The following is a 121,355-nucleotide window of genomic DNA, read 5'->3' as shown; positions in this document are numbered from 1 at the left end:
CTAAAAAAAAAAAAAAATCCTAATTTTCAAATTCAACTTGGTGATTCTCTCTGAGAATGCTTTTATTTACATGATTTTTTGATTTCTAGGATTCAGAGTTGCTTAGCTGGTCAATGGGTGCCCGAACGAGCAACCGTAAGCGCGATGACAAGTGCATGAGCTTTAATCACACCGATGAATCTCATAATTCCTTAGATTTTCACATTTCAAAGAGGCCGAGATTCTCATCCCATTTTCATTTAATTTCATGAAATTCCCCCCCTCCCCCATTTTCGTCTCTTGCTCGTCCACCAACCCTCATTTTACAAGACCAAAATGCAACGTTTCTTTTTATAGAAATACTCTAACTACAAAATGATTATATAAAAGTAATCCTATAAACTGATGTGACTTGATATGGTTTGTTAGATTGTAAAGCTACTTTTATTGTAAAGCAGATCTGACTGATCACATGAAACCACTTCAATTTGTGAATTCACTTTTGTGTAATCCTTTTGTAGCTATAGCACTCATCTTCCCTTTATGGGTGGCATGCCAGGTAGAAGGAGTGCGCGAACTCGCTTGCGTTCAGAATTTTCCATAAGAAGAATACCTAGACAAATACGTACTTTCGCTCTCTCTAGATCTTCTAAAGCCAACGCTCTTGAGTTCTGATTTCTCTCACAATCAATGCATCTAAACCTTTCCAGACATACAATAATTAGCAATTAGACTCCAATTCAACATCAGCAAAATCAAATCTGCAACATAGGTTCAGGCTTCAGCCCTCCAATATAGCACACTAAAATTTATATCTTTCATGCCTCACAGTATGTTTTTTATTTCATGTAATTTAAAAAAAAAAAGACAAAAACGGTACCCCAAGTTTATTGATTGCTCTCATTTGTGGTGGAAGAAAATCGTGGTTATAGCCAACACCTGGTGGTTACATAAAGTACAAAACCCAGGTGTCAAAATCCAGCCTGAAGGACAACAATAATTAAAATAACAACACTGCTTTCAACAAAACACGCCAAGTACATGGTAACCTGCAACGGAGAAACAAAACCAAAATAGAGAAACAAGAACATAACCAAGCCAAAAAAGACTTACCTGGTACAAACCTTACTGGACCCACAGATGTGGTAAACTCAATTTGTCCATGCGAAGAAGACCTCTTAACCAACTAGGCCAGGTATGATTGTCAGACCATTCAGAGTTCAAACCCTCGGCCCCACACTTTGCTAGGAAGTCAGCCACAATATTTCCTTCATAAAAGATATGATTCATAGTATAATCCAATCTATTCAGGTAATCTTGAAGATCATCACAGTAGTCTTCTAAGTACCAAGTATGACAGTCATCCTTGGTGATCCAATTTACCAGCAATTGGGAATCTGTCTCAATTTCAATACGGTGAAACCCAAGGGTATAACATCTACGAATTCCTTCCAAAAGGCTACTGAGTTCGGCAAAATTATTAGTACATTGACCCAAAGAGATAGAATAAGCCAAAAGGAGACTGCCATTAGCATCCCGAATAACATCTCCGGTGCCAAAAGGGCCTGGGTTCCCAAGACTACTACCGTCAGTGTTGAGCTTAACCCAACCCTATTGGGGCCGAGTCTATCTTACCACCCTAACCCTCTACGGCTTGGGAGACAAAACCGGGATCTCCAGTCTATTCAAAATATCAATGTCCTTGTTGGATACTGAGAAAATTGTCATAATCTAGTCCATGATACATAGGAGCCATAATTTAGAAGCGTGCCAAACTGATTGAGCCGTATGGCCTTTGTCCTCATACCCGGGCTTTACAACGTCTCTCCCAAAGTTTCCAAGAGATAATAGAGGGAATAAGACCAAGAATAATACGTATCTGATAGGAGCTACTTGCGTGGCGAAACTAGAAATTTGTCTGTTCCTTCCAAGTGAGGAACAAAGGCATATGGACCCAACTTGAGTAGTTGCTAGCCGCCAAACATGTCTGGGAAGGTCCTCCGTGCAGAGAACATGATTCAAATCCTCAGTATGGCCCTCTTGGAAGTAGTTGCTTTTGGAAGCCATCGAAATGCCCACCATCTTAATCTTTTCTTCAAAACTCAGACAGTTATTAGTGGTCTTCCACATCATGATGGAAATTTTCTTAGGAAGATTGGCATGTCAAATCCACTGGGCCCAAGGTATAGGAGGCCCCCGGATTCTATTGCAATCCTAGGCACTCTTGGTAGCAAATTTGCCCTCCGTATCTCTCAACCAAACTAGCACATCATTGCCCTCCTTCCGTCTAGCCAAGTACTCGTACAACTTGCTTGCCTTTTGATGACCCACTGAGCTATTCAAAAGAGACGTATCCCATCCATTTTCAATACGACAGTCCTTAATCTTAAGCAAAGGATGAACAGTCACAGGGAAGTGACTATTGAGGGGACCTCCTGTATCCCAATTGTCATACCAAAAGGAGATGTTTCCCTCTCTCACAACCCATTTGGAGCTATTAAAGACCTCCGGGATATTGCGGACAATTGATTTCCAAAAACGGGTCCCTTTAAAGGACTCCAGCAATGATAAGTGAGCACCTTTTACATATTTGCCTCTGAAAAATTCTGCCCAAAGCGACTAACCCTTGATAAGATTCCAAGCAAGTTTCATGTGTAAAGCTCTCTGAACATCCCAAAGTCCCTAATCCCCAGCCCACCCTCATCAGTAAGGGTGCTAATATTCTTCCATGAAATCAATTTACTACGACCTTTGCCTTCATACTCACCCCAAAAAAAGGAGCTCAGGAGCTTGTTTAGGCTAGTAAACACCACTTTGGGAACCTCTAACACAGCTAGGAGATAGGTGGCCATACTAGCTAAAACATGGCGCAAGAGAATAATTCTACCACAAGCAGAGAGCAATTTCATCTTCCAACCCGCAATCTTATTTTTTACTTTACCCAACAAGTCTCCAAAATCACAAACCTTCAACCTACCATCCACTATAGGCACCCCCAAGTACTGAAAAGGAAAATGACCCTCAGTGAAGCTAATGAGTCTAAGGAGGGAATGTTTCCTAGAAACCGGAATTCTCTTTGAGAAAAAGGTGGCACTTTTCTCTTTGTTGAGGACCTGACCTGTCCTAGGCCTCATACTTGTTCAAGACCTCCATAAGCCCTCGGATAGATTTCTTACCACCATTTGCAAATATAACGATATCATCGGCATACATAAGATGAGAAATAAGGGGGGGTCCCTCTGGCTTGAGTAAAACGACCAATTTTTCCTGTCTCAAAATATTTCTTAATGAGACGGGAGAGAACTTCTTACATAATGACGAATAGGTAAGGTGATAGATGATCCCCTAGTCTAAGACCCCTCTCTCCTTTAAAGAAACCCATGGTGGTACCATTCATCATGACCAAGTACCACGAGGATGAAATACAGGCATTGATCAAATCACAAACATGAGGAGAGAAACCAAACTTGTTCAGAACATGTAATAAAAACTTCCAATCCACTCAATCATAAACCTTAGACATATCAAGTTTCATCAAAACATTTCCCTTGTCGTTTCATCAAAACATTTCCCTTGTCGATTTCCTATGAATGGAGTGGGTCATTTCCTGAGTTAAACTGATGTTTTCAAAAATACTGCGACCTGGGATAAAAGTCCCTTGTTCCTGCGAGATCATTTTAGGGAGCGAAATAGTTAGACGAACCACGATAATTTTAGAACAAATCCTATAAACCACAAAGTAGAGGCTAATATACCGAAATTTGTCGAAGCTAGTAGGCTTGTCCATCTTGGGAATTAACTCAATAGCAGAAGCAATATAACACCTAGGGAGTAAGTGGTTTTGAAATAAATCCTGAGTGGCAGCAAGAAGATCATCTTTAACCAGCCCCAACAAACTCTGAAAAACTGGAGCTGAAGCCATCAGGCCCGGGCTACTTTCAATGGGAATGGTAAATAGGGCATCCTTAACATCCTCTATGGTAGGGGCTCTGCCAATGGCCAGGTTCCCCTCATTAGTAATAATAAGGGAGACTAGGTCATTCAAGTCCGATAGGACACAGGTGCCAGACCGACCCAGAAAATTTTGAAAATAGTCAACCGTAGATTTATGAATATCAAAAAGGGTAGTTAAAACAGTCTCATCTGACAAGCACATATTTTGCACTCTTCTATGGTTTTTGGCATTCAAGAATGCATGAAAAAATTCAGAATTCTAGTCCCCATCTTTAAGCCAACTCTTCTTGGTTAGATGAGCAAGCATAGTATTCTCTATATCCCTCTGAGTTAAATGATCCAACTTGGATTTTAATAGCTCCTTATCATCCTCATCATTAAAGGAGACTTGAAGACGGTAATCTAAGGTTTCAATATGGTCCTCTAAGTCTTTTATAATAGTGTTAGTCTTACCAAAGACCCCCCTCTACAAAACTATAGAAATCAGAGTGGTCAGTCCACATATACTGAAAACGAAAAGGGCTAGGGTCATACTTGAAGAGGTCCACTCCCATCTTAATAATCAGAAGAGAGTGGTTCGAAGTAGTGCGCACCAGTACCTGGTAAAAAACATTAGGGAAAGAGTTAAGAAAATTAGTATCAATAAAGCATCTATCTAACATGGCCTAGCTGCGACCTAATCCACCTTGACCATTGCACCAAGTCATTTTTGTGCTTTTGGATCGCATACCTATCAGACCACTGGATTGGACACACTGATTGAATTCTTCCATGGCTGAGAAAGGCCTTGGGTGGTCGCCTCTTCTTTCTGAGTCGTCTTTGTTAATATTGAAATCACCACAGAGAAGCCACGAGAGAGCGATATTCCCCGTAGTCTCCAAGTCCGCCCAAAATGCTATTCTTTTCGTTTAACTACACTTCGTATATATGATGGAGAGAAGAAAAATCTGGCCATTATCCTCTACCTTCACAGTGATGTACTGATTTGAGCCTGCCACCCATTGTATCGAGACTTCTGAATTTCACAGTAGCCAGATTTTGCTGCCATGAACCTCATTCGTAACAAAGGAGTTGCATTTGAATTTACCCAAAAGAGACGAGATTCTATCCTCTAACAAGAAAGGTTCAACCAAAGCTAATATACTAGGAGTAAAATTGTTGATAATTTTCCTCAACCTTATACTAGACGTGCCAACTCCTCTAATATTCCAAAAAATAATAGGTTTGATTATAAATTAAATTTGGAAGGGTGAGTTACCACCCTAATAGAGCTCATTTTCTGAAGTTTTCTGGGTTCCTTAGCCTCTATAAGGTAGTCCTTACGCATATCATCATTTAACTTATCTCTTTCACTTTCTTAATCTGATAGTGAGCCACGTGTACCATCCATTCTAATGCAGGAGACCCCATCATGATGCCTTTCTTTTTTCTTGCTGACACTAACCCACCCATCTTCTCCACTCTCTTTTCCTTTTTGCAGGTCGTGGGCAATGTGTAGGGGAAACACCAACTCTCCTCTTCGCATCTTCTTCGATATTTCTAAGTCTGAAACTCCTTCGGCATCATTTTGAATCTCAGAGTTCTCAGGGTTGTGCTTCTCCACTCACTTTACGAATTCGAGATTCCCCGAGCTCCTTCATGATTTATGCTTCTTCGATTTCTTCCTCAAAGTTCTCAGGGGATTTTCCCAATCTTCACTTGATTCTTCCTCTACAACCAAGTTTATTAATTCGGTATTATCTTCATGCTAAATCAGCACAGAGTATGTCGATTTAACGATTTGCTGGCTCTCCTCGTCTTGCTCTTGTAGAAGATCCCCTATATCTTCGACGAAGGATGCTTCAGGCTCCGCCATCGAAGAAGAATGAAGCTTCTTTGGTAGTTCATGGCCTTGTTCTAGATCTTCAGCAGTCCTCTCAATTTCTTAGGTCTCAATCAGGTCAATTTCCCCTCATCGTTGACTTGGGTCGTCATTGCCAAATCCTGTACCTCATCCAAAAACTTCACCAGTGCCCCTTCATTTTTCGTAGGTTGTTCTTTCAGGTGGATCTCTCATTCCTGAGCTCCTCCACTGGCGAGATGATAGGTTGTTTGACACAGTACTCCTACAGGGTGCGTTTTCGTGATTCCCCATCCTCTATTGCGATCTGTTTTTTTCTCGTTTTGCCTACAAGTGTTGTGGTTGTGGCCCTGTTGGTTACATGTTGCGCAATAAGCGGGCAAGGTCTCATAAACCACTTCTTGTAATCGGCTCGAATGTCTTCCTGGATGACCAATCCAAAAGGATTTGAGCGGTGGTTTGGAGGCATCCATTCCACACAGATTCTAGCTCCGTCAGTGCGTGTGACGCATTTAGTAGAGTTATCGCGTCTAATAAATTTACCGATCCCTACCGTGAGGATTTTGAGCATCGATTTGTGGTAGAAGTGCGGCGGTAATCCTGGTAAAAATACCCAAACAGGGACCCAGGGAGGTTCAGACTCCTCATTGAAGTCAGGGGTCCATTGAACAGCACAGTAGGGAACCCCTTCCATCTCATAAGATTCTCTCGAAAATGTCTTGTTAAAATATTTTTCGTTTGTCATTCTCACAAAAATATTTCAAAATCTCTTCATCGAGGAGACCAGACATGTACCAGAGAGGCCCCATCTTACTCTAGTGAAAGCTCTTATCTTGTCTAAAGAAGGCCTCTTGCGCAGGAACTTGATGACCATGAAAAACCTAAATGATGAAGCAACATTTTCGATTTCTTCCCGGGAGAAGAGGAAACAAAACTCTCCATCAATGATTTTTGGGGGTCTCATTGCCATCTCCACTTCTGAGAGGGGCTAAGGAGCTTGAAGTAGATCTGCAAAAGAACGGGAACCAGCAGGAGAGACCCCCTCTACAAGGGGGCCCTCAGCAGCCATTGCGAATTTTGTTCAAAACCCTAATTAACATAGCAGAAAAGTTATTTTGCCACGTCACTTTATCTTCAATCTTCATCATATTATTTTATTTGATTCAACATTATAGAGCATAGATTGTCGACTATTATTTTTGAAATTAAAGTTTCATGTTAAAATATTTAACAATTATTCTTACACATGAAGCAAACTGCTAGGAATGATAAGAAAAATAAATAATAAATAATAAAAAAAATCAATCACACCCAACACAATATATCAGCTCAAGCTAGAGCTCCATAGCCACAAATAAATAACAAAAATCATAACAAATATTTGTCACATCGCACCGCCATAATATAACCAGTTTCGACACATAGAAGCCCAACACAAACAAGTGCAAAGCGAGTATGTGGTCAGTTTCTAGCTGGCATGCATATATGTTCAATTCATACTATGTATGTATGCATGTATTACATACAATCATACCAGTCCAAAGAATTGGTACAAATTAACCCATCTCTGATTGCATGCATAAGAAAATTGCTACTCATCAACCCACACACCATACTTATTTTTATTTTTTATTTTATTTTATTCTTACTAAACTAATTGAGTTCTTCTACTTATCATCCCAACACCACATATTTAGAAAAAAAAATAAAAAGATAAAAAAATCATGTGTGGTATGCAGTGTAGGCAAGATGATGAGTAGAATTTTTCGATTATACAATGGTATATAAAAAAGAAAAATTCTACTTATCATCCTTACACCATACATCATACCTGATTTTTTTAATTTTTAATTTTTTTTTTCATTTACCAAATGTATGGTGTATGGATATGATGAGTAGAAGAATTTCTTTAGTTTAACAAGAATAAATAAAAATAAATAAATAAAAAATAAGTGTGATGTGTACCATTATGAGTAGAAGAGCTCTAAATAAAATAGAATTTCCATATGCGAGTTATTTGGTGAGGAACCTGCATTATTCATCATTCTCATCATTCTGATCTTTCTTCTTTTGATTTTTCATCCAAATAATATTTTCTCTTATATTCAACAAATTTTTTTTTCCTACAATCTTGCATGTAGGTAGTAGAGAAAAATGGAACACTTTCATAACGTATATGCGATTAGAGAATTTGAGCTGGAAGGACCAGCTCCGCCGGAGGGGTGATTGCTGGAGCTTTCTATTTTCTCCCAAAATTGTCGTGAGACTTATTATCACTTTATTTATATTTTTAGCCGAATGACTGTATAACCGGATTATTACTTTTTGGGTTATACTGTCTAAAATTTTTTGGTACTTAGCTTTGACCATCCTTTTATTTTTCCCTGCGTTATTTATGTTTCACACATATTGGATGTTTGCACACACTAGCACTTGGCAATGGTGTGTGTGATCCGTATAGTCATCATCCCGGTGTCACGACTTCTACCAAATCACAAATGGGAGTCGAGGGCGCCACATTTTTTCTTTTTTCTAAGTGTTACTTACGTGAATTAGGTCATGGAGGAAAGGAAAGCAGAATTTAATACTGAAAATACAATTGAAATATAAATATTGTAAATTATATGAATTTTATTATCAAAATATAAACATCACTCGAAAAAATTAACCACCTTAATCCCAATTCATCAAGCGGGACCTCCAAAGTATTGTAATCTGTTTTTTTTTTTTTTTTTTGAATAAAAGTATTGTAATCTGTTAAGAATCGAGGTTAAGCCCATCTGAGGTCATTAGCTCCTACACATGAAGCGAACTGTTAGTAACGATTAAAAAAAACAAAAAAACAAAAAACAAAAAAACAAAAACAAAAAAACAAAACAAAAAAGCAAAACAAAAAACAAAAACAAAAACAAATTGAAATTAATCACACACGGCACAAGACACGGGCAAATCGGAGCTTCATGGCTCAAGCGACAGGCGTCACTAAAAATCAACCAAAAAACTACAACGGGTATTTTTCGGATCATGTTATCAAATTGGATCGTCACAACTATAACCAAGCTACACAAAGAGACCCAACACAAACGAGTGCAAAGAAAGTATGTGATGATCACTTTCTGGCTGCATATATGTTTAGTTCGTGGAAAATGCTGTATGACTCCCAAATTAATGTTCTCATCAAATATATTCACTCGTATATTTTAGTTTTTATTTTTATTTTTTGTTAGTAGTTAAGAAAATGATTACTAGTAAATTTATTTTTTTCCTTACTGATTAAAGATGCTTAAAAAATATTTTAAAAAGAGGGAAAAAAATCTATTTACCCTAATTATATGCATATTTGGAGTGATGTGCACCCTAGCTTTGTCCTTAGTTTGTACAGTGTATGTGTAAATGTATTACGGACAAAGATACTGGTGCAAAGCATTGGTACAAATTAGGCCTCTCTCATTTGGTATAAATAAATAAAAATGGGACTTCCATATGTGAATTATGTGCTCAGAAACCATGCATTATTCATTACCATTTTCTTCATTCTAATATTTCTTTTTTTTTTTCCTTTTCTTTTCTTTCTTTTTTTTTTAAGGGAAAATTGTCATCATTGATTTATCAGAAAAACTTATATCCATGATTGGATACATTCTGGAATGTCTCTATATCAAACATGACATTATAAATCAAAATAATGCATTCGAAACTCCCCCAGTACATTTTTTTTCTTTTGTGACTAGTCCAATCTTCACTATCACTGATATTCTCTATAGACAAATGTCAAAAAGACAACACTCTATGCCTAATCAGAGATTTAACATCACCTTTTATAGAAATAGAGGACTCAACCTTTATAGATAAACGTCCAAGAGATAAATTTTTTTTTTTAATTAACAATAAGAAAACCAAAAAGGAAAGCAATAACATAGATGCAAAAAAGGACAGATCACAGTTTGGACCAACTCTGGTAGAGTTTGAAATTTGTGACGAGTTGTGAAGGCAACACGCTTATCTATTTTCAGCCACAAAGGTCAAATCTAAAAAATTTGGTTGTAGCGAGTCCGATAATTTGTTAGGTGTGTCGATAAGAGCTGCCGGAAGGTGTGGCGCGTGAGGACCACACGTAGATGTGGGCGGTTCGTGAAAATCACGCACGATGATTTTCACAAAATTGCCACTTTCTAGGAGTGTAAATCGGTTCAATCCGGTCCGAGGGGCGATGAATCGAAATTTTCGGTCCATCATTTTCTCCGGACAGGACCAAACATCCCTAGGGACCAACCCTATTATTTTTTTAAAATAAATTAATAAAAAAAATTATTTAAAATACTAAATTAAAATTTAGTAAATTATTAATGTGGATTGTGTAACTAACTCAATAAAACTATTTTTATATAGTTAATGATAATAAATTAAATGAAAATCATATTCTTAGCTTATATAATTAGTTAATTGATATTATACATTAGTTAACTGATAGAATATTAATTTGTTAATAATATATTTAAAATTTATAATGGTGATAGGTTAGATGAAAATTACAAAATTAATTATACAATTGCTATATAAATAATATTTTTTTTAATTCAGCCGGTCAGGTCTGGGGTGGGAAACCCCTAGACTGGAACCGGACCGAAAATTCTCGGTCCTCTATTTTAGGGACTGAGACCGACCGGTCTTGTTTTAGAGTCGATCCCATCCGGTCAGTTTCTCCAGTCCAAACCGACCAACTTTCACTCCTACCACTTTCCTACAAACGATTTTCAACATGTGAATTTACTTATGCTACGCGTGTCTCTCGAGAGTTATCGAAAAGCTGTACATCTATTTTTTTTATTTTGAAGAAAACAAAATAAGACTAAGTAAAAAAAAATATGATAGGCAATGTAGATAAATTGAGGAAAGAGGAATGGAGAGGAAGGAGGAATAGAAAGTGGAAGCCTGCTCTCCCTGTGGGGAAAATCAAATATGGAGTCATTAATTTTTTACGGGAGAGAGGGAGAATATTATTCCTTCTTTTGATTTTTCTTTCATATAATATTTTCTCTTATATTCTGTTGATGTATATTAAAATACTATCTGATCTTATATTTATTTATTTTTTTATTTCCCTTTTCTCTTTTCCTATACATAAGTAATCTTAATGCACATAATATTAATTTTAGAAATTATAAAACTCTTTCAAATTCTATTTTTACTTATTTTCTTCAAGGCATCAAAGCTAATCTTGACTCTATATTCTATCTAATTTATTTAAATATTTTACGTATTGAGTCTACTTATTAAATAAGAGTCTGATCCACACGTAAAAAAATTGTTAATAATATAATATAAATAAATAAATATATCTCTTTTTTATTAATTTAAAATTTTAAGACAAATGATGATTTTATATTATACGATTTTCAGCATTTTTTTTTTTTTTTTGCCAAGATTGTTTCGGTGCTTTCCTACCTTCATCGCTGCTCATTTTTTGGCAAGATTGTCGTCACGCAGAACGGTACCATTCTGAACTTAAAATATTCAAAAGAAAGAGAATTCAAACGCCCAACTTATAGACGTAATAAATTACAGATAACAGAAATGCCTCACATACAATTTATTAACAGAACCCAGATTAAGCAAAGAAAAGAAGAGGAACTTGCGAAATGGACCAAGTAGTAGGAATTCGAAAGAGAACAATATTTTGAAATAAGAAAAATAATATAACTTGAGATTGTGATGTGCGTTGTGGAGAGTTTCGGAGTTCAGGGTATTTACAGGGATAACATGACCTTTAACTTGACGGAGAAAAACCAATGGCCGGAATTTATTAGATCAGAGATCCATGACAGCAACGTACGTAACCGGAAAGGATGGCAGCACTCCAATATTCTAGAGCTATTCGGCATCTTGGGTCATTTTAACAAGAATTTGTGTGTGTGTGTGTGTGAGAGAGAGAGAGAGAGAGAGAGAGAGAGATGGCATGGGCGGTGTCCGTGAAGGACTTACAAAAGAGGAACTGCAAGGGAAGAAGATGATAGCAGATGGTAGGACTAGTTTTCGTTTGTTTGCGTTCAAAGGGATAAACCTACAGGAAACTCACCATTTCACCTCGATTTTGTGATCAGGGATAAACCTACAGGAAACTCACCATTTCACCTCGATTTTGTGATCTTGTTTCCAAACTCAAATTAATTTCACCATCTAGAATTGGAGGGAAAGTTGATAAATACTACTTTAATTAGAATACAACCTTGATTAAGAAATTTTATATTTATTTACTTCCTTATTTTACTTGACCTCTTTCCCCACACACACACGCACGCACTTATTTTCTTCCTATTCAACCAAATGTAACTCTATGCGAAGAAGCTAAAATTCAACTATAGAAGAAGTCATTGAGAAATAATCAAAAGTTTGAAACAAGTATACAGACGTAAACTTGCATGATCAACTTTTCCACACCATCAATCTATCATATAAAGCACCAAATACTTCACACTCGAAGCATAGGCAAAAAAAAAAAACAAAAACACAAAACTGCAAACCAACAGAACAAGCAAAAAGACTCCATTCCCATCGAAGATGCAAAGGAATGTAATTAACCAGAAATCTCAACAGTCCTGACATCAGGCTGCTTGACTTCTTCTTTAGGAATCGTTACGGTGAGAACTTCATTCTCCAATATTGTAACTTTAATCTCCTTCATCTTTACATTCTCCGGCAGCCCAAGACTTCTTAAGAACTTGCCACTGCTGCGTTCCAGCCTATGCCATGTGTCATTCTTGTCTTCATTATCCGAATTCCTCTTTCCGCTTATCTGAAGCACTCTTCCATCTTTAACTTCAATCTTTACTTCCTCTTTCTTCAGTCTTGGGAGATCCGTCTTAAGTAAGTGGGCTTTTGGTGTCTCCTTCCAATCGATTTGGATGTTGGCAAAAGCTGAGGTTTCTCGACAACATGGGAGGAAACGGGCAGAAGTTAGTAAAGAACGGAAAGCAAAATCTCTTATAGGGTCTCGGAGTTGGAGGGTAAAAAGATCAAAGATGTTGCTTTGTCGACCTCCAAAAAGACTCGAATCACATATTTGTGATATTACTTTTTTCTTTATGGATTTGGTGTAGGTTTCAATTAGAGCAGAACAGCTTTAGGATTCCCACAACTACAAACACTTTCCAAATTCTTCAATGATACGAAGGCTTACAAGTTGGGTATTTATAAATAGAGCAGCAATACATTTATCGAAAATGTCACTCGAAAAGTATATTTTATATTTTTATTTTTTTATCTATTTTTTAATCATCATAAATATTTTTAAAAAATAAAAAAATTCACAATATCATTAAAAATAATTTCTTAATTACTAAATAAATAAATAAATAAATTATTGGAACTTTTTGAATCTCTAATTCGGGATCAAAATATTTCTCTTAAAACAAAATTACTTTACCTCTTCAATTTGATCATTCTATTTGATCGTTGCTCAATTTTTTTTATTTTAATTAATAATTAAAAAAGTAATTTTAAGTATACTTATATATATATATATATATATTTTTTTTTTTTTAAAATATTTAAATATATTAAAAATAAAAAAATCGCTGAGCGTACTACTATGCCGCCCACTCTCCTCTTATAGATACTCGGTGGGCCCTTTCGGGAACATTATTGGTGGCTTCCGCCGTTTGACCAACGTACTTTTTCTTGGCATTCGTGGGAACATCATCTGCTGACCCTATAGGCTCATAAACTAAAGTTTGTGGACCCCACAAATGTAATGAGTTGCAAACATTCATTTAATAAAACATTAGATTTTGCTGATGTGTTTTTTTCCTCTTTGGAAGGTCCGCGAAGATGCTGGAAAGTCTTGCGACCAAATACTGGACCACGGCCAGAGCAGATAGAAGGCGTTAATAGAAAACGAGAACACTCGGAAAAGTACTCGAAGAATCCTTCGGTTCTCGAGAAATCACTCGAAGAATCCTCAACAAATCTATAAGTCCGAGAGCCCATTTTCGTGCTTTTAAAACTTGTAAGAATTCCTGAGTGATTTTTGTAATCTTTCTCAACTCAATTTTAGTCGATTGCTCTGCTTCCGTACGTAAGTGTCAAAGAAAACAAGTGAAGATGTCGTTGGTTCCAAGTTCATTTTGTGGCAGACGAAGCAATGTCTTCGATCCATTCTCGCTCGAAATATGGGATCCCTTTAAGAATTTTCCACTCGCTTCTTCTTCTCTATCAGGATCTCAGTTTGCGAGGGAGAATTCTGCTTTCGTCAATTCTCGCGTGGATTGGAAGGAGACACCAGAAGCCCATGTGTTCAAGGCGGATCTCCCTGGGCTCAAGAAGGAGGAAGTGAATGTTGAAGTTGAAGACGACAGAGTGCTTCAGATAAGCGGTGAGAGGAATGTGGAGAAGGAAGACAAGACCGACACCTGGCACAGGGTGGAGCGCAGCAGTGGCAAGTTCTTGAGGAGATTCAGGCTGCCTGAGAACGCAAAGATGGATGAGATTAAGGCTGCCATGGAAAATGGGGTTCTCACTGTTACCGTTCCCAAAGTGGAAGTGAAGAAACCAGTTGTCAAGGCAATTGAAATTTCCGGTTGAATGTTTAAACTAAGCTTTTTTCGTTGTTTTTTTCTATTAATTAAACCTTGTAAAATAAAATATAGAAGTGGGAACTGGGAAGTGAATGAACGTGTGTCGTTGTGTTTTGGAAACCATGTATTTGTGTATGAAGCGTTCAAGAAAATGTTGCTCTAAATAATTTTTAAACGATTAAATAGCTTTGTTTTGTTTTTATTTTTTCATTTGAAGTTTTGAAAAAATCAAATGCATCAGAAGCACCAATTAAAACAGGTATATTTAACGCGTAAACGGAATGGTAAAGAACAGCGAACAAGTTATCAAAATTACAAGTCAAAGCATTTTGGCCTTGAAATTTAGATTGTTGGGTTCTTATTTCCTGAAAATCAGCTCCATTGTTTGCTCCAAATACATTGAAATAATATGGAAAGAATAAGCGAAAAACAGAGAATAAAAGATATAGATTTCAGAGCAATTCAGAGAAAGAAATGAAATATTGAACAACCAAATAAAACGATATAGATTTCCAGAGTGGAAAGATGTTCACTAAAGCCAAGTTTTTCCGAGAGAACTCCGGCAAATAGTCTTCACGGTATCATTGATTTATTTCATCAAATCATATAATAAATCCCATATGTTGAAAGATTAATATTGCATTTAAGTCATATATCAAGCAATAACCTTCTTCACTTTTATTTAAGAATTAATTTTCATCCTTTTCGCTGCAATTCAAAACTTTGAGTTAACAGCCCAACAAAATGATTGACCTACCAATACACACCTTTTTTGGGGATTAAGAGCATTCTCTGGCTTGGACGGAGATGAGAGAGAGACCGACTGACGGAAAGGGAGAGGAGGGGAGAGAAGAGAAAGAGAGAGGAAGATGAGACGGTAGCCCAGGGCATTGACATTTGTTTATGCAAATACAAATATATATTTACATAATTAGATCATTAAATTGACTTATATTGAATTATAAATATGTAAATATTTTCATATTTATAAACAGTGCCAATTCATCTTTATAGATGCACTGTTCACTCTCTAATATATATTTTATTAGTTTTTTTCTCTCTCCTCTCATTGTACATTTTTGCCGTGAGTGCTAATTGTAAGGTATAACAAAAAGTTAATTAATTTTAGGAAAAAAATTAATAATAATAATAAAATATTATTTTATTATTGTTATGGCTTAAAAAATACATAATTTAATGTGAGAATTTTTTTTGAACGGCAAAGACTGTCTCTAATGTGATTTTACATTTATATATAAATAATAAACCACGGTCAATGCTCTTATATAATTGGTTTTAATTGTAAAATATATAAAAAATAATAATAATAATAATAATAAATATTTTATTCTTATTTTGACTCAAAAACGTATAATAAAATGTGGGAGTTTTGTTTCAAAGGACAAGGGAATCTCCAAAATTTTAACTTCTTAAACAAAAATAAAGTTTGCACTAAACTAATAGCAGAGTTAACTTATTTTTGACATTTTAAATATATCAATGTATAAATAATTGAATTTTTCTCCTCTCTTTTTTCTCTCTAGCTCGCGAGGGAGAAAATAGAGGTGGTGTTTAGAGTTCGAAACAGCCTACTGGTTTCGAGTAATTTGAAGGAAGTTGAGTGTTCTAAAAGATAATTTAGCGAAGCTAAGTGGGATGGAAAGAGTGATATGGAAGAGTTAAGAGGAATTATGGGAACAAATGAAGTTGACAGAAGAGGAGATGGAGATGATAGAACTGAATGAGGAGGAAGCGGAAGCGGAAGCGGTGATTAAAAAAGGAGAATTGTGTCTGGTGGGGAAAGTTTGTGTTGATAGAGTGATTAGCAAGAGTGTAATCATGTCAATTATGTCAAAGATTTGGCGCTTAAGTAAACCAGCAGTGTTCCAGGAGGTGGGGAAGAATTGTTTTGTAGTTGTTTTCAATAATCATGCTGATAAGCTAAAGGTAGAAGGGGAAAGGCCTTGGTTATTTGATAATAATCTGTTTATTTTGAAGGCGTTTGAGGGTGATCTGCAGCCTGGAAAAATCATGTTTGATTGTGAGTCAATGTGGGTGAAACTTTATTGTTTATTCCGAACAGTTCAAGATCTTGTCAAGATGATAAGAATAAAGAAGCCCAATTTAGTTTTCCTTATGGAAACTAAACTTAAAGAAGGAAGATCTGAAGTTCTGCGGAAAAAGTTAGGATATGAAGGCTACTTTAATGTTAATGCAAGAGAGAGGAATGGAGGTTTGTTGATGCTATGGAAAGAAGATACCAAATTTGAGCTTATTAATTATTCAAGTCATCATATAAGTGGTTGGGTGACTGATGTGGAATATAACATAAAATGGGTAGTGACAGGGTTCTATGGTCATCCAGACGCTAGCAAAAGAACAGAAAGTTGGAATTTATTGGAACTTCTAAAACCTATCAATGAGATGTGGTGTGTTTTAGGAGATTTTAATGAAATTCTAAAACAAAATGAGAAGATGGGAGGGAGACCAAGAAGTGAAAGCCAAATGGTTAATTTTCGAGAGGCTCTTGATAAATGTAACCTATTTGACTTAGGTTGGACATGCAGTTGTTTCACTTGGTGCAATAACCATTGTGATGAAACTTTTATGAAGGAAAGAATTGATAGAGTACAGCAAATGCAAGGTGGTATGGTTTCTTTGATAAGGCGAAAGTGGAGGTTATGGCTACATGCAATTCTAATCATAGTGCTATTATCCTTCACTCTTTTAAGGGGGAAGAGAGGAGTATGTAAGAAGAAGGAATTTCAAGTATGAGGTTGGATGGTCTCTTGAAGAAAGTTGTGGACCTGTAGTTAAAGCTAAGCAGGGACCTGACTCTATTGCAATTTTACAAGCAAAATTGAAGAGATGCAATAAGGCTTTGAGCCAATGGAGCAGGTATACATTCAGAGAGAGGGATCATTTTATAAGAGTGAAAACTAAAAGGTTGAGAGAGATGCAGGCAGTTGAAAAGTGGGGAAATATTGAAGAGATAAAGGGTTGAGAGAAGAGGTGGGAATTATGTTAGAGCAGGAAGATCTCAAGTGGAGGCAGAGATCAAATGGGAGATAGAAACACTAAATATTTCCACTCATGTGCAACTGAAAGAAGGATAAAGAGTAAGATCACTCAAATAAGGGACATGAAGAACAGGTTACAAACAAGCAGGGAAGGTGTTCAAAAGGCTTTCGAAGAGAATTTTGAAAACATCTACTCGACTACAACACCATCTATTGAAGATATTGATGTTGTTCTGAAGAATGTGGAAGGTAGAGTTACATATCAAATGAATGCAGACCTGACTCAACTGTTCTCAGCAGATGAAGTTGAGCAAGCTTTGATGCAAATGTCACCATTAAAGTCACCAGGAGCTGATTGCTTTGGAGCTAGCTTTTATCAAAAGCACTAGAGCACTGTTAAGGAAGAGGTATGCAAGGCAGCTTTGGATTTTTTTAAATGATGGTATTGATCCTAAGTCTATTAATTTTACTTATATAGCATTAATTCTTAAGGTCAAAAATCCTGAATCTGTACAGAGTTTTAGGCCTATTAGTTTATGTAATGTCTTTTATAAGTTATTATAAAAAACTGTAGCCAATAGACTTAAGAAAGTGTTACCAGAAATTGTAGCACATTCTCAAAGTGCATTCATACCTGGGAGAGCAATTACAGATAATGTTATGATTGCTTATGAAGTGCTACATTCAATGAAGACAAAACAAAAAGGAAAGCAAGGTACAATGGCTTTGAAGCTTGACATGTCAAAGGCCTATGATCGTGTAGAGTAGTTATATTTGGAAGCTTTGTTGAGAAAGATGGGCTTTAATCAAAACTGGATACATCTTGTTATGAGATGTGTCAAATCAGTGACCTATTTAGTCTTGGTTAATGGAGTGGAAGGTGAGAAGATTGTGCCAACTCGAGGGTTGAGATAAGGTGATCCTCTATCCCCTTATCTCTTTATTCTTTGTGCAGAGGGCCTAAGCTGTTTGATTAATAAAGCTGAACAGGATAATCTATTAAGGGAGTGAAAGTAGCAAGGAGGGGACCAAGAATCAATCATCTGCTCTTTGCAGATGACTGTGTAATATTTTACAGAGCCTCAAAGTCAGATTGGGACAACCTTCAAGCAGTGTTATACAAGTATGAAATGGCATCGGGGCAAAAGCTTAATAAAGATAAAAATTCTCTATTCTTTAGTTCCAACACAGATCAAGAAAACAGAAATAATATTAGAAGGGAAGCAGGGGCATGGTGTGTGGGTGTTATGAAAAATATATTGGTTTGCCTTCATTAGTAGGTAGATCAAGGTATAATGCATTCAGAAGTATTAAAGAAAGAATATGGAAGAAAATTAATAACTGGAAAAACTGCTATCTATCTAAGGCTGGTAAGGAGATTTTAATAAAAGCAGTATTACAAGCTATTCCAATATACACTATAAATGTTTTTCAGGTACCTAAAAGATTATGTAATGAAATATCTTCTATGATGGCTAAGTTTTGGTGGGGGAAGGGGGGAGAGACAAAAGGGATTCATTGGAAGAGCTAGCTTTCAATTGGGAAGTCAAAAGGTGAGGGAGGGTTGGGGTTTAAGAACATAGAAGATTTTAACATGGCTTTGTTAGCAAAGCATAGTTGGAAGTTTTTAAACAAGCCAAACTCACTGGTTTCTAGAGTCTACAGCAGTAAATATTTTAAAGGTGGCAGTATATTGGATGCAAAAATAGGATGTTCTCCCTCATTGATATGGAGGAGTGTGTGGTCTGCAAAATAGCTCATCAAGGAGGGGTTAGTACGGCGTGTGAGCAATGGGAGACAAATAAAAGTTTAGGAGAAATGGCTACCATTACCTTCTTCTTACTGTGTGCAATCAGCAGTTTCAAAATTGGGATATGAGGCAAGAGTTTGTGACCTTATTCTACCTGGGTTGCAACTATGGAATGAGACCCTAATAAAGCATCATTTTAGACGAGGAAGCTGAGATCATTTGTAGGATTCCAATTAGTAAGAGAAATTGTAAAGACAGATTAATATGGAATTATAGCAAAGATGGAAAGTATAATGTTAGAAGTAGTTATTATGTAGCAAAGCAACTACGCTTGAAGAGGGATGGGGAATCATCAAATGGGAGACAGGTGGAGTGGTTGTAGAAAACAATGTAGAAATTACAGGTACCTACTGCAACAAAACATTTTCTTTGGAGGGCTGATTCGAATGCTCTTCCTACTAAGGCGGCATTGAAGCAGAGAAAGGTGGTTGAAGATGAAGTTTGTCCACTATGCAAACAGGATAGGGAGACTGTCCTACATGCTTTATGGCAATGTTCTGCTGCGAGTGATGTTTGGGCAGAAAAGGAAAATGCGCTTTACAGAAGTGGACTGTTATGGCTGGAGATTTTATGAAATTATGGGATACAATGCTCTCAAGGCTGACTTAAGAGAAGTTAGAAGAAGTAGCAGTTTTGTTAAGAGTGATATGGCACAAGAGAAATAGATTTGTTTTTTATGATCATTTTAATGGCCTAAAATAAATTGTTCAATCTGCTCTATTATCCTTAAAAGAGTTTAAAGATGCACAACAGAAGAAGGAAATGGGAAATACAACAGGTAATCCAATGCCAGAGATGATTTTATGGAGAAAACTTGAGGAAGGGTGGCTTAAGGTCAACTTTGATGCTGCTACAGATTCAAAAAATCAGAAAGTAAGAGTTGGGGTTATAATTAGAGATCATAATGGAGAGCAGATGGTAACCTACAGTGAACCAAACTTCTTGTTGTCTCAACCTTTAATAGCAGAAGCAGCTGCTATGAGAAAAGTAATTAAGTTGTGTTCAAAGTTGGAATTTAATAGGGTGATCATAGAAGGAGATGCAAAAGTAATCTTAAAAGCTGTGGTGAATCCAGAAACATGTTGGACAACATATGGACATATTATTCAAGATGTCAAAAAGAATTTGAAAGAGTTAAATGATCGAAAGATTAGTTTTGTAAGAAAAAAAATGTAATAAAGTAGCTCATATCTTAGTAAAAATAGCTTTGTCTTTAGAAGAAATGCAATGTTGGGTCGAGGAAGGGCCTCTTATTATCTCTAGTAAGCTAGAGTTTGACAGACATTGTATTGAAGAATTATTATGAATGAAAGTTGCTCTGTTTTCAAAAAAAAAAAAAAATAGCAGACTTTCCCACATTGTCTCGCCAACAAAATGCCTGAAGTTATTAAAAATAAATTACTACATAAAATGAATACAAATGCATGCATTTCGAATTCGGAATCCTCCTTTCAAAACAAAGTCAAGACTTTTCCCATTTTCTCGCCAACCAAATGCCCGAAATCTTGAAACCCATAAAAAGTGCCGCGCTCAATGCAAGATCTATGCCACTTTGGTGCTCAAACTCAAAGACCACGATAGTGATTCCTTCTTAAAAACGGATGTGCAGGGAGATTGACACAAAAAGGATTTTTATGATAAAGAGAGGGAGAGAGAAAAGAGGCAGAAGCCGGGAGGGGTGAGAGAGACAGAGGAAGACCGAGCGAGTATTCTTTCTTCTTTCTTTCTTAAATTTTTTTTTTTTTTTTTTCTACGCATTACGACTGCAATAGTCAACTATCGATTGTACCTAGCAAAATTGTTCCGGAATAAGAACTCAACACGCCAAATGTCAAGACCAAAATGCTGTTAGCTATTCTGCTTACATCTTAAATGTAACTTTTTCAATTGCAGCTTCTGATGCATTTGATTTTTTAAAAACTTTAAAAAATGAAAAAAAAAACAGCGATTTCTTAAAAAAAAAAAACAAAAACATAGCGATTTAAATTTTAAAATACTTACTTAAAATTTATTTAGAGCAACATTTATACGGACATTTTCTCCGATGCTTCGTACACAAAATATTGGCAGCTTAAATTGATTACACATGGTTTTCAAAACACAAAGACACACGTATAGTCACTTCCCACGTCTATATTTTATTTTACAAACAATAATTATTAGAAAAAAAAAATAGAAACGAAAAAAGGTCAGTGACAATACGGGAGACGACTCCTACAAACTTCAACCAGAAATTTCAATGGCCTTGACGTCTGGTTTCTTCACCTCTGCTTTGGGAACAGTAACAGTGAGAACCCCATTTTCCATGGCAGCCTTAACCTGATCCATCTTTGCGTTTTCTGGCAGCCTGAACCTCCTCAAGAATTTGCCACTGCTGCGCTCCACCCTATGCCAGGTGTTGGTCTTGTCTTCCTTCTCCACATTCCTCTCCCCGCTTATCTGAAGCACTCTGTCGTCTTCAACCTCAACCTTCACTTCCTCCTTCTTGAGCCCCGGGAGATCCGCCTTGAACACATGGGCTTCTGGGGTCTCCTTCCAATCCACGCGAGAATTGACGAAAGCAGAATTCTCCCTCGCAATCTGAGATCCTGATAGAGAAGAAGAAGAGAGTGGAAAATTCTTAAAGGGATCCCATATTTCGAGCGAGAATGGATCGAAGACGTTGCTTCGTCTGCCACAAAATGAACTCGGAATCAACGACATCTTCGCTTGTTTTCTTTGACAATTTCGTACGGAAGCAGTGCAATCGACTAAGATTGAGTCGAGAAATATTACAAAAACACCTCAGGAATTCTTACAAGTTTGAGAAGCACGATAATGGGCTCTCCAATTTATAGATTTAAGTAGGATCCTTCGAGCGATTTCACGAGAACTAAAGGAATTCTTCGAGTACTTTCCCGAGTGTTCTCGTTCTCTATTAACGACTGCTTCGTGAACCTTCCCAAGAGGAAACATCAGCAAAATCTACGTGTGGGGCTCACAAACTTTAGGTTATAAGCAAATTTTGGGTCAGCCAATGATGTTCCCGATAATGCCCAAAAATGTTCGTCGGTCAAACCTCGAAAGCCTCCAAATTCCAATATTGTTCTGGAAAGGACTAGAAAGCCCACCGAGTATTTCTAAATACCCTACCTGTCGTTGAAGCCTTCTAATTGTCGAAGAACTTGGAAAGCGCTCGAAGATGTGGTAATCCTAAAACTGTTCTGCAATGTTATATATAACCGTGAAATATATAATTATTATATAATTATTTTTTAAAAAAAAAAGAGATTTATTATTAAAAAATTAAATTTTTTTTTTATATAAGTTTAACATTTATTTATTTTTAAAAATAATTAAGTGCATTACGGCAGGCAATTCGTGAAATATACACTAAATCTATAGAGAAGAAACTCTAATAACAGAAATATGTGGCAATTCCGTTTTGGGGGTCCACGTATTCTCTCACCTTCCAACTCTGGGATCCTGTGGGTGACTTTGCTCTTTGTTCTTCACTTATTTCTGCCCTTTTTTCCGCGTGTTGTCGGGAAAGTTCGACATTAACCAACATTCGAATCGACTGGAAGGACGCACCAGAAGTCCACTTACTCAAGGCGAATCTTCCGGAGCTAAAGAAAAAAGAAGTGAAGGTTGAAATTGAAGATGGAAGAGTGCCTCAGATAAGTGGGGAGAGAAATGTGGAGAACTAAGGAAGATAAGAACGACACACGTCCTACGCTGGAGCGCAGCAGTGGCAAGTTTTTGAGGAGTTTTAGCTACCGAAGAATGCAAAAATGAATTAGATTAAAACTACAATGAAGAATGGAGTTCTCACCATAATGATTTTTAAAGAAGAAGTGAAGAAACCTGAAGTCAGGACTGTTAAGATATTTGGCTAATGACATTGTTCTGCATCTTTGATGGATGCTGAAAAGTGGGAGTCTTTTTGCTTGTTCTGTTGGCCAGTTCGAAGTTCCGCATCTTTGTTTTGTTTTTTTTTTTTTTTTTTTCTTATGCTTCAAATGTGGAAGTATTCGTGTGGAAAAGTTAATCGCGCTAGTTGAATGATTTCTTCACTCTTATCTTATATTATGTGGATAAAAAATAAAAAAATGGAAGATAGAATGAAGAGAATGTTGATGAATAATGCACGGTCTGACCACATATCTAACGCCCCAATTTCTTTCTGATCATTGTGGTGAATAGTAGTGAGATGAATTAAAATGAGTTAAGATTCTTAGTTTCCTGTACCAAAATTTCTGCGTCATTGATTTTAATCAAATTAAACTGGTTTTCAAATGTAAACTCAGTGATGAATAAACTGTGGCTAACCGAAAAAACTATATATGCAAAGAAACATACCAAAAAAAAATAGTAAAAACAGAAAACGTGGGCTGCGTTGCTGGGATGAAGGAGCGTGGCCAGAACGTGAAATGAAGAAACAGAGGAGGAAGAAGAAGGGGCGTAGCTTAATTTTGACATTCAGAATTTGGAAGGAAAACCTTAGAGAAACGGTGCGTACAAGTCACTAGCTCTCTCTGTTTTTTATGTTAATCCTAAAAGAAATAGGCTGGGCTGCACAAAACGCTGGGTATTATAACATGATTCGCAGATCGAAGTCTGATTTTATTTATACCTTTATGCAATTAGAGATGACTTAATTTGTACCAAGTTTTACCAGTATCATTGTACGTAATACATGTATACATACACCGTATGAACTACACAAATATGCTGCCAGAAAATGGCCACATACTCGCTTTGCACTTGTTTGTGTTGGACCTCTATCAGGCGAGCTTGGTTGTATTTTTGGTAGTACGATTTGATAATTCAACCCGACAAACATTCGATGTGATTTTTTGGTTGTAGATATTCGTTGTGTGATTAATTTCATTTTTCATTTTACTTTTTTTTTTTTCTTATCACTCAACACAGTTAGCATCATGTGTAAGAGCTAATTGTTAAATATTTTAACATGAAACTTTAATTTCTAAAAGAATATTTGACAATTTTGTTGGGTTTGTGGATCTAGGTTCATGACTTAAGTAGAGACAAACTAAGAGTTCACTCAACTTTCACTTGAAATAGCGCTAGAGAGAACTCATACAAATAGTTGGTTCGACACTCGCTCAACAATTGGTTCGAGCAAAGATCAAATAGAGAGTTCGCTCGTCATTTCGCTTGAGCGAGATTTAGGCATATAGTTTACTCGAGGCTCGCTCAACACACACTCGAGTGCATAACATCGATAACTGCTTTGATTAGGATTTCTGCATCACAACCATATATATATATATATTATGCGAAGTATGTCTATATGAAAAATCATAATTCACCCCAAAGAGTATTTTGACATTCCTCAAGAGAATAGAATCCTATGCAGCTCTCTGGACGAATGCACATTGCCGAACCATATGAATTTTGTGTCGTATTTGATTGATTCTTGTTTTACTTTGCTCTTTTGTTATCATTTTTTATATCAAGAGCCTGGTTCAAGTATGAGGGAGAAAGGATGATAGGAGAAGAAGTGAAGGTATCTAGACTTTAGAAGTTTGATGGCACAAACTTCAAGTATTGGAGAAAGCAGATCGAGATTAATCTCTATGGGAAGAGACTCTATCTTCCTTTACTGGGGAAGAAGCTGGACAACATAAAAGATGCTGATTGGAACTTATTAGACCAACATATCTTGGGGGTTATTCAGCTGACCTTATCAAGATCAGTTGCACACAACATTATCAAGGAAAATACCATAGCGAATCTTATGGCAACTTTGTCTAGCATTGATGAAAAGTTGTCAACAAATAACAAGGTGCATCTGATGAAGAAAATGTTAAACCTGAAGATGGCAGAAGGTACGTTGATCGCACAACATCTGAATGGATTTAATACATCACAAATCAATTGTCGAAAGTTGAAATTGAATTCGATGATGACATTTGGGTTTTGATCTTGTTGGCGTCATTGTTGAATAGTTGGGAGGCCATGAGAATGGTTGTAAGTAATTATGCTGGTAAGATGAAATTAAAGTATGATGATATACGAGATTTGATTCTTGCTAATGTGGTGCGCAAGAGAGATTCTGGTGAGATCTCAAATTTGAGTTCCGTACTAAATATTGATACTCGGGGCAGATGACATGATAGGAACTCAAAGAGGGGCAAATGAAAATCTAGGCACAGAGGCAAAAGCAAGTCAAGGTTTAAGCAGTAGAGAAATTGCTATAATTGTGGTAGGACTAGCCACCTTTAAAGGAATTACAAAAATCTAAAGAAGACTAAGAATGATGTTGCAAACATCGTAACTGAAGAAGTGTAGGATGCTCTATTTCTTACAGTTCAAAGTCCAGTTGATGATTGGTTTTTGTATTTAGGAGCTTCTTTTCACACCACTTCACACCAATATTGTACAAATACTCTACGTTACCAGTGATTCGGTAGGTGTACCTAGCTGACAGAGAAGTGTTGGATGTAGTGGGAGTGGGAGACGTGGATATTGTACTCCCAAATAGAAATGTGTGGATTTTGCATAAACTCAAACATATTCTCGAGCTGAAGAAAAAACTGATCTCTATGGGATAGCTTGATGATGGCAGTCATTCGATAGCTTTCTCGCTTGGCATATGGAAGGTCACAAAATGAGCGATGGTGTTGGGACGTGGTCAGAAGACTATAACTCTATAAATGACATCAGGATCGAGCGACATATTGCTACTACTGAAACTAAGAGTACTACAGAATTTTTGCACAGCAGGCTTGGCCACATGAGTGAGAGAGGCATGAAGGAACTACTATAGAAAGAAAACTTACCAAAGCTAAACCAGTTGATCTGGACATGTGTGAGAGCTGCATTCTAGGAAAGCAAAAAAGGGCCAGTTTCTTTAGGGGGAATAGAGCACTGAGGTCAAGAAAGTTGGAACTTGAACACACAAATTTGTGGGGGCCTTCCCAGTCTCATCTCTTGGAGGTTCTCCGAACTACCTCACTCATCGATAACTATAGTAGAAAATTACGAGTCTATTTCTAGGACTGTTCATCCGAGTTTTGGCCTGAGAATCTAGGTATACCCGAATCCGAACCCGGGTTTCAAACTCGAGCCGAAATCCAGACCAGGTTAGCTTGGGTCAGACCCGAGCCAGAACCCAGATGAATCGGGGTTTAACCCCTTTTTTTTTCTTTTTTCGTTACAATCATAATATTGTGACATATGGCCAAAAACTTCTGAAACTATTAGATTTTTAATGTATTTTTCAGTACCAGCTTTGCCATTTTAGTAAAGGCACTTTACTACGTAAGGATCCTATTCTTTGGATTGGACAAGTCTAAACTAAATGGTCACGTGTTAGCCTTTTGTTTGAATCGGATCCTTAGATGTAAAAGCATGCAATGATTGTAGTAAACTGGATGCATTTCAGTATGAATGAAATACCCTTGGAAAAATACTCGGAAAACTTCAGGGCATATGGATTATGATCCATGGATCTAACGTCGAAAATGGGAGGACCTATGGAATTAAAAAGTAAACAAAAAATTCATATTATGATTGTAACGAGGAAAAAAAAAAGGTACCAATTGCAGGTTTAAAACTTGATACCCGAACCAAGTGTACCGTTTTGCAACCTGGGTTTCGGTTTGGATTTGTTCCAAGCCAGAACCCTTAACCGAAATTCGATTTTCTAGATTTCGGACCGGGCTGTAATTTTTCTTGGCCCGGATGAACGGTCCAATCTATTTCTTAAAATTGAAATCTAATGTGTTTGAAATATTCAAGAAATGGAAAGCCTTGGTTAAGACAGAAACGGACCTGAAGCTAAAATGCTTGAGGTTTAACAATAGTGAAGAGTACATTGATGGAGGATTCAAAGAGTACTACATAGCTCATGGTATCAAAATGGAGAAGATCATTCCCAGGACCCAATAACAAAACAGTGTCGCTAAGCGCAAAAATAGAACCATCAATGAACATGCTAGGAGCATGAGGTTGCACACTGGATTACCACCGACATTCTAGGCAGCTGTAGTTAGCACTGCAGCTTATCTGATCAATCAAGGCCCATCAGTTTCGTTGGAGTGCAGATTACTTGATGAGGTTTGGATCATAAAATAGGTGAAACTTTCTCATCTAAGAATTTTTTGTTGTGTTTCCTATATCACATTCACTTTGATGCTTGTAGTAAACTTGATGCCAAATTTAGAAAGTTTTACTTTATTGGCTATAAGGAAGAGTTATTTGGCTATCGCTTCTAGGATAATTAGAGTCGAAGGATTATCAAGAGTAGGAATGTGATTTTCAATTAGAAAGTCATAAACAAGGATAAGTCTAATACTACAGCAGATACAGCTCTTGAAATCATAGTGTAGAGCAGGGATGTGAGTGACGAGTAGAGTGGGTCTATTGCACCCATTCCTATTCGCAGGTCTTCCAGGACTACTAGATCACTGCAACGGTTCTCACACATCTTGAATTACAATATTGCAAATGATTTTACTGATATTTTCAATAATACTTGATTTTAGTCTTAAAACGGATAAACTAGTGTATGTAACGTACTCTTAGGATAAATCTAACATTCTTATCTTGCTCTAAAATCTGAATGTAATAAATCAAAATTTAATATTTAAGTGATGCGGAAGGTATGCTTAGCACACCGAATTAGAGAATAGAATAAATCGTTCCCGTAAACAGGACCCAGAAAAAGAAATAAAAATGAAGAAAGAAGCCACAATGAGGAGGAATATTTTATGAATTTGACCAGATATTTATTGCAATTTAAGACCGTTATCCTTGAGTTTCAGTACAGGTTTACGAAATTGAAAAATGCTATTTTGACACTTAAATTTGAAATCTCATTTTGACACATATTTTAATTTATTTTAATTTAATTTTTTTACTTAATGGTTAAGTAAATAATTATTAGTGTTTTGATAATTTTTTTATATTTTTTTAAATGTTTTAAAATGATAAAAAAAAATATAAAAATAAAATAAAAATATTAATTTGACCTAGTAGTCAATTAGAGCGGTGCTACTTAGGCGAGAGAGTAGCACCACTCTTATGAAATTACGATCATTTAACTTTGGCTTCGTTATGGCGGACCTATGAGTCACATGGGTCTTCAAAAGGTTCCCAAAGATGCTGGAACGCTCGATAACTATAACACAATAGACGTACACCAGAAATCCCATAAAATGAGAATGTTTAGAAATAATTTTTATCTCATCTCATTTTATTATCCTTTTAAATATCATTTGAATACGAATCCTTTCAAATTAATTATTACTATTTTTTCAAACTAATCACTTATACAACTTTTTCAAAAATTGAAACAAAAAATAAAAATAATTATGTAAAGGATGTGTCCCACCACCGGCTGTAACCGTTCACTTGCAAATCAATAAGTTGGTAGCACGATGTGTCTGAGACACCTCTAATACCTAAGCCAATAATAAATGAAGAGTAATAGTTTAAGAATACTCAATAATCTAACTAGAAAGTTATTTGTTATTTCTATATATAATCGTGGAGAATATTAATCCAGTATTATTAATTGATCAAGTTCATCTGAGTCCAATGAACTGGGCAGCTAGACTCTAGGTATGGTCCATAACTCTTTACAAAAAATGGGCCTTGAATCCCTAGTACTTGAACCCGACTACATCAATATTATTTCATATTTAAAATTTCTAAATGAAAATTATATTATAATAATATTTAATTTTATAATAATTTTTTATTAATCCTTTTTTTTTTCTCGTTTTTCAAAACCAAATCTCAAACTATCAAAACACTATTCCCAAGAAACCTTATTAATATTCACAAAATTTTGACATTCCAATTTCTTGACAAATTTACGTACATGTTCGGTCGTCTTCCAAATCACCCAGAATTCGCGAGCAGTACTGCTGCTGTAAACCAGTGATCCTAGCTTTCTTCTAGAAAATCTGCTTTCGTCCAGTACTAACAGCAAAAGAATAAAGCAAATGGATGAGTGTCGTTGATTCAAGATTCGTTAGGGAGCGACGAAGTGACATGACTTCCCTTACGGCTCTTCACTGGCTATCTATTTGCCTGAGTTTTCTCGGAAAAACTTGGCTTTAGTGAACATCTTTCCTGTCTGGAAATCTATATCTTTTTGTCTGGTTGTTTAATATTTCATTTGTTGCTCTGATTTGCGATTTTTATCGATGTGAAAATATCTTTCTCTGCTTTTCGCTTATTCTTTCCATATTATTTCAATGTATTCGGAGCAAAACAATGGAGCTGATTTTCAGGAAATAAGAACTCAACAAGCTAAATTTCAATGCCAAAATGCTTTGACTTGTAATTTTGAGAACTTGTTCTCTGTTCTTTACCATTCCGTTTACGTGTTAAATATACCAGTACTAGTTGGTGCTTCTGATGCATTTGATTTTTTCAAAACTTCAAATGAAAAAATAAAAACAAAACAAAGCTATTAAAACACTTAAATCGTTTAAAAATTATTTTGAGCAACATTTTCAACATTTTCTAGAACGCTTCACAAACAAATACATGCTTTCCAAAACACAACGACACTCGTTCAATCACTTCCCACTTCTATATTTTATTTTACAAGCTTTAATTAATAGGGGAAAAAAACGAAAAAAAGCTCAGTTTAAACATTCAACCGGAAATTTCAATTGCCTTGACGACTGGTTTCTTCACCTCCGCTTTGGGAACGGTAACAGTGAGAACCCCATTTTCCATCGCAGCCTTAATGTCATCCATCTTTGCATTCTCTGGCAGCCTGAACCTCCTCAAGAACTTGCCACTGCTGCGCTCCACCCTATGCCAGGTGTCGTTCTTGTCTTCCTTCTCCACATTCCTCTCCCCGCTTATCTGAAGCACTCTATCGTCTTCAACTTCAACCTTCACTTCCTCCTTCTTGAGCCCCGGGAGATCCGCCTTGATCACGTGGGCTTCTGGGCTCTCCTTCCAATCCACGCGAGAATTGACGAAAGCAGAATTCTCCCTTGCAAACTGAGATCCTGATAGAGAAGAAGAAGCGAGTGGAAAACTCTTAAAGGGATCCCATATTTCGAGCGAGAATGGATTGAAGACATTGCTTCGTCTGCCACAAAATGAACTTGGAACCAACGACATCTTCACTTGCTTTCTTTGACACTTACGTATGGAAGCAGAGCAATCGACTGGGATTGAATTGAGAAAGATTACAAAAATATTCAGGAATTCTTACAAGTTTGAAAAGCACGAAAACGGGCTCTCAGACTTATAGATTTGAGGAGGAATCTTCGAGTGATTTCCCGAGAACTGAAGGATTCTTCGAGTACTTTCCCGAGTGTTCTCGTTCTCTATTAACGACTTCTATGTTCTCGGGCCCTGGTCTAGTATTTTGTCGCAATACTTTCCAGCATCTTCGCGGACCTTCCAAAGAGGGAGAAAGCACATCAGCAAGATCTATAATGTTTTATTAAAAGAGTGTTTGCAACTCATTACATTTGTGGGGTCCACAAACTTCAATTTATGAGCCTATAAGGTCAGCCGATGATGTTCCCACGAATGCCCAGAAAATAATGTACGCTTGTCAAACTTCGGAAGCCACCAATAATGTGCTCGAAAGGACTAGAACGCCCACCGAGTATTTATAAATATCCAACCTGTCGTTGAAGCCTTCGTATCATTAAAGAACTTGGAAAGCGTTTGAAGTTGTGGGAATCCTAAAATTGTTCTGCTCTAATAGAAACCTACACCAAATCCATAAAGAAAAGAGTAATAGCACAAATATGTCGTCGATTCGAGTCTTTTTTGGAGACCGACGAAGCAATATCCTCGATCCTTTTACCCTCAAACTCTGGGTTGACCCTTTTGAAGACTTTGCCCTGCGTTCTTCACTAACTTCTGCCCGTTTTTCCCAGTGTTGTAGGGAAACCTCGACTTTTGCCAACGTTCGAATCGACTGGAAGGAGACACCAGAAGCCCACTTACTCAAGGTCAATCTTCCTGGGTTAAAGAAAGAGGAAGTGAAGGTTGAAGTTGAAGACGGAAGAGTGCTTCAAATAAGCAGAGAGAGGAATTCAGATAATGAAGACAAGAACGACACATGGCATAGGCTGGAGCGCAATAGTGGCAAGTTTTTGAGGAGTCTCAGGCTGCCGGAGAATGCAAAGATGAACGAGATTAAAGCTACAATGGAGAATGGAGTTCTCACCGTAACAATCCCTAAAGAAGAAGTGAAGAAGCCTGATGTCAGGGTCGTTGAGATATCTGGCTAATTATCATCCTCTGCATCTTCAATGGAGAATGGAGTCTTTTTGCTTGTTCTGTTGGTTTGCACTTTCATGTTTTCGTCTTTTTTTTTTTTTTCTTTACCTATTCTTCGAGCGTGAGAGTATTTGGTGCCTTATTTGATAGGTGTGGAAAAGTCGATCATGCAAGTTTACGTTTGTATACTCGTTTCAATTTTTCGATTATTTGTCATTAATTATTTCTTCTATAGCTGAATTTTAGCATCTTCAATCGCATATACGTTATGAAAGTGTTCCATTTTTATCTACTACCTCCATGCAAGATTGTAAAAAAACATTTTGTTGAATATAAGAAAAAATATTATATGGATGAAAAATCAAAAGAAGAAAGATTAGAATGATGAGAATGCTGATAAATAATGCTGATGAGAAAAAATATTATATGGATGAAAAAATATTTTGTTCCTAACCACATAACTCGCAGATGGAAGTTCTATTTTATTTAGAACTATTATACTCATCATCCTAGTACATATCACATTTGATTTTTTTTTTTTTTTGATTTTTTTTTTTTTTTGTTTATTATTGTTAAACTAAAGGAATTTTTTTATTCATTATATCTATACACTACATATTTAGTAAAGAAAAAAAATTAAAAATTAAAAGAAAAATCGTGTATGGCGTATGTTGGGATAAGTAGAATTTTTTATTTATTTATACCATTATACAATCGAAAGATTCTATTCATTATTTTTATATTGTATATCACATATAATTTTTTTTTTTTTAGTAAATATGTGGTATATGAATGATAAATAAAAAAATTTAAATTTAAAAGAAATAAAAATAAATATAATGTGTGAACTGATGAGTAGTAAAGTTCTTATATGCAGTCAGAGATGACTTAATTTGTACCAATGCTTTGGACTAGTATCATTGCACGTAATACATGTATACATATACGGTATGAAGTGAACATATATGTTAGCTAAAAACTGACCACATACTAGCTTTGCACTTGTTTGTGTTGGGATTCGTGTTGAAACTGGTTGTATTTGTGGCGGGGCTATTTGATAATCCGATATAAATATTTATTTTGATTTTTTTAATTTATTTTTAACGAGGCTTGGGCAATGGAACTCCAGAGAAGGATCCTAGCCTCCTTCTACCTTCTTTTTTTTTCTACCTTGTCGTCGCTACCCCGCTATTGGGTTTCAGCCCCTTGCTCTGGCTGCATCTATGTGGTCATTCGACTCATCCTGGCAAGGAGGCTCCAATAATATGGTTTTGGGCATTCTCCAGGCCCCGTCAACTCCTTTAAAAATTGTCTTTTAGTCACATATGAACAAAGACAAGCAACAAATTAAATGGAAAACAAAATTCTCGTGGACAAACACATTCCAGAAATTATCGGTGATATAAGTTCACTCTCCAAAACATGTATGCAAAATTATTATTTTTTCACGTATCCTCTTATGTTATGCTCTGACTACCTATCACTTCTACTAATTTCATTTCTAAGCTTTTATTCTCATTTTGAGTTTGTTTTTGAAATGAATAAAATATCCTAGACTCAGCCCACCAAAAAGCCGTCATCAGGAAGCCAAAAGGAGATAAATTAAGAGGTGACAAAGAAAAGCAAGTGCAACAAGAACGAGGGAGGTGATGGAAAAGAGAGAAAAGAGTCAGATGCTCAGTAAAGCCAGGCAGAAAGAAATGGATAAAGCGACATAAAGCTAACTTTCTCACCAACTATTGATAGAGGCTAATAAAAGGGATCATTTCAGTTGAGAGAGGAGACTACTTCTAGGCAAAAGTTCAAATTACTACACCAACACAGCAATATCCCCGATGTCGATCAAAACTTACAGCTAATCCGATTCCCACTAAATCAATTCATATTCAATGCTTCAATCAACATTACAAATAAACAGTTTGGATTCTAGAACCAACATTTTATAAGAAAGAATCACTCCATTGTTCCTCGAGCCTTTTTTATTATTTTTTTTTTCATTTAAATCGCGTTAACAGGGCTCGTTTGGATACTTATAATACTTAAGAATATCTATGAATAATAATGAAATGGTTTAAGAATAGTATTAAAATAGTTTGAGTTAAGATGCACACTTATTAGATTTTGGAAATGTAGAGAGAAAATATTGAATAAAAATATTGTAAAATTAAAATATTGTTTGAATATAATTTTTTAATATTATTTTTATTTGAAAATTTGAAAAACCTGTATTACTATTTGTGTTTTGTTTTAAATTTGAAAAAGTTGTAATGATTAGGTAATGAATAGATGAAAAGGTTAAAAATTTAAAATTGAAAATTGAAAATTATTTTATGTTTAAGTGATGTTTGAGAAGTAAATATTTGAGAATACCTCAATCAGTCAGTATTAAAAGAGATACTCAATATGATCAGTCCAAAAATCATAGTTTTAATCAAGATTCAACATCGAGAGCATAGATCATCTGTAAACATAGGCTTTGATACTAGATTTTAAATGTTTTAACATGAGACTTGAATTTCTAAAAGGGTATTTCGACAATCTATATTTCACAATATTGAATCTAATAAAATAATACGAAATAAAAAGCATACCTCTCTTTGAATAATTTGATGAAGAGCTAATCGGATCATAAAAGGAGGATGAGCCAAACAACATTACCTTTAAGCATCTCTCGATGGTTAGAGGTACAATTATATTATAGGTGATAACTTTTGACCACAGTATTGGACCCATGATGTCCTTGGGGGAGGGTGGGGGAGGGTGGGGGGGAATTCAAAAACACCCCTTAGATTTTATTCATAATTCTGTAAAAATAAAAAATGCCCCCCTCCCAAAAAAAAAAAAAAAAAACTATAATCTTTGTATGCTCTCTAAAAGTTTTAAAATTTCAATATATCTAGAAATATCTCTCCAAAGTGTAATTGTTTTCTCTTCTTCAAAGGGAGCATAATTTTTTAATCAACTTTTATAAAATCAGGCATGTCTATTGGCACCAGAATTTGTCAGCCACCCTTCAACAAATCAAACCATATTAATGTCTGTAATCAATGCTATAAATAGTTCCTCACTTACATTAACTTGAGAATTATTTTCTCACATCCAAAACATGCAAATTCGAGCAAAATACTCACTTTTACCGCATACAAAACAAGCTTCATTTTGTGAATGGGTCCTTGGAGTTTAATCTTTTGGCTTGGAAAGCCCCTTTTTGTGAGATCTACTAAATGTTTTTAAAAAATTTCTTTACAGCTTCCAATGACTATTCCTTGAGCTCCGACCTTTGTGCAAGACAATATTTTCATAAATTAAATTTACATTTGCCGTGAAAATGCCTGAGACGTTGAGAAGGCTTAGATGGAAGAGCACCTTGCATTTCCATCTATTGAAATAGGCTCCCTTAAAATGGAAGGACTTATTGAGATCTCCAACGCTTTCCATGTATTTTTTAATAAAATACACAATAATATAATAAAGATTAGAATGAAATTAACATTCAAACGAAACCAGTTTGGATTGACCTGAGGCACATAAATCGCGTTCTCTTGAAGGAGATACAAGCTCTCTGCAGCATACAAAGTTTCAAATGAACCGATGCAATAGACATCCTCTTGACTTGTCTTCTTCTAGATACAATAGTCTAACTGATTGCCATATAGCTTGAACAAACTCTATACAAGTAGTTGAGCCCCTATCTCCACTAAAAGAACACATCCCTTTCTTCTAGAAAAACTCTCAAAACGTACACCCTTTTTTTTATTAAGTCTACAGTGAAGTCGTAAGGCTCTTCACACCGCACACTTATTGCCACCGTGGAATCATTTTTTTTTCCTAAACTAAAACACACATTTTTCTTCTTTACCCAATTTACTTTGAATACGCACTTTTTCTTCTTCATTTCGAATATGCATGTTTTTCTTCATTTTGAATACCCAATTTAGTTGCAAACAGCCAATATCTCTACCTTGTGATAAAAAAAAAAAATGCACTTGAGTTCTGATTTCTAAACTACTACTACATCTTCAGTTAAAATATTTTAGTTGCAAATAGACAATATCTTGGCCTTGTGATAAAACAAATTGCACATGGTTGCTAATTTCTAAACTACTATTGCATTTTCAGTTGAATAGTGCGATTAATAAAGAGGAAGATAGAATGCCACCTAGGCTTTCTACATTGGTGTCATCAACTCAAGTATGATACACATCAATAATTTGGATACATCTTTGTGTCGGATATTTCCATGTGGTTAATGTAGCGTTTATTTGTGTATTATAGGGATATTCGACCATCAATCCATACTATCCGTCATTTATGATTCCTCCAAATACATATCCAAATTCATATCCAACGCCATATCCATACCCATTGGATAGCCAAGTAGATGAATTTGTTAAAAAATTTGTGCCTATGTTAAATTGGGAAAATATTTTCACGATGTGTGATAATTCAGCATTCGTCAATGCCACCTCTTGGACCAACTGTACCCTACCCTTCATTCAACAATTCGGAGGAGTTAAAAAGATTTGTAGAGACTAGCAACGTAGATTTATTTAGTTTTCAACTTTTGATCCATGTGCATTAGAAATGAACTAACAGAGCTACATACTCCAAGTTAAAAAGATTTGTAGAGACTAGCAACGTAGATTTATTTAGTTTTCAACTTTTGTTCTATGTGCATTAGAAATGAACTAACAGAGCTACATAATCACAGCATCCATCAGTGACACCTCTTAGACCAACTATACCCAACCCTTTGTCAAGTAATCCGAAAACGTTTAGAAGATATTAAGAGACCCCCCCAACACCTAAGTGAGTCATCAGCCATACATAATAGTACTGAAAGTGAGAAGAATATTGGAGGTACATCACACACAACTGATTAAAGCCCTTATATTATTAACGGTTACACTTTTAACCAAATGATTTCACAACCAGTGTATTTAATATAAATTCTAATCCCAACCATTTTCTTACATTTTCATAAACGACATCTGACATAAATAAAAATGCGGAGAGGACTAATGAAGTATTGGGTGATGATGAACGGGTCGATGAACCAAAATCTGATATGGAGTTTGCCACTGAGAAAGAGCTTCTAGCTTATTACAAACGATATGCCAAGCAAGTGGGTTTTGGTGTAAAGACACAAATGATAAAGTGAGAGGCAGATGAGAATGTGAAATATGTAACAATTGGGTGTGTGCGTGGTGGCAAGTACCATCCTAGCAGCAATAATGTTACGAGGCCATGACCAACAGTTAAAATAAACTGTAAGGCAAAGATAAATGCTCACTTGGTTAGTGGAGTGTGGGTTTTGACCATTGTTGAGATTGCTCACAATCATATTGTAAGCCCACAGAAGTATAGATTTTAAGATCGTATAGATTTTAAGATCTCATAAGTGTTTTGATGACTACAATCAAATGATGTTTGATTTGAATGACAGAGCAGATATTCAAATGAACAAGAATTTCAATTCACTTGTTGTTGAAGCAGTGGGGAGGGGGTTTTTGACAATCTTGAGTTTGCAGAGAAATATTGTCAGAATCTTATTGACAAAGCCAAATACTTAAGGCTGGGTAAAGGAGGTGGCGAAGCAATTAGTGACTACCTTGAGAGAATGAGGGAAATGAATGATGGCTTTATTTCTGTCATGGATGTGGATGACGAGTTCAGAGTAAGAAATGTGTTGTGGGCTGACATAGGAAGTCGGGCAGCATATGAATATTTCAGAAATGTTATCACATTCGATACGACATATCTAACAAATAAGTATGGTATGCCTTTTTCTCACTTTGTTGGTGTCAGCCATCATGGACAATCCATACTGTTAGGGGTTGGCTTGATTTCAAGTGAGGACACAAGTACTTTTATGTTGTTGTTTCGAGCATGGTTGAAGTGCACGAATGGTCGAGCTCTCAAAATCATCATAACAGACCAAGACTAGGCAATGAAGAGTGCTATTGTCATTGTATTTCCAAACAGTCACCATAGATATTGTCTGTGGCATATCATGCAGAAACTATCAGAAAAATTAGGGTCCCACTCCCAATTCAATGCAGAGCTGAAGACTTCCATTCAGAGTGCTCTATATGATTCACATACTCCTACAGAATTTGCAAACAAGTGGGGGCGCAACTACTTCAAAAGTACGAACTTTGTTCTAATGCATGGCTGCATGAGTTGTATAATGAGAGGTCTTTTTGGGTACCGATTTACTTGAAGAGTGTATTTTGGGCTAGTATGTGCACTACACAGCAATCTAAAAGCATGAGTGTCTTTCTCAACGGGTTTGTACATTCTGGTACGACTTTGAAAGAATTTATCGATCAAGTTGACAATGATCTGAGGAAAAAGGTGGAGGTTGAGGCGATAGCTGATTTCAACTCCTTCAACCAAACAATCTCAAGCATATCCTCATTCGCCATTGAGAAGCAGTTTCAATCAGTGTATACAAATGCAAGTTTAAAGAGGTTCAAAGAGAGGTATTGTGGATGATTTTATGTAATTGCACACTTGTTAGCACGCAGGGTTGCATATCCACATTCGATGTTTTGGATGAAATTTTCATTGATGACCATGTAAAAATGATTCATTACTCAGTTTACTACAACGAATAGGAATGTGAAGTTAAATGCACGTATGCATTATTTGAGATGAGGGACATTATCTATAGGCATGTTTTTAGAGTATGTCATATGAAAAAACTTAAAGTGCTACCTAAAAAATATGTATTGGATCGATGGAGAAATGACTTAAAGAGAAAATACACACTAGTGAAAAGTAGCTATGATGACTCACAGGACAATGCAAATGCATGGATATATGAGGTTGTGGTTAAACGATGTTTGAAATTATCTATGCATGTTTCCTCAAGTTATGACCATGTCAATACATTCCTACGCCATTTAGATGACTTTAAGTATAAATCTAAAGGCTTAACACTTGAGTCAAAGTCCGATTCAACCAAGGAGAAAGAAAACGTTTGCAAGGACAAGAGTAAGAAAATATTAAGCCCCCACATTGTCAGGGGGAAAGAGAGACCTCCAACGAAGCGAAAGGTTCTGCCTGTAGAGAAGGTCGCAACTAAGAGAAAGAATAAACATGTATTAATTTGTTTGTATTAATTGTATATAATAAATAGGTATGCATATTCCTTTCTAAAAGATATGTGTATTTTTGTACTGGAATTTAGACTTGCAGAAAAATCTTTAATGACGAATCACAATTGGGTGAGCTCTCAGAATCTGAACTTGGTGCTGTTGTTGATGGTTTCTGTGTTGGAACCCAAAATAGTATTGTCACACAATCGACGCCATCATGCAATGAGAAGGTATAAGGCTTTGCTTCTTTGTGTAATTGTTTTGAAGTATTAATATGTTATTTTACTTTTATTTGTGTTGTTTTAGAGACGTGACCATATTGATGCTGTGTAATTCCATGGAGATCATTTGGACTGGCTCAAACAATGTATTGTGGAGTAGTTTGTAGAAACTGGAATCATAAATCTGTAGCTTGAAGATGTAGTTTGTATCTTATTGTGATAGGTATTTTGGGCTGGAAGCCTGGATCACATATATTGTGACTTTCGTAAGTGACATTTGAAGGAATATGCATGTATTTCGTATCTTCTTGTGGTTTGTATTTTGGGGCTGGAACACATGCAGCAATTTTTGGAAGTGACTTGGACTCTCTTTCTGTCGCTTTTTTCTTGTAAAGTGGATATAATAAATTGAGTTTTTGATTCTGGGTTTATTTCATTTATCTTTTCGGAAGATGTTAGTGCATGCTATACATTTTAGAAGTTAGAAAGAAATAGCTAAATAAATTTCTGTGTCAACATGCTTAGTGCACTGTTCCGATAATGTTTGCTGCAAGTTTCTTCGTGACAAAATTAGAATACGCTACACACAAACAACTGAAACCATTTTTGCTAAACAAACTCACTTTTTTCAGATTCTCTTATATTCATCATATAAGCTACAAATTTCCATTGGACAGTGACGTTATTTCTCATTGTTTGGGAGTAATGAGAAATTTTTAAAACAGAGAAAGTGTAGGACATTGCATATGATCCATACAAAAATCATAGAAAAAATATCTAATTATTTTCACAACTCTTCTCAACTTATTTCATATAATCATTATAACTTTTTCAAATTTTTACATAAAATAAAATAAAATAAAAAATTTAATTTTTTTAAATCTCAAAACAAAAATCATATTAAAAAATATATTTTAACAATATTTTATTCAACTTTTAATTTTAATTTCAACTCTTCCAATCACACCTCATATGCATAGACGAACGAGTCAGGCTTGTGAGCTTTCTTCCCGAATCACCCAGAATTCACGAGTACGGCTGCTGTAAGCTAGTGAACCTACAATAACAAGTTTCATCTACTAATTTCGCCCTGTACTAACAGCGAAAGAACAAAGCAAATCATGAGTGTCGTTGATTCCAAGTTCCATCTTCCAGTCTTGTCTTTCTATAAATGAACATTACAATGGGTCTGGAAATCTATTTCCTTTATTGCAATTTTGATCGGTGTGGAGGTGTTTCTTTTTTCTCTGTTTTCGATTATTTTTTCCATATTATTTCAATGTATTATTTGGAGGAAACAATGGAGCTGATTGTAATTTTAATTTTGATTACTTGTTCGCTGCTCTTTGCCGTTCTATTTACGTTTTAAATATTCCTGTTTCAGTCGGTTCTTCTGATGCGCTTGATTTTTTCATTCAGATGAATAAAAAACTTGAACATTAAAAATTATTAAGAGCAACATTTACACAGACATTTGCACGAACGCTTCGTACACAAAATATTAGCAGCTTAGAATGATTAAACAGGGTTACCAACGCTTCGTACAATCACTTCCCACCTCTATATTTTATTTTACAAGCCATAATTATTAGGGAAAAAAAAAACTAAAAAACGCTCAGTAACACATGGATACGGGTGATGACCCTTAAAAACTTCAACCGGAAATTTCAATCGCCTTAACGTCAGGTTTCTTCATCTCTGCTTTGGGAACATTAACAGTGAGAACTCCATTTTCCATCGCAGCCTTAATCTCATCCATCTTTGCGTTCTCTGGCAGCCTGAACCTCCTCAAGAATTTGCCACTGCTGCGCTCCAGCCTATGCCATGTATCGTTCTTGTCTTCCTTCTCCACATTCCTCTCCCCGCTTATCTGAAGTACTCTATCGTCTTCAACTTCAACCTTCACTTCCTCCTTCTTGAGCCCCGGGAGATCCGCCTTGATCACGTGGGCTTCTGGTGTCTCCTTCCAATCCACGCGAGAATTGACGAAAGCAGAATTCTCCCTCGCAAATTGAAATCCTGATAGAGAAGAAGAAGCGAGTGGAAAATTCTTGAAGGGATCCCATATTTCGAGCGAGAATGGATTGAAGACATTGCTTCGTCTGCCACAAAATGAACTTGGAATCAACGACATCTTCATTTGTTTTATTTAACACTTAACAAAAAACACTCAGGAATCCTGACAAATTTGAAAAGCACGAAAATGGGCTCTCGGTTTTATAGATTTGAGGAGGATTCTTCGAGTGATTTCTCGAGAACTGAAGGATTCTTCGAGTACTTTCCCGAGTGCTCTCGTTCTCTATTAACGACTTCCATGTGCTCTGCTCTTGTCGTGGTCTAGAATTTTGTCGACAGACATTCCAGCATCTTCGTAGACCTTCCAAATAGGAAACACATCCGCAAGATCTACATTTCTTTTAAAAGAATGTTTTACGTTTATGAGGCCGACAAACTTCAGGTTATGACCTATGGGGTCAGCCGATGATGTTCCCACGAATGCCCAGAAAAAGCTCATTGGTCAAACCGCGAAAGCCACCAATAATGTTCTCGAAAGGACTAGAACGCCTACCAACTATTTATAAATACCCAACCTGTCGTTGAAACCTTTGTATCATTGAAGAACTTGGAAAGCGTTTGAAGTTGTGGGAATCCTAAAGCTATTGTGCTCTAATTGAATCCTACACCAAATCCATAAAGAAAAGAGTAATAGCACAAATATGTTGTCGATTCGAGTTTTTTTTTTTAGCCGACGAAGCAACATCTTCGATACTTTTACCCTCACACTCTGGGACCCTTTCGGAGACTTTGCTCTTCGTTCTTCACTAACTTCTGTCCGTTCGCCCCAATATTGTCGGGAAACCTCGGCTTTTGCCAACGTCTGAATCGACTGGATGGAGACACCAAAAGCCCACTTACTCAAGGCCGATCTTCCAGGGTTGGAGAAAGAGGAAGTGAAGGTTGAAGTTGAAGATGGAAGAATGGTTCATATAAGCGGAGAGAGGAATTTGGAGAATGAAGACAAGAACGACACATGGCATAGGCTGGAGCGCAGCAATGGCAAGTTTTTGAGGAGTCTCAGGCTGCCAGAGAATGCAAAGATGAATGAGATCAAAGCTGTAATGGAGAATGGAGTTCTCACCGTAACTATCCCTAAAGAAGAAGTGAAGAAGCCTGATGTCAGGACTGTTGAGATTTCTAGCTAATTACCATCCTCTGCATCTTCGATGGAGAGTGGAGTAGTCTTTTTGCTTGTTCTGTTGGTTTGCAGTTTGGTGTTTTTATTTTTGTTTTTTTTCTTATGCTTCGAGTGTGAAAGTATTTGGTGCCTTATTTGATAGGTGTGGAAAAGATGATCATGCAAGTTTACGTTTGAATGCTTGTTTCAATCTTTCATTATTTTTCAATGATTTCTTCTATAGCTGAATTTTAGCCTCTTCAGTCGCATGTATGTTTTGAAAGTGTTCCATTTTTCTCTACCACCTACATGCAAGATTGTAGAAAAACATTTTTGTTGAATATAAGAAAAATATTACATGGATGAAAAATCAAAAGAAGGAAGATCAGAATGATGAATAATGCATGGTTCCTCACCACATAACTCGCTGATGGAAGTTCTATTTTATTTAGAGCTCTTCTTCTATTCATCATCTCTACATTATACATCACATTTAATTTTTTTTTTTTTTCCTCTTAGCAAATATATGGTATAGGGATGATAAGTTAAAGAACTCAATTAGTTTAGCATGAATAAAACAAAACAAAACAAGTGTAATGTATGAGTTAATGAGTAGCAAAGCTCTTGTATAATCAGATATGACTTAATTTGTACCAATGCTTTGGACCAGTATCATTATACGTAATAAATGTATACATACACCATATGAATTGAGCATATATGCCAGCTAGAAACTAGCCACATACTCGCTTTGCACTTGTTTGTGTTGGGCCTCTTATGTGTCGAAACTGGTTGTATTTGTGGCGGTGTGTTTGATAATTCGATGCGATAAATATTCGTTGTGGTTTTTTTTTTTTTTTTTTAATGAGGCTTAAGCCATGCAGCTCCAGCTTGGGCTAATACATTGTATTGTGTGAGATTGATTTTATTTTTTGTTTTTATTTTCTTTTCTAATTGTTAAATATTTGAACATGAAACTTTAATTTCGAAAAGAGTATTCAACGATCTATGATCTATAATAGTGAATCAAATATAATAACATGAAATAAAAAACATATCTCTTTTGGTAATTTGACAAAGGGATGATTTAATTACGAGAGAAGGATTTTCCTAATAATTTTATCCCGAGTGTCTCTCGATAACTAGAAATATAATTATTTTGTAAATGAGAACCCCTGAGCCTCTCAATACTTTAAATAGATTTCTTGATCATCATAAAAATCATAGAAGTATTTGGGTCCCAATATAACTGTTAACACTGAAGAAATCACACAACAGGCCGGAGGGAGAGAAGAGTCATTCCTAGCCCACGGAGTCGATTGGGCCTTGATCGGTATTGTTTGAAGCTTCCGACAGTATTCTAGTGTGGTTATACGGTGTTCATACATACGTCCATGACAGATAAGTGCAGAGAAAATAAAAATAGAAGAACACACAGATTTACGTGGTTCGGTGAGTTGCCTACATCCACAGGCGTTTGAGAAGGGGAATGCACTATAATATATATATTTACAATCTCTCATAGTCTCTCATATCTCATTGTACAAAAATTACTAGTGGTCTGCTAGCTGAATAAGCTCTCCTTAGAGCTCACTCATGGTTGAATAAGAAGTTGAGACCCTCCTTTTGTCATATGGTTAAAGGCTTTTTATATATATCTCTTTATTGCGTGTGCCAGTCTGCAATACTGGGACCTGACCCCTTTACGTGTGTCAACTTCCATTCTCTTTCTACTTTCCCTCCAATCTCTCTGACACTTGCATGCTTTCATGTCTCTCCTTGTCTCTTTCTTGTTTCCCTCTTGTCCCTAATGGTGGCCTAGTAGGCTGGACCTAACTATGGACTATAGTATTTTATCCCTCCAAATTAACTTGTTAAATAATTGATTTAATTTGTGCTAATATAAACCCATAAGAAGCATGGATTGCGTGGTACACCTTATAAAATTAAAATCCTTGCATTCTTCCATTAGGCCATGCACTCATGAAACAAAACAAAACAAAACATTTAATTATAACTTCAAAATTCTTTTCAAAACACTTTTTTTTTTTTTTATGGGCTTTTGACATGAAAATTATGCACGGGACGACGTGAAAACTATGCACGTGCACGTCTAATTTCGGAAAACCATCCTAGCCCAAAATATATTACATGAGTTTAATAATATAAATGTTAAATTAGCTATCAAAGTAAGTCATGGTAGTCCTCTATTATGTAAATAACAAAATTCATTTCATTTACTACAACACTTAGTAACTTAATTTTACATGATCTTCAACATAAATAATTAAGATTAATTTTACATGAGGGGCCAACGAGAAGGATCCTAGCCTCCTTCCCCCCCCCCCCCCCCCCCCCCCCCCCCCCCCCCCCCCCCCCCCCCCCCCCCCCCCCCCCCCCCAAAAACCTTTTTTTCTTCCTTGTCGTCGCTAGCACACTATTAGGTTTCAATCCCTTGCTCTGGCCACATCTATGTGGTCATTTGACTCATATGGCGAGGAAGGTTTTAGGCATTCTCCCGCAACCAACAACTCCCTTTTTTAAAAATAAGAAAAATCGTCTTTTAGACTCACATGAACAAAGACAAGCAACAAATTAGATGGAAAACAAAATTCTCATAGACATACACATTCCAGAAATTATTGGTAATATAAGTTTACTCTCCAGATCATGTATGTAAAATTATTATTTTTTCACGCATCCACTTGTGATATGTTATGCTTTGACTACCTATCACTTCTACTAATTTCATATCTAAACCTTTATCCTCATTTTAGAGTTTGTTTTTGAAATAAATAAAATATCTCAGGCCAGCCCATCAAAAGGCCGAAGAAAAGATACAAAGGGGATAAGGAAAAGCAATTGTCAAGAAGAAAGAAAGAGATGACGAAAAAAAGAGGGAAAAGAGATAAAAGGGTTCGACACTCAGTAAAGCCAAATAAAAAGAAATGGATAAAGCGACATAAAACTGACTTTCTCACTAATCACTGACAGAGGCCAATAAAAGGTATCTGATTGATTGAGAGAGAAGACTTCTTCTGGACAACTTCACTAGAGATGGGAAACTCTAACTTTATTATTTTCTGGGCAAAAGGGTTCACAAACCCCCATTTGTATAGTGGGTTGTGAGAGACGGTCATGAAAGGCTGTAAAATACTCTCATTAAAGTAGATTTACCTTCCAAACAACCTATAGACGTAGGTAATGTGCCAAACTACATAAATATGTGTGTCTCCTTCTCTATTTAGATTTGTTACATTTATTTTCTTTTTGGCTAAGGGTGTACGTACAAGCACTGTACTGCTACTCCAATTGACTCCAAACGACACAGATCAAAACTCGAAACGTAACCATGGGCTAGGAACGACTCTCTCTCCATTTTCCACCTATTCCTACAAATCAGGTCTTAACACTAGTTTCTCTTGTAATAAGTTTAAAATACAAGGAAATTTCATAGAAAAATACGAAAGTTCAAATTACTACACCAACACAGCAATATTCCCAGTGTCAATCAAAACTTCAAGCTGATCTGATTCCCACTAAATCAATTCATATTCAATGCTTCAGTCAACATTACAAATACACAATTTGGATTCTGGAACCAACATTTTGTAAGAACCACTACTTTGTTCCTCGAGCCTTTTTTAGTATCAAGTTCCTTTTTTTCCATTTAAATCGTGTTAACACAGGCTCATTTAGATATTTAGAATATTTCAGAATATCTATAAATAATAATGAAACGGTTTATGAATAATAATAAAATAATTTAACTTAAGATGTTTTATTAAATTTTGGAAATGTAAAGAGAAAATGTTGAATAAAAATATTGTAAAATTAAAAAATTGTTTGAATATAATTTTTTTAATATTATTTTTGTTTGAAATTTTGAAAAAATTGTATTGTTTTTTGGTATTTTGTTTATAAGTTTAAAAAAATTGTAACAATGAGGTAATGAATAAATAAAAAAGTTAAAAATTTGAAACTGAAAAGTATTTTATATTTGAGTGATATTTAGAAAGTAAATATATGAGAATACCTCAATCAGTCAATATTAAAAGAGATACTCAATCTTATTAGTCCAAAAATTATGTTTTTAATCAAGATTCAACATCGAGAGCATAGCTCATCTATAACCATAGGCTTTGATACAAGATGTTAGATGTTTTAACATGAGATTTTAATTTCTAAAAGGGTATTTCGACAATCTATACTCCACAATATTGAATCTAATAAAATAATATGAAATAAAAAGCATACCTCTCTTCGGATAATTTAACGAAGAGCTAATTTAATCACAAAAGAAAGATGACGAAACAACTTTACCTCTAAATAGATAGAGGCACAATTATGTTATAAATAATAACCATTGACCATAGTGTTGGACCCATGTTGTCCCTGGGGAGGGAGGGTGCATAATTTTTTAATCAACTTTCATCATAGCAAACATGCCTATTAATACTAGAATCTTCCTACTACCCTTCAACAAATCAAATCATGTTAATGTCTATAGTCAATCTACAAATGATTCCTCAATTACGTTAATTTGAGAATTATTTTCTCGCTTTCAAAACTTACAAATTCGAATAAAATGCCTATTTTTGCCACATACAAAATAAACTTAATTTGTGAATGGCTCCTTGATTCTTATTATTTTGCTTGGAAAGTTCCTTTTTGTGAGATCTATTAAATTTTTTGAAATTTTTTTTTTTTGCGATTTCCAATGATTATTTCTTGAATTCTAACTTTTGACCAAAACACTATTTTTATAAATTAAATTTACATTTATCATGATAACGTCGAAAACGTCGAGAATGCTAAGATGGAAGTGCAAGGATGGAAGAGCACCTTGCACTTCCATCTATTGAAATAGGCTCCCTTAAAATAGAAGGACTTATTGAGATCTCCATCATTTTCCATGCACTTTTTAGTTGTAGACAATATTTGAATCTTTTTAAAATTGTTAGTAAAATATATAATAATATAATAAAAATTAAAATAAAATTAACATTCAAAAGAAACTAATTTAAGCTAAACAAAGGCACGAAAATACTAGATTTGAATACCAAAATCATCTCAACCTATCTCATCTCATTATTATAATTTTTATAAATTTTCAAAAAATACAACAAACAATTTAACTTTTTCAAATTTCAAAATAATAATAATATTTTAATAATATTTTATTCAACTTTCATTTAAAATAAACACTCCACTTAAAAAAATAAATTATCTTATTTCATCTCAATATCTAAAACCCAATTAAAAACACCTCTCTTTCTTCTAAAAAAAACTCTCAAAACGAACACCCCTTTTTTGTGTAGATTTTTTTTTCTTTTTTATTCTACCGATTTCTCTCAATTTCGTACGGAAAGAAAACACACCTGAATAAACATAGAGGACCCTCGACGTAAACGACAATGAATAATATTGAATAGTGTACGTTATTTACAGCCGCAATGGGCAATTAAGACAGCCAATGGTAATACTTTAAAATGTTAAAAAGGAAAATATAGGATTCTGCGGCAGCAGCAGTAGCTCTCTTCCGCTCCAATTTTTTTTTTTTTTAATTTTTTTTATTTAATGATTAAAAAAATATTATTTAATAATATTATAAATTTTCTTCTTTTTTAAAAAATATTTAAAAATGTTAAAAAAATAATATGAAAGAAAAAACTTAAAGTTTTTTTCACATATTACTTCAACACTTTTATAAATATTTTTAAAAAATTAAAAAAAAATCACAATATTATTAAACGACACTTTCATAATCTCTAAGGAAAAAAAAAACTCAAAAAAAAAGAAAAAGGAGCGGAGCATTAACGAGATCCCTAGTCCATTAAAAAGACGTTACTAATAAATGTTTATCAAAAAATACCAACATATTTTCTTAAAAAAACTCAAATAATTTTACGGTCTTTCTATTTCAATTGTATTTTCAGTATTAAATTCTGTTTTCCGTTCCTCGATTACCTACTTCATGCAAGCAAGAAAACAGGTTTACATGAGTTTCGGTACATGTTTACTATGATTTATGCCTCCTTTATTCTCGTAGGTATGATACGATCAAACTGAATGAAATATTATTAAAATATATTTTTTTAATATTATTTTTATTTTAAAATTTAAAAGAATTTATTTATTTATTTATTTTATATAAAAATTTAAAAAAATTATAATAATTAAATGAGATCAATTATGAAAACAAACTTAGCCTTAACTTCGGTAAGGCGTACGTATGACTCCATGGGCCTGCAGACGGTTCCCAAAAATGCTGAAACGTTCATTAATTAACTACAACAAGATCAGAGACATACACCAGAATTCGCAAGATCAGAGAAATTTACGTACATGTTCGCTCGTCAGCTTTCTTCCCTAATCACCCAGAATTCGCGAGTATTGCTGCTGCAAGCTACTGATACCAACAATAACAAGTTCAATGCTCTTCTTCTAGAAAACCTACTTTCCTCCAATAACTAACACTAAAAGAATGAATGAAACAAATCATGAGGGTGTCGTACGTTGATTCCATGTTTCGTTGTGCTTGACGAAGTGAATAACACTTCATTGCCTATCTACTTCCCCAAGTTTTCCAAAACTTCAAATGAATAAAACAAAACATAAAAATCTAAATACTTCAAAATTTAAGAGCTATTTAGAGCAACGTTTACGCGGACATTTCCTCGAACGCCTCGTGCACAAAATATTGGCACCTTTAGAATGATTAAACTGGATTTTTAATACACAAAGACACACGTACTGTCACTTCCCAACTTCTATACTTTATTTTACAGTAAAGAAAAACAAACGAAAAAAGGTCAGTGACAAAATACGGGAGATGACCCTTGAAAACTTCAACTGGAAATTTCAATGGCCTTGACGTCTGGTTTCTTCAACTCCGCTTTGGGAACAGTAACAGTGAGAACCCCATTTTCCATGGCAGCCTTAATCTCATCCATCTTTGCGTTCTCTGGCAGCCTGAACCTCCTCAAGAACTTGCCACTGCTGCGCTCCACCCTATGCCAGGTGTCGTTCTTGTCTTCCTTCTCCACATTCCTCTCCCCGCTTATCCGAAGCACTCTGTCGTCTTCAACTTCAACCTTCACTTCCTCCTTCTTGAGCCCAGGGAGATCCGCCTTGAACACGTGGGCTTCTGGGGTCTCCTTCCAATCCACACGAGAATTGACGAAAGCAGAATTCTCTCTCGCAAACTGAGATCCTGAAAGAGATGAAGATGAGAGTGGAAAATCCTTAAAGGGATCCCATATTTCGAGCGAGAATGGAGCGAAGGCATTGCTTTGTCTGCCACAAAATAAACTTGGAATCAACGACATCTTCACCTGTTTTCTTTGACAATTACGTATCGAAGCAGAGCTATCGACCAAGATCGAATTGGGCAAGATTATTAAATCACTCGGGAATTCTGACACAAGTTTGAGAAGCAAGAAAATGGGCGCTCGGATTTATAGATTTCAGGAGGATTCTTCGAGTACTTTCCCCAGTGTTCTCGTTCTCTCTATTAACGACTTCTATGTGCTCTGGCCGTGGTCTAGTTTTTTGTCGCAAGACTTTCCAGCATCTTCGTGGACCTTCCAAAGAGAAAACACATCAGCAAGATCTGCCTTTCTTTTAAAAAGAATGTTTTCAACTCAATACGGTTTGTGGGCCCCACAAACTTCAGCTTAGGATGTACCCACGAATGCCCAGAAAAAGTACGTTGGTCAAACCGCGAAAGCCACCACTAATGTTCTCGAAAGGACTAGAACGCCCACCAGACTCTTTATAAATACCCAGCCTGTCGTCGAAGCCTTCGTATCATTGAAGAACTGGGAAAGCCTTTACTTTTTTTAAGTTGTGGGAATCCTAAAGCTGTTCTGCTCTAATTGAAACGGCCTACACCAAATCCATAAATAAGACGAGTAATACCACAAGTATGTCGCCGATTCGAGTATTTATAATTGGGGGCCGACGAAGCAATATCTTCGATCCTTTCACCCTCAAATTTTGGGACTCTTACGGAGACTTTTCTCTTCGTTCTTCACTAACTTCTGTCCGTTTTCCGGCGTGTTGTTCGGAAACGTCAGCTTTTGCCAACGTCCGAATCGACTGGAAGGAGACACCAGAAGCCCACTTACTCAAAGCGGATCTTCCGGGGCTGAAGAAAGAGGAAGTGAAGGTTGAAGTTGAAGACGGAAGAGTGCTTCAGATAAGCGGAGAGAGGAATTCGGAGAATGAAGACAAGAACGACGCATGGCATAGGCTGGAGCGCAGCAGTGGCAAGTTTTTGAGGAGTCTCAGGATGCCGAAGAATGCAAAGATGAATCAGATTAAAGCCGCAATGGAGAATGGAGTTCTCACCGTAACGATTCCTAAAGAAGAAGTGAAGAAGCCTGATGTCAGGGATGTTGAGATTTCTGACTAATTACCATCCTCTGCATCTTCGATGGAGAATGGAGTCTTTTTGCTTGTTCTGTTGATTTGCAATTTCGTGTTTTTGTTTTTGTTTTTGTTTTCTTTTTTTTTCCTATGCTTCGAGCGTGAAAGTATTTGAGTGTGAAAGTACTATTTGGTGCCTTATTTGATTGGTGTGGAAAAGTTGATCATGCAAGTTTACGTTTGTATACTCGTTTCAATCTTTTGATTATTTTTCAATGATTTCTTCTACGACTGAATTTTAGCCTCTTCGATCGCATATATGTTAGATGTAAGATGGTAACAAACATTCAGTTGTGCATAAGATAAAATATTACGTGGATAAAAGAAGTTCAGAATGAAGAGAATGCTGATTAATAAAGCAATATGGTATCTGACCACACATTACAAGAAAACAGGAATTTTTCAGTGATTTTAAAATTGTCGTAAAAAATTTGCCGGAATTAATCCTTAATATTTTCGGCGATTTTTGTTTAAGAATGCTGAATTATGTACATAATTCAGAGATGGAAGCCCGAGTCTACACTGAATCGAACAATTGTTCTGAAATTTTTTGAAACGAGTCTACGTATATCGATCTATGGGGATTACAATATCCAGAGCCGACGAACCCAATGGAATCGATCGAACAACGTCATTTTTTACAAAATATATGCATGCATTTTCTTAATTCAATTCATTGGCTGGTAAGATTTTGGTCTTTTGGTCACGGCATTATTGACTTGACACGCACACAGTAGTACTTTCTCTCTCGACATGCATGTTCTATTTTGATTTTCTACTCTCGTGTCTTTGTGTTCGAAAAGAGCAATCTCTCCGTGCATGTTACGTACTGAGAATGCAGGCATACACCCAATTTTACCAAAACATAGCTAGTCTGCATATATATATATATACACACACACACACACACGAAGAGTATATATAGTTTTCCTTGATAATAACCATTTTCTAACTAAGGAAGAGATATACACATTGACTTGTAAATCCAAATACAGCAGAAACGCTTCTGCAGTAATATTTAAGCATTGTCTGTATTTTCATTAATTATAATAAGCTTATATTTAAAGTAGCGATAACATAGCCCAACCATAGATCTAAGAGAAATCCTTCGAACCTCGACACATGCATATATTATATAAATGACTCCTGAAGTCAAAGAAATATATATATTCTACCAGAAAAAGCAGCCACGGCGTCGTCCTGAGACGCTGGCTATTATTGCAGAGTTATTTCTGATCAATCTGATCTGGGGCTGATTCACATTCCCTTTGGGTATGATTATCTTGAGCATGCCGTCAGCAACCACCGTCTTGGTTTGCTCCACATTGACATCCTCCGGCAGTTGGATCCTCTTCATGAACCAGCTTCCACAACTTGGACTTTCCGCGATGATGAACAAAACCCTTTTGTCTCTGAACTGCACCCTCACCTCTTCGTTGTTGTAACCAGCGACACGTGCGTCGAGGACAAGAGTTGTTTCTTGCCAATACATCTGAAAGTTAATCACAATTAGTATATACTGGGAACGTAAGAAACCAGAGAAATCTATGAATATCATTTAGGATATGCATGCATGTTTAAAGACACTAACAGTGACAGAGAATGGGTCCATGATGTTGGTGCATCCGTGACGGAAACTGCTTGAAATCATCGACATTTCTGAAATTAAGAGGGAAAAAAAAATATCATTCTGATGTCCTGATATCAACAAAGGAACCAAAGAACGTGAGGTTTTGCATGGGAGGAGAGTGGAAGAGAGACACTTTACCAGAGGTTCGATCCGGTGTCGTGCATGGCCTTGAGGGGAACAAGTTCTGGGGTTTTGAACTCAATTTATAACAGGAAATTAAGCAATTGCTCGTAAGTTTTGGAAAGCAAAATTTATTTTTTGGCTATACATAGTATATGATCTCATGGCAGAAGTGCCGGAACGTGATTTTTGAACAGTTCAAATAGTTGTCGATTACCTGTTATAATCGATGAATCCTCAACATAATTGTTTCTAATATATGTTACTTTGAGAACAATGTGTTCTGAAGTATTCAAAGTTTTGTGTTTTTGGTTGAGTAATTCATTTATGCCGATCGATCTCTGTTTCAGAAAGTGGATAAAAAATCGTTTTACGTCGAGATCAAAGAATCTTCTCATATTAACTGTTGATATTTCTCTTACTATATATGATCGAGTACAAGCTAGATGAATCAAGAGGTAATTTTGTTTTTTTCCTATATTATATATATATAGATATTTTCCTTCTTGATATTAAATCTGGATTATTAGAATATTATTTTTTAATATTATTATTATTTTAAAATTTGAAAATGTTAAATTTTTTATTATATTTTATATAAAAATTTAGAAAAATTGTATAATGAGATAAAATGAGATAGGTTGAGGGTGTTTTTTAATCCACACGACTCCTTAGTTTAAGAAAGAAATACAAAATTTCAGTAATTCTTTCATATGAAAACTAGTTGAAATGAAGAGATTTTAAAATCATAAAATGAAACTAATGCTTAAAGGGTTTATGATGATCACGAGGGATGGAAATTATACCAAACTGGCCAATTTAGTTGAGTAATACTATATATAAGTTCTAAATAAATAAGTCGTGCAGATTTTTTATTAAAAAATAAGTTTTACTAAAAAAGAATAAGATTTTTTTTTTAATGTGGAGTTCATTATTTTATAAAGGGATTATGTCTTGTATAAATCAATTTCTCTCTTATATTATTTTAAAAAAGAAGGCCTCATGCCTTTTGCATCATCCCAAAAATCAAGCCCATGACATTAACCCATCACCAAATTTCCCAAACGAAGTAGTATAGTGAACCCAAATGGCTTTGTGCTTCACATGACCTCCGGGAGACGCTAAAATTATTTGTTGGTGATTGTTCATGAAAGCGAATGCCCATTGTATCTGTCGCGCACACAGAACAGATGATATTTTCTTCTGATCTGCATTCGGGTACGTACGTAGTCTGTCCCCTCCGATTAACCTTCTTTTCTGCTACAGATTATTGTTCTTCAATTTGTGAGACAGATGGGGACAGTGTCGGTGACCACTGCAAATCAAAGAAGGCCAGGATGACCATTTCAGCTATGATGGATATCATTGTCAGCCCTGATATTTAAGATATCAATTAAGCTTAAATAATTGTTAGACAGATCTTATGGTTAAATACAAAATCAGTTTTGTTTTTATATATTTTTATGAGTAATTGGGATTTAATTATCTCGATTAAGTCTTTATGATCAGTATGTACAATTTACAAACACCCTAATCCATGTAAATCAGAAAATTCTAAAAGGCCATCGAGACAATTTTGAAAAGATTATTGGGCAAATTAGGTATAATAATATTTAGAAATGTGAAATCATCAGTGCTTATCTAAAAAATTTAAGATAAGAAGAAGTAATTTTAATTCTGAAATGATAGTTGCAATCGTGAGTGCGTAAGTGTCGTACAATCATTTTGAAAAAATAAATAAATAAATATTAGATTCACATGAAAAAAATTTTATTTTTTTAATAATGAACACTACTCTTTTTCAAATTGATTGTATAATATCTGCGTATTCTACAACTACATGTAGCATTACTCAATTTAATTACGTGTATTATATTCTTAACACCCTCATGTGGTAGAGTATAGAATCAATATTCGAACTCAAGACTTCTGTTCTTTTAAATCATATGAAATAATCATCAATTATCTTAAAAATTTAAGTTTAAACCGATGAAAAGAGATAGATTTAATTATTTATATTATATTTTTAAAAAAGTGGGACAAAATTATTTGATATTTATCACGGCATTAAAAACAAAAACAAACAAATAAATAAATAACTTGGTAAGGGAAACCGTACAAATCTGCAACATTTCAATTTCGGCAAGATTTTCAAGTTGGAATTGATGACACATTTTGATTTTAGCTGACCCCATGTGACCATACGTCCAAATTCAAAACCCATTATTGCCGGCCCATCACAATCATTCTTCAATCTTCATCACAAATGTGTGTTACCTAATTTTGTAGTTTTGGAAGCTAGTGAAACATGTGAATCGAAATAGTACACTTTTATTTATTTTCCCTCAAAAGTAACACACCATGTTATATGCAGCACTGTACTTAAAATAGTGTTAGAACAGACTTTTTTTTTTTTTTTTATACGTACAATCATTTTTATATTTTTTTTATATATTTTATTAATGTGATTGATTAAAATAATTATTTTATATTAAAAAAATGATGCAATCTATCACATTAATAAAATACATAAAGAGTATGTAAAAATAACTACACATAAAATTTTTTATATAAAAATTAGTAGTATCCAAAAGTACACATGTGTATGTCTCCGTATGCATGTATATATTCCTTTTTATTCCATCGAGCATTGTAGTTTTGCATTTTGATTATTTTCCTTTGTAAGAAGCTTCCCATGCACTGCCCATGAAATGCATCATGCATGCGACTTCTTGTTTTCTAGTGTTGAGAGGGCCCAGACTCCGGTCTATATATTCTGCTCTTAATATTCAAATTTTGACTAATATATAACTTTTTTTACTTTTAACTAATGACTCAAAATTTGAAATCTGCATTGAATTAGACATTACATTATTAGAGAAAAGGACAACCGGCCATATGAATATATTATTGGAGAAAACAATAAATAATGAGAACTTTTATATATACAAAAAGATTATATAAAAATAAATTTATAAATTGATATAATTTCATGAGATCTGTTAAATCTACTTAATTTATAATAAAAATAATTTTATAAAATAACGTATCACATCAAACTACATCTGAATTTATTTTTGTATAACCGATTTGTATTTAAAATATTTCTCATAATCCCATTGTTTATTCTAATTTTTAAGCCTCCTTTTATTCAGTTCTATCGCAGAAGCAAGTGGAAACAACCATGACAGTTTCTTGATTTCTTCGTTTAATCATAGTTTAATGATGATTACTTAGGTGATAACAATCACGAGGTTGTTGAAAGAAATACCCAGTCAATTTACCACTTATGCGCACCACATGCCAATGCAAGCAGTATGTTGCTGTCTAACATTAATTTAGTAAGAATATATGATTTTTACAATATTTTATATATATCATATTTTAAAATGAGATTATTTATATAAAATAAATAATATTTATAGTTTTAAAATATACAAATTTCGAACACATCCTTTAAAAAAATCGGTAAATCTAGATAGTACTTATATAAAACAAATTATTTTTTTAATAATAAACATTACTTTTTTTCAATAGAGAATACGCGAAACTTGCATACTATAGAACTATAACATTACTTTTTAAATAAAATGATGTTATTTTCAAAAGTTATTTTATTTAAAAAATCCCTTGTATAAAACACAATTATATGAAATATTGTTAAAATAATTGTACATCTATCATTTTATTTTTTTGTTTATGTAATGTTTTAGAGTGGACAGTCGCTGTTAGTCGGATGTTTCAAAAACTAAAATAGGAATTAAAATAGTCTTATTTTATCACTTATTTTGCAAACTATGAGTAAGGGTATAATTGAGATCCCCAACTCAATCTTTTTGCAAGAAATGTGCAAGTGTCACGGACTCTATTTGAAAATATGAATAAATACGAAATTTATATAAAAAAAATAATAAATTTTTTTTTTTAAATAATTATATGGCGTTTACGTACTTTACGACTAACTATAATAGCATTACTTCAATCTTTTTGCTGGAAAGTTTACACACGTGGAATCCAATCCATTAACTGGTAATATCGGAATATCCGGCCCAAGCATACAAAGACATTTTATCTACCACAAAGATGGAAACATGAAACTTCCTTCTTTAAAGTAAAGGAAAAGGTGTTGTTTTTGGATCATCAAACTTTTCGGTCTTAATAAATTTGCTTTAAATGTGACATAAATGATGTTTTCTCAATCTTTATGATCTTAACAATTAATGACTTGCATGCATGGACAAAGTAGTTGACGAGGAAGGACAAATGAAGTTGAAGTTAGACACCGTTTGTTTCATTTTTCAATTTCCGTGAATAAACGGTGATATGTGCAACAAAAATTGAATTATTACTGTTCATGTATTGTTAATCTCCAATTTCTTTTTCCAATTTATTATAGAATAATCAAACCAATAAATCCACGACAAGGTGACAAGGAGTTTAGAAGTTTAAAACCTGATTTTAACAACTTAAAAATATTTTTAAAGAACAAAAATGATATGTTTGGTCAAAAAAGTGTCCTAACTAACTTTAAGGGTGTGTTTGGATGTTGAATTGAATTGAAATAATAAAATATTATTAAAATATTATTTTTTAATATTATTATTATTTTAGAATTTGAAAAAGCTGAATTATTTATTATATTTTGTATTGAGAATTAAAAAAGTTGTAATGATGAATTGAGATGAATTGAGGAGAGTTGAGCTTCCAAACGAAGTCTAAAACCGTTTTAAATATATATTATCAAATATTAAAACAAATTAATTGTAAAATTTTATAATAAAACTCTACAATTAGAAGTACAATTCTATGAAAAGTTTTCTTTCTTACCGCAAATTCAAACACTCACTTATATAGAACTGATCAGTATAAGGAGAATGCTACTTTGACATTTAATTTTGACACATCTTATATTTTAATTTTTTTTACTTAATAGTTAAAGAAGTAATTATTAATTTATTATTATTTTTAAATAATAAAAAATATGAATACAAAAATTGAAAAAAATATAAAAAAATAAATTTGTGCTAGTCGGCACGCCTAACGGTTGCGGTAGCCTAGCACTACTCATCAATATAATTAAAAAAAAAAACAAAGTCAAAATAATAATACTTCTTTTATGCTAGCTGATGTTCTAGAATTCTACATATGAAATATAAGTGTACCAATAAACAAGCTTACAGATAACTTTTTTCTTATTTTAATTGTTGTCTTTCACTATTACTAGAGTTAAGGCTTGATTTAAGAACGAGAATCGCCGTAGGATTATATCCAATCATGCGATTGTAAAGTGGAGATCTGATGAGATGGATCACCAAAATCGTAGATCTGCATCGTAATAATAATGATGCTTTGGGCTTGAACTTTGAAGGCCTTTTTATCCATTCCATGCCTCAAATCCTTTGAATCTAATTTGATTCCTTTCCTTTCCATTACTTTACTTTCCTTTCCTTCTTTTCTCAAAAAGTATCAACTTTGATCTCAGGCGCGGTCCCAAAAGCACATCTTCTTTTTCTTTTTGTTTTAAATAGTTTAAGGATCTTTTCAGTTTCTTTTCTGTAAAATAGTTTTAAGGATTTATTTTGGAAAAAAGATCATATAATTTGTAAAAAATTATTGAGAGTTAGTCTACATACAGTCTTTATTTAAAGATTATTCTTGCAAGTTCATACACATATGTTTAAAAAAAATTTTAAATTATATTAATATCATTTTTAAAATGATATTTCTTTCTATTTTACCCTCATTCATTAATGGGATTACACACGCAGTCTCCCATTCAAGATTACATACTTCATTTTTTAAAAAGTGAAGATTACTATTAAAAAAATAATTGTTTCATGTGAATCTCAGATTTATTTACTTTTTTTAAATAGAATATGCGATGACTACATATTTTATGACTGTGAATAGAATCTAGAGGAAGTAATCTGATTGGATTTTTTCTTCTAAATGGTAAAAAAATGTTACATTTTAATTACCTGCACTTAATCAAAATTAAGTCGAATCGAAAAATATTATATATTACAATCTCATCTATTTTTATTCTAATTTAGATTGTGAGTTTTTGTATAATTTTTGAAGTTTAGACTTTAGAAAGTGAGAATTAGGAGATGGATTAGTAAATTAGTTTTACAGTATTTATAAAATGTTTTTAGTTTAAGCGATATTAGTAAGAATTCAATAAATTCCAATATATACTTTATATGTGCATCCCTCACCCTTTTTAGATTGTGAAATTTAAATAAAAACTCTAAAGATCTTAATCCTCCATCATTTATGAGGTTGAATATTAATTAAAGAAATAAACGTTTATTTTTAAAACAAAAGAAGAGTGTCACCATTTTTATAAGAAAAATTATCATCTCCACATACTATATTTTATATTATTTTTTTTATTTTTTAATCTTATCAAATGTGTGATATATGAATGGTGAGTAGAAGAATCTAATAAATTTAATAAGAATAAAACAAAAAAAATATAAAAAATATGATGTGCAGTAAGTAAAGATAATAAATAATAAATCACTTTGGAGAATTTGAGTGGTTACCACCGTCAAAGAGACCACATGGCAAATTGTGAGAGAATGGCATAGAATCAAAGCAACAAATACTACCTCTAATTTTGATACTCGGGAGAGAGAAATTATAAAGTAAAAGAGTAATGTTACATATAATCATGTAATATATAAATATTATACAATTCTTTTAAAAAATAATAGATTTTATTATTAAAATATTAATTTTTTATTATATAAATATTATATTTAATTATTCTTTTTAAATAATTATATCGTATTTGTACCATCCAAGAAAAAAGGTGTATGATGAGATTGAGCAATAATAAACACTGATGATAAAGACATTCGATAATCATAGTTCCAAACTCACCATCAAACGGCATTATCTATCAATTTGCTCCCAAAAAAAAAAAAAAAAAACGGCATTATCTATCACCTTCTTTTTTTTCTTTAATCTCTATTACGACATTGTCCTTAATATATGAATATACTTTTTTATCTTGCCATTTATAAATAGAAATATTTAATTATAAAGAAATGTCACAAAATAAATTTATAAATAGACATGATTTGATATGATCTGTTGGATTATAAAATTATTTTTATCATAAAAAAGAACTAACATATAATATAAAATCATATCATTTTATAAATTTACTTTTATAAAATATCTTTATGAATATAATATTTCTCATTTATAAATAAGTGCATTAACACTATATTTGCCTGATACAAGTCTAGTAATAAACAGTTTATAAAACATAACAAATTTTGAAAGCAAATATATATACACTATGACTTGATTTGAAAAAAAATTAAATTTTAAATTTATTTTACAAATCAAGTTTTGTACTATTAATCATTAAAATCTATTTAACACATTTTTTTAACACACCCAGCATACTGCTGATTTGTAAACATTCCACGTTAACTATGCAAAACAAATTATTGGTCTTTTTATTTTTTAAAGTTATAATAGGTCTTATTCTACTTTCTAGCAAAACTCTTAAGGGAAGTTTAAATAATGAATTGAGATAAGATAAAAGTTAAATAAAATATTATTAAAATATTATTTTTTAGACCTTGTTTGGATACAAAAATACTCTCAACCCATCCCATCTTATCATTACAATTTTTTCAAATTTTCATACAAAATATAATAAACAATTCAACTTTTTTAAATTTTAAAATAATAATAATATTAAAAAATAATATTATAATAATATTTTATTCAACTAATCTAAAATATCTCATTTCATTTCGTTATTCAAATGAAATCTTAATATTATTTTTATTTTTAGATTTGAAAAAGTTAATTATTTATTGTATTTTATTTTAAAATTTTTTAAAAAAATATAATAATTAAATAAGATGAGATGAAATGAATTAAAATAGTTTCTGAATCAAATAATGACTTAATTATTTATAGAGTGTCTTTCACACTAATTTAAAAAGTAAAAAAAATTAATTAACAATGTAAACATCCATGTCAACGAGGTGTTTGATATATTTTAAATATAACTTTTTTTTAAAAAAAAATAATTTGTGCAATTTAAAAAGATTGATCTGACTTTTTTAAAAGATAAACTTATAGGGTCTCTATAGCCACCGATCGAGAAATTGTCAGGATATGTTTATGTTTCTTTTTTTTTTCTTTTATTTATATATATATTTAAGAAAAAAGATATTATTAAAAAAATAAAATATAAAATTTATATAAAAAAATTAAATTTTTAATAATAAATCCCATATTTTTTAAAATAATTATCCACTTCACGATTATACGTGATAAAGTTACATCTACCACTATTTAAATCAAAATAAAAAACAAATCGATACAAAAAGCAAATAAATAAGAGTCCCAAAAGGTGGGGCCCAGGAACATCCCCTCCCTCGCCTCTCTGATGTGACCGCGTCATATCCGGTCTTCCTTTTTAGCCGTCTGATTAAAACGATTAGTCTCTCTCTCTTCACTCTGCTTTGACTGCATGTAGTATGTACCGCACAAAATACAAACGAGCTCCAGCCAGAAATCGCAGATTCAGAAGGACTCCCTGTCTCTCTCTCTATCTCTCCCTTTCTCCCTCCCTGTCTGAGGATCTGTGGGCTGATACTCTCTTCGGCTTTGGAGTTTGGGGAAGAAAAAGGGTAGCATTGTGATTACAAGGCGATTGATTTCTCTGTTTTTTTCTCTTCGCGACTCTTTTCTTACTCCCGAACTATGCACCGGCCGAACTATGCACCGACAGGCGTTACTTCGTCCTTGAGCTGCTGGAACTTCCATTAATGGCAGTTTTTCGCCTCTGCATTTCCGGTACTGATTCTGGTATGACTCTCTGTCTTAGTTTTTGTGAGAAATCCCCAGAAATACTTTGTTTGCTTGGAAATTTGGCTTGCCATGGCTTTGTATTATGTTTATTCTAGGTTTGGATTTGTTGCTTGTTTTTTTAAATGCTATGTTTATCATAATTTTTGTTTTTTTTAGCTCTGGATTTGCTTTCTTAACTTGAATTTGAGAGAGAGAGAGAGAGAATCTCATTCTTTTGACATTTGAAACATTTGTGCACTCTTTGGTATTCCAGGAAAAGAAAATAAAAAGCCTTATCTTCTTTATTATCTTTCTTTTGGAGACGCGACCGAGACCCTACTCTTTAGGATTTTGAAATTTAAGTTTGCTCTGGTTTTCGTATAGCTGGAGAATCGTTGTCTGTTTCGTTACTTGTGGCTTATCCTAAAGACTTCGAAAGTGGGTTTTCATGGACCACCCGATTTTTCTTTTTAATCTTTTTTGGCTTTGAGCGTATGTTTATCCGGTTTTATGATTGTCCGTATACTGCCTATTGTCATCGTTCATTCCGAACTTCTTTTTCTCTACGTGAGAGTTAAAATTTGTCTCATCATTTAGATGCGACTGATGATAGCGTCTTTGCTGGTGCGTAAGAGTCACCTGGTACCAACCGCGCATTCTTATGCATCGTGAATGCAAACAAAACGAAAATACCGATAGCAACTAGAAGACCCGTGACCACTAAAATTGTTCAGTGACCTTGCATTTTGGTTTGGCAAATGCAAAAGTGGTAGAGTGGGGAGGGGGTATTAGCAATCCATATTCATTTTCTTCCCCCAATGGGGTGTAAAAAGGTCTGTTACACACTTGTAAGATGTATACACGTATTTGAACCCAGTAATCTAACAAGCAGCGTCTGAAAGGTTTGTGCAATTAATGAGGAACAGCCTGTCAGAGAAGTATATAGAACATAGATAAAATTGTTTCTAGTTCATTTTTCTCCTTCATGATTAATTAAATTCCCATTGGTAGTAGAAAGCTAAGTGATCACAGTTGCAATGAACTGACTGATCCATATCTTCAACTCCAAATCAACCCACTGCTGGATAAAATCCTATACACATTTCATTAGAAAATTTGGTAAAGCTAGTAAATTATATTGGACCTGTAAAGAGTAATGAAGATATAATATTTTTCCAGCCTCTTTGCTTTGATTATAATGCAGATTTTGGAAAAAAGAAGCATAGTAATTGAATTCATATATGTCATAAAAAAAAAAATCATATAAGAAATCGGCATGCATATTGCAACTTTTTTTAGACAGAAGTTCTATTACTTCTTTTGTTAGGATTCTGTGATTATGGGACAATGAAAAAAAAAATCCAAAAGCTTTTAATTTTTACAAATTACATGTTTTGATTTTTTGAGTTCTCTCAGGTTCATATTAATTACCTATATGGTCAGAAATATGCTGCATGAGTTATACGCTATGGATATTGCTCAAGTATTGTGTTAGAAGAATTCTCAATCTCTCGTTTTGACTTCTTATTGTAATGTGTTTCCTGAATAAGAGTACCTCATTGAGACTTTTTGTTGTCGTAGTAAATACTGTATAATGAAAATGTGGTTTGGAAGTCGGTATCTCTTTGGTGGATGAGGTAAATTATGGTTGGTGGCCTTTCCATTTGCTAAGAAAACTTTTGCTTCTTGTTAAAGGAGTTGTGACTTTGGTTGCTTGCCTTGTTGGCATAGTACCTTTTCTCAGGATCAGTAAAAAGTAGGTAATCCTTCATCGTAGCATAACCTCTCTTATCTTCAAAATTGTGCTTTAGATGCATGTAATTATGTAAAGCCATGGATGTTGATTTTTTTCCCATTTTGTCATGGTATCTTTCCATCCTCCCTTCATTTGCTTGGAGGATTGTGTTATAGTAAAAAAATTGCCTTTTATCTCCAGAGAGGTCTGCTTCTATGTGAATTCGGTCTGAGATTTGCAAAAAAAATATTAGGACATTCTTCGTTGCAAATTTCTGCACAGCAAGAAACTGATAATTGCAATTGCTGGTGGAAACCCCAGAAGACATCTGTTCTATGGAATATCATTCAGAGCTTAAAAGCAATTCAGGTGATCGACAACATCTAGAAACTTCTGGGAAGCCCTTACTGCCCCAAGCAAGTCAAAGTGTAAAGCTGCGAGAAAGGGTAAATCCTGAAAAGCCTAATCTATCGTATGCTGATCTTCATCATGAAATTACTGAGAATGCAAAGGACATCCCACCCAAATCTTCGGATAATCTCCAAAAACAACAGAATGGTAGGAAGGCAACCGAAGAAGATGAACTTGTGAAGTACATGTCAAATTTGCCAAGTTATCTGGAGAGAGGAGAGAAACTCCAGGAGAAAGTTTTAAATGTTGGGGTTCTTGACTGGGGGCGTCTTGAAAAATGGCACCATGGTCATAAACAGGTAGCAGATGAGAGCAGCCAGTATTCACAATCTAGTAGCAGCACATCATCATCATTTTCGACGGATGGTTCATCTGCTCATTCTAGCAGAGGTCATAGCCGCTCTCCTGCTCGTCCAAGGACACGACATCCTTCATTGCATTGCCATCTGATGGAATCTCCAATAGAAGGTCATTCTCAAGATGTCCAAGCCTTAAGGGAAAGTGCTGGAAAGTTTCAAGATCTTAAATCTGCAGAGAGTAACATCTTGAGTGGGCAGCGGAAGTTCATAGATCAGCCTCTTTGTAATACAGTAATCAAGCAGGAGGAGTACAAGAGAAAGGATCCAGACCCAAAGATTAATCAAGATAGTGGATTTATCCCAAACAACCTGAATTATGAGGTGGCATCATGTACAAAGTTAAAGAAAAAGATTCAGGATGGTGAAATTAAGAAGAGAGCAGAGAAGGTACGAGAACCAAAATCAAACAATATTGATCAAGATGTCTCTGCAAAACGTGAAACTGTTGTTCTCCTTCTGCCAAGGGATCTCCCCCAAAAACATCATTCCGGAATGACCCGGTTTGCCGATTTGACAGCATTGTTAGGTCGAAGATCAGCAGAAGCAAGTCAAAGGAGATTCTCTGAGAGATCTAATGAGATATGCCGTGAGGTTAATTCTGACATCCCACACTCATGCCCGCTGCCTTTTGAAGTTGACAGTGAACACACTCACTTAAAGCAGCCTGGCACCATAGATGTGGAGAGTGTCAACTTTTCATCTAATACATCCATCCCAATGTCACGTTCAGCTAAAGTAGGAATCAGTCCGTCCAGATCCAGAAACTTTGGAGAGAAAAAATCGGCTGTAATACGAACAAACAAAACAAATGAACCTTCGAAGGGGTCGGACTTGAACATAAACAAATTTACAGATGAAAAAGTAAGAAACTCTTCACCTTTCCGCCGACTTAGCATTGATTTGGGAAAGATGAGCGGAAGTACCAGCACCAAAGAGGGTCTAGATACACAGCATACAGGCTCAAAATATACTTCAGATAAAACTGTGGCTTATGCTTGCTCAGATGTGTCAAACAATGATAAACCCAATGCCACAGGCAAAGCCAGGTCCAGCCCTTTGAGAAGGATACTTGACCCATTACTGAAGCCGAAGGCAGCCAGCTGCCATCACCATGTGGAACCATTACAGAGAGAATCAGTATCAATGGATAGAGCTTGCAAAAATTCTGGTGGAAGATTGGATTCTTCAACTGTGGACTCTGGGAAATTAAAATTAGAAACAACAGTTCAAGCTCTTCTGCGAGTTGCGATTAAAAATGACCAGCCTCTGATCACATTTGCAGTTGATAATGGCACTGATATTCTTGCGGCCACAATGAAGAAGTTAAGTACCTCAAGAAGGGGTGACTACAACTCAATTTATACATTCTTCACCATTCGAGAAGTCAAGAAGAAAAATGGGAGTTGGATGAATCAAGGAGGTAGAAGCAAAGGCAAAGGTCCTAATTACATTCCTAATGTCATTGCGCAAATGAAGGTTTCTGATTCCGAGTTTTCCAATTTGATTGGACAGCCTTGTATGGATCATTTCAGTACGAGAGAATTTGTTCTGTTTTCTGTGGACCTAAAGCAAGAAGATCAACAAACTTCTGACTTCCAGCCAAATGATGAGCTTGCAGCTGTTGTTGTCAAAATTCCAAATTGCATCACTAGAAGTTCCGTAACAGGTTCAAAAGAGTGGTTGCCTGGGATGGGAGGTTATTCCAGCACTGGGGAACACACCAAGAAGCTGCCTTTCATCGGTATTAAGGATCTTTTTAGTGCTACAGTCATACTTCCAAGTGGTGTGCATAGTATACCAAGTAAGGGAGGACCTTCATCGCTGATTGAACGCTGGAAATCTGGGGGATTATGCGACTGTGGAGGGTGGGATTTGGGCTGCAAACTTCAGATTCTTACTAACCAGAATCATAGCAATAAGAAATTGGGTTCATCTAAAGTTTGTTCCACAAGAGATAAAATTGAGCTTTTCTGTCAGGTACTAGCCTCTTGCTTGGACAATTCTGAGGTCCACTGTTTTATACTAGTGACTACCAATAATGACACCTTTAATTTTTTTTAATTGTCCATTACTCATAAAAAAATGGTTAATTGTCCACAGGAAGGAGTTCAATTAAACCAGCCCCTCTTCAGTTTGGCCCCATTCAAGGACGAGATCTATTCAGTTGAGTTCAATTCTTCCCTCTCAAATTTACAAGCATTCTCCATTTGTATAGCAGTTTTAGACAGTAAGAAACCATGTGAGCTTTCAGAACCAACTGACTCTTCGGAAGGAAAAACTTTAGAAGAAACAATATCAATGCAAAATGATAGAATAAAGGCTCCAAATCAAACTGAAGAACTTCCTGCAAGATATGTCTCATATCCACCCCTTTCTCCAGTTGGGAGGGTGTAGATTCATGTGCAGAATCATCTTGCAGGTAACAGTGATGGTTTATGTCAATATTTTCTGTTGGCTTGTTGGGCTATGGGTTTTGTACTTGTGTGGATCAAAGCCACTTTGTGATTGGTATGTTCAGCTGAATAGAAAACGATCTTGAAGTTCATCGCGCCCTCTATAGTGGCAGGATAAGTACCCAGAACCCCTTGTGTATTTTGTGTTACTTACGACTAAAGAAGCAATAGCAACTGTACTATGAGAGAAGCAATCTTCATCAATTTTAAGTATGCATATTATGAGTGAATGGTATTTTGCTTTCTTGAACCTTTATATCTAGTTTTAATTGTATGTTTAGAGGATTATAAATCCAAACACTTATTTCTTCACACGCTGGATTAGAAAAGTTCATTGTCCAAGGTCCCCATCTGAAGCCTTATGTTGTGGAGCAGTTTTCTCTGATGGAGAAATTGGAAGGTTAGCAGCAATGTGTAGTAATGTTCATGCAGGAGGTGAAACTGTGCTTGCACTTTTTCGTGGCTGTGCCGTTAAGAAAATGTGGGGCTTTTTTGCTTCTAGTTAAAAGCAACCACAATCGTAGTAGGAAAGCCACAAGACTGTAAAAGAGAATTGGAACTAGGTGTCCCCACTTATCTGGGGTAAGGTTTGTTGTATGCAGAATGTTTGGGACTACTTGAATGGACAACCTTATCAACTTTTCTTCCAAACTTGTGCATATGTAAATGTGGTATAATAGCATTATATATTCATTTCTAAGGATATAATTGTTGTCGAGACGACAAGTACTATAATTTCGTACCAAAAAATTGGGACAACCCTGATTACACATGTTCTTGCCTTTGAATCAGTTCATGCATCTTTCTGTTAAGAGCTTTCATGTATATCGGCCGCTCGCTTCCTTTTCAGTGCCTAGCTCTGTTAAGAGCTTTGAAGGATGTGAAATCTTTATTTTTTATTATTAATCAAACGACTTAGATTCTATCACGTTACCGTGCAATTTAATAAGTTCGGATGAGTTAAAAGAAAATTCAGGATTAATCATTACAACCATTCTCATTTGTAATGATTAATGAGAATGTAACAACATAGGAATTGTTTGTTTTTACAATCATTCTCATCTCATTTAATCATTATAATTTTTTTAAATTTTAAAATAAAAATAATATTAAAAATATATATTTTAATAATATTTTATTCAATTTTCATCTTCTCTCATCTGTAAAAACAAACGAGAGAATATAAAATAGTGACGAATGAGATTCTTTAGTGAATGAAAAAATCTGGTGACTTAAAATGATTTCAATGGACTTTAATTATAAGTACATAATTTTGATCAATCATTTTCAAAATCTTGTGATTGTCCAATGTCACTTAATATAGAGTTATTCATATCACTTAAATGATAATATTTGATTTAAAAATCTTAAATTTTAAAATATTTATCTTTTAAATTAAATTATATCATGTAAGTATTTTATTGAGTGTGTGATAATAGATAGAATTTTTTAATTAAAAATTATAACGGTAATTTTAAATTAAAAATTATAAAGTGTCTTGTAAGCAAATTATTTTATAATTTTTATACAAAGTTTTTAATAAATATTATTATTTTTAATTCAAACTAATCAAAGTCAAATAAATTTAAAATCATTTTACATAGTATATATACGACTTTATTCTCGACTGCCTCCACCGCCCTCCCCCATTCTTCGGTTATTCCATGTATAAGAGAGTGCGATAGAGACTTTTATAATCCGAGAATTAGTTGAAATCCATTGGCGGATTAGATTCGATTCTGTATCTACTCCCATTGAAGTTTGAAGTGATTTCGGAGATAGAACGATAAGAATTCGAATTTGAAACGATTCCGGTAATCTTCCCATGTACTGTGGTTTCGTACCTTACTGTCCAATTTAATGATGCTTGATGCCGAGCTCTAACCTTGAAATCAGAAATGCCAGTTTACTTTGCTCGTGAGGCTCCTAAGGTTCTCTCTCTCTCTCTCTCTCTCTCTCTGCGCTGTTTTTATATTGAATTTTTTGTGCTCGTTTTTATTCGTAATTGGTTTGATGTGAAGCTATGGAGGAAAATATGCATCGAGGCGTCAATAGAGGTTTCTCTCCTTGCAGAAAATTGGAAGTTTGTTTTTGCTGGACTCGTTTTTCAGGTTCCCTTTCTCATGTTACCATTGTATGGCGTTGATGATATTATTGTATTTACTATGTTTTGCACTTCCGCATCTTCAACACGTATTGAAGATACGATTCCACTAGAATATGTAGCGGGGATGTCTGTTTGCTGTTTCCACTCGAATGTTGGAGGCACATCATATTTTTGATCATGGTATTTGCTCTTTTGGTTGGTTGGTGATTTTGTTAAGAAACCAAACAGTTGGATATAAAACGAAGATTGCTTAATTATGGTCGTCATTACTATGTATGGTATTAGCACAGAGTTTTTGGTTTTTTTACTGTAGCTACAATAATTCAGTCTCGGGTGACAACATATACTTGAGTTTCTTATATTTGCTAACCTTGATGGTTTTATTTGGGAGTTTATAACAGAATGCTCTGCTCTGCTCTACTCTACTCTCTCTCCCCAAAATGTTTCGCGTCATTTTCTGTCGTTTGAAATTTTCTTTTGGAACTTTCTTTACACCATCTGTTTGGATGTCAAAATAAGAATCACGCAGATCCGTATATAATAGGTTGGTTTCCATTAACAGTATATTCATGGATTGGCTGCTCATGGAGTTCATTACCTTCATCGGCCAGGACCAACACTTCAGGATGTTGGATTCCTTCTTATTCCAGTGGGTGCCACTTTTCATATTTCAGTTTGGTTTCATAAACCTCGATGTAAGATTGTAGTAGCATATATTTCGTCTTTTTTTTTTCTATGTTATTTTAGGAACTTGGTGAGGACAAAGCATATATGAGTGAGACTATATTTGTCTTCATCTTTTGTTCCTTTGTCTTGGTAAGTTCCCAACATCCACGCTTCTACATAAATTTTTCATTAATATGAAATTGATTTATTTTGGTTTTATCTCTTGTTTTTCAAATTGATTAAGAGTTGAAATTATCAGAGATGCTTCTTAACATATTTTGTGCGACTAGGGTTGCCCATATAAACAGTGGAATTTGTTATTTGTTTTCTATGTATATAATTTAGAATTCCATTCAGCTTCTTCTTTTTACTCCTTTCCCTCCTTCTCATTATTCAAATGCAATGCTGCGTTCTCTTTTCTTCTAAGAGATAAACTATGTACTGCAAATAAATATGAAAAAGCATATTGTAATGCTGACTCTTGCTAATCAACTGCTATCCATTTATTATGGGTCTAATACAATGTTGATTGTCTTGCAGTGGACTTTCCATCCTTTCTTTTTTCAGAGCAAAAGAATCTATACCGTTCTGTTATGGTGCAGGATTCTTGCTTATTTAGGAGTAAGTATGGAGTATAATTGTTGTGATATTATCTTCTGTTGACAACATAAGCTTTAGAAGTTAAAGTTGCACATCTTCATGAGATTTCCTTGATTACTCTTCCTCTTGGAGGTACAATTATAGGCTGTATTTGGCTTTGTTTGAATGAGTTATTCTTGTTGTTTATAATTGGAAAGAAAATTAAGAAAGATTTTTGTTCTTGGTGCAATTTTTCCTTTGCATCAGCACTGATCTCAATTCTGGTATCACATTATTCAGTAGCAACATTGCAATCCGTGCGTAATATCTTGTTAGTGTTCTCATGGTTTCAACCCCCAGATATGTTAAGTGTTTATCAAGCCGAGTCAATCGTCGAACTCCTTTAAAGCATCTATGGAGCTGCTTTAGCTTTTTCTGCTTTTGGTTATTTTTTAGGCTTGTCAAATTCTCCGGATCATGACATTCTATGCAACTCAGCTTCCTGGTCCAAACTATCATTGCCGTGAGGTAAATCTAAGGAACTTCCCATAATTTGTGGCAGTGGTGTAGTCTCAGAATTCTTATTGTGGAACTGTCATAGGAGAATGTATTTTCTCATTTCTAACTTGTGAATAAAGCAATTTCTTTACAATCAAGTACAACTGTCTCTTTCAGGGCTCAAAACTTGCCAGGCTGCCCCCTCCAGACAGTGCACTTGAAGTGATTTTTATCAACTGTAAGACTTAAAGTAGTTTGCTATTTTTTCCCCTCTCAACACTTCAGTAATTATATAACCATCACTAGCATGCTCATATGATCTGAATAATGTGCAGTTCCCTGGGGGTGATATATGGCTGTGGTGATTTGATTTTTTCGTCACACGTGATTTTTATGTTAGTATTTGTACTGACATATAAAAAATACGGCACAATAAGGTACATAGTCATTCTCAATTGCATCTTATGCCTGTTCATGACAATTGTCTTTATTGTTTATCAATTGCATGTATAGGTGGTGGCAGAGGGGCTGACTCCATCAGGCATATGAGATTTTTGTCAGATGTATGGCATTATGAAAATAAGTTATTGGTTTTATTTAGCCCTAACTTTTTGTACTGTTGTGGGCTTATCCTTGCAGGTACCTTAAGCAGTTTGCTTGGCTACTTGCCCTTATTCAAAGCCTCCTGATTATAGCCTCTCGCAAGCATTATACGGTTGACGTTGTTGTTGCTTGGTAAACAAAAGAAGGATTCTGTTATGTTATTGAAGAGACTAATTGTTGTTGTTTTAGTGGTTGTGAACTGTTCTATTCTCATGCAGGTATACTGTAAATTTGACAGTGTTCTTTCTTGACAAGAAATTGCCAGGTTAGCTTTAGCATTAGCATCTTTTTTTTAGAGAAATGATAGTTGCAGTCGTGAGTGTGCAAGCATCGTGGAATCATTTTGAAAAAAAAATAAATAAATACGGGACTCACATGAAAATAATAATAATTTTTTAATAGTGGACCCTACACTTTTCAAAACGATTGCACGGCGCTTGCGCACTCCACAATTGTATGTAGCATTATTCTATTTCTTAAGTTATTTAAGCATTAGGTTCTGGTGGAATTCAAACTTCTTGCCGTTAGTAGCATTAACATTTAGGCTCCGTTTGGATGTTGAACTGAGTTGAGATAAGTTGAGTTCTTTATGAATAATAGTGAGTTGAGATGATGTAATGAGTTTTGTGGGGCCCACCTATGATGAGTTTCTTTATGCACTATATGTGCACCACGATTATCCGATGGTTGTATCACTTGTCGGCACTGTGCCCAACTTCAACATTTGCTTTTAACTTTTGCTGAGAATGCTTAATCTCCATTTGTGGTGGCTCTGTCGTCTCCATTTCAGAATTGCCAGACCGTTCAAGTAGCTCTGCATCTCCACGTCTACTACCTTGAAAGGAGAATCTCGAGATCATGAACTGAAAAGAGCTTACAGATTCCTTAATTGGAAAACTGCCTACAATACATATTTACAGAAATGTGTATGAATATTTCCTATCATCATACCCAGTAAAACTAAGAGTTACTGGATGCTTATTTTCAGTCATATTGAAATTGTAAAGGCCATGCATTTGGAACTTAGGATGCAAAATGAAACGCAGGATAGGACCATAATGTTATGCAGTACATAGGTGACAGCATGAGCTGAAGATAGCTATGCTGCCGTTAAAATAATGGTTATGTGTCATTGTTCTGTTTAATAATTGATGGAGCCTCAACTCTTTTAAACCTTGATAAGCATGATTTGCAGTATCGTTGTATAAAAATTTTATAATAAAATGCAATTCTTAAACTCTCTCCTCCATGTATTTTCCGTCGTCGGCATTGTCTATTGAATGTCTCCCTTTTTCTTCTCGGCGAAGTGCAATTAGTTTGTCTGTGAATTATTGATCCGCAAATTGGAGAGACAAAGTGTATGTACGAGAACTGTATGTCGGGAATAAAATCATGTAAGAATAGTGGTGATTATGTACTTCTGGGTTTAAATCCAAGACATCGGCCATGTGGACGGGCGTGACATGTTTAAAGATCCATACCTCAAAATTGATGAGCTGATGTGGGGGTGAAGCATGAAGGACGCTGAGTACCACCGGGGGCACCATGTCTAGGAGATGATTGAGCAGATGTCTACACTTTTAACATGCTAAATTAAACAAGTTTAAAATCAATATTTGAAACTTCTTAGCAGCAATGAAACTGGCTTTCAAATGGAAAGGAGTACTTGAAAATAAGCATGTGATGCCTTGCTAATTGGAGCTGGCATGAGCCAATCATGCAAACTTAATAATATCCCAGCCCCGTGATGCACTAGCCCCTACTTTTTAGAGTTTTTTTTTCGATGTTTATTCTCTTTTAGTAGGATGTTGAAACATGATGTCTGGGACAGCATATGTTTACATCACATGCCTTCCCTAGTATCTCCCCATCAAAGGTACTGTTCCCCTTTCCTTTTTTCTCTTATCTTTTATACTTAATGTGACATCTGCCCTGCCCTGCCAGCGTCAAATGTATGGGAAAAAGAAAGATATCATTATGCCTGCAGGCTTCCTTTTGGGCCTTTTTCGTGCAACCCAAAAGTATGGCTTCGATGCATCAATTTCTCAACAAGTTGCTGTTGCTGAATGTTAGAGACTTCTATAGAGAGTAGCCTTTACGCAACAGCTTTGAGCTACCATTATTTATTCCTTTTTAATTTTTATTCCTTTTGAAAAGAAAATATCTACTCATCATTTTATGACCTGCCATTAGATAATTGGTTTATAAATAAAATATAATAAATAGTCTTTAATCACTTAATACCACATTATATGATGATAAGAAGATAATAAGAATTAAGATGATTAGTATCATTACTCAAAATCTAGCACAATTCAATACATGAACAGCATAGAAGACCTACGGTATCCCTTAAAATCAATGAATAATGACTTACAAGACTCATGCTTAATTTCACTTAATAACCCAGAAGAAAATGCTGACTGGAATTAATGTTCACGACAAGAGATTGAGTCCTAGTTCTCAAATGAACCAAAATATAAAGAACCAAATCATCTGGGCATATTTTCTTGCCAAAACTTGTCTCAACTGAAATCTTCGCCTGTGAATATTAAAGGATTGTACAGAGCTAATGGTTTCCTTTTCCTGTTTCTCTTTCAATTGTTTTCAGAGCTAGTATTTCTTCATGCCTTGCCCATGTGGGTTTTCCCAGGATTTTTGTTTGGGGTTGGGGCAAGGCTGTATGGGGATGTCCTTGTATGCTTTAGAATTTGGACAATGGCAAAAGAAGGCCATGTTGGGTCACTGTTGAGTCAAAATGGAAGCAATGGAGTGGGAAAGGTCAGTCAACATCAACCTCAGCTCTCTCTCTCTCTCTCTCTCTCTCTCTCTCTCTCCTCATCATTTTGGGCATGCCTCACGAAGATCCCATTATTTTATCATTTTTTTTTTGTTCTGCTCCTGCTCTTTTATCTTTAAGACGAGTGTTGGAACTTTTTTCAAAGGGTTAAATCAGGTCAACCAAAGCAGGAGCCTAGTTCACTCGTTGAAACCGATTTCTCAATGCTATACATGAACATCATGAATTGGTAGCTAATTTATCAGTTTCTTCATTCTATATTTGACTTGTTGCCCGTGAGCAAATTCACCTTTGATCTAGGTTTTACAATAAACAAGTAGGAAGTCTCCAAAGATTCCATGATTTTGAACCAATTATAGCATTTCATCAACCGCTGGACACGTCGTAGTCAGTCAAACAGAGGTTTAGAGTTTAGGTTATTGGGGCTTTTACTAATTACCTAAAAGAAAGGTGTTCATTTACCATATTGTTAGTCATCATCCATTTCTTCAAGCTGGTGAGATTAAATTATTAAAAAATTAGTTTGTTATCTTTTGTTTATATGATAATCCTTTTTTTTTTTTTTTTGGTAATCAATGGTTTAATTAAAATAAAGTTAAGAACATACGAAGAGTAGATGAACTAAAGCAATATGGAAAATAGGTCATAAAGAGGAAAGGCTAGGGTTTTCTAGAGAGAATGAAGATAAAAGATAGTAAGTTGCGTTTGGATGTTGAACTGAATTGAATTGAGTTGAGTTGAGATGATAAAATATTATTAAAATATTATTTTTAATATTATTATTATTTTAAAATTTAAAAAAATTAAATTATTTATTATATTTTATGTTAAGATTTAAAAAAAATTGTAACTGAGTTTAGTTACCCAACGAAAATCTTCAGTCAAAATGAGTTTAGAGTTAAGGTAATTGAGAGTTAGCAATTACCAAAGAGATAAGTGTTACCACTTTATACTTTTCTAACATAATTGAATAATGGGGTCTTCTAAACGTGGGACCTTGAAAGATTTTGATAGTCCTTTTGCGAGTGGCTTTTGAACTTGGCCAAAATTGTTATATAATTCAAGGTAGAAAAATGCTATTCATGTTTTTTTTTACCATCATCCTTTTGATTGATAGAAAAATAAGAGTTTTATTATACATCACATCATATTTTTTTTTATAATTTTATTTTTTTTAAATTAATTAAATTCTTCTATTTATTATCTAACACCACTCATACGATAAGAGACAAAAATTAAAAATTAAAAAAAAATATATCTAATACGTAATATGTGATGTGAAGATGATGATAATAAAAAGAATTTTTCTAAAAATAATTATTATATTTTATATGAAGATGAAAAAATGATAGGTTGGAAGCCGAATCCGAAGTACGAAAATTCAGCCTATGTACAGTACCTCTTCGGATAATCTTGAAAGGGCACAAGAAGTTTTGCCTTTATACCACCATCGTGCCCACCAATTGTAGCTTAAAAAGTTACGTCTTTTTTTCCTCTCGTCCACAGATTCTTTCATAGGTCCTATTTTTATATAAAAAGTGTAATTATTATCAACCTAAAATCCTCGTGCCATTATTCCCATAATTTATCCATTTAAATTATGCAAATTTTAATGCAAGACATCATTATCTAAAGAGTAATATTACATGTAGTTATAGAGTATGGTACAATCACTTTAAAAAAAAAAGAATTTATTATTAAAAAAAATTAATTTTTTTAATATAGATTTTATTTTTAATTAATTTTTTTAAAATAATTATACGACGCTTGCACACTTATTACTACAACTTTTATTTCTCTTGTCCAAAAATGCAAACAGAAATTGGAATACAAAGGAAATGGGAAGTGGTTAATGGGGATGCGACGACATGGACGTTTCATATGATCAAAAGCATATTCATAAATGCAACTTTACCTAAACCTTTTTTGGAAGTCCAAGATGTTCTACATTTTGATCTCCATCTTTTCAATGTTTTGACTTTCACAATCCCCCTCCCAACATCAAAGCGATAGAATTCCGCGAATAATTGCTTTGATCATAACCACACATAGTCACGTATTTGAGAAATTTCATTTTTATTTTTTTAGATCAGTGTGCCAAATACATTATTTATATTATTTAAATAGTAAAATTTGATTAAGTATGCTTTATCCACTGTTTAAAAATAAAATATTTCTTTAATAATAATAATAATAACATCATCAAAAACATGAATTTATAATTTTTTTAAGTTATGAGTGGTTTTATTTAAAAAGAATATTAGGAATATTGAAATAAAATACAAAATAATTTATTTTTCTTTACATGATTTAACATTTATAAGTCAAACTAATTATCTATTGAAAGAAAAAGCGTGAAACAAGACGGAAAGTTTAAAATATTATTTAAAATATTATTATTATTTTAATATTTAAAAATATTAAATTATTTATTATATTTTGTGTGAGAGTTTAAAAAAATTATAATGATGGCATGAGATAATAATTGAGATAATTGATGCATCTCCCAAACATAAAATTCATAGAAGGCATCAAATTAAACGCCTAATGAATATTACATGTTTCATTTTTATGAATTTTCTGATTAAAATTTAAAATTTAAACAAAAATTTTAGTAAATTTCAAATTTCAAAGTTCATTATGCTCAATTTTTTCGTATCATTCAGTTATGTTGACTGAGGATAATAAGATAACAGTTAAAAAAGAAGTAAAATTTTATAAATGAATAATGATATTCATCATTTAAATTTTTATTATCTTCCAATTATTTCATGATGTGTTATTAAATGATTGAAGACTATTTATTATATTTAATTTATGAATCTATCATCTAATATCACATCATAAAATGATAAAATGATGATAAAAAAATAAATAATGAATAATTTTTTTTTCTTTTTTATAGAGTATAATGATATTTTTTATAATATGTAGAGTAGGAAATAGTGATTGATGAAAAATTTATATATATATATATCCACGTAATATATTTTACAAGATAGTTTTTATGCAGTATTTGTCTCAAATTTTATTTAAAAAAAGAAAGTAAGCATGAAAATCCCACTACACTCGCGAACTGCTCCAACGACAAGATTTGCAGGCGCGTCTGATCTTCATTGGCGGAGTGACTGTCAAGCGCATGGTGAGGAGTGGGACTGGGATCAGCTCAGCTTTCTGGAAACGGAAAAATGGAGAAGGAATAAAAATTGTGAAGAGGGAAAAGCAGAACACCGGGAGGGAATGATGAGGTGCTAACTCAGAACAACAGAGTGAGAGAGACATCTCTGGATCCAACAAAGTTTCATTTTTTTCTTTCTCGCTTCTCTCTCTCACTTTCTTGCTGCCCAAACAACCAAACGAATGCTACTGTCTCTCTCGTTCTCCTTTTCTCTTGCTTTTTTATTTATATCTCTAGCTTGGTGTCCTTCTGGTGCCTCATCTCTAGTCCAAACGCCTACAGTACCCCGAAGAAAGTGATATAAAGAGAAAAGGGAGCTTTTACAGGGAGGTATATATATTTTTAGCTTTTTCTCTGTCCAGGATTTGTAATGGGAGCTCGTTGCTCCAAGTTGTCGCTCTGCTTTTGGCCGTCGACTACCAATCTCAACGACTCCTCCGATATCGGTAAGATTTTCTTTCTTTCTGGATTTCCAGAGAAAATACGGTTGCTCATCTGGATTTCCATGAGTTTTAGGGCCTGATTTTTGGCGCTGTCGATGCAGAGAATGGGAGCAGGAACGAGGACTCGTTGCCTGGGTTCAGCGAGTTTAGCTTGGATCAACTCAGGGTTGCTACTGGGGCATTCTCTTCGGAGAACATTGTCTCGGAGCACGGAGAGAAAGCTCCCAATGTTGTGTATAGAGGAAAGCTCGCAGACGATCGCTTGATCGCTGTTAAGAGGTTCAACAAGTCGGCCTGGCCCGATACTCGCCAATTCCTAGTCCGTTCTCTTAACTCAAGTTCGTTCTCTTACTTAAGTTCTTGCATTTTTATGTTTATACGAGTTTGATCGGGATCTTAGGAGGAAGCAAGGGCGGTGGGTCAGCTGAGGAACGAGCGGCTGGCGAATTTAATAGGATGTTGCTGTGAAGCGGAGGAGAGGTTGCTGGTTGCCGAGTTCATGCCTAACGAGACTCTTTCTAGACATCTTTTTCATTGTAAGTATCCTCGCTGCTTTGTTTTGTTGGACACTATGTTTATATCTTGGGTTATTTCTTTAATTTGAGCTGGTTGCAATTCTACATTTGAATACGTTTAATGTGGATGGGTTTTCTCCACGGTCTGGTTTGTTGGCAAGGAACTGGTGACGAACATATAATTTGGAATTTTGGCGTTCCTGGTAAATGCTAATCGGAAGTTTAGACTCAAAATATATATTAACTTCCCCTGAATTTTTTGAGGAATCAAACGGGCTGTGAAGAAAGAATGTGAACTGCTCTTGCATTCTTTCCAGGGTATTGTATCAATTTTGTGGAGTTTTATGGGCTAAGAAATAACTGATAAAGTGTGTGCTTTCACTTCACCTAGTCAAAATCTATCTTCGCTCTAATTTGTATTCGTGCGATATGTTGTAGGGGAGACCCAACCCATGAAATGGGCAATGAGGCTGAGAGTGGCTCTGTATTTGGCACAAGCTTTGGATTATTGCAGCAGTAAAGGCAGGGCATTGTACCATGACCTTAATGCTTACAGAGTTTTGTTTGATAAGGTGCTTTTGCTATTGCATTCCTCAAACTCCTTGCTCTTTTTCAAGAGTTTCCAGATTTTCGTAATACACTCCTTACAATGAATGCGTCCATACTTGACAGGATGGTAATCCCAGGCTCTCCTGCTTTGGCCTTATGAAGAATAGTCGAGATGGCAAGAGCTATAGTACAAACTTGGCCTTCACCCCTCCAGAATACTTGAGAACAGGTAATGGCTGTGGCTAACATAAACAATATTTGATTTAAGGCTTAGGGGATGCTTGAGGAATGAGATGAGATAGAATTCTATGAATAGCAGCTAAATAGTTTGTAAATAGTAGTGAAATAGATTGAGTTAAGATTTTATTGGGTTTTAGAAAATGAGAGAGAAAAAGTTGAATAAAAAATATTATAAAGTTAAAATATTGTTAGAGTATTATTTTTTAATATTATTGTTTTGGGATTTGAAAAAATTGAATTGTTTTTTGTGTTTTGTTTGAAAGTTTGGAAAAGTTGTAATGATTAAGTAATGATTAAATGAAAAAGTTGAATATTTAAAATTAAAAAATGTTTGTATTTGAATGATGTTTGGGAAGAAAATTATGAGAAATTTTAAGATGAGACAAGATGAGTTATGTTTTCCTAACAAACCCTTAGAGTATCTACGGTTGTACATTGATTGTGGTACAGGTTTTATGATTTTGATCACGTCAGTTCCTTGCATGTTTCTTTTACCGAGTTGACTTGATGTTTCCATTTGCAGGAAGGGTGACAGCTGAAAGTGTAGTTTACAGTTTTGGCACCCTATTGCTTGATCTCCTCAGTGGCAAACACATCCCCCCAAGTCATGTATACATTCACTTCCTTTTATTCAGTTTTGTCCATCTTTGAATTTTTATTCAGTGTTTCTAAGTAGTTGCCAATTATTGCTTTTTAGCTGAATTATTGTCCCAATGCTAGTTTATCATAAATTTATAAGCTTTGAGTTTAATACTTATTTCATTTACAGGCGCTTGACCTGATACGTGGGAAAAATTTTCTGATGCTGATGGACTCATGTTTGGAGGGTCATTTCTCGAACGTTGATGGAACTGAATTAGTTCGATTAGCTTCACGTTGTTTACAGTATGAGCCTCGTGAGAGGCCAAATGCTAAGTCTCTTGTGATTGCTCTTGCTCCTCTTCAGAAAGAAACAGAGGTATGCTCAACTTCTTTCTACATAAATGGACCTAAGTGATATAAATTGAAAATATTGACTTTATATTTAATACCATGATTTTGGCATCTGGAAATTAACTTCTATTTTCCTGCAGAATATGCAACATTATTCTGGTTTTTTTTTTTTTTAAAAAAAAAAAAAAAAAAGGATCGGACCCCAGAGTTATTATTACCCCTGACTTGTGTGGGAGGAATCCGGTATACCTTTGTTACAACTAGTTTTTTTTAATAGGTATCTTTGTTATAACTAGTATGGACCTGTGTGTATCCAACAAAAGTATGCAACTTTATTCTGATAATCTTGAATGTTTAGTTAGCTGGCTACCATCTATAATTCTGGCATTTAAAGTAATACCTTCAGGGTATTGTATCATCACATATGGTGGCATCTTGTAGGCCCCTTCCTATGTTTTGATGGGCATACAACATGGAATGTCATCCCCAAAAGAAACAGTGCCATTAACACCTCTGGGTGAAGCTTGCTCAAGAAGGGATCTTACTGCAATACACGAAATACTGGAAAAGGTTGGATATAAGGATGATGAGGGAGTTGCAAACGAGGTCAGTGGTCTCCAATCCTAAATTCTAAACATTTCTATGTGATACTTATTAGATAATCAAGTTTAGACATAAACCTTCGTATGCTAAAATTTAATTGGATCTATTGCATGTGCTGTCAATTTTTCCAGATTTTATGAGATATAGCTTTTTATGGCTCTTATTCAACCATGATTAGTAATTCTCCAAGTTTTATTATTCTTACCAAGAACCATGAAGTAGAAAGATCTTTGATTCAGCTGTCAGGTCATGTGCCCTAATAGTTACTTTCTTTGCTCGGGATCTTCCACATAAGTGATGGTGCTACTGCTAAAAACTGATATTAATTAATAGAGTACCCAGGGATTTGCAATGGCATATAATCTTTTCCAATATACAACCATTCAGATGACCAACGTTTTGGTTGAGTTTTTATAATATTGTTTGAAAGACCTAGAGGAAAAATGCCTGCTAAAGATGATGACAATTTCATCATACAAGCTAGTAATTTTCTATAATATGTGGTCATTTCTTGCATTAGTATCTGTTCTTTGCAAACTAGAATCTGATTCCACACGTTCAAATGTGCTGTAGCTCAGTCCCATGGATTTCCTTTTACCTTGCAGCTTTCCTTCCAGATGTGGACAAATCAAATCCAGGAAACACTGAATTCTAAGAAGCGTGGTGATATCTCTTTTCGATCTAAGGACCTTGCAACCGCCATTGATTGTTATACACAAGTAAGTCATTCGATAGCACTGCAGAATCTTCCGGCTAAATTGACCTTCAAAAGCAACATGCAAACTGAAATGCACGGTAGTTTTGGAATGCTGACACATTGTTACAGTTCCGTGACACTGGCATGCATATTTTAAAACTTACACATCTAAAATAATAAAATATTAAACCAAGGGCACATCCATGCAACATCTTTATTCCTTGTAAATGTGAAGCAGTTGTTACTTTCAAATTGGTGGATTATAGGCTTAAGAAGTGAACCATAAGTTGGAAAAGATAACAGTTCTTTTCTTGACAAAAATGAAATTGATGTATGCTGTCTTAACCATGACAAAACGTTTAAATGAAATAATAGCCTCTTCAGCTAAGAAGTCAACTGGTCACTAGTTCAAATTGGAACCTTTATAATCTTATCATTTGTATGATAGAATGGAGAGATGCTCCAGTTTGTGCTCTAAACACTCAAATCTCCTTCCTTGCTTGGCTGTGCAGTTCATCGAAGGTGGGACCATGATATCGCCGACTGTGCTTGCCAGACGCAGCTTGTGTTACTTGATGAGTGACATGCCACAAGAAGCTCTTGGAGACGCAATGCAAGCTCAGGTAATACATCCTGATTGGCCTACTGCCCTCTATCTTCAAGCAGCTGCCCTCTTCAGTCTTGGGATGGACAATGATGCACATGAAAGTCTCAAAGATGGCTCATCCTTGGAAGCTAAAAAACATACAAACTGAAAGTGTATAGCAATTTTCTTCTTTCATTAGCCCAAAAAAAAAAAAAAACAGGAAGGAAAAAACAAAAGTAAAGTACTTCATGTATCTATCCATGTGTATTTTTCTTATGGCATGAGTCCCCGCAGCACCTGAGGTGTGTTTGCTGGTTCATGTTTATGTCTTGACATCGATCTATAATTTTAATTATCTCAATCTTAAGTTGCTTCTACGTTCCTCAGTTTTTTTTTTTTTTTAATAAGATAATTTTATTCCAAATAAATAGTCATAGTCCAAGTAGACAACATGTATTCAATTGAGTACACCTTAGTACAAGCTAGAATAGGTTGCTTCTACGTTTCTCAGTTAAAGTTGAGTTTGCAGTTGGGAAAATCTGTCCTTGGGATTCCATCCGATTCTGACGGTCAGGACATGAGAACATGTTCCATATTTCTCATGTAAACGACAGAATGATTCTAAAATATGCCGTGAATTTTTATTATTTTTAATGATTAAGTATGTTTAAAAAATGTTTAAAACCCCATAAAAATTACAAATTATTGCATTACTATTTACAAACTATCTTTCTATTATTCATAAAATTTTCATCTCATTTCATTTCTTCGAAAATCCTCTAAAATCTCTTATGGTTTGAGAGTGCAAAGTTTACTTTTCCCTTTCTAATTTTACTGCCATCAGTATTATGTGGCACTGTAGGAAAAATAATAATAATTGTACAATAAACAAAAGGAATCTCATAAATCATCTGTGCCACCATAATCTGCTGCTCACTACATGGACATATACATTGCAGAATGTATTATATCCTTTGCATCTCTCGAAAAATATTGAACTACAATTAAGTTTGAGTCAAAACCCGTTTACCAACGATTGTTGCAAGGGATTGAAATTTCATCGACTCACTCACCTTGCATGACTCAATTCCAGCAGTTCAACCATTGAATTGTAACCCTTGAAATAGTCCTAAGAGGTACAATAGGCTGTGTTTGGATAGTGATCTACTATTATTCAATATTTTATCATTATTTTTCACTACTTTTTACCACTATTCATTACTATTTAATATTTTATTATTACTTTTTCACTACTATTCACAGATCATTTAAGATCACCTCACTACACAAACGTAGCTAGTCATGGCCCATGGGCTTTATAACAACTGATTAAGGTTCACGCCTGTAGGAATTGCAAATTGCACGTCTCTTTCCCATGAGCTGATAATAGAATGAACAACAAACTTAGTTGGCAGGGTGGCAAGCATGGTGGATATAACACATTCGTAAGCCCCGGGGGAGGACAGGGACAATTTCTTCTTGAAACCCAACAAACAAGCAGCAGTCAAAAAATTCGAGATGTAATAAAAGAATCACAAAACAATGACGGCTTTTTAATCATCTACACTATAGAGTAAAATATATATCCTCAAACACCTAGATCACTATGTATTATGATAGATGCTATAAATGCATCTGTATGTTGACTAATATCCATTTATTTGTAACAAGGATACTCGTACAAACTAACCATGTGCCAAGAACCAGATTTGAACTGGCAAAGAATGATTTCTCATTGATGAAAGAGCAAACACTTTTTCAGACTTGAGCTAGGGCCAGCATAAATTCACAATGATGCTAATTTTCCCCCTTTCAAACAATAAAATGGAAATCAACTCATAAAGTTAGGTACAAAAAGACAAAAAAAAAAAAGGTAATAATTCTAGTCTCCACCTTCTTTGGCAGGCAGCCAGCATAGCATCTAACTAATGTAGAACAGCTTTAAAATGGGAGCTGCCTCAGTTTCACATAGGAGGACGACCGGAACCGAGCAGTTGGCCAATTAGATTAGTCACCTGAAAATACAGAAAAGATCTTTCTTTTATCTACTAGCCATCTCCATACAACATAAGTGAGAGGTATGAATTCCATAAGTTACATTACCAGGAAAAAGGGAACCAACAAGCAGCTCATGACTCAAATATTGATGTTTCTGAAGATCAGATAGCTACAAGTATTTAGGTCTTCCTAAAAGCAAAATCAAGGTTGCAGGCCTCATACTATAAAGCCGCAAGAAAGGTCCATGCCATATCTAAGTTCATACTCCAAAAAACTAGCCAGTGGTACAATTGGAGCCCCTTAGAAATTTAAAATCATTACAACATGGCTAAAAATTTCACCCTCTTAAGCAATATGAGATCCCATTCACCACCTATACTACGGGGTATCACAATCTCTCCTCCTCAAATTCGCAACATCCTCATCGGGCCATTTCATCATATGTGGCACTGCTCAAGTCCCACACTTTCGGTTGAGATGCTTTGATACCATTTGTAACACCCCATGGAAGGCCGAAGCCACATCCGGGCTCATACCCCAAAAGGATTAGTCAATGGTATAATTGGAGTCTATTGGAATCATTATAAAGATAAAAAACTTCTCACTCTCAAGGACTATGGGATCTCATTCACTACCTATATTGCGGGGTTTCACACATACAGTGTCAAAAAAAGTTGTTAACAAGAAGATAACCAGTGAATCGGGACACTGTCTAGGTTATGGCATGGTGCACAGGATATTGTCAACAAATATGCTTGTCATTTAAGTTGGACAATTTGCATGCATGCACTATCACGATATTTGAAAGAAGCATGGAAATAAAGGATGATCTGGAATTAAACTTAAGCTATAAACATGGTAAAGAAAATCCAACAACTGCCAAGACAACGAAGGTCAAAGAAAGGGTAGAGGAAAGGAATAAATCAGCCGGAGGAGATAGTGAAACTTTTTCAGCTAAATCCAAACCCAAATATTTCCATAAATATATTAGAGTCCTAAATGCAACTAAAAACATCTGCATTGCTCGGTGTACAAGGATATTTGTGAGTGGCTAGAAGTCTACAAACCTATGAAGCAGCATGAAGATGTTATTAAAACTTAAAGGATGCTACCCAAGTATGTAGGAACTGTAGATGAGAAAACCCTAAACAGAGAAAACAAAAAGAAGAGGGTTTTGAAGAAAAAGGCATTTATATCCACCACTAACTTCACAAATCTTCAAAGGTCTGGTCATTCCTCTCTCTCCAAATATGCCACATTATAACATAGGAACTAAACCATAAAAAATAAAAAGAGAAAAAAAAAAGTAGCACAAAGGAACAAACAAAAGGAAGCCTCAACTAGAACAACATTCCTTTTGCGTGTAGGTAAGCATAAATTAGAACTCACATTTCAACCCGACGTGTCAGTTAACCATATTTAATTTTTATTGGAAACAAAGGCCAGTAGAAAAATATGAATATGAGAAATTTCAACTCCCTAGAAGGGTAAATAAGTCAAGAAAATTGATCACAAGAAAAAGTTCACATGCTTAATAGAAAATGAGGATAAAAGAATCACAATATCATATTTCAGGAATCCTTGTAGAGTGTAAACCATGCCTGAATATGTCAACAACTTACATGCCAATATTTTGAAACACAGCGATCAATGCAACTATTTTCGCCCATATTTAGTTCAGACTCCTTGTACCTGAAAAATGAAAGAATACATATTGGTATTGCCTCATTGGATAGGATTTTTATTTCTGAGCAAGAATAATGAGTAGTTTCTAGAACAATTTATTTAGGAAAAATTGAACTGAGCTTTGAAGGAAGTCAAAAATATTATCCGAACAAAGGAGAAATCAAAATCTACTTAGAAAGGCTTGCACAAATATTAGTAAATAAATGAACAAAAATTCTTGTACCTTTTCTCGACGCACTTATTAAAACATGTATGTGTAAGCCTGACATAATTGAAAGAGAAAAGAGGCAGTAGGTTAACCTCAAGAAATACTTCATCAAGAATGGAAACTCATAATCAATGCCAAGACTTTTTTCAAACACAGATCAGCAAACGAGATCCTCAACTACATCACTGTAATTCCAGTTCTAAATCCAGCAATTCAAATCCATGATACATGCGCTCACAATGAAAAACAATAGTTAGATTATACTCTTCTACAACTGAAAAGAAATCTACAGATAGACTGAACCTCGGGCAAAGCCAAACTATTGTGCAACTAACAAAGGAGTACTTATCCCACCTAAACCTAATTAAAGTGTTTTTCAATCCATTGAACTTGTAATTTATAAAAATGTTTGTCCTTGTCTTTACTGAACTCAGGAAATAAATCTATTTTCTTGATCCAGGAAGAGTACATATGAACTGATCACGTGGCCTGAAATTGGGACAAAGTGTAAATGTAATGACCAGTAAAAGTTTTCTTTTTTTCTTTTTGGGATCACACTGACATTCAATAAAGACAGAACATCTTCTTGTACTAACAAAATGGACCTAGTCTAAGAGAACAAAAAACAAAAAAAAAAAAAAAAAGCTATATACTGTGTCTTGCGCAGAAGCTCATAAACCATAGCCACGACTAACAGCTTAGCTCCATAAACTTATTCAGTGCTTATCAAACAAGAATTGTCAAAAGTTAGTCAAACAAACATGATATCAAATTTTAGGAAACCCTCTTATGAGATAGACAACATTTCTTGTATAGACGTTTGTGAAATTGAAAAAGATGTTTATACATACAAGGCAGAAAACCTACTTGTTGAACAACTCGACCCTATACTCCATCTCCTTTTCGGCCATTCCAAAGATCTGCACAATTACCACAAGTAACATTCATAATCTTCCCGGAAAAAATTCAAAACGCAACAAAACGTTCAACCATTACTAAATTGACATAGATCAACACCCAAGACACAAAGCAGATGACAGAGATAAAATAATCAACTCCAAGGTTCGCAATCATTGACTAGGGTAATTACGACCAAATTGGCACGTCCAACACTACACAAGACTGTTAATGACCCAACCATTGATCCAAAAGTCCTAAAACTATTGGATACTAATTTGGTTAAGATTTTAATCCTCAGGATCATAACAAAGAATCCCAAATACACAAAAATTTGAAGCGTTCACTTCAGAGAGAAGATGAAATGCTACGCTCGGAAAACCAAAAAAAAAATCAAACTAGCTTCTAAAACTCTATTCCGCAGCTTAAGATCTTAGAATAAAAAATAATGAAAACAAAAGGTACCAACCTGTTCTCTCTCCAAAGATGACGGCGGATTATTGTTGGCGGCCATTGGACCCTGAAACACCAAAGAGAGTCGCATAAGCTTTTTTAACCATAAAACCTCAATTACTTGCAAGGATAAGTGTCAAAACGAAAAAAAAAACCTTTAGACCGAAAGCTTCGTGGGTTCAGATAATCTTACTCCGTGAGATGGTAACCACGGTTCTCCTGATACGAATCTCTCTGTTTAAGGTTTCAGGGATTCGATGCGAGCAGAACCCGAAAAATGAAAAACCCTAGATTTATGTATGCCGGTCCGAGTTTGGTGGAGTATATCCCAGTTAGGGTTTTAGAAGTGAGTCTACGGTGTGAGTCACATACACTATGACAAACGAAAAAGCGTTCATAATTTAGCGGTCTTTTAATAAAGATGAAAAACAAGCCAATCAAGATCCGCCACCTGGCCACGAAAGTTAAAAGAAATTTGGGATGTGGATAAAATCGTAAACTCAATTTGTTTTGGGTGTGAGCATATATATACCTAAGACTTCTGTTTCTCCCTCCGACCTTGTTTGGCTTCGACGGTTTTGCTGGCGAACTATCTGCGTAGAGGGAATCGCTCAGTGATAGAGTGGTAAGAGACTTCTCTTTTTGTCTTATAGATGAGAGAATCATTTCTGGTTTTATTATTTATGGAAACTTATTCTTCTTCTGTGGTGTCTTCGTGGGTTTATAGTGGTTTGAGAGGAGTTTTTTGGGGAAGATGGAGCATGGGTCTTTCTCGGACAACACCAAATCAACGTTTTCTTTGGCTGATGAGGATCACACGCTCGCGAATGCCATCAGATTCACCTTGAACCAAGAGTCAGTGCTTATCAATTTTTTTGTTTGTTCAACGACTCTGCTCTATGTAGCTTCACTATCGACTATTGAGTTTGAGTCATATTTTCATGAAAATTAGCGGAAAAAAGATGAAATTCTTAGCTAAATCTTGAGCTAATGACGAAGTTTCTATATGCTCCCAAATATTTCCGTACAGTATGCAAACCTTTTAGACTTGGTATTTAAACATGTCATGCAGATTAGGATGAGGTTTCACATGGAGCTAAAAGTCTTGTTACGGCTTGTTTAATGGCATAACAGAGGAGGTAGATTGATAATAACTAGCTGCAGAACAATCAAAAACTCTGCTTTGAGTCGGAGATGAAGCCAGCAATAGAATATTCCTTTTGATGTTCTTAAATCTGGTGTTTGTGGATTATACTTAAAAAAAAAACTGGTGTTTGTGGATTCTATGTTTTAATTAGTGTTTTTATCTAAGCAAGTCATAATGCCATTGTGCAGTCCAAGGGTTTCATTCAGCGGGTATAGCATTCCTCATCCTTCAGAAAATCGAGTTAATATCAGAGTCCAGACAACCGGTAAGATATGCGTGCTTTCTCTGGCAACATATCGGGTATCTTGATGATTGTTATCTAGCAAATCTGCTTCAAAATGTCTCAGACTTGAGCTGATTCCTCATGTTTAATATAGTGTTTTGTAATAACGATTGATTGACACAGCCAGTTGCTGATTTCTTTTGCTGTTTCCGCGACCTTTTTTTTTTTTCGAAACTTGATCCTGTTCCTTAGTTACTTCACTAGAGGTATTATAATCAGATGCTTATCTGTCATGCGGATTTCAATCTATGATCTGGCCCAGCTATGTACCTAAGTCAGAACATGCAATATATCAACATAAATCTGCAATCCTAAGTAGTCAAGATCAAAGCTGTATAGAGTGTTGTCTCTCAAAGTCTCGAGGAAAAAGTTGTCTTCAATTTCACACTGCAGAAAATGAGTTCAAATATTTGCTGTTTTTGCATAATGTTCTTTGCCTAATATTTGCTGGCCCAGTTAGGGTTTAAGCTAGCTGTTTGTATATGTTGACTTATGGTGGCTAAGCGCATTTGATGCAAATTTAGTGATTTTGGGTTCTTGTGATGGAATTTTACAGGTGCTCCAGCGGGTGAGGTAATGAAAGATGCATGCCAAGATTTGATGATGATGTGCCAGCATGTGAGAAGCACTTTTGACAAGGCTGTTTCTGATTACAAAATGAGAAACCCCGAGGATATGAATACCAATGGTACAGAGAATGTTTGATAGGAATATGAAATAGACTTGAACCTTTTGACTTGCAATCTGTCGTTGATATATTACATCTGATCATCTTTGGATTTGATGAGACAAGCTTCATCAAGTTTACGTATTTGACCCAAATTGGCTAGTGCCTTTATTTATTTTCAATGATACATAATTTCATCTTCTTTTTTGGTCTAAGCTGTTTGTTCAGCTGTTTGTGATAATTTGGCGGATCTGTTTTTGTTGAGTTATGTAGGCCTAAATTGTTTGATTTTCTTTTACTTTATTCATGTTGAACGGGCAACTTCTCCCCACACAGCATCCATCAAGAGGGGTAATTTTATAGGAAACAATATTGTGGAGGGTTTCCCAAGTTCATTGCTCCCGGGACACTTGATTGAATTCAAATTATATTTGTTGGCATTTTTCCTTGGCGGGGTTCTAATGTTTCGTCATATATTCTCGAGGTTGTGAAAAACGACTGTATCTAGTATTAGAGGTTGTGAAAAACGACTGTATCTAATATTACTCTAAATAAAAAGAACCAGACTGCTGCATCCATAATTCAAAAATTCCAAGACGTGTAATTTAATGGCACACAGAAGCTTCTGCAATCATACATCACACACATGTTCAAGACTAATTCTAACCGAGTGGGGGACAAGTAGGCTTGAGTGGAGGTGAAGACGGGAATCCATACAGGAACTCATGTTAGTATTTTAAAGTGAAAAAGCCAAGAAATGACAAAGCCAAGGACCATGCAGGCCAATAGGAAATTCATTATGCGGCGGCCATGCCAGATGGTCCGAGTCTCGACTAGTATCACGGGTGCTGCAAATGCTGCGGAGGCGGCTGCAGCAGTAGCAGCATTGTTTGCCTCGTTTCTCTGCTCACCAGCAACGTTGAGTGCAGTGGCACCACAAATCTCGCAGGTTCTGTTAAAAATATAAATAAAAATTTATCAGCAATGAGAGGGCAGACATTATTGCTACAGGGAATGAAAACACGAATAAGGTATATGAAGCAGAAACGAAAATATAAGGTATAAGCCATGAGGCAAGGTCAAATTTAAAGGATTTAGCAATCCCTGGATTTGTTGCTCTAATATCAACATTCAATTCAACTTACCAAATCATGAACAAACTTTATTGTGGTAAATACTTCAAAAGAAGTTTAAAAGACGGATGTTAGCTTCAAACATGAATGAGACACTTGATTGCATTCAAATTATACTTGTTCTATATACGTATATATAATGATATCAGAGTTAGAAGATAACAGCACACAATAAGTTAATGGGACTCCTGCGATTATTGAGGAATATTTCATCAACTCATCAGTCGGTATTGTCAACTATTCTCCTTACCAAGTAGTTTCCACACGAGTCTAGGGCGTTTTACTTTCCTACAACAAACTCCCCCTTCAGAAGAAAAGTGTAAGAGGGATTCAATGGGATGTTTCTTGTTATGTCGACAACCACGTTTGCTTCCATTACAGGTTACCATGATTACTATTGGCAACTGTCGGCATCTGTAAATGACACAGCAGACAATTATCCATCTTGGTATTCTCAACACTAATCTTGGTTTACACACTTCAATACAATAGCTAAGATATGTCATAAAATATATCTACTAGCACCACACTTAACTCTGCTTTGGTCAATAGATTCATGATCATGCCATGAAACTTATTCGAACTATGAATACTCTCAACTGCCCCCATCTTCTTATTAGCACACCTTGGTTTAGCCAAACTTGTAGATGGTTTTAAAATTTGTGGAATATAAATCAAATGATTAAATTTATAGCTTTCCACCGAGTTGACAAAAACAAACACTAGGTGCACTTGTATAGTGGAAGGATATACAGACACTGAAAGCAAATGGTGGCTTAGATGGCTTCAAACACCCAAAAAACAAATGGTTACATGTGTTTATCTGTAGAGGTTTCTTTTTTCATCCACAAATGAGAGAGCAGATGCAAGAAACCTGCTCATCATTGGTTTTGACAAAACCTCCCAAGTAGAATGTGATTTTTTTCAATCATGTAATACCCAATACTGTCAGGTAGACTATAATATTCCCAACTAAGGAATTGGTTGATTGTTACAAAGAAAAGCAAATTCTACCACAGCCAAAATAACCATGACCCCATTTTCACAAAGATACTTGCATATCATATTTCATTAAAGCAAAAACTAGTCACAATTGACAGTGATTCTATCCGGCATTAAACATTTTATAAAATTGAAAAGCATATATATGACAATACTTGGAAGAAAGCAGGCAGTTTAACACATCCATTGAAGTACACGTCTATATGCCAGAGCTAACTACATACGCATATTTGAAAACAATACATGTAAACCTTTTAAAGAATAAAGACAAGCCCTACACAAGTAGACAAGTGTAAAAGCCGGTATTGGACCATATACTCTTGACTAGCTTATGCCAGCAAACCACATCAAGGTGACCATGAGAAGCCTCCCATGAGGTCTTGAATTGAACACGAGGTGGAAACAAGAACCTAGCCTCCATAATGTCAAGTTTTTCCAACTATTTGAAAATTCTTTCAATCATATTAAAAGAACTTGAGCTAGGTAGCCAGAACGCAGTTAGATGAGCTGAAGCCAGGTACATGCGTATGTGTTTATATGGAAATGTTTATAGTACTCTTTATAAGGAAAACATGAGGAAAAGTCAAACTAGGGGAGCTGTATCCGTACTATTTAACTATTAATGATCCTTGTACTACAACGGGGGTTTTTTAGTTGTGATAAGAAGAGAAACAAGAGAAATAGAACAAAACTGTTATCATTGCAGTGAATATTCAAATCAAGAAGTATACAGTAAGTCAAGGCGGCTCGGAAGAGTCAAGGCGTGTATTTACTTCCAGTTGTACTGATCAAAAAACCTTCTTCCTTCAAAAATTCAAGATTCTGAACCTAAAATTCTATGGCGGCTTATAAACACGAGGACAGGAAAGAGAAACAAAATGAATGAACGCTGTTCATGCTTTCTTCATTTCCAAATAACAAAATCACCATCAATAAGATAATTTGTTCTATTAGGCTTGGTTGCATAGAGATATACTTGTCTTAATGAGCAAAATTAATTTTAAATTGAGAAATTTTACTGATCTGCCATTATTCACTCTCACACTCTACATCTATAATTTTTTCACAAGGTGTGGAGGTATTTTTTATAGGACGTGGATAGTAAATCGATCAAAGAATTTTTCTTTAAATTATTCATGTCTTTCCTTTTTCTTTCCTTTCTCAGCAATCGAACAGAGAGAGAACAGAAGAGAAATACACAAGCATCAATAGTATTCAGAAGTAAATAATATATAGAACACAAAGTGATCAAAAGAATCCATTTTTAACACTACCGCTCACAAAAAACTGAAACCAACAAATGAATATTCAAAATTTCTCAAAAACACACCTATTATTTATCCAGGAAAATAAACGCTCGCAAACAGAAACAAACAAAAAAAATTCATGAGCTATAGACGAAAAGGTTAAGGCTTTTTACTCACGCATTTCCCTTGATCTTGAACCACGTCTCAGCACATTGCTTGTGGGCAGCACCCAAATCACCTTTACAAGCACACCCCAACTCAATTGGCACCCCAGGCTCTATATCATCCTCCAAACCCAAATGGCAAATCCTACAATCTCTCTCCACTTTACCCAAATGCACCTTCACCTCCAGAACCCCACTCTCCAAGTCCTTCTCACACAAACAATCAGATTCAGAAGAATCCCTCTGAGATTCCGACACCCCTTCAATCTCTAACGGCGAGTGCCACGACTGATCATCGGAGTCGCCGGAGAGTGACATGCCACTGCTCCCTGTAGCAGAATGGCGATAATGGCAGCGACTTTCACTGCCTGCGTCGACATGGTGCCCCTCTAAAGTTGCCATTTTGGAAGGAGAAATATCATGGATTGGTGAGAGAAGGGATGAAAAAGCTTACAAAGTGGGGGATTCGGATTCTTTAAAGAGTGTAACGCATTTGGGAAACTAAGAAGTAGAGACAGAGAGAGCCAGAGGAGGAAGTTGGCGTTGGGGACTCAGATGGTGCGGTTGGACCATTGCAGTAGGCGGTGTGGTGTTTGTTTGCTTCCTTTTATCAAATATCAAAGTCTCTATCTCCCCGCTATCTTTACTATCTATATGTTGAGTATGTCAGTTTTAGAGCAGTGTTGGTGAAAAGGAAACTCTGGAAAACTACAGTTTTTGGGGCACCGAAGAATAATGTCGACAAGCTGTTTCCTTTTTCTTTTTCTTTTTCTTTTTTTTTTCCTTTTTCATTATATTTGAGAGATGAAACTCTAGTTAAACGTCTTTTTCTCCTTCCTTCTTCCTTTTCTTGTTTTTAATTGTATTTCTTTTTTGGTGCAGACTGCAGGGCTTGTCTTTTACTTATCCTCCTTGAGGAAAAATATTTGAGAATTTTCTTCCCTTTTACTTATCATTCCCTCCTCTTAATTTCCTTCATCTTTTTTGCATGTGTCGAAAGGAGTCAGATGAAATCAATGTAAAAAGTTATGAACTGGACTGCTTTTGTTTCTAATTTAAGCCATAATTACTCAGCTTTTCTTTTTTTCTAATTTAAGGTTCTACTTGAATATTGAGTCCAATTTAAGCCATATTTACGAATCATCTTTTCCCTTGCAGCAAAACTTCTCTGCTGCAGACATATAACATTTTCTTTTAAGAGAAATACGTTAATCATAAAGAGATTATATAAAAGTAATCTCATAAATTAATGTGATTTGATATAATTTGTCAGATTATAAAGTTATTTTTATTATAAAATAGATCTAACAGATCAGATGAAACCACATCAATTTATGAGATTATTTTTGTATAATTCTTTGGTGGATGTAATACTACTCTTTTTTTATAATTTTTATCTCTCAAAAATTCATTCGAATTAAAATAAATAAATAAACACAATACGTAGATTTCAACCTTCAATAGAAGTCTACATAATTTTTTTAAACCCTTTTAAATTATAAAAAATAAAAGATAGACACGACACAATAGATTTCAACCTAAATATAAGTCTACATAATTTTTTTGACCCGTTTTGAATTATAAAAAATACTTGATACAGACAATAAGACAAACCGTAATCCTCATCAATGCTATTAACTACCAAAAAATATTGTAATGATCACATTAATATTCGCTTTTGTAAAGTGATCTTTGAATTGCAGACAAAGGGTAGTAATTGAAACTTAAAAGGCATTCTAAAGATAATCTAAACAATCATTCATCGTCAATGATAAAATCCAGGACTAATACAAAAGCCTAACCAACTCAATTGAACAAAGTTGCGAGTTTCATTATGCAGGAGTTGTTTGCGATGACTCTGTCTGAGGCAGGGATTGCACTGAGGGCTGAACCAGAGACTAGAGAGGCTGAACTCGTATATGAGACGGAGAAGATTGGAACGCTTGTTCTTTTACTTCAGCAGAGACACTCCTTTCGAGAACACTCTTATCGAGATTAAAAAAAAATTTAGAATCATACTAGAATGGTAAATCTCACACTATTTTTTCAAAAAAAAATACAATAGATAAAATTAAACTATTTCATCTCATATAATTATTATAATTTTTTTAAAATTCTAATAAAAAATATAATAAATAATTTAACTTTTTCAAATATTAAAATAAAAATAATATTTTATTCAACTTTCAACAAAACATTTCATTTCTTTTAATCTAAAATACATAACCAAACGAGACAAGTACACTAACATATTTGTCATAGAATAAAGGAATATTAAATGGATGGACAATTTTAAAATTTAATCCACCAGGATTATTTTTTCAAAAAAAATTGTAGCAAGCCGTTTGAGACTTAGCAAAATCCCTATAAACTAATGAATTAGTGTGCCATATTTATTTATATTTGATTTATAGCATCAATTATTTAATGTTTTCTTGTAAGGCATGACGAAAAATTCTGCAAGGACCTACGGGATTATGTGTAATGTTACATATCAAATTTACATTTTTATGTAAAATTCTATACTTTTATCATCGTTTATTTTATTAAAAAAATTAAAATAAAAAACTGATAAGAAACATCACTTCACGTGAGATGATATTGTAGCACTTGCCTAGCCAATTAAGGAGAAGATTCTAATCATGTTACTCATTTTATATTGCAGCCTACTAAAGCTGCAGGTCGTATGGTCTCAAAAGAGTTAGCTACAAGTTGTTCAAGTCGTTGATACTAGAATCTTCTTAGCATTCTGTTTTGCTATTTTGTTTTATTAGTGAGCTGTATAGTTTGTTATTTTTAATAAATGTCGATTAGGCTATGCACGGCAAGCTGTATATATGAGACCTTCTTGATGATTCAGTAGTACAACCTTTTTACAGAGTATTCTCTACACATCAATGGCATAAACCTTTCTTTTTTGTCATTTTTCTTTCCTTTTTTCTTTCTTACATGGTACCAGAGAGCCAGGTTCGTTGAATCTGATAACCTTCTTCCCCTTCTTTCATTTTCTCAAACATGGCAGAAGAACCTCAAAAGGAAAAACCTCAAACACCAGATTTCCCCTTACCTCAACCTCACAGATCCAAATAACCCTTACCGAGTCGAAAATGCTGAGAGCACAGCATTTGTTCTTGTTACAGATCTCCTCACCACTGATAATTACGCTACTTGGTCTCGAGCAATGCGTTGAGCACTTAGAGCAAAAAATAAACTAGGTTTCATTAGTGGGAACATTTCTAAACCTACTAATGAAGATGACCCTTTGTTTGATCTATGGGAGAGATGTAATGACATGGTGGTTTCCTGGATTCAAAATTCCATAAGTATGGATATCAGATCCAGCATAGCATTTGTTGATGATGCGCAAGCTGTGTGGACAGAATTGAAGGACCGATTTACACAATAGAATGGTCCTAGGTCCTCGCATCTTTCAGCTCAAGAGGAACTTAACCAGCCTTCGACAAGACAGAGACTCAGTGAGCACTTATTTCGGTAACCTCAAGACTCTTTGGGATGAAATAGCCATTTATGACCCTATTCCTGCTTGCACTTGTGGTCAGTTGAGTATACTAAATGATAGACACCAGAAAGACCATGTCATACAATTTCTTATGGGCCTTAATGACCAATATGCTAATGCCAGGGATCAGATAATGCTCATTGAACCACTCCCCACTGTTAACAAAGTTTTCTCCCTAATTCAACAACAAGAACAACATCACCAACTCACAAATTTTTCTCCAACTTCTGACTCTATGGCATTGGCTACTAAAACTTCCTTCAAAAACAACACAAAGAACCTCATGACTCAAAGGAATGATAGACCCTATTGCACTCATTGCCAAGCTCAAGGGCATACCTTGGAGAATTGCTTCAAAGTTGGAAATGCACCAACCCCCGTATGCACCCACTGTAATATGGCAGGACATGTTGTTGAGAAATGCTACAAACTCCACGGATATCCCCCTGGTCACAAACTGTATAAAGGCAAGGGATCAAACACCTTTGCAAATCAAAGCAGCTTATGCATTGAGTCCTCTCAGGAGGAAGTACACGAGGACAAGTTTAATTTTACTAAGGAACAATATCAGCAACTTATTACCTTGCTCCAAATCAAGGATCTTCCCAGCTCCCTTCCTTTTGTGAACCAGGCAAAAATTATGTTTAAAGCCACTTCAGCAACACCTAAAGCTTCCAAAGTGTCTAGTATCGAGTCTTTTTGCTGCACTTCTTTTCTTTCTAATTCTTCAAATCCAAGCAATATTCCTTAGATTATTGATCTGTAGCCCCTCATTTTTCACATCCAATGCCACACAAGTATCATACAATGTCAAGTTGCCCAATGGCACTTGCATGCCTGTCACACATTTAGGTACTGTTAGGCTCACAAACAACATTATTCTTAGTAATGTTCTGTGCGTAGTCTTTTTTTCCTTTAACCTCATTTCTGTTAAAAGACTCACAGAGAATCTGACCACTTGCTTATTGTTTCTGTCTAACACATGTTTTATACAGGACCTTTCCACTTGGACCACGATTGGGATGACTGAAGTGAAATGCAACCTCTATCAACTCCTGCCTGTTGTTGTTCCACCTGCTGCACTAGCTGATGCTATATCTCATATGTCACCTTCTTTTATCTCAGTTTCTATGTCTGTCAAAAGTAGTGATGTTTTTAATGACCTTTGGCATTGTCGCCTTGGTCATATTTCAAATTCTAGGCTTAATTTGATCAAAGACCCCATTGTAAAGAGTCACATCATTTCGAATAAAAATTCTCCTTGCTGCATTTGTCCTCTTGCAAAACAACACAAGCTTTCTTTTCCTATCAGTTCCCATAAATCTTCTACTTTGTTTGAACTAGTCCATATGGCTTATGATGGATCAAAATATTTTTTGACCATTGTTGATGATTTTTCTAGAACTACTTAGATTTACCTGCTTCAAGCAAAATCAGAAACAAGAAATTGCATAACATCCTTTTGCAACATAATTGAGACTCAATTTAATACCAAAGTCAAAATACTTCGAAGTGATAATGGTCTTGAATTTAAAATGACTGATTTCTTCAACAAAAAGGGAATTATTCACCAAAGATCTTGTGTTGAGACCCCTCAACAAAATGGCATAGTAGAGAGAAAACATCAACACCTTTTGAATGTGGCCCGTGCATTGTTCTTCCAATTTGGTCTCCCTTTGCGTTATTGGAATGACTACATTTTGACTGCAGTGCACCTCATAAACGGAACACCAACTCCCTTGCTGAAAAATAAGACTTCTCATGAAGCTCTTTTTTGTGTCAAACCAAGCTACTCCCACCTTAAGGTATTTGGATGTCTCTGTTTTGCATCAACACTTTCACATGGTCGAAAAAAGTTTGATCCAAGAGGGAAGAAATGTATTTTCTTGGGTTACCCCTTTGGGGTAAAGGGTTATAAGTTGTTAGACCTTGAAACTCACACTGTTTTTCTCTCTAGGGATGTCATTTTCCATGAAACTATTTTTCATTTCCACTATTCTCCTGTTATTGAATCTGTTAGTCAATCCCAGCCTAACTCCAGTCTTATTTCACCTTTTCCAGAACCAATATCATCCTCTGAACCAGCGTCACATTCCTTTCTAGAGTCTACCAGTACCAATTGTCCATCACATACTGAACTAATTCCTAATGACCTTCAACCTTCTGGCATTGAACCAGAACCTCATCCATCTCTTGATCTTCATGACTCATCTAATGACAGTAATTCTTCATATCCAATTCCATCATCACCACCTCTTCGTAGGTCATGTAGGACTAGAACAGCACCTAATTATCTACAAGATTTCCACTATCAACAGGTTGCATTCACTCCAGAATCTCAAGCAATGGTCCAGGTATCTCCCTCTATGACTAGTTGTTCTTTCCCCTTGCATAATTATCTCTCTTATCACTCTTTCTCACCCACTTTACAAGCTTTTTCCTCTAGTCTTTCCACTGATTTTGAACCAAGCTCAAACTCCCAAGCTGTTAAAGATCCTAGTTGGTGTAAGGCAATGGAAACTGAGTTGTCAGCCTTGGAACAAAATAATACTTGGACTCTCGCTAACTTACCTCTTGATAAAGAAGCCATAGATTGCAAATATGTTTACAAAATTAAGAAAAACTCAGATGGCAGCATAGAAAGATTGAAAGCAAGGCTTATTGCAAAGGGGTATACTCAGCAAGAAGGGATCGATTATCATGGACATTCTCACCAGTGGCCAAGATGATTACTGTGAGATGTCTCCTTTCTATTGCAACTGTTAGGAGTTGGCATTTACATCAGTTTGATGTAAATAATGCCTTCCTCCATGGAGACTTAGAGGAGGATATTTACATAAACAAACCACTAGGTTATACAAAGGGAGGACCCCAACAAGTTTGTAAACTTTTGAAAAGTTTATATGGCTTAAAACAAGCCTCTTGGCAATGGTATGCCAAACTTACTTCATGTTTGTTGGATTTTGGCTTCATTCAATCAAAGGCTGATTATAGCCTTTTTACAATGAAAAATGGCACTTGTTTCACAGCTTTATTAGTGTACATGGATGATATCTTAGTGGCTAGTGATTCCATGGACTCTATCACTGCTGTCAAAGACTGTTTGCATGCCAAATTTCAGATTAAGGATCTCGGGATATTGAGATACTTCTTAGGCATCGAAGTAGCAAGATCCCTCAAAGGAATACATATTTGTCAGCGCAAATATGCACTTGATATACTTGCTGATTCAGGAGTTTTAGGCTCAAAACTTGTCAAAGTTCCTATGGAACAAAATCTGAAATTTAGCAAAGATGATAGTTTCCCACTTGCTGATCCTTCTGTGTATCGAAGATTAATTGGCAGGTTACTTTACTTAACCATCACTCGCCCAGACCTTAGCTATCATGTGCAAACCCTAAGCCAATTTATAGAAAAACCAACCACAAGTCATCTAGCTGCTGCACAGAAGGTTTTGAAGTATATTAAATCTGCACCTGGCCAAGGTCTGCTACTCTCAGCTTCTTCTGATTTGCAGTTAATAGCTTATTGCGATTCTGATTGGGCATCATGCCCAGACACCCGTAGATCAGTCACTGGATATTGTGTGCTCTTAGGCCACTCTTTGATTTCTTGGAAATTAAAGAAACAAAATGTTGTATCTCGATCCTCAGTTGAAGCTGAGTATAGAGCAATGGCTACTACCTCTTGTGAACTCATTTGGATTTGGTTTCTTCTTGCTGACCTTCATGTGATTCATCCTCAAGCAGTTGTACTACACTGTGACAACCAGGCTGCCCTCCACATTGCAGCGAATCCCGTGTTCCATGAAAGAACTAAGCACATCGAGTTAGACTGTCACCTCATTAGAGACAAGATTCTTGAAGGCTCCATTGCTACAGATCATGTGTCCACTCATCTTCAATGAGCTGATCTTCTCACAAAGGCTCTACCATCATCTCTTCTTCAATCTCATTTACTCAAACTGGGAATTGTTAACCTCCATTCTCCACCTTGCAGGGAGGTATTGCAGCCTACTAAAGTTGCAGGTCGTATGGTCTCTAAAGAGTCAGCTACAAGTTGTTCAAGTCATTGATACTAGAATCTTCTTAGCATTCTGTTTTGCTATTTTGTTTTATTAGTGAGCTGTATAGTTAGTTAATTTTAGTAAATATCAATTAGGCTATGCACGACAAACTGTATATATGAGCCCTTCTTGATGATTCAGTAGTACAACCTTTTTACAGAGTATTCTCTGCACATCAATGGCGTAAACCTTTCTTTTTTATCCTTTTTCTTTCCTTTTTTCTTTCTTACATAGGAGGAAGAGAATTAAATATGCGACTGATGAATGGGCTAGAGCTTATTTAAAACATGCAAAACCCAAATTTCACCAATATAATCTTTTTAAAATATAGTTACATAAAGAATTGTAAAAAGATTGTATGTCTATTATTTTTCTATCCCTCACAATCAATCGCCTTAACGACCGCCACAAATAATAAACACGACATTTCACTATATTTTTGCCACTACAAAAATCCATTAAGACTGTCTTGTAATATCGAAATTTACTAGTGTTTTTATTTTCTCCGAACCAAGGTTGTGTTCTCGTATAATTTCAACACAGAGAAAGAGAGAGAGAGAGAGATTAAAAAAGCTGACGATACACAACCACAACATGCGCATAAGCAAGAAATGACACCACAAAACAAGCCTTATACATGAAAAATATGTATTAGGAGGTTTACATCTTTGTAATTCAAACAAAGTAATTGAAGCATAATCCCAATATAGAAAGAGTTAGAACCCTCAAAAGGCCACAACCGTATGACTCCCGGAAACGGTTAAAATAGCCAACGTAGAACCTCATCACTTGCACCGACAGTTAGGTAGCCAATCTTCACAATAAGGCCCCGTTCAGATACACAAACGGTTTCATCTCATCTCATCATTACAATTTTTTCAAATTTACACAAAATATAATAAACAATTCAACTTTTTCAAATCTCAAAATAATAATAATATTAAAAATTAATATTCTAACAATATTTTATTCAACTTTCATCTAAAACCATTTAATTTCATCTCACTATCCAAACGGAGCCAAGTTAGAACCAAATAACTCACCAAACATGTTGTACTACAGTAAGAAACTACAACAAAATAACTGGGCAAGTCCATGTTCCAAGTGTTTTAAAGGTCCTTTTTTTTCTGCTAAAGTTTTCTTCTCAGCTGGTACTTTTACCATAATGTTTTTTTTTTTTTTTTTTTTTTTGGTGTATTTTTCATGTTGCACACAAGTTACAACCCAACATTCTACAACACTCTCTAGAACATCTCCTTTAGGCTTTAATGTTCCTAGGACATTGTAAAGAGGAGGATATTGCTAAAAAAATGGATTACAGTTTTAGCGGACAATTATCAAGACGATAAAATCCTTAATTACAGAGGCTAAGTCCATATGATGCTCCCGTAGAATCTTAATCGTCAATATCAATTAGGATCTGTTAATCTTTTATGAAATCTAGTTTATTTTGCTAAAGTTTGTGCACATCTCTCTCTAACCATACGAGGAGTTCTTCAGAGGCTATATCACGTAATCTCAAGTTTTTTTGTTGTTTATTTGTTCGGGCAACACGTAGTTTCACATGCGAGTTGTAGAACACCAACAGTTAGCCCCTCCCTATCCCAACCTAACCATCTGAAAATTTGAATGTATCATTGATCTCAATGTTATACAATTTTTTGTGGGAAACTATGATGTCGACAAATACAAAAATCAACAAGCTTCTTGAGAGTAATAAGAAATTGAAGGAGGGAAGCATTTCAACTTGCATGAGAAAGTAAATTCGCGACCTTCTTGGGAATTGATTCAAACATATGATCAAAAACATTCAGAAAAGAACTTATAAGACACTCATAAAGGAAACAGGTTTCACCATCAAGCATATATGCACAACTGAGAAGAATTAATTCCAAGTCCCACTGAAACACCCTACTTGAGGTCATCAAATACAGATTCAAGATTTCAAGATACATCTAGGGATGAGTGAACAACATTATTATGGAAAACAAAAATAACAAGCATTGCCAGCATTTGAACAACAACAAAAAAAAAAAAAAAAAGAAGAAGAAAGCCCTAACATCCCAAGGACTTGAGATCCCGGTCCATGCCAGTTAATTGAAGGAATTGGCTTTTTATTCTATTATCTAAAGAATAATTATAGGGTTACTACTTTACTACTATCCATCTACTACTCTTTTTTTATTTTATTTTTTATTTTATTTTTTGTTTACTTAATGATTAAGGAAGTGATTATTAGTAAAGTTATATATTTTTTTAATTTTTTTCTTAGTGATTAAGGATGTTAAAAAAATACTTAAAATAAAATGATAAAAAAATAAAAAAACTTGAAATACACTTTAGTAGTTCGGTAGTAAGCGTATCACTACCCTTATCTAAAAGTTAGCTACAATGTTCTATCCACCGTGAAAGCATTAGGATTTCTGCAGGACCATATCTATTCCATCATAATGTAACATGTTTGTAATAACTGGAACAGCATAATCTTATCAAGCACAAGTAGTATGGCTGCTCACTAATGCCTATAACCTCAATTATGGTATATAGTGCAAGCATTATGCTCATATTAATACCTTAGTCTATGCCTTGTCCACCTTTGAAGATTTCGGGCACGATCATGAAAAATAAAGACGTTTGTAGACAGCCAACCGTCCATAAACAAGTAGATTGTTGTTTACTACCATGTCACGCTTCATTTTCTAAAAGAGGCCTTAGATAACTAAGCTATTTAATGCATCAAACTAAGTTGAGACTTCTCCTAAGTATATAAAATACTTTATTTTCAGAAGTACCTAATATATAAAATACTTAAGGAGCAAAAGAAAGAAGTGGTTTTAAATCCTAATCAATTTCAAATAATTTTTTTTTACAAGTATATAGATCTTATTGATAATATTGGCAACAGAAAGTATACAAGATAAACACCTAATCAGAAAAAGAGAACAATACAATAAAAATCAATAGATGTCAATGGCGTGCTCCTAATCAATTTCAAATTTTTGACCACCAGTATTACTAAATAGAAATATGGTGCATAAACTTTTCATATAATCTTAAAGGCAAACTAAAAGCGAAAACCAGAAAGAAAGCTACTATTTAAGATTGAAATTCTAACCACCAGAAAAACATTGACTTGAAAGCCACAAACCTGGTCAAAACATGATCAAGCAGGTTTGGATTCCACAACTGCCATCCACTTCGAAAAGGTCACTCCATAACTTCAATAAAACCCAAGTTTCACGTAATAAAAACTACGATGAAAAGTTTTATGAAGCATGAAAAATTCTCAAACGACAACAACTGTAAAAAACAAGAATCTTCCATTCAGAGGCAAACAATATTCAACTAATTGCTGGTATTACTATTGGGAATCAACATAAAGGGTTTTTGCAAAGTGTCAAGAAGATCGTGGCATTGAAGTTTCAATTAGAAATTACTATAATCAGGTATTGTTTTAAACATGATCAAGGTTTTTTACATGGCACATGATTGACAGAAGGAACCCCATAGGTAAAGGACGCTGCAGCTAATAATTATCTGAGGATATATACAGGTAGTAATGATCATACTACATATGTTTCCACAACCACACTGAAGACTAAGAAGATCAACATGGAACCAAGCAAATCAAATACAGAGAAGGCACAAAAATAAAAAAGCTAAACACACAAACACCCCCACCCCCCCCACCCCCCCCCCCCCCCCCCCCCCCCAAAAAAAAAAAAAGCTACAAGCAAACTAATTGTAGTTACAATGACTGGAAGAGGTGGTATAGCTTTCGAAAAATTTCCAAGACTTGATGCCTTAATTTATGAGGTTGGTTTAGTTTGTTAAAGTCTACTTTATGTTTTTTTTTTTCACACTTGGGGCTACAGTGGATCCTGTTAGACCACTTTATAGTTGCTCTATTAAGACTATAAAATGATTGCTGTTGATCACATGATCCCATTGCTTCCAATGGTGGCAGAGGTATTTTGTCTAGTGATCCAACTGATCTAATTTAGTGCAGGTCATTTTAAGAAAAATCTTACTCGCCCACCTCCTTTATGTTAGTTGCTAAACAATCAGATACCACAAATCCTGCAACCATGATGGTTTGATTTTTTTTTTTTTTTTAAAGTACCACTTGGCAACAAGTCAATTAGTATCTTGATGTTCCCAACCAAAATAGAAAAGTAGGGGATCACAAGCCAATATTATTGTAATTTACTACATTTTATCTTGGTTCTAATGCTTGACTGACAACCTCATAGTCATATAGGCTTGCATCTTAAAGATAAGAAATTCATCTTGTACACTACATACTAGATACATTATTGATATGTCAAAAATTGGTTAAGAGTTTATGCAGGTACTTCAGACATACAAATAGTCACAGAAGCGTACAAAACCTATAAAATCAAACTAGTGCCATAGGTTGCACCACAAGCATGCCATTAAATCCCACCTTCAGTGTAGAAAAACAATGGATCAAATTCACCAGACTGAAAATGCCTAAATATAGTCTCACCCATATGTTAGAAGCAGAATGCAGTCCTGTTAACTAGTAGTAACAATTTTGCAGGACTCCAGCGGCAGCAAACAAACCTATGTGGCAAACACCAATTCCCTAATAAATCAGCTTTGACTCACAGATTGGCAATTCAAATAGACACACCGAAAAAGTTAGAATGAATGTTGGCTCCAAAAAGGGTATGGACATGCCCCAAGCCTTTAATATAAAGCAAAATCCATTGAGCAAATAATCTAACAAAATAACCTGCTCAAACTAATCCGTACATTCCTTTCTCAATCACTGAATGAACTTCAGAGATCAAAACAAAATGTTAAATCAAAACCTTCATTCCTTCAAGAATATCCTATTCTTGATCACCAGGATTATTACAGAAGAAGTGACACATTTCAATTTCTACTAAACTGTCCAAATTATCCTTTAACCTCAATACCTGTAACAAGGTCCCACATTGGGAATATGAATAACCAACAGAGTAGGTATTATAAAGTAGTCATGGGTGTTGTCCCATATCGGCTACTTTTAGATAAATTTGAGCTTTATAAGCAATTTTTGGGAGACTTTATACTGACTAATCTTTATAAGCACTTTCCCTGGGTTGTTACATATGGCATCAGAGTCACCTAGTAAGACCAATCACATTTTTTTTTTCCTAGTTAGTAAGGCCAATCATGTGATGCTACTAGCACGCATGACATGGTCTGGATGAAGATGTCAAGAATTTAAGAGGGAGAAATCTGTAATACCTTAGTCCCACATTGGGAATATGAATAACCCATGTAGAGTGGATAAAATATAAAGGTAAGTCACAGGTACAAAGTCCCACATTAACTTACTAGGTGAAGCTAGGTTTTATAACCATTCTAGAGAAGCTTCAACTTGACAGTAGCCTTTTTTACTATATATTGCAGGTGTCTAGGACTTCCCCTATGTCTTACAAAACCCTACTTCTAAACAAGAATGTAAAATACTCCACAATCCATCAGCCCAAACCATATTATCTGCGTATCTCAAGGATAAGGAAAAATGAATGACCAAAACTGCACTAATCATAATTCATAATTAATTTAGTAACCTAAACTAGTATTCAATACAATTCCCAGTGGAACACACTCAAATTTCCTCCAACTATCCTACTTGTTAAATTTCATTTACAAAACTCACAAAAAATATCAAACCATTCACGGTTCTACACAGCATGATCGGTGTGTCAAGAAGGAAATAAAACAATCTTGCAAAAAGTCACCAATTTCAGAAAAATCAATACTAAGAAGCGAACTTTTTCTACTAAAAAAATATGCCATCCAACACATTCTTACCACATCCATAAAAGGAGACGGAGTAAACCTTTCCACTGAACTTTCGGCCAATTTGTTGTCTGCTTCGCCGAAAAAAGACAGGTTGAATGGTAAATCTATTTTGGAAAAAAAAATTTCACCAAAAATCAATTTTAACTTTAAACATAATGTTAAAGTCTTAAGTGAATAATAGCATTATGCATTAGTTTTCACATTAGAAGAAAGATAACTATTTATGAGAATAAAATTTATCAAAATTATGGAAGAGAGCCTCTTCACTCAGCCTAATACTAAATCAGACGCTTTATCCATGCCACCAGCTAAAGAAATGAAACTTCGTAACAGACTAAATAAAATACACAAGCTTAGTTGCAGGCTGCAGTTCATTGGGCGTTAACAACTTGGTATGAAAAACACCCAAAATTTGAAGAACATGTTTCTTTTTCTATAGCTAGTTTTAAGACATTACGGAGCATCCAGCAGAATTCAATTCACAACCAAAAGAAGCTTGAGATCTTAATATCTAAACTGGCAAGATAACAACCGCAACATTATTTTTTGTTTTATGGTTTAATATTTGCTCCCAGTACCATGTGTATTGCGTGAACTGTCATTAAAGAACCCACCAGATATGTACTGTGATCCTCGTACTCATCCAAACAAGTTAATAAGCAGAACCCACTTCTACCCAGGATAATCAAGTAATAAGAACGATCATAAGCTGCCTTCCATTTCTGCTTCATCCAATTCTCTCACTATTTTTATCCTTGGTAGTTGGAGTGGAAAGTTAATTAAATAATCTTAACCATAAATAATGTCATTCAATCGTGACTTCCACTTGCTAATTGAGTTTTCAAGGCCTCTAAAAATACTAGAGGGCATCCTAAGTTCACCTAGATAGGTGTTTCTCTTGTATACATCTTATGCACTTGAATAGCATCTTTTGGGCTTTCTAATAAAGATTTCTTACTTTTAAAAAATTTCAAATATTTCAGACTATCTGCATCTCCTGGCAAAACTCAAATTTGCACTACAACAATCAGAACCTCAGTGAGTACCTTGTGTGTTGCAACTTGTTCAATATTTGTTATTCAATTTCAATTATGAATCATGAACATATAAATTTTAATATAAAAGAAAATATATATATACAGGTGGTACTTGTGAATGCAAAGAAGAAAAGGAGCTGGAAACAAGTCAGGCAGGAGCATTAGATGTCATAACTAACACTGAGTTTTAGTGTCTGGACAGCTCAGAAGCGAACAATGACTAGTATCAGCCATGGTAACAAGAACTTAAAATGTACAAAAATTTCTAGATGTAAAGGTAGTGTGAATGCATATTGATTAGCTTTCAAGTATTCGGTTCATGATATCAGCACTGCTCAATGGGTAAACCATGCCTTGTAAATTGTATTGCCTTGTAAATTGTATAGGCGAGAGAGGCCATTAAAATGATACATATAAGAACCTCGGAACTAGATTACAAATATGAAGCCACCAGTACCATAAAATGCAAGCACAACTAGAGGAACTCAGTGTAGCATACTTCTGGATATTGTCCTCTCTTTTATAGTCTCCACTTGTACGATGGTCCTAGTCAAAATTTTAAAGTTTGCAAATAAGAACTTCAATCTTATAAAAAGAGGATGGTCCTAGTCATCCATAATAAAAGTTGGAGAGGCTACAAACCTGACACAACTTTTCCAGATGCAAATCATTAACAAAACCAAGCAACCATATCAGACGGCTTTAATTTAGCTATGAAACCATATAAGAGCACGAAGCTAAATTCAGGAATAAGATCACGAGGATTGAAAGATCCATTCGCAAATGATACTGACAAAAATTCCATCTCAAGCATTACAGGTAAGCATCACATGCACAAATGATATGACAGCAACTAGATAGTGCTAGTTTTGACATAAAACTATCCTGGTGCTAAATATAGATTTCAGGGTCAAAAACCAACAAACTTAACTGCCACTGCACTTCAGTTCCAAAGCCATCTCCATAAACAGGGCAGCAACCTGAAATGACAAAACTAGCATAAACCGCTCTGAAAGTAGAAAATAGGCATGATGGGCTAATAACATATTTCACTAAATGCAATAATTCCACAGCAAATGATTGAACCCAGCTCAGCAATAGTCCATGTTTGAGTACATACGTATCAGTCAATGCTTATTCCCATGGCCATCAAAACTGGTATTCTTAGACTTGCTTGCATCTTCAACTGAGGAAGGATCACTTGATGATCTAGAAAAAAATAAATATTATATTATATATAAACAAAAGACAATAAGAAATGAGATATTCTAGCCAGTTTAATGGAATATCCAAATAATGAAACACAAAAATGCTAATAACAAGATGTGAGATGACTTACAATTTCTGTTTCTTTGCATTCTGTTTGATGGTCCGTACCATATCCATAGCCATCTTCTGGTGCTCCCTTGTTTGCGAGTGCAGTTCCAAGCCTCCAACTGTTTGGCAGTCAACTTTACAGATTCGGCACCATCCTGTGCTAGCTGCCTTTCTCTTCCTCTGGTTACCAAAAGACTCTGTGTCTCCCTGTAGATATTGATAGGCTCAAAATACAGACAGTGAAACCTTTTTTTTATTGGTAAAATACAGACAGAGAAACTGATGCCACTAAATAGATCTACATACAAAGACCAAGAAAGAGCATCTGCATTACAAAGGAGAAACTTCAAATATACTACAAGAAAATTAAAGGTGGAATAAGCCTAACACAGTGAATTGAATAGGCTTGAGAAAAATGTAAGAATAATGAGTGCAGAAAACTTATACTCAACTGTATTGATTCCACGATCATTTGGAAATCCCTGAAGAGAAAAACTGCTCCTAAATCGTGGATGACCTGGCCTGTTGCCTGCACCAAATGATTCAAAGTCCCCCAGCCCAGGCAGTTCTCCCATCCGTGCATGACCAGGATAGTCACCAAAACCAATTGGTTCTCCCAATCGCAAATGACTAGGCAAGTTACGTGGACCCAAATGTTCACCCATTCGCAACTTACCAGGACCCTCAAACTCACTCCTCTGCAAATGACCAGGCAGAATAGGAAACCTGCTTTCATGGAATGAATTGCCAATTGGATCACCAAACCGACGTGATTCCTTGCCATCAAAATCATCTAGGCCCGACTGGCCGGGAATGCCTCCAAAACCACGTGATGATATACCATGGTATTCTCTAATTGGACTTCTAGGAGTCAGACCATTCATGTGTCGTCGAGCATACCCAGTAACTGGTCCAAGAAAATCTGGATGATTACGACCAGAATCTGGCAAACCAACGGGTCTTTCTCCTCCATCATATGAAGGCAAGAATCCTGAATGGGCACTGCCAGCCCCAGGACCCAATTTGAAACCAGTATCACTATTTAGCCCATAGGATCCCATCTCACGAGGCCTTGATGAATAATTCCCAAACTTTGGTACAAGCTCTGCATCCAAATGAGAAGGTCTGGGGAATTGTTTGAGACCATCTTCAAACTCTCCTCGGTCTGCACCTTCTCGGCCTACAAAGGAATTAAAACGGTCATCTGGGAAAAACTTCGACCTGTCATCTCGAAACCCATGTGTCGATGAGGAATCAAGACCAGGTGCACCATTACTTCCCATCACACCAGAAGGCTGACCAATTGAACCCCGTCCCAGAGACCCAGGAAGATGTGGATCAGGTCGTCTACTATCCATGTAGCTTGGCCTATGATTTAGAAACAATTCAGCATCCATCGGATTAGTGTGCCGCTGCTGACCCATCAGACCTTCAGGGCCATGTGGTCTAGCCATCATCCCACCACGTGAATCAACCACACCAGGAGGTAACATACCAAATGGTGGCCCTCCAACAGATTCACCTTGAGACACTCTGGAAGCCGCAGCATTTGTAGGGAGTGCATGCCCTTGACCATGAGGCCCTTGAGAAACAACAGGTAGCGATTCAAAGTTTCGCTGGGGAAAATCATAATACCCCGGTCCCCTCCCAAAGGATGATGTGGAGCCAGGACCTAAGATGCCACCAGGTGGGGTTTCAAGAGACTGCTTTGATGCAGGGGGCTGCAAATGCTCAGGTGTGTGCCCATATCCTTGTGGCCTAAACTGAGCGGAAGGGTGCCCTCCTGGATGTTGGTGATGTGGAAGCACAAAAGGAGGCGTTTGCAACAATGGAGCACCGGGCGGCCTTGGTTGGAGAGAAGAAGACCCAAAATGCCTTCCCTGATCAGCAATTGCGCCTGGATGAGAAGGCTGTATAAAGCCCCCAGAATGCACCTGACTGGGTGGAGGAAGACCTTTGTATCCATCAACTTCAGAACCTTGAGAGATGGCTCCTTTTGGGATAAAATTCTTAGCAGGACTACTTGAGACAGGAGCTGAAGTCGTAGTCAAAGTTTGTAAGGCTTCATTAGCACCCGTTGAAGGATGCTGAATCACACTGGCATCCTTCTCCAATTTCCCACTCAGTTTTTCTATTTGTTCAGGTTCATGCAATGGGGGATTTTTCAACAGAAGATCGTCCTTTCTCTCTCTATCTTCCGAAGCAAAATTGCCCATATGTCTTGGGCTTACTTCAGAAACATCTTTCTTGATCTCAGATACAAGTTCACCTGATTTACTGACATTAAAGTTCTCCAAATTACTTTCCACACCCTCCTCCTTCACCATCCGCTTAACAAGTCCTCCATTTTCCAGGACATGAGATTCACAATCATCCTTGGACTTGATATCAGTTTCAGATTTCATATTTTTAACTTCACTAGCATCAACTCCAAGAGCTGATGTTGATGCTGGATCTAAATCATTCGATACCTTTTTGGCAGCATTCTCAGAAGATAATTCAACTGCTCGGTCGCCCATGCCTTTCTCAAATGCATAATCGCCTTGTCTTACGGACATTGTTGACCTTGAAGTTGCCCCAGACTGCTGTTCAGTAGACACTTGTACTTGGATCTCACCCCTGAGCATATTGTTCAGACTTGCAGATGGTTGGCTTGCACCAGGATGCAAAGGCCTAGCCTGAACACCACCAGCATACTGTGGATATGGCTGTGATTGTACTGCATGATTTGGTACCATGGGCCTTCCGGCAACATTTTGAGAACCATGTGAGAATGCTGCATTCTGCTGCAGTTGTGGATAGGCATGAGTATGTTGTGTATATGAATGAGGCGGGACCTGGGGCCGTAATGGAGATGGGGTGGGCATTTTTTGCTGCAGAAATGGACTTTGCGGTACGAAAGGCTGCTGCTGCTGCTTCACATGTTGCTGAGCCATAATCTGTTGACCTGGCTGTATAGGAGGGCGCTGGTGGATTGGGTGTCCAGATTGTTGAACTGGCTGCTGTTGTGCAGGATGGATGTTCTGGACTTGACCTGGCAATGGCAACAAAGCAGCCTGTTGCTGATTTGGAATTGAAGCAGTAGAAGGGGGTGGACGCATAGGAGGATGTTGTTGAGGGAATTGACTTGGAGCTTGACCAGAATGTTGCTGCTGTGGATGAGGCCCACCTTGAGGGTTCATGTGCATTGTATGCTGTTGTGGGGCTACTAGATGCATTTGTTGGTGAGGCTGAGGATATGATTGATGGCTCGTGACATCATGGGCTGGTGGATGCTGCATCTGAGGCTGGACATTAGGATTTAGGTAGGGATGTGGCTGGGAATGTTGTTGACCTGGTGCTTGATGATGAGCTGAATGAGGTTGGGGTTGTAAATGTTGCATCTGATGATGTGTCTGTTGATATTGAGGCACCATTGCATGTTGCTGTGGATGAGGTTGGGTGGGATGGGGATGAGCTTGGGGATATGGCTGGGGATGGGGATGAGCTTGGGCCGGGGCTGGCTGATGAGTCTGTGGCTGAATTTGAGAATGTGGAAGCACTGCAGTCTGTTGCTGCTGTTGCAGGTTAACTTGTGCCTGGTTTTGAAGTTGAGCAACTGCTGGAGCTTGAGCATGTGTTTGTGATGGAGGCTGTACAGCGGGCTGAGGTAGTGGTTGAGATTGAGGCTGGACGAGAGTCTGAGGTGGTGGTTGGGATTGCGGCTGAAGTAGAGGTTGATTCTGACCAGCCACTTGTGGTGGATGAGCTTGCAAGTGCTGCTGATGGTATTGTGGAACTCCTGGCTGTTGATAGGGGTAGTACTGCTGATAATGCTGTTGATAGGGATCATATCCGGGATATTGCTGGTAGTATTGTTGATACTGTTGTTGTTGCTGATACCACTGTTCTGGAGTTGGCACAGCAGACTGAACTAAAGCTTGTGATTGAGAATTCAGGTTAGCTTGCTGATTAGGATCCTGTCCAGAAGCAGTAGTTGCTGCAGTTTGAGTAGTCTGGGCCTGGGTAGCTGTTACACCAGCCTGAGTCTGATTGGCAGTATCAGTTCCGCCAGCGGCTGAAGTATCCTGAGCACCCTCTGCCTGCTGCACCTGAGGCTGCACACCCTGTCATCAAACAAGTTCAATGATAATCAACTAACCAAAAAACAATTGAGCAGAACATACTTTTAATCAATAAAAATGGGAAAAGAAAATTAAGGTTTTCTGACACTCACAGGACAATTTTGGGCATGTTCCTGTACTTGACGATGCACAATTTGGATCCCACACCTGTTGCATACAACAGGAGAATTGCCAAATGCACATCCAGTACAATGAGATGTGCACTCAGATAAAGGTCCCTGCCATGTGCATCCACTCCTGTGGTAAAGACAATGAACTGCTATTTTGCCAATGGTTTCGGCAAGAGTTTTATTTGATTCTACAAGCAGCTGCAATGAGAAGTAATAAAAAATTAGTATAACCAGACAAGAGCATGCATGGGAGTATGATAGAGCATGATGGTGTGAGAAGAACCTTGGAATCTGCTTCAGTCACCAAGTAGCCATCATAAGGGCAAGCCCGTGTAGTACTCACAATGTAGGTCAAACAGGGCTTGCAGTATAAATGAGTGCATTGTGACTGTAGCGCCTCATTTGGGTAAACAAGCAAGCGACAGACAGGGCAGAAGTACTCTCCAGCTAAAGTTTGAATGTTTAATATGCACTCATTATCAAATCCCATGCTGACCTATAAGAACAGCTTCAACTGCCACAATGCATAGACACTTTCACCTAAATTTAAGTTTTACATAAAAGAAACAGACTACTGTCCAGTACATACCTCCAAGAGTCAAAGTTTATGCTACACATCATTGTTGAATCCAATTATAACGTAAGATTCCATGATTATTGTAAACAAAAACAGAACCACAATGCAGCAGGCAACAGTGCACTTGCGGTTCTATAGAAACTTCATAAACAGCTAGAAAAGCAATTGAAGTCTATGCCCATGTAAAGAGGATAAATAATGAACAAAGAAGAGGATGTAAATCAAAACTAAGGGTCTCATCTGAGCCGAATCAAGCAAGGCCCTAGGAATAGAAATATAGATTACAGCTATTAATCTACATTGACTAAAGATATACAATTATATAAACGCTACATTGATAACACAGTTGGAAGTAACAGGTTCAGATTCCATTGACAACAGTAAAAAATAAATAAATAAAAACTAAAAATTACCAAACATAAATTGGAGAAAACTATGCATCTTAACTAAACAAAAAGGCAAGCCAGAAGAAAAGGAATTATACAAATCTCTTTCACCAGAAACGCAAATCAATAGACAGCAACAACCAGAAACAAACAGGAACACGAATTATAGCATGGACAACTCGTGAAAAAACAAGCTTAGTTGTCAGCAAAGGGCTACTAAAATAATTAAACAATTTCTCAGCAACCAAAAGATTTGCAGAAAAGGATGTGACTATAAATCTCACACCTGAAATTATCTGAAACAGTGTCAGAAGTTTATTCAATAACCGAAACCCTAACCAAGCTATGCCTGAGAAAAATTATTAACACCAGAAAACCAAATTAGGGCACCAGAATTCAACTTAATTCAGTGTACATTAAGAAGAAGAAGAATTCGACCAAGTGATTAAGGAGTTGCACCAACAAATTGGAGGGCGAAGATTGATAATGTAAGCAGAGATTGTTCGAGGCGAATGAAATGATTCTCTAAGAAGAGTGGAGACAGGGACTTATCCGAAAAAAAAAAGAAGAGAGAGGAAACACGGAGTGACGCGAAGCATAAACGTAAATGTGGGCATAGTGGGAGGGCGATGATTTTATAGTGGTGATGCCAGTAAGGGCTGAACAAACCGACCCTCGACTACAGACCGAACCGATGGTATGAAATCTGCCTTGGCGCTGACCGATGGAACCGATTAGGGTTCAAAACATCGACCGAGAAAGATCCAGACAATCAACGATCGGTCTCGGTCGGTGTCTTCCAACTCATTAGAGCAAAGAATTATCACCATCCTCTAACCCAAACCCATATAATCAATCAACCACAAGTCAATTTTCTCATAACATCCACTGCCAACACTCAAATCCCAAGCAATTATTTTCTATTTTCTTCCTAAGAAACCTCCCAACTCGCCAAAACCCACTTTTGTTTTGTCTCGACACAGCTACTAGATATCGATGCTCCTGTTGAGCAGCACGACTCCCGTAGAAGAAAATCAAAATAACAAAAAAAAAGAACAAGAAAACAAATTTTTGTGAAGCTAGAAAGGAAGGCGATGGCATAACATTAGAAATACCTTATTAGAGCTCGAAGAGAAGCAGAGAGGGCCGTTATTCGAAGCTTAGGGTACCACAGGCTGTAGAAACATCTTCTTAGACTTTGTTCGCTTCAACGAATAAGACCACTGAAGGAGATAGCGATGGCGACAGAGACAGGAACGGTGGCGGCCACTGTGAAGACACTGAAGAAGAGAAACTTTTGAGTAGAGGAGCAGCGTATGAGGAGCGTGCGAGCGGATGGGATTTGAGAAATGTAAAGCGGAGGGTCTCCAAAACCCTGAATTTAGTATCAAAACGGCAATGTTTTGTTTATTATATTCTTTTAACGATTTATTAATATTATTAATTCTGCTACGTAATTACACAAACATCTTTCTAGAATGTTCGGTATCGATTCAGTGGTGCTAGAGGAAGAAAACATTCAAGAGAATACTTGCAAACGAATAAAACTATAAGGGTTGATAGCTCACTCTCCTATTACTATCTATTTACTACTCATAATTCATTTTAAATTTTTTTTTTATTATTTTTTTAAGTATTTTTTTAACATCCTTAACTATTACAAAAATAAATAAATAATATAATTTTATTAATAGTCAATTCCTTAACTATTAAGTAAAATAAAAAAAATTAATAAAAAGATCAAATATAAAATAAATAATAAATAAATTGTAATAAGATAATAACTCTATCATTTTCCAAACTATAAAACATCAAATTTTATTCACAGCTTCTTCAACTACACACATGATATCCCACAATGGCAAGTCGTCGATGAGATTGGAGAAGCGATAACCCGACCTAATGGATGAGCAAGTCTCATTTGATAATGAGTAATTCTACTCTTAAGCTCCTTTTGTCTCTCTAACACCACACACCCGATGATGTGGACTTTCTTTTTTTTCTTTTTTCTTTTTTCAAAACTTTCATTTCACTTTTCCCAAAAACTCAAAATTCAGAATCATCACCTCCCCTCTGCATTTTACCCAGGCGCCCTCCACATCCAAAATCCCAAATCATCCAAGTGACCCATTTAACTCCGACTCCGAAGTTCTCTCTCGCACTATACAGATTTATATTTTAAGTTTTATTCAAATACAAAATCGTAACTTTTTATAGAAAGATTTGATTTTTTTTCTCTAAAAGGTGGAAGCTAGAAGTGGATTAAAATGAAATGTTGATGCTTGAAATGTTTTTGCAAAAGTTTCCTGGAAAGCTTGGGGTTTTGGAGATGGGTTTTCGTTTCTTAACTTGTTGTAACTGGATCTTGGGTGAGGACCTTTTGAGCTACCAGCGTCTATCGGTAATGTAGTTCTTGAGAAGGAATTGTTATTGGTCTTCTTTCAATAGCTCGTGTAAGTGCTTTTGAGCCATCATTCAAAGTCTCTAACAACACTGGTTTTGCCAAAAGAATAAACTATATTATAAAGCTGATCCCAGGAGAGAGCTTGAAACTTTCGAGTGTGTATATATAAATTTCAGAAGCGTGGAAGATTGAAGAGGCTTCAATTAAAGTGGAAGTTCCAAAGGGAAGGGCGAAGGTGGATTTGGGCACGAATATACTGCAGAGAAGAGAGAGAGAACCTTGGAGTAAATGTCACCTGGATGATGAGGGCGCTTGGGTAGGGGTGGGTAAAACGCAGAGGTCAGGAGAGGGGAAAAAAATAAAAAGAAGTCCATGAAAATTTCAGGTGTGGAGGGCATCTCGATATGGGGTGGGTAAAAATAAAAATAAAAATAACTCCACATTATCCAGGTGTGTGGTGTTGGAGACACAGAAGGCTTAAGGCTACATTTGGATAGTGAAAATACCTGAGAAGTGTTGAGAATATTTGTGAATAGTAGTGAAAAAGTAATGAAAAAGTAATAATAAAATATTAAAAAGTAGGTGAAAAGTAATGAATAGTAGAAAAGTAGGTAAAAAGTAATAATAAAGTAAAGAATAGTAGTAAGAGTACCTCACTTGCCAAACACAGCCTAAGAATAGAATTACTCATTGATAATCGATATCAATGTGACTCGTTTTATTTAAGATAAATAATATTTGTTGTTAAATATACAAATATCGCATCATTTTTAAAAATTAAATAAATATAAAATTAATTATTTAATAATAAATTTCTTTTTTTTTTTTTAAAAAAAAAGTATACAATATTTACACAATAAATATATCTAACATTACTCTTTTATCTACTTACTCGGATTTGGATTTTCAATATTCGATAATGGGTAGTGATAGGATTACTACCATATTACTACTTATCTACTACTCAAGTGTATTTTAAGTTTTTTTTACTTTTTTATCATTTTCTTTTAAGTATTTTTTAACATCCTTAATTACTAAAAAAAAATTTAAAAAAATATATAACTTTACTAATACGCACTTCTTTAATCATTAAGTAAAATAAAAAATTAAAAAAAATCAAATACAAAAAAAATAATAAATAGACAGTAATATAATAGTAGGAAAATGATTTACTCATAACATTTTGTACAATAATATATTAAATGAGATATATTTTTATAAAACATAGTAACATAATTTTACAGTAGTAATTCCACCATTATTCTTCAATCACCACCCGGTTCACCCCTACTCCACTGTTAGCGTGTGAGAGCCATATGAGCCAGTAAAGTCGCTCGTGCATCTAGAATGCTGCCGATACCAAATTCGTTCAATTCTACCTACATGATTATCTTTTAATATTTTATTACTATATTTTGGGAGCCAACTCAATGTACTTTTAATATTTTTTTGTTTTACAGCCCCTTCTAAACGACATGTCGTTTTATAATAAATCTGGCCTCTACTAAACGACATGTCGTTTTGTTCATAGACCAAAACTACATGTCGTTTGGTCATCTTCAACCTCCAGCATGCATGAACAGCCACCAACCCAGTTGCACCGTGCTCTGCCCGGCGACCACGAAACCAGCTCTGCACAACCCACATGCACGGCCACCTTGCTGGCAGCCATCCACCACTGCGCTACCCCAGCCGTACCCAGCCACCTACACACCGCAGCACCACCGTCTGAAGCTCCACCTGCTGCAGTCCTCAGAGTAAACTCCATGCCACCACCATGCACGCAGTCAACCTGCACAGCGCACTGCACCTTGCCCGTGCCCAGCCTCCTCCGCGAACCACCACTTCACGTCTCAGCCACCTCGGTTTCACTACCATGGCACCTCACCTGACCACAACGGACCACCCAGTCACTGCCATGCATCCGCTGCAGCCACGGCAACACCCGCATAAAAGACTCTGTTTTACTTCTAAAAAACAGAGCATCATTTGAGGATATCGTGGGCCTCAAACCAACCACCCTTCTCGCCATGAAGCTCCTCCACATCCAGAGTTATTGAACTCCACGCTGCACTGCTCCTCCACGTCCAGGAAACAACCAACAAGCCACCTCTCCATTTCTGCAACCTCATGAAGACCACCGTAAGAACAACCTCCATCTATCCCTCTCGCTCAACACTCTCTCCCCACCTCTCGGGCTCTCTCAATCCCATTACACCGAAAAAGAAAGAAGTAAGTAATGGAGAAAACAGAAAAGAAAAGGGGAGAAAGAACCGGAAGCTAAAAAGAAAAGAAAAAGCAACACAGCAAGTCAGCAACTGGCATTTCGGCGGGGCATGGAAAAGAACAAACAGCAAGATGCGGAATGAGACAGAACGGGATTCAAGCAGAAAAAGAAAAGAAAAGAAAGAATTGCAAAATGGAAGAAAGGAGAACACACATGCAGAAGACACGGCCTGGAAGGAGTGCAAAGTGGAGACACATTCGGTGGCGAAAAAAACAGTTTTTTTCTTTCGGTCTATGGGCGAATTAAATAGAGTAGAGAGAGAAAAAGAACCAGCGAAATCACAATTTATCACATGCATTTTCCTTTTCGGTCTGGACGAACGGCTAAAAGCAATAGACTTTCGGCGCGAATAATTTTCTGAGTTGGGGACCTGGGACGCCGAAAGCAACATTCATTCACAGTGATTTTTGAAGAGAATATAAAGTCCTGAAACGGATGAGGGAGATCGTTAGAAATTAGGAGTAGGAGTAATGTAATTGCTCAGTTTTTTCTTCTTTACCTTTCGGAGAGAACTCGGGTGAAGAGAGGAGCGCGGTAACGGAGTTGAGAGCCTAATCGATCAATTGTTGTTGCCAAGCTTTCCTTCTTCACCTTTACCTGTAACCTCCATTTTTATTTTTATTTTTATTTTATTTCAGTCTGAGAAATTATTGCAATCAGGAATCATTTTAATTTCAACTCATTTAAATTGCTGTCATTTATTTTTCTCACACTTTTAATTCTAACATTTAAATTTATGCCATTTAATTTTCTTGCACTTTAAATTCCTGCTATTTAAATTTATGTCATTTATTTTTCTGCAATTTTAATTTTCTACTATTTAAATTAATGTCATTTATTTTTCTGCACTTTTAATTTTGAGTCAATTAATTTCAACAATTTTAATCTAATGTCTTGCATCTAAATTTCTTACTTTTCATTGCTGCACTAAAAAAATCAAACAAACAGGAATCTGGTTCACAACCAATAAATTTTCATTTCCATTGCTTTCCTCCATTCATTATATATCATCACTTTTATTTTTATTTCTCATAGTAAATATTTTTATCATTTTACACGAATTTGATTTTTAAGCACTTTTCCTGATGAGATGATCTAAGAATTTATTCCTAATTATTACGCGACACTCTCATGCACTTGATAGTCTCTGTGCTACTCATTTTTGAGTGAATCAGCAACCGGGCCAATTTTTTTCTGGTTTGGTCCGGAACTCGAAAATCCAAGTGAATTTGGGCTGTTATCTACCCAAATTGGACCTGGGCGGGTAAGATTAAACCGGATTTGGTATGGACCCGTTTATCTATAACCGAATTTTATTTTTAAAAAAAACAAAAAACAAAACAAAACACAAAAAAAAATTAATTTTTTCAAATTTCATAACAAAAATTATATTCTAAAGAAATTATTTTGATTTGTATGAAGCACGTAAGGATTGATGGAACTTAAGCTTTGATATATCATTCTATAATTATATTATTTTAATTAAAAAATTAATAGTTATTTTAAATTTTTTCTTCTCTTTTGGATTCAAAAGCAAAAAAAGAAAAAGAAAGGATGTCTTTTTCCTTTCTTTCTTTTTATCTTTCAGCAAGGTCTATTGGCATTAATTAGAGATGGATAATTTCAAAGAGGAGAGAACACACTTAATTTATGGAGATTGTTCAATTAATATTATTGAAGTACATAGTTGATGTACTAGTTAACTATATTAGATGATCGGTTTCATATAATCAAAGATCAGAAAAAAGGGATAAGATCATCATCCAGGTTCATGGGGAACACTGAACAGTACGAGCTTTATATATTTCAGATAAACTTATCTTGATCAAATTATTCTCTTTTCAAATATATAGATACAACGTACGTACTCTCTCCTAATACGAAAAACTCATTGCGCATGTAATGCAACAGGCTAGATCAACATTAATATAAAAATCATGTGTGCATGGTACATATGTACTACAATAATATTAATGGATGGATAAGATCAACATTAATAACATCTTGATATTGTTGTGGTATATTGTTATTTATTTTGTTCTTTGAAAATTGATGTTTTGCATTGTGATGTAAACAAGAATGTAATATGTAGTGTGCACGTATTGTGTGTGTTGATGTATTATTATTTATTTTGTATAAAAGAAAACATAAATGTCTATAAAAGAAACCTTTTGAATTGTTAACAAGATTTAAAAAAAAAAACATTTTAAAAAGTGTTTAAAATATTTTTTTTTTTTAAATTTGGGTATGGTATCCGAATTTTTTTTTAAAAAGTACTACAAAAATATTTTTGAAAGTTTTGAAAAGTTAAAAAAAAAAAGTAGCAAATACAACCCAGATATCCAGGTTTACATTCAATTATCGCCCGGATTTTTTTCAGACTTTTCTGGACAAATAATCGTCCGGTTTTTAAAACCCAAATCCGAATCCGATTCTACACCCCTAATGGTGATGGTCCAACTGTGGTTATAGGAATCCATATTACCCTTTTTTTCATGTGGTTAACTATTTAATAAATAATGTGTGTATCGTGCGGAAAGTATACACCTCATAAAATGGTGTATGTGGGCATATATATATTTTTATTTATTTGATGGTAGTTGATTGGCTATTTCATGGGAGAATGTGTATATTGTGCAGAGTGTAGACATCTTAAGGGCTCATCTGGATTCAGATATGAGATTAGTTAAGTTTAGATGATTTGTGAATAGTAATGAGATTGTTGAGTTGAGATGAGATGAGATGATTTTTGAAAATTTTGTGCATTTGGATTAGGAAGTGAGATGAGATAGTTTTAACTTTTTAGAAACTTGATACATGTGGGTCCCACCAATTATAATTTTGTTTTATAAATTAACTTTTGCACTGTGCACGTATCACATGCATCACCCACTTCATGCAAAGTGGAATCAAAAGTGCACGTAACACCATGAGCGTCCAATTGTGAGCCCGGTGATTGTCGGTGCCTTCTGCCGCAGCGAGAATGGTCTTACTGACCCACGAAGGTCGTGCTCGCCATGGCCCTGAGCCACGGTGGCCATGAACATAGAGTGCATTCGTGAGGGGAAGGGCATGCAGTAGGTGCACATTGTCGTGCACCCAAAGAGGCCATCCTCGTGGATTCGTGGGCGAGTAGGGCCACCACCGGCCAACAGCAGGATGACCAGCATTTTTTGTCATCGGCGAGGTGTCAATTGATTGCCCAGGCGATGTAGTCACCAGCAGCTTCCCCACTGATTGTTTTCTGCTGAGGATGCTAGTGGCTACAACTAGACATGTTGGCATTTTCTATCACCGACGTAATGGTCCCCGGCAATAGGAAGTGCTGGTGGGACCTTCCCCACTGGTCGCACAACAATGGATTCCAGATCTTGCCACGAGCTTCTCGCCCAAGGATGGAAGATCTCGCCATCCCCCTCTGCCATGAGCTTTTCGCCCACAAAATGGTTGAGGCGCTCCTCAGCCATGGAAGGCCCTCGCCACACCATCTCGCCATCCTCCCTTATTCACAATATGCTTATTTGCTACCACGGCCATTTTCTCACCTCACCACAGCTGGCAAGCTTCTTGCCTAGTAGACCCCATCGTCGCAAGAACTTCACTTTGTCGTTAGTGAGGTGAGATGATTCTCAATCTGATGAAGTAAAACAAAGCGTTTGGATTGGAGAGTTTCTCTCCGTACGAAGTGAGATGATCTTATCTTTAAATCCAAACCAATGCTAAATGGTGTTTGAAGGAAGATTACTTTTTATAACTTTAACCGGCTCTCTCTCTCTCTCCCCCCTTGTACACAATCACCTTCTGCTTGTAGTCTTCAGTCACACTCTCTCTTTGAATTATTATTCTATCTATGCTAAAAATGTTATAGGGATTTTGGTTTTAGGTTTCTGGCTTGTTTCTTTGTTCCAATGTCACGCTTTAGTGTCGATTTAATGAACATCATCTCCTCGTCAATCATGCA

The 121,355-nt window shown here is 35.4% G+C and overlaps 17 protein-coding genes across 27 annotated transcripts; 8 read left to right on the top strand and 9 right to left on the bottom strand.

Annotated features, from left to right (window-relative positions):
* Nucleotides 1–4,369: 4,369 nt before the first annotated feature.
* Nucleotides 4,370–13,759, bottom strand: LOC121239528 (17.3 kDa class I heat shock protein-like). Its single transcript, XM_041136786.1, has 4 exons — nucleotides 13,512–13,759; nucleotides 12,242–12,891; nucleotides 9,724–9,728; nucleotides 4,370–4,381 (listed from the first exon to the last, which is right to left on the bottom strand). The coding sequence occupies exons 1-2, from the start codon at nucleotides 13,757–13,759 to the stop codon at nucleotides 12,348–12,350; spliced, it is 792 nt and encodes a 263-aa protein (XP_040992720.1). The 3' UTR covers nucleotides 4,370–4,381; nucleotides 9,724–9,728; nucleotides 12,242–12,347.
* Nucleotides 13,579–14,526, top strand: LOC121239103 (18.1 kDa class I heat shock protein-like). The gene has a single exon (XM_041136239.1). The coding sequence runs from the start codon at nucleotides 13,874–13,876 to the stop codon at nucleotides 14,351–14,353; it is 480 nt and encodes a 159-aa protein (XP_040992173.1). The 5' UTR covers nucleotides 13,579–13,873; the 3' UTR covers nucleotides 14,354–14,526.
* Nucleotides 14,527–21,156: 6,630 nt separating this feature from the next.
* On the bottom strand, nucleotides 21,157–22,057 carry LOC121239101 (18.1 kDa class I heat shock protein-like). The gene has a single exon (XM_041136236.1). The coding sequence runs from the start codon at nucleotides 21,877–21,879 to the stop codon at nucleotides 21,400–21,402; it is 480 nt and encodes a 159-aa protein (XP_040992170.1). The 5' UTR covers nucleotides 21,880–22,057; the 3' UTR covers nucleotides 21,157–21,399.
* A 7,629-nt stretch (nucleotides 22,058–29,686) lies between these two features.
* On the bottom strand, nucleotides 29,687–30,477 carry LOC121239100 (18.1 kDa class I heat shock protein-like). Its single transcript, XM_041136235.1, has one exon. The coding sequence runs from the start codon at nucleotides 30,274–30,276 to the stop codon at nucleotides 29,797–29,799; it is 480 nt and encodes a 159-aa protein (XP_040992169.1). The 5' UTR covers nucleotides 30,277–30,477; the 3' UTR covers nucleotides 29,687–29,796.
* Nucleotides 30,478–30,799: 322 nt separating this feature from the next.
* On the top strand, nucleotides 30,800–31,677 carry LOC121239096 (17.5 kDa class I heat shock protein-like). Its single transcript, XM_041136232.1, has one exon. It carries the CDS (start codon nucleotides 30,918–30,920, stop codon nucleotides 31,404–31,406), a length of 489 nt encoding a protein of 162 aa, XP_040992166.1. The 5' UTR covers nucleotides 30,800–30,917; the 3' UTR covers nucleotides 31,407–31,677.
* An 8,466-nt stretch (nucleotides 31,678–40,143) lies between these two features.
* On the bottom strand, nucleotides 40,144–40,859 carry LOC121239097 (18.1 kDa class I heat shock protein-like). The gene has a single exon (XM_041136233.1). It carries the CDS (start codon nucleotides 40,857–40,859, stop codon nucleotides 40,374–40,376), a length of 486 nt encoding a protein of 161 aa, XP_040992167.1. The 3' UTR covers nucleotides 40,144–40,373.
* LOC121239098 (18.1 kDa class I heat shock protein) lies at nucleotides 40,144–49,358 on the bottom strand. Its single transcript, XM_041136234.1, has 2 exons — nucleotides 48,690–49,358; nucleotides 40,144–40,315 (listed from the first exon to the last, which is right to left on the bottom strand). The coding sequence occupies exon 1, from the start codon at nucleotides 49,223–49,225 to the stop codon at nucleotides 48,746–48,748; it is 480 nt and encodes a 159-aa protein (XP_040992168.1). The 5' UTR covers nucleotides 49,226–49,358; the 3' UTR covers nucleotides 40,144–40,315; nucleotides 48,690–48,745.
* Nucleotides 41,611–42,123, top strand: LOC121239102 (class I heat shock protein-like). Its single transcript, XM_041136237.1, has one exon. The coding sequence runs from the start codon at nucleotides 41,611–41,613 to the stop codon at nucleotides 41,920–41,922; it is 312 nt and encodes a 103-aa protein (XP_040992171.1). The 3' UTR covers nucleotides 41,923–42,123.
* A 335-nt stretch (nucleotides 49,359–49,693) lies between the features above and the next one.
* Nucleotides 49,694–50,546, top strand: LOC121239095 (18.1 kDa class I heat shock protein-like). Its single transcript, XM_041136231.1, has one exon. The coding sequence runs from the start codon at nucleotides 49,825–49,827 to the stop codon at nucleotides 50,311–50,313; it is 489 nt and encodes a 162-aa protein (XP_040992165.1). The 5' UTR covers nucleotides 49,694–49,824; the 3' UTR covers nucleotides 50,314–50,546.
* A 952-nt stretch (nucleotides 50,547–51,498) lies between these two features.
* LOC121239521 (17.4 kDa class I heat shock protein-like) lies at nucleotides 51,499–51,984 on the bottom strand. The gene is made up of 2 exons (XM_041136780.1): nucleotides 51,919–51,984; nucleotides 51,499–51,819 (listed from the first exon to the last, which is right to left on the bottom strand). Exons 1-2 carry the CDS (start codon nucleotides 51,982–51,984, stop codon nucleotides 51,499–51,501), a joined length of 387 nt encoding a protein of 128 aa, XP_040992714.1.
* Nucleotides 51,985–60,577: 8,593 nt separating this feature from the next.
* Nucleotides 60,578–66,091, top strand: LOC121239094. 4 transcript variants are annotated; one of them, XM_041136227.1, is made up of 3 exons: nucleotides 60,578–60,921; nucleotides 62,960–65,385; nucleotides 65,509–66,091. In XM_041136227.1, exons 1-3 carry the CDS (start codon nucleotides 60,882–60,884, stop codon nucleotides 65,800–65,802), a joined length of 2,760 nt encoding a protein of 919 aa, XP_040992161.1. In that variant the 5' UTR covers nucleotides 60,578–60,881; the 3' UTR covers nucleotides 65,803–66,091. The 4 variants fall into 4 exon arrangements, with proteins under 4 accessions (XP_040992161.1, XP_040992162.1, XP_040992164.1 ...); XM_041136228.1 differs by having other exon boundaries at nucleotides 60,783–60,921; nucleotides 62,840–65,385; XM_041136230.1 differs by having other exon boundaries at nucleotides 60,788–60,921; nucleotides 62,919–65,385.
* Nucleotides 66,092–67,478: 1,387 nt separating this feature from the next.
* LOC121239093 (phosphatidylinositol:ceramide inositolphosphotransferase 3) lies at nucleotides 67,479–71,496 on the top strand. The gene is given in 12 exon segments (XM_041136225.1): nucleotides 67,479–67,792; nucleotides 67,883–67,972; nucleotides 68,531–68,617; nucleotides 68,716–68,784; nucleotides 69,175–69,255; nucleotides 69,670–69,741; nucleotides 69,889–69,949; nucleotides 70,047–70,049; nucleotides 70,052–70,148; nucleotides 70,351–70,446; nucleotides 70,533–70,579; nucleotides 71,105–71,496. Coding segments are annotated over 12 exon segments (786 nt in total). The 5' UTR covers nucleotides 67,479–67,759; the 3' UTR covers nucleotides 71,155–71,496.
* Nucleotides 71,497–76,265: 4,769 nt separating this feature from the next.
* LOC121239090 (serine/threonine-protein kinase BSK5-like) lies at nucleotides 76,266–81,235 on the top strand. Its single transcript, XM_041136222.1, has 10 exons — nucleotides 76,266–76,738; nucleotides 76,837–77,054; nucleotides 77,136–77,271; nucleotides 77,689–77,822; nucleotides 77,923–78,028; nucleotides 78,563–78,648; nucleotides 78,809–78,997; nucleotides 79,414–79,578; nucleotides 80,181–80,294; nucleotides 80,785–81,235. The coding sequence occupies exons 1-10, from the start codon at nucleotides 76,663–76,665 to the stop codon at nucleotides 81,025–81,027; spliced, it is 1,467 nt and encodes a 488-aa protein (XP_040992156.1). The 5' UTR covers nucleotides 76,266–76,662; the 3' UTR covers nucleotides 81,028–81,235.
* A 1,317-nt stretch (nucleotides 81,236–82,552) lies between these two features.
* Nucleotides 82,553–86,454, bottom strand: LOC121239092 (mitochondrial import inner membrane translocase subunit TIM10). The gene is made up of 6 exons (XM_041136224.1): nucleotides 86,294–86,454; nucleotides 86,117–86,167; nucleotides 85,618–85,670; nucleotides 84,766–84,804; nucleotides 84,479–84,548; nucleotides 82,553–82,873 (listed from the first exon to the last, which is right to left on the bottom strand). The coding sequence occupies exons 2-6, from the start codon at nucleotides 86,159–86,161 to the stop codon at nucleotides 82,823–82,825; spliced, it is 258 nt and encodes an 85-aa protein (XP_040992158.1). The 5' UTR covers nucleotides 86,162–86,167; nucleotides 86,294–86,454; the 3' UTR covers nucleotides 82,553–82,822.
* Nucleotides 86,455–86,588: 134 nt separating this feature from the next.
* LOC121239091 (DNA-directed RNA polymerases I and III subunit RPAC2) lies at nucleotides 86,589–88,379 on the top strand. Its single transcript, XM_041136223.1, has 4 exons — nucleotides 86,589–86,725; nucleotides 86,828–86,955; nucleotides 87,436–87,512; nucleotides 88,087–88,379. Exons 2-4 carry the CDS (start codon nucleotides 86,855–86,857, stop codon nucleotides 88,233–88,235), a joined length of 327 nt encoding a protein of 108 aa, XP_040992157.1. The 5' UTR covers nucleotides 86,589–86,725; nucleotides 86,828–86,854; the 3' UTR covers nucleotides 88,236–88,379.
* Nucleotides 88,380–88,775: 396 nt separating this feature from the next.
* On the bottom strand, nucleotides 88,776–92,592 carry LOC121239089. Of its 2 annotated transcripts, XM_041136220.1 has the most exons (3): nucleotides 91,757–92,592; nucleotides 89,581–89,744; nucleotides 88,776–89,149 (listed from the first exon to the last, which is right to left on the bottom strand). In XM_041136220.1, the coding sequence occupies exons 1-3, from the start codon at nucleotides 92,143–92,145 to the stop codon at nucleotides 89,037–89,039; spliced, it is 666 nt and encodes a 221-aa protein (XP_040992154.1). In that variant the 5' UTR covers nucleotides 92,146–92,592; the 3' UTR covers nucleotides 88,776–89,036. The 2 variants fall into 2 exon arrangements, with proteins under 2 accessions (XP_040992154.1, XP_040992155.1); XM_041136221.1 differs by lacking the exon at nucleotides 89,581–89,744 and having other exon boundaries at nucleotides 91,757–92,572.
* A 9,569-nt stretch (nucleotides 92,593–102,161) lies between these two features.
* Nucleotides 102,162–114,096, bottom strand: LOC121239088. 7 transcript variants are annotated; one of them, XR_005935233.1, is made up of 10 exons: nucleotides 113,819–114,096; nucleotides 112,024–112,254; nucleotides 111,723–111,938; nucleotides 107,959–111,612; nucleotides 107,529–107,713; nucleotides 107,310–107,398; nucleotides 107,121–107,169; nucleotides 105,162–105,256; nucleotides 103,840–103,916; nucleotides 102,162–102,629 (listed from the first exon to the last, which is right to left on the bottom strand). XR_005935233.1 is itself a non-coding variant. In XM_041136218.1 (7 exons), exons 2-6 carry the CDS (start codon nucleotides 112,228–112,230, stop codon nucleotides 107,317–107,319), a joined length of 4,344 nt encoding a protein of 1,447 aa, XP_040992152.1. In that variant the 5' UTR covers nucleotides 112,231–112,254; nucleotides 113,819–114,095; the 3' UTR covers nucleotides 106,932–107,169; nucleotides 107,310–107,316. The 7 variants fall into 7 exon arrangements, 1 of the variants encoding a protein (XP_040992152.1); XR_005935234.1 differs by having other exon boundaries at nucleotides 102,162–102,547; XR_005935232.1 differs by having other exon boundaries at nucleotides 103,840–105,256.
* Nucleotides 114,097–121,355: the final 7,259 nt, after the last annotated feature.

This window comes from Juglans microcarpa x Juglans regia, chromosome 7D, assembly GCF_004785595.1.
Source record: "Juglans microcarpa x Juglans regia isolate MS1-56 chromosome 7D, Jm3101_v1.0, whole genome shotgun sequence".
Lineage (NCBI taxonomy): Eukaryota > Viridiplantae > Streptophyta > Magnoliopsida > Fagales > Juglandaceae > Juglans > Juglans microcarpa x Juglans regia.
This window is presented reverse-complemented; position numbering and strand designations above follow the sequence as displayed.

Excerpts from the sequence above, each read along its gene's own strand:
- LOC121239096 (XM_041136232.1), top strand. The coding sequence starts at position 30,918 with ATGTCGTCGATTCGAGTCTTTTTTGGAGACCGACGAAGCAATATCCTC.
- LOC121239098 (XM_041136234.1), bottom strand. The coding sequence starts at position 49,225 with ATGTCGTTGATTCCAAGTTTATTTTGTGGCAGACAAAGCAATGCCTTC.
- LOC121239528 (XM_041136786.1), bottom strand. The coding sequence starts at position 13,759 with ATGGGCTCTCGGACTTATAGATTTGTTGAGGATTCTTCGAGTGATTTC. Across the intron at positions 12,892-13,511 it reads CAACTCATTACATTTGTGGG|CTGTTCTGCTCTAATTGAAA; the intron begins GTCCACAAACTT and ends GGAATCCTAAAG.
- LOC121239094 (XM_041136227.1), top strand. The coding sequence starts at position 60,882 with ATGGCAGTTTTTCGCCTCTGCATTTCCGGTACTGATTCTG. Across the intron at positions 60,922-62,959 it reads CATTTCCGGTACTGATTCTG|AAGACATCTGTTCTATGGAA; the intron begins GTATGACTCTCT and ends TGGAAACCCCAG. Across the intron at positions 65,386-65,508 it reads AAATTGAGCTTTTCTGTCAG|GAAGGAGTTCAATTAAACCA; the intron begins GTACTAGCCTCT and ends AATTGTCCACAG.
- LOC121239521 (XM_041136780.1), bottom strand. The coding sequence starts at position 51,984 with ATGTCGATGATTTCAAGCAGTTTCCGTCACGGATGCACCAACATCATG. Across the intron at positions 51,820-51,918 it reads TGGACCCATTCTCTGTCACT|ATGTATTGGCAAGAAACAAC; the intron begins GTTAGTGTCTTT and ends ATTAACTTTCAG.
- LOC121239102 (XM_041136237.1), top strand. The coding sequence starts at position 41,611 with ATGGAGACACCAAAAGCCCACTTACTCAAGGCCGATCTTCCAGGGTTG.
- LOC121239103 (XM_041136239.1), top strand. The coding sequence starts at position 13,874 with ATGTCGTTGGTTCCAAGTTCATTTTGTGGCAGACGAAGCAATGTCTTC.
- LOC121239089 (XM_041136220.1), bottom strand. The coding sequence starts at position 92,145 with ATGGCAACTTTAGAGGGGCACCATGTCGACGCAGGCAGTGAAAGTCGC. Across the intron at positions 89,745-91,756 it reads TTCAAGATCAAGGGAAATGC|ATGCCGACAGTTGCCAATAG; the intron begins GTGAGTAAAAAG and ends TGTCATTTACAG. Across the intron at positions 89,150-89,580 it reads ACTCGTGTGGAAACTACTTG|AACCTGCGAGATTTGTGGTG; the intron begins GTAAGGAGAATA and ends TATTTTTAACAG.
- LOC121239095 (XM_041136231.1), top strand. The coding sequence starts at position 49,825 with ATGTCGCCGATTCGAGTATTTATAATTGGGGGCCGACGAAGCAATATC.
- LOC121239097 (XM_041136233.1), bottom strand. The coding sequence starts at position 40,859 with ATGAAGATGTCGTTGATTCCAAGTTCATTTTGTGGCAGACGAAGCAAT.
- LOC121239090 (XM_041136222.1), top strand. The coding sequence starts at position 76,663 with ATGGGAGCTCGTTGCTCCAAGTTGTCGCTCTGCTTTTGGCCGTCGACT. Across the intron at positions 77,823-77,922 it reads ACAGAGTTTTGTTTGATAAG|GATGGTAATCCCAGGCTCTC; the intron begins GTGCTTTTGCTA and ends CATACTTGACAG. Across the intron at positions 78,649-78,808 it reads AACACATCCCCCCAAGTCAT|GCGCTTGACCTGATACGTGG; the intron begins GTATACATTCAC and ends TTTCATTTACAG.
- LOC121239101 (XM_041136236.1), bottom strand. The coding sequence starts at position 21,879 with ATGTCGTTGATTCCGAGTTCATTTTGTGGCAGACGAAGCAACGTCTTC.
- LOC121239088 (XM_041136218.1), bottom strand. The coding sequence starts at position 112,230 with ATGGGATTTGATAATGAGTGCATATTAAACATTCAAACTTTAGCTGGA. Across the intron at positions 111,613-111,722 it reads AACATGCCCAAAATTGTCCT|GGTGTGCAGCCTCAGGTGCA; the intron begins GTGAGTGTCAGA and ends GTTTGATGACAG. Across the intron at positions 107,399-107,528 it reads AATGCAAAGAAACAGAAATT|ATCATCAAGTGATCCTTCCT; the intron begins GTAAGTCATCTC and ends ATTTTTTTCTAG.
- LOC121239092 (XM_041136224.1), bottom strand. The coding sequence starts at position 86,161 with ATGGCCGCCAACAATAATCCGCCGTCATCTTTGGAGAGAGAACAG. Across the intron at positions 84,805-85,617 it reads AGGGTCGAGTTGTTCAACAA|GCTTACACATACATGTTTTA; the intron begins GTAGGTTTTCTG and ends CAATTATGTCAG. Across the intron at positions 82,874-84,478 it reads GTGTTTCAAAATATTGGCAT|GTGACTAATCTAATTGGCCA; the intron begins GTAAGTTGTTGA and ends CTGTATTTTCAG.
- LOC121239100 (XM_041136235.1), bottom strand. The coding sequence starts at position 30,276 with ATGTCGTTGGTTCCAAGTTCATTTTGTGGCAGACGAAGCAATGTCTTC.
- LOC121239091 (XM_041136223.1), top strand. The coding sequence starts at position 86,855 with ATGGAGCATGGGTCTTTCTCGGACAACACCAAATCAACGTTTTCTTTG. Across the intron at positions 86,956-87,435 it reads AGATTCACCTTGAACCAAGA|TCCAAGGGTTTCATTCAGCG; the intron begins GTCAGTGCTTAT and ends GCCATTGTGCAG. Across the intron at positions 87,513-88,086 it reads TATCAGAGTCCAGACAACCG|GTGCTCCAGCGGGTGAGGTA; the intron begins GTAAGATATGCG and ends GGAATTTTACAG.